Here is a 121896-nt window from a genome sequence, read left to right as displayed (position 1 = left end):
TTCTCTGTTTATTTAAGTTGTGCAAAGGTGCAATGATACTAAGAATAGTGAAAGCGTGACCTAAATAGCAAGATTCTTATGCTTTCAGAAAGGTGTAATACAAGCCTTTTCATAATGTGTGGTTAAGACATATTCTCAGTGGCCACTTTATTAGGTATATCTGCTCATTAATGCAAGTATCTAATTAGTTAATCATGTGGCAGCAACTCAATGTGTAAAAGCATATGGACATGGTCAAAAGGTCCAGTTGTTGTTCAGGCCAATCTTCAGAATGGGGAAGAAATGTGATCTAAGTGACTTTGATTGTGGAATGATTGTTAGTACCAGACGGGGTGGTTTGAATGTCTCGGAAACTGCTGATCTCCTGGGATTTTCACACACAGTTGTCTCTGGAGTTTACAGAGAATGGTGCGATAAACAAAAAAAAAAAAACACATCCAGTGAGCAGTGGTTCTGTGGGCGAAAACGCCTTGAAAATGATAGAGGTCGGAGGAGAATGGCCAGACTTGTTCAAGCTGACAGGAAGGCAACAGTAACTCAAATAACCACACATTACAATTATGGTATGCAGATGAGCATGTCTGCACAACACGTTGAACCTTCAAGTGGATGGACTACAGCAGCAGAAGACCACAAGTATACACTTAGTGGCCACTTTATTAGGTACAGGAGATACCTTGTAAAGTGGCCACTGAGTGTATCTCAGTAATTACACTGACCTAAGGAATATCATCAGTAGAATTTGCCTTAAAAAGGCACAATTTGCTGGAGACAGCAGAACACGTGAAGCACAGGTAGTCTTAAGTAAAGAATACTGAAAATACTTGGCGTGTCAAAAAGAACCTTGGATATAGAGATACACAGTTAAAATTTTAGGTGGATGATTCCATTGGACAGGTAAACAATGATATTGCATTAGAACGATATAATGAGCTTTATATGCTAAATAATTGGAAGAGGTTCCTTAAGGTTGTCATAGCTGGAGATGGTAGTAGGGTTAAGCTCCCCCTACCTAATAAATTCACCCAATGGCATGTGTCTCAAATAGCCTCTGACAATGCGGTCTAGCTCCTGACCTTCAAGTGTGCCTTTGCTACTAAGCCCAATGAAACCATCTCTTCTAACAGAAGAGGCAAAGGCGAGTTACTGGTGCCTTAAAACCAGTCGTTTTGGGCAGATGGGGCTCATCAGCCATGTTTGGTGGCTCATCTAGCAGAAAGAAAACTCTGAACTCAAACCTTGGCTGCTTTGGGGCTCTACCCACCACTGATAGGGAAGGCTTTGGGAGTAAACCCTTAAGAAAAATCTGGAGTTGGTATCCCTAAGGCATCGAACTATGTTGAGTTCGCCACTGACTGGCAACTCCTGTGACACCACTGGTGCCAAACTGTATCAACCTCCGCCTTTCCTTTGGATTCTTCAGCTGCATTGAGAGGGATAGCCTGCTACATGGGCAGCAGCTGACTCTCCATGTTTAACTCCCCTGGCTTGTGTACTAGCTTGCATATCATGTAGACAGCTGGCATGCAACAGCTGGCATGCAACAGCTGGCACGCAACATCCATGGCCGACCCAACTAACTCAGGGCCTCAGTTGGAAGAGAAATTCATCTGGGGCAGTGTGCATGCTGAAAGGTGACAAATTAGCTGCCACAATTTTTCTTTCATTAAATGCAATATTTTGTTCCACATTCTATGCCTCCAACATTGAATTTTAATCTCCACTGACAATAAAAAGTACAATGAATTTATACAAAATCCTGTTGAGATAGACTGATAGTGAAACTGTGGGCATCATACTAGAATTATTATGGGAGTAAAAGGTTCTGGTTACGAAGAAAACCCTGAGAACCTGGGTTTTAGTTAATGGAGCAGAGAGGTTAATGGGGATTCTCAAACTTATGTAAGGTAAATTATGAAGACTGGTTGTCTTGACAAATCAGCAGTAGGAGAGAAACCTGTAGCTAGGACTAGGAGGAAATTTCATCAAGTTTAGAAACAAATCACATAAATATTTAAATGGAACAACAGAAAGAGCATATGATTAGAGATCTCCAGATGTACAGCTGGGACAAATACAGTCATGGTGAATTTCTGGATTTTTGACTGATTATTCAAAGATCCTAGCCTTGAAATCTGACAGTTATCATTCATAAATAAAAAATATTATAGTGTTATTTATAGGGAAAAGATCATTCTAATATATTCTAAACAAACATTTTAAAATCTTAGATTACACTCCAAACAGAAACAAAATAATATGTGCGTATAATATAGAAGCAAAATAATTTCCCGCAATATTTTAATTTAAACACATGGCTTTCATAGAGTTTTACATTCCTATCACCACAAATTAGGAAAATTCCATGCCCATTTTCTCAATATTCAACAGGTAAACAACCTGAGAGGTAACTCATACATATCTGTATGTGCAAATTTAGACCATTTAATCACAGATCTTAAAACTTATGGAATTAATGTTTACTGTATTTGCTCCTATCCTCCTTTTTATTTTTCTGTAAATAAAATTAGTTACTGTTGGACAGCATGATTGCATAGCGGTTAGTGTAACAGTATTGCATCGCTAGCGACATGGGTCCAATTCCACCACTGTCTGTAAGGAGTTTGTACGTTCTCCCTGTGACTGTGTGGGTTTTCTCTGGCGGCTCCAGTTTCCTCCAAAGACATGCAGGTTATTAGGTTCATTGGTTACATGGGTGTAGTTGAGCGATATGGGCTCGTTGGAACAGAAAAACCTGTTACGGTGCTGTATCGCTAAATAAAAAAGTAATACTGGCTGAATTGATGCTTGAAATCCAATAGAACTTGGTGGTTGTACTGCCAAGTTAAATCAGTTCTCCTCTTCAGATATAAACAGTTTGGATTTCAAAATATTTTACTGGTGGGAAGAGTTTGAGCTGGAAGGTATATTTAAACGTGCTGTAATTAATATTTAGGATTACTGTTATGTATCTCATTTGTATGTATGAAATTAATGTACATGGAAAATAGCCCTGTTATTCTTTTTCTTTATTATATAAGGGTTGGTGTCCTGCTACCCAGAAATCCCTATGGATGACCTTATTATAATTATATAACTATATTACTGATAGAAAAGAAAATAAATTAAATATTCCAAGAAAACAATACCATCCTCTTTAAAGACAGCCAGCAACAAATTGGCGGATTTGAAGACATTTTAAGACTTTTAGAAAGATCATACAAATGTGGGTTTTAAGTCCTCTTTAAAATTAACAATTGGATGGTTATGAAAATATTTTTGAGACCAATTGAATGTGTTATATTCCTCGCTGTCTGAAGTTTCTGAAGTACTAGAATTGCAGGAGCCTTCACAACACATTTCACAACATGGCCTGCGGTAATAGCACAATGTTTCATCTGAGCTGTTTGATTCTGAGTCTGAGTAATCATATTGGTATATTTCAGGAGATCCCTCTTCACAAACTATGCCCTTTTCTTTTGAGGATAAGTATTTGTTTAGACCTGAATGGGATTTGTTAATACATTCTCCTTCTGAAGTCAGGGAGTGGACATATCCATCTCTTTGCTCCATTTTTTTTGGTGTTTTACAGCCATTAGGCTGTACTTGCATTTTCTTCACTAACCATGAAGTTGATAGACTGCTGGACCCACTTTCATCAGTTAGTATTTTGTGTTGAGTTCTTTGAAATTGACTATAATCAGTAGACAGTGACTTTATTGTATCCCTATTCGATTCTTCATTGATATACTTTGTATAATGAGGTGATAAATATTGGAAAAAATACGGAGGGTGTACACTCCTTGTTGAATAAGAAGGTGGTCTTCTTCGCCTCATTGTATATGGAGAAATATTATGGCAGTGGTGTTTCAGCCACTGCGTTGTCCTACCATACTGTTCAACGTTTCGGGCTGGTAGGATCTGTCTTGCTCTGTCTGGTGAATAGATAGCATTGACATTCAACTCTTGCAGAATCTCTTGCAGTTTCTCACTGTTCACAAATTTGGTTTTAATCTCTTTTATTGGATCCTCAGCTTTCTCAGCTTTAATTGATGGCTGGACTGTAGAAAAGGCCAGCATTTCATCCGTGGGGCCCTGAATGATCTTCACATGGCTGTTCGGGTTGCACTGATTAACTAATTTTATTTTTGAGGCATCAAGTGACTTTTGGAAAGACCCTGTAATAGTCTCAGGATTTGCTTTGTTCTTAGTTTCTTCGTACAAATCTTGAGAATCTATTAAGTCTGCTAGATCCTTCTGGGAATTCAGAACTGTTTTGGGGCTAATCTTGGTGTCATGAAAGGTTTGTCCCAGACTACTTTGCGGTGACACAGGTTTAATATTTTGCTGTAATCCAGAGAGGCAATCTTGATTTTTCTGTATATCTGACAAAGAGTCCTCTTTCAATAGATCTTCTGTTGCTATGTTGGGACACCTGACCTCAGAATTTATCAAAGGGCAGCAAGCAGTGCTAGATTGTGATGTCGGATCTCCAAGCCCATCGATGCATTCTGGTGCCATTAAATACATCAATCTCTCTTTCACATTATTTACCTGCTCCTGTAAACATTCAATTGTTGCATTTTTCTAGGAAGAGAAAAAGATAAATTACTAATAGCTATTTTTTTCCTGCAAACATTTAAATATAAAACCACAGGACTTATTCCTTAACAAATGTCAATAATAGCGAGGTAATGTAGCAAACAGATTACTCCGTCATTTGCAGCTGCTGAACTAAGCAACAGTGAAAGAATGCAGTGTCAGATATAGAGTAGTGGATACTGCCCAGGCCATCACGGGTAAAGCCCTTCTCACCACTGAGTACATCTACCTGGAGTGTTGTCATAGGAAAGTAGCATCTATCATCATGGACTCCCACCAGCCAGGTTGTGCTCTACTCTCACTGCTGCCAACAGGAAGAAGGTACAGGAGCCTCAGGGCTCACACCACAAGTTCAGGAACAGTTATTACCCCTCAACCATCAGGCTCTTGCACCACAGGGGATAACTACTCTTGCCCATCACTGAACTGTTCCCACAACCTATCACTCACTCTCAAGGACTCTTCATCTCATGTTCTGGTTATTTTTTGCTTATCTATTTATTATTATTATTTCTTATTTTCTTTTCGTATTTGCACAGTTTGTTGTATTTTGCACATTGGTTGTCCACCCTGTTGAGCACAGCTTTATGCTGACTTTATTGTGGTTATTAGATTTATTGAATATGTCCTCAAGAAAATGAATCTCAGGGTTTTATATGGTGACATATATGTACTTTGATAATAGATTTACTTTAAACCTTGATCTTTGATCTGTCTACAGTTTGGAGAAGAAGCATTCTATGTCCTAAAATTATCTATTTTCTTTTTTTTTTGTGTGTTTTGATAACCATTTTAACCAAGACTGTGTCTCTTTGCAGGAAGTTTTTAAAAAAATGCCAATTGTCAATTGTCTTGGCGACTTACATGCAGATAAGTTTTCAAGAAAAAGTATCCATCATTATCATAAGTCATCCCTTTAATTTATGAGTGTAATTTTGGATTTCCTGTGCTATCCAGTATTCACTAAGCCTTGTTCCAGTTGCCTCCCTGGGGTACTCAGCTGATCTGGAACTGCTTGGTTGCTGATACCAAATTTAGCTCTTAAATTAGCTTACAATCAATGTGAATAACCTTCAAACATTAGCACATGAATAAAGGTCACCTCCAGTGCTGGACAGCTGTTACTTGGGTACATTGGACTGTCTTGAACAACTCTCTTTAATATATTAACAAGTGACAACATTTGGATTATACAGTTTTGAATCCCACCACCTCAGTGAGAAGACGCTTCATGGAATTATTCTCTCCAAGCAGGTGATAGATCTGCTCATCACTGTACATGGAACGAAAAGTCTTGCTGGGACTATTGAAATATTTCGACATTTGATTAGATGTATGGTTTAATTCTTCATCAAATTTCTTCCACTGTCTGACCTGTTAAGAGAGTTCAGATAATCAATTTGTATTGACTGCGTTTCATAGAAATTTACCAACGAAGCTGTCAAAAATAGCTAATGATGCATTCCTTATGAAGTGCGCATCTTGAGTGGAAACAATATTAGAATGCCAAAATCATGGGCATGTTCAATTCCTGTAAGAGCAATAAATTCAGCTTTGGTCCACAGTGCCATATTTTATCCACGTAGAAAAAAAAACATTTGATTGCTATCTTGTCCAGAGAAAACCATAAACCAGGATTTCATTTAATTCATTCAATAAACAGGATCCGTAGCTAAAATGTTTTTCATTACATTCTGGAAAGCAATGTTAAGTTTGCATCTTGGATAACTCCAAGGAAATATATTACAGAAAGTGGTCCAATATTTATTTGGTTTTTATAATCCTTAAGGTTTGTCCCATCTTGCTTGTAACATGGTCCAACCTTCTCCTTGTCTCAACTCATCTACTGCTGAAATTATTATGTTTTTGTCACTTCCAGATCTCTGTATTGTTCTTTGCTTGTTTCCCTCTCTCATTTCTTCTGAGAGTTTACCCAAAATGTCTCTCCACAGATGGTGTTTGATCTGCTGAGTATCAGCAGAATTTTCAGATTATATCCCTCATTCTCCCCTCTGTAAATTCTTCCTCATGTCCCTCATTCGCCCCTCTGTAAATTCTCATGTCCCTCATTCTTCCCTCTGCCTCATGTCCCTCATTTGCCCCTCTGTAAATTCTCCCTCATTCTCCCGTCTGTAAATTCTCCCTCATGTCCCTCATTATTCCTTCTGCAAATTCTCCCTCGTATCCCCATTCTCCCCTCTGCCAATGCTCCCTCATATCCCCCATTCTCCCCTCTGCAAATTCTCCCTCATGTCCCTCATTTGCCCCTCTGTAAATTCTCACTCATGTCCCTCATTCTCCCCTCTGCAAATTCTCCCTCATGTCCCTCATTCTCCCCCCTGTAAATTCTTCCTCATGTCCCCCATTCTCCCCTCTCTAAGTTTAAGATAAACCAAAATTCTACTCCCCATGATATAAATATGCCCAAGTACACTTGGGCTATTCACTCATTACCTACCTGGCTCCCAAACGACTTGATTTGAAAATTCTCATTACTTTCAACATTACATTGATCTTGCTTCTTTTTAACACTCCTCATAAATATTTTCATTTTACCATCTCTACCTTCTAAATGAGCCCCCAATTTATTTACACCAACAGTGGTAATGGTGCCTTTTGCTCCAAAGGCCCCAAGGTCTGCAATTTTCTGTCCAGATCACACTGCTTCACTACCTCTCTGTTTCTATCAACATACTGTACTTCTTAAAAGATATCTCTTTGACCAAACATCTTGTGGAGATCTGTGTCAAATTTTGTTCAAGAAAACTCCTGTAAAGTGCTTGCATTACTACTTAAATCTAAACAGTTACTCAATTTTACATTGTTTCTTTCTCTTTTAAGCTTTTCTCCAACTCCAATTCATCAATTATAATTTACTCATCCAATAGATGTGGCAGTAAGTTCCAGATAATCACTTGCCTGATACTATACTGTGACTGAAAGTATGAACTATTCTTTGTTCCTTTAATATTAAAATATATTGCTATTTGTAATTACACAATTGTTTTCATTTAAGGATCATGCATATTACCTTTAGCTTATCAAAAATATAATGTTGTACACAATGGACAAACTGATGTTCTGATCACCACCTGAAATAAACCATTTTGTGGTATACTGTGAAGGTCTCGAAGGACTCTGCTCAGTGAAAAGGTAATGTGGTGTCAATGCACTAATTCTATGCCAATCAGCCAGCCTAGAACAGCACAGATAGATAAAGCTGCCAGGGCACTGAGCATCTTCTAAAGCCAATAGCAACTGTTAAGATCTAGATTCTCTTTCTGCAGTAAAGATAACTCAAACAATTTGTGCCCCATGGGCCCGCTACCTATGGACACTTTACTGAACTCACCTCAGCCGAATCTGAAAGGCTGATGCTGCTTGTTACGGGATTTAGGCAGTAAGACCTTGAAGAGCAGCAGGGTTTGAATAAAATAATGGAGTGCTCTGGAGCAGGCCCGAACATGCCACGTATATTACAGTTTTCTGAGAACCTTTGATTCCTGGCAAAGCCCCATCTCTATCTTTACCATTTGTCAAAAGATATTTGGGTTTTAAAGGGTCTCTGACATTCAGAATCACTTACATTAAAAACAAAGAGCTGACGTTTTTCAAAGAAAATACAAACTAAAACACTTCTGAATCACTGAAAGCAAGCCATTAATTTTTTTTAAAACTTAGTTTACTCTGTTCTCGAAACCTACAACCCTGAATGAAATCAATGAGCTAACAGTTCTTGCGCCAGTTTTAATCTGGCATAGGATCAGACAGCATTCCCCACCATAGTTTGTGGGGAATCTCACTCAGCAAGGTTTAGCTCCACTACTGGATTCCAATACAGACTTGAAGTGCAGCTGGGAATTGGCTGGAGCCAGCCAGGAAGTTTGATACTATCACGTTTGCCTATTTCCACATGGTGAGTCTGCAACTTTTCAAAGATCTGTTATTAAATACATGAAATGAGACGTGTTGTAAAAGTGCACGTAGTAAAAGGGCGCATAAAACTTTGCCAAAAACAAATATGTGGGGCAGTGTGCAGCTTTATTTAAATACCTTCAAGAGCTGGCGATCAGATAGATAATTGTGATGCTGCATGGTTAAGCATATATAAAATTTATTATAGTTGCATTGATTTCTGCAGACAGTGCACATAACAGGGAATTCGACTTTTGGTTTATACTGACAAACGTGTTTGATTATTTGCTGTAAAGCTTTAAAAATATATATATATTAGTACATTTTGCAATTCAGAAAGACAGGCAGATTGCAACTTCCAAAATTACGAATTTGGCTGACTGCTGGAAGTTATTCTGACTCATAGTGCTGCAACATGGCCTGAAATTAATATGGCTTGAGTTAGGCATCAAGTAAAATAGGAAATGGAAGACAGTACTTAACCTGGACAAGCGTGAGGGAGATCATGCAAATACAAATATCTATAGTGTATGGCAGGTCTCTTAGGAGTATTGATTTACAGAGTTCCCAACACTAGTCATTGTGTATAAAAGTTGGGAAGTTATCTTGCAGGTGTACAAGACTTAGGTTAGGCCATCGTACATGTATTTTATGCAGATCTAATCGTAACATCGTAGGAAGGAAATGTAGTCTTTGGAGAGGGTGTCGAAGAGGCGCACAGGGATGTTGCCTGGATTGGAGTGTATTAACTATTAGAAATGTTGGTAAAACATGGATTGTTTTCTCTGGAGCTTTGAAGGCTGAGGGGCAACCAGATAGAAATATATAAAATTATGAAAAGTATAGAATTGGTAGATAGTCAGTCTTTTTTAAAAAATGGGTTCTTTTGAGGTTTCTTTGTTTGGTGGCTGCCTGTGAGGGGAAAAATCCTTACAAGCAGCCACAAAATTTATACGTACTTTGATAATAAATGTACTTTGAACTTTGAAATTTGAGAGGGAGAAAGCTTAAAGGAGGTAGCCAAGGCAAGTTTTATTTTTGTTTATACAGATGGTGATAAGTGCCTGGAACTTGCCTGCAGGAGTGGTGGTAGGAGTAGATATAATATCAATATTTATTAGACATTTAGACAGGCATGTGAATAGGCAGGGAAAAGAAGGATATGGATCATATGCAGACAGATGGGATTAATTCAAATGGGCTTGTTCCTGTGCTTTTTTATGTTCTATGTAAAGAAATGGACCTTCGTTCTTCACAGCCCATGACATGAGCATAGGTACAAAACAAATGGAAGAGGGGGAAGAAAAACGCATGCATTATGTCATTCTGTAATGATAGAGATTTGCATTAAATGTGCAGGATACTCTTGAAAATTATTAAGGACTTTGTGATGGAGCACAAATCTCAGTTTTGAGTAAGATTCAATGCCAAGACCTTGCATTGGCTTTTTCAGTGTCTGGAGAAGGGATGTAGTTAACAGCAGGGATCCTAAGAAAGAAAAAAGCTTGTCCACCATTCAATAAAATCCTCAAATGTAATCATGCTGTCTCACGTGAGCCCTACAATCTTTCATTCCTTAGTGTCTAAAATATTCACCAGTCACAGCTCAATATACTCAATAACAACTGGTATGATGAATTCCAAGGATTCATAGGTCACTGAATAGAAACAAATAACCCTCATCTAACACCCAATAATTGTGAGAGGAAGAAAATAATGCCTTAATTCTTCTTCAATCAGTCGAGAAAAATGTAACTCACTAAATACTAATACTCACCAAGTGATTATGGAGTTAAAGAACATGCAGATGATAAGGAAGTAAATTGATTGTCATTAGAATGCATATGCATACAAATTCTATGTGAATGGTATAATCAATAGGCAGTAAGTTCAGAAGCTTAAACAGAAGATCAGAAGCGACTCTAGAGGTGACTGCCTCCTTTTTTTAAATCTCTTCACAACTTAGAGATATGCTAGCTCTGAGTCTTACAGTTGAGAACCTGGCAATTTCAGCTCCATTAATTACTTGGATAATAAAGCAGGAGCCCGTCAGTGGTCAATCATATTAGGCTCTTTATTTGTTGGGGAGAAGATGCATTGTTTTCTTCTTTTATTGACTTTTCCTTACCTGTGGAATGAAGATGAGACAGTTGATGACTGAGGTACATACAAATATTCCACCTGCTGTAAAACCATAGGTTAGATTGGGCCAAGAATCCAAGAATCTGGTAACAGGAATGATTATTCCTGTAGTGAACATGACCAAGTAAACTCCCACCATGATGATGATGGTCTGGTTTACAGGGGGAGAGCTGACTTTGCTAGTTAAACCAGCTAAATATGTGCCATATAGCAGAAGACTTCCCTGTGTGAAAAAGAATAAATCGTTGTCAGTACCATGTCGTCCCAGAATTAAATAATATAATCTGATTAATGCTACAAAATAATGAAAACCTATTGGACTAGATTACAATGTGATAATAAATGTTTACATATGGATGGCGCAATTAAAAAGCAATTCCGACTGTAAGATGTTTCATGTCCCATATTACCTGTTCAAATGCTACAGAGAAAGTCATGTTTGAGAAGAAAGCAGAGTAGTTGAAACACTTACAGTACATATTCATGGATATGAAATATTTGCTTGAGATAAAAGGAAGTGAAGCAGCACAAAGTGATATGTGAGAGGTGGCTGGAGAATGAGTTACAGCAGTCACTGGAGGCATGCTAACAGGTATGAGAAACTGAACTGTATAAGTAATAGAGACAGACTTTAATAATAACTAGTGGCAAACTGAAAACAATAGAAGAATGAGTGTGAGTCTTTATTAGTGGTGGAATTTTTATTGGGCTGCAGTTTAAATATTTAAAGGTACATGATATGACTAGAAGACCATTGGGCCAGTTACGTGTGAGGGTGGACAGCTTGGATAGCAATCCCAGTAGCAGATGGATTAAGGCCATGACCTGAGACATAGGTAACCTTTGTGATGGAGGCATTTGGAGTGAGAAATTCAGCTCAAACAGATACCAAGATGGTGAACATATAATTAAATATAAACAGCAACCATCTGGTTAGATTACGGCTGCTCTTTTCCCTCAATTCCATTTTCTTGCCCATTCCATTCTCCCTGGTTTTCCCTTGGGTTTATTTCAAGTGCAAAAATGCGTTGACCTTTGCCTTGATTATTCTTGATGGCTGAACATCAGACTCTTCGGAAGCAATTCTAGATTTGCATCACACTGGGTAAAGAACTTTCTCATCAATACGATTTTAAGTGGCTTTTCCCAAGGAAAAAACCCACCAAGTTCTATAGAAATCCACTAGGGGAATTTTATATATTTCACATGCAATCACTTCTCATTCTTAACGTTACCAAATGCGGATCAATCCTGTTCAATCTGTCCTTATGAGTCAACATTCCCAACCCATGAAAATTATCCAAGGAATTCAATCTAGTGAACCTATGCTTCACCACCTCCAAGACGTAGAGATTGGTCAAGGTCCTTAATTTCCACGGAGGTCATTGTTTTATTACATGTTTCCACACACACATTAAATTATAACCTGGGTGGTACCTAATTAGTTATCATGGTTATGTTAGCATGACCTTGGAAGATACAGATTCTCTACAGAAGTTATTGGTGAAATGCATTGGCAAAGTTCAGAACATTTTTATTGACCTGACCTTCAAATATTAGCCAAATAGCTAAACAAATAGATGGTCTTCCAGGACAGATCGCCTGGTTTGAAAATGATTTTTCCACTTCTCTCCTTGCATTTGGATATGTGAATTGAGGATGCATCTAAAGTAAGGCAAACTGTGTGGAGCAGAATCTGGGAGATGGGATGGTCAGGGAGAGGAGCGGGGTAGACAGCTTTGAGATGGGCCTGTGCAAATCTTAAATTAATATCCTGTTAAGTTTCTTAAGATGATTAAGGTGACACAGAAAACATAGAAAACAGGTGCAGGAGTAGGCCATTCGGCCCTTCGAGCCTGCACCGCCATTTATTATGATCATGGCTGATCATCCAACTCAGAACCCCGCCCCAGCCTTCCCTCCATACCCCCTGATCCCCGTAGCCACAAGGGCCATATCTAACTCCCTCTTAAATATAGCCAATGAACTGGCCTCAACTGTTTCCTGTGGCAGAGAATTCCACAGATTCACCACTCTCTGTGTGAAGAAGTTTTTCCTAATCTCAGTCCTAAAAGGCTTCCCCTTTATCCTCAAACTGTGACTCCTCGTTCTGGACTTCCCCAACATCAGGAACAATCTTCCTGCATCTAGCCTGTCCAATCCCTTTAGGATTTTATACGTTTCAATCAGATCCCCCCTCAATCTTCTAAATTCCAACGAGGACAAGCCCAGTTCATCCAGTCTTTCTTCATATGAAAGTCCTGCCATCCCAGGAATCAATCTGGTGAACCTTCTTTGTACTCCCTCTATGGCAAGGATGTCTTTCCTCAGATTAGGGGACCAAAACTGCACACAATACTCCAGGTGTGGTCTCACCAAGGCCTTGTACAACTGCAGTAGTACCTCCCTGCTCCTGTACTCGAATCCTCTCGCTATAAATGCCAGCATACCATTCGCCTTTTTCACCGCCTGCTGTACCTGCATGCCCACTTTCAATGACTGGTGTATAATGACACCCAGGTCTCATTGCACCTCCCCTTTTCCTAATCGGCCACCATTCAGATAATAATCTGTTTTCCTATTTTTGCCACCAAAGTGGATAACTTCACATTTATCCACATTAAATTGCATCTGCCATGAATTTGCCCACTCACCCAACCTATCCAAGTCACCCTACACCCTCTTAGCATCCTCCTCACAGCTAACACTGCCACCCAGCTTCGTGTCATCCGCAAACTTGGAGATGCTGCATTTAATTCCCTCATCCAAGTCATTAATATATATTGTAAACAACTGGGGTCCCAGCACTGAGCCTTGCGGTACCGCACTAGTCACCGCCTGCCATTCTGAAAAGGTCCCGTTTATTCCCACTCTTTGCTTCCTGTCTGCTAACCAATTCTCCATCCACATCAATACCTTACCCCCAATACCGTGTGCTTTAAGTTTGCACACTAATCTCCTGTGTGGGACCTTGTCAAAAGCCTTTTGAAAATCCAAATATACCACATCCACTGGTTCTCCCCTATCCACTTTACTAGTTACATCCTCAAAAAATTCTATGAGATTCATCAGACATGATTTTCCTTTCACAAATCCATGTTGACTTTGTCCGATGATTTCACCGCTTTCCAAACGTGCTGTTATCACATCTTTGATAACTGACTCCAACAGTTTCCCCACCACCGACGTTAGGCTAACCGGTCTATAATTCCCCGGTTTCTCTCTCCCTCCTTTTTTAAAAAGTGGGGTTACATTAGCCACCCTCCAATCCTCAGGAACTAGTCCAGAATCTGATGAGTTTTGAAAAATTATCACTAATGCATCCACTATTTCTTGGGCTACTTCCTTAAGCACTCTAGGATGCAGACCATCTGGCCCTGGGGATTTATCTGCCTTCAATCCCTTCAATTTACCTAACACCACTTCCCTACTAACATGTATTTCGCTCAGTTCCTCCATCTCACTGGACCCTCTGTCCCCTACTATTTCTGGAAGATTATTTATGTCCTCCTTAGTGAAGACAGAACCAAAGTAATTATTCAATTGGTCTGCCATGTCCTTGCTCCCCATAATCAATTCACCTGTTTCTGTCTGTAGGGGACCTACATTTGTCTTTACCAGTCTTTTCCTTTTTACATATCTAGAAAAGCTTTTACAGTCAGTTTTTATGTTCTCTGCCAGTTTTCTCTCATAATCTTTTTTCCCCTTCCTAATTAAGCCCTTTGTCCTCCTCTGCTGAACTCTGAATTTCTCCCAGTCCTCAGGTGAGCCACTTTTTCTGGCTAATTTGTATGCTTCTTCTTTGGAATTGATACTATCCCTAATTTCCCTTGTCAGTCACGGGTGCACTACCTTCCTTGATTTATTCTTTTGCCAAACTGGGATGAACAATTGTTGTAGTTCATCCATGCAACCTTTAAATGCTTGCCATTGCATATCCACCGTCAATCCTTTAAGTGTCATTTGCCAGTCTATCTTAGCTAATTCACGTCTCATACCTTCAAAGTTACCCCTCATCAAGTTCAGAACCTTTGTTTCTGAATTAACTATGTCACTCTCCATCTTAATGAAGAATTCCACCATATTATGGTCACTCTTACCCAAGGGGCCTCTCACGACAAGATTGCTAATTAACCCTTCCTCATTGCTCAAAACCCAGTCCAGAATAGCCTGCTCTCTAGTTGGTTCCTCGACATGTTGGTTCAAAAAACCATCCCGCATACATTCCAAGAAATCCTCTTCCTCAGCACCTTTACCAATTTGGTTCACCCAATCTACATGTAGATTGAAGTCACCCATTATAACTGCTGTTCCTTTATTGCACACATTTCTAATTTCCTGTTTAATACCATCTCTGACCTCACTACTACTGTTAGGTGGCCTGTACACAACTCCCACCAGCGTCTTCTGCCCCTTAGTGTTACGCAGCTCTACCAATATCGATTCCACATCTTCCCGGCTTATGTCCTTCCTTTCTATTGCGTTAATCTCTTCTTTAACCAGCAACGCCACCCCACCTCCCCTTCCTTCATGTCTATCCCTCCTGAATATTGAATATCCCTGAACGTTGAGCTCCCATCCTTGGTCACCCTGGAGCCATGTCTCTGTGATCCCAAGTATATCATAATCATTAATAACAATCTGCACTTTCAATTCATCCACCTTATTACGAATGCTCCTTGCAGTGACACACAAAGCCTTCAGGCGCTCTTTTACAACTCTCTTAGCCCTTATACAATTATGTTGAAAAGTGGCCCTTTTTAATGCTTGCCCTGGATTTGTCGGCCTGCCACTTTTACTTTTCTCCTTAGTACTTTTTGCTTCTACCCTCACTTTACACCCCTCTGTCTCTCTGCACTGGTTCCCATCCCCCTGTTGTGAACTAACCTCCTCTCACCTAGCCTCTTTAATTTGATTCCCACCCCCCAACCATTCTAGTTTAAAGTCACCTCAGTAGCACTCGCTAATCTCCCTGCCAGGATATTGGTCCCCCTAGGATTCAAGTGTAACCTGTCCTTTTTGTACAGGTCACGCCTGCGCCAAAAGAGGTCCCAATGATCCAAAAACTTGAATCCCTGCCCCCTGCTCCAATCCCTCAGCCACGCATTTATCCTCCACCTCATCGCATTCCTACTCTCACTGTCGCGTGGCACAGGCAGTAATCCCGAGATTACCACCTTTGCGGTCCTTTTTCTCAACTCCCTTCCTAGATCCCCATATTCTCCTTTCAGGACCTCTTCCCTTTTCCTACCTATGTCATTGGTACCTATATGTACCACGACCTCTGGCTCCTCACCCTCCCACTTCAGGATATCTTGAACACGATCAGAAATATCCCGGACCCTGGCACCTGGCACCAAGTGACCATTGTTCATTGACTACAGTTGTGCCTTAAATACTGTTATTCCAAGCAAACTCATCACCAAACTTCAGTTAATGCCTCCCTCTGAAAATGGTTCTTTAATGTTCTGATTGACAGATTACAATTAGTAAGGATACACAGCAACACCTCTGCCACCATTATTCTCATCACTGGTGTTCCTTTGCCTCAGCTCCCTACCCTAATCCCACTGTGGGGGGCTTTATCTCAAATAATAATGAGTCGAAGTACTGGAAGGAGATAGAGAGCTTAGTGATGTGTTCAGGCAGAACTGTTCCCATTTCTCCTTCAGCTCCTCCCATTTTCTCTAAACTCAAGGGGCAGCCATGGGCACCTGCATGGGCCCCAGCTATGCCTGCCATTTTGTTGGTGATGTGGAACAGTCCCTGTTTCAAGCATTCCCTGAAAATACTCCCCAACTCTTCCTGCACTACTTTGATGACTACATTTGTGCTGCTTCATGCAGCCATGCTGAACTCGTCCATTTCAACTTTGCCTCCAACTTCCACCTGCTCTGAAATTTACTTGGTCCATTCTGACACCTCTTTCACCTTTCTTGATCTCTCTGTCTCCATCTCTGGAGACAAACTGTCTACCAACCTGTCTGATAAACCTACTGATTCTAATGGATATCTTGACTACACCTCTTTTCACCCCGTGTCCTGTAAAAATGCTATTCCTTTTTCTCAGTTCCTCTGTCTCTGCTGGGTCTATTTCCAGGATGAGGCTTCCTTTACCAGGACATCCAAGATGTCCTTCTTCAAAGAACGGGGTTTCTTTCCAACACCATTGATGCTGACCTTACCCACCTCTTCTCCATTTCCTGGATATCTGCGCTGACTCCACATTCCTGCTGCCTTAACAGGGATAGAGTTCCTTTTTCCCTCACCTAACACCTCATGAGCCTTTGCATCCAACATATCATTCTCCACAACTTTTGCTATCTTCAACAGGATCCTACCACCAAACCCATCTTTACCTCATCCCCCCACCCAACTCTCTGCTTTCCACAGGGAACATTCTCTCTGTGATTCCCTTGTCCTTTCCCAGTAATCTCCCTCCTGGCACATATTCCTGCAAGTGATAGGTATGCTATACCTGCCTATTTACCTCCTCCCGTGCCTCTATTCAGGGTCCCAAACAGTCCTTCCAGGGGAAGTAACACTTAGCCTGCAAATATTTTGGCGTTGTCTATTGTATCCGGTGCTCCTGATGCAGCCTACACTGGTGAGACCTGACATAAACTGGGGGACCCCTTTGTCAAGCAGCACTGCTCCATCCACCAAAAGAGGAATTTTCCAGTGGCCAACCATTTTAATTCCTATCCCCATTCCCGTTCCGACATGTCAGTCCATGGTCTCCTCTTTAGTCACGATGAGGCCAGTCTCAGGGTGGAGGAGCAACACTTCATATTCCATCTAGGTAGCCTCTAACCCAATGGCACGGCCATCCATTTCACCTCCAGTAAATTTTTTCCCCTCCCTATTCCCTCTCCTTCTATTTCCCACTCTTATCTCTTCTCTTCACCCACCTATCACCTCACCCTGGTGCCCCTCCTTCTTCCTTCTTTCCAACTGTCCATTCTCCTTCTTTCTTTTTAAATCTTTTTATTGAGTAAGTATACAAAAAAGGTAAGCCATATAAACATTAATACAATGTTAAAGTATAATAAAATTCCAAAAGATAACAATACCAAAAAGAAAATACTACAAACAATGTAATTTAAGCATAAGAAACCAAGATAACATAATAGTATACTAGATTTTATATATATCAATGGAAAAAAAGAAAAAAAAAACCCCAAAAAAAAACCCACCGTGCAACTAACTAAAAGCAAAGCAAAGCAATGGGCTAACTTGAAACCAAACAGAGTTAAACTTAAAATCACGTCCTCAATCCCGACCTCCATTAAAACAGTGAAGAGAAAACAAGAAGGGTAAATATTACATTAAATGAAAATATCGAATAAAAGGTCCCCAAATCTGTTCAAATTTAAATGAAGAATCATAAAGGTTACTTCTAATTTTCTCCAGATTCAAACATAAAATCGTCTGAGAAAACCAAAAAAAGGTAGTTGGAGCATTAAGCTCTTTCCAATGTTGTAAAATACATCTTTTCGCCATTAAAGTAAGAAATGCAATCATTCTACGGGCTGAAGGGGAAAGATTACTAGAAATTTTAGGTAGTCCAAAGATAGCAGTAATAGGGTGAGGAGAGATATCTATATTTAATACCTTAGAAATAATATTGAAAATATCTCTCCAAAAAGTTTCCAAAGTAGGGCAAGACCAAAACATATGAGTTAAAGAGGCTATCTGCCCCGAACATCTATCACAGAAAGGATTAATATGCGAGTAAAAACGCGCTAACTTATCTTTGGACATATGTGCTCTATGAACCACTTTAAATTGAATTAGGGAATGTTTAGCACAAATAGAGGAAGTATTAACTAATTGTAAAATCTGCCCCCAATCATCCACAGAAATGGTAAGCCCCAATTCCTGTTCCCAATCTACCCTAATCTTATCAAATGGAGCTTTCCTAAGTTTCATAATAATATTATAAATCATAGCCGATGCACCTTTCTGACATGGATTAAGGTTAATTATCGAATCTAAAATATATGTAGGAGGAAGCATTGGAAAGGAAGTAAGTATAGTACTTAGGAAATTTCTAACTTGTAAATATCTAAAAAAATGTATTCTTGATAAGTTATATTTGTTAGATAATTGTTCAAAAGACATAAGGGAACCATCTAAAAATAAATCCAAAAACCGTAAAATACCCTTAGTCTTCCAAGTTTGAAAAGCGCGATCCGTAAAAGAGGGAGGAAAAAATATGTTACCTAAAATAGGAATCGCTAACCCGAATTGATTAAGATCAAAAAATTTTCTGAATTGAAACCAAATGCGCAAAGCATATTTAACTATCGGGTTAGAGACCTGCTTAAGACGTTTCGAATCAAAAGGAAGAGAGGAACCTAAAATAGAACCAAGTGTATAACCCTGAACAGATTGTAATTCCAATGCTACCCATTTAGGAATAAATAGTATGTCCCGATCAAGTAACCAAAATTTCATATGTCGAATATTAATAGCCCAATAATAAAATCTAAAGTTAGGTAATGCTAAACCTCCATCTCTCTTAGCTTTCTGTAAATGTATTTTACCCAGTCTCGGATTCTTGTTCTGCCAAATAAATGAAGAAATTTTAGAGTCAACTTTATCAAAAAAAGATTTAGGAACGAAAATTGGTAATGCCTGAAACACATATAAAAATTTTGGCAAAAAAAACATCTTAACTGCATTAATACGACCAATCAAAGTTAAATATAAGGGAAACCATTTAGATGAAAGTTGAGTAATATGGTCTATTAATGGTAAAAAGTTAGTCTTAAATAAATCTTTATGTTTACAAGTAATTTTAATCCCAAGATATGAAAAGTAATTATTAATCAATTTAAATGGAAATTTATAATATAAGGGAAGATGTTTATTAATCGGAAAAAGTTCACTCTTACTAAGATTTAATTTATAACCTGAGAAAAGACCAAATTGTGCTAATAACTCTAAAACAGCAGGAATGGATCTCTCAGGATTAGAAATATATAAAAGTAAATCATCAGCATAGAGTGATAATTTATGGGACTTTAATCCCCGAGTTATCCCAGTAATATTTAAAGATTCTCGAATAGCAATTGCAAGAGGTTCTAATGCAATATCAAATAATAGGGGACTAAGAGGACAGCCTTGTCGAGTACCACGAAAGAGAGGAAAAAAAGGTGAGTTTAAGGAGTTAGTACGAACCGAGGCTACAGGGGAGTAATATAACAGTTTAATCCAGGATATAAATTTCAAACTAAAATTAAACATTTCAAGCACCTTAAATAAATAAGGCCATTCTACTCTATCAAAAGCTTTCTCGGCATCTAAAGAAATAACACACTCAGGAACATTTTGTGAGGGAGTATAAACGATATTTAACAATGTACGAATATTATAAAAAGAGTAACGACCTTTAATAAAACCCGTTTGGTCTTCCGAAATAATAGAAGGGAGTACTTTTTCTAGTCTATTTGCTAATAACTGTTCACTGTGTTCACAGTGATAAAATTGGCAAGCTGCTGGCTAATCAATTGAAATCTAATTATGTTAAATCTCAAATCAATCAGATTTATAACCAAAATGATCGATTGATATTGGATCATGTGGGGATTAATCAAACCTTTTGTGATTTTTATTCTTCTTTATACCAATCAGAGTCTCCTCGAGATTCTAAATATATGAATGATTTTTTAGATAAGTTAGACTTCCCTCTGATTTCACAGGATATGTCTTCTTTATTAGATACTTCCATTACAATGGATGAGATTAAGAATGTTATTTTTTCTATGAATCTGGGGAAAGCTCCTGGCCCTGATGGGTTTACCGTTGAATTTTATAAATGTTTTGCTTCTTTATTGATTCCTTGGCTCTATAAGGTTTTTGAGGCTTCTTTGAAACTTGGTAAACTTCCGGAATCTTTTAATAGAGCATCAATTTCTTTAATACTAAAGAAGGATAAAGACCCTGCTCAATGTGCATCTTATAGACCAATATCTTTATTAAATGTTGATTCATTCTCCTATCAGATTCCTTCTCCTCCAGCCCTTAACCTTTCCCACCCACCTGGGTTCACTTATCACCTTCTAGCTAATTCTCCTTCCTCTCCCTCACCTTTTTATTCTGGTGTCATCCCCCTGAGAAAGGGTCTCGGCTCAAAATGTCAACTGTTTGTTCATTTCCATTGATGCTGCTTGACCTGCTGAGTTCCTCCAGCATTTTGTGTGTGTTGCTTAGTGACATGGTGTCATGACAACCATCTTTCCCTTGATATCAACAAAACAAGAGAGCTGGTCATTGAATTCAGAAAGGGGCATGGTGCATGTGCCCCTGTCTACAGTACATCAATAGTGCTGAGGGTGAGGGATTCCAGTTCCTAGGTGTGAACATAACAATAGCTTTTTGGGTCCCAACATGTTGATGACACAGCAAAGAAAGCTCTCCAATGCTTCTACTTCCTCACAAAGATCAAGACATTCGGCATGCCCACGCTAGCTCTGATCAATTTTTATCGATCCACCATGGAAAGAATTCTGTCTGAATGAATAATGGGTTACTGCTCTGCATGTGACCACAAGAAACTGCAGAGACTTGTGGGTACAGCTCAGCACATCACAAGAACCAGCCTTCCCTCTATGGACTCTGTCTATACTTCTTGCAACCTCAGTAAAGCAAAGACCCTACTCACCCCTCGCATTTCCTCTTCTCCCTCTCCTATTGGGCAGAAGATATAAAACTCAAATAACCTATCACCGGCTCAAGGACAGCTTTTATCCCACTGATATCAGACTCTTGAATGGACCTTTTGTATGATAAGATGGACTCTTGACCTCACAATCTACCTCATTATCATCTTGTACTTTACCATTTACCCACACTGCACTTTTTGGTAGCTTTTACACTTTATTCTCCATCATTATTGTTTTACTTTATTTTAGCTCAATGCTCTGTGTAATGATTAGATCTGTATAAACAGTATTGAAGACTGTAGCTTGATACAGGTGACAATAATAAGCCAATACCAATAAACAGTGGATAACTTTTGGTTATAAAGTTAAAACTTAATGAAGTAACATCATGGAAATATCACTACAAATGTGGCATAACAGTATTTATCTGGAGAAATTTTGGAGGCAGCCCAGGCTTGATATTGGGCGTGCCTTTTGGATAGTTACAATGACATTTGCATGTTACGGAGAAGCTGTAAACAGAATGTGTAAAAATAGTCAGATGGAAGATAACAATGGTGAAGGAGAAGGAGGTGTAGGCAAATACTTTCAAAAGCTTCAGGAAATTTGTGGAAAATTAGTGTGCTGTTGTCAGATTAAGAATCAAACCACGGCAGATTCTAGAAATCCTAAATAAAAAGTGAGATTGCTAAAAAAAAAATACACAACAAATCTGTAAGTTTTAGTAGAACAAAGAGAATAAGTGTTAAAATTTAAGATTATTAACATTTATCAGAAATGGCCAATTCAGACACAAATTGGAAAAGTCATGGACTGTTGAATTTTAAGGACTTTATTGCATTATAATGGAAGGCGAAATACTGTTCCTCGAGTTTATGTAGGGTTTCATTGGAATGGTACAAGATACCAAAGATGTACAATGGATATGAACAGAGAAATAAAAAAGACAGGCAATTGGAAGCCCAGGATCACCCCTGAAGATTGATTGGGGTGTTCTGTGAAGTCATCCCTAAATCAGAAACACCTTGGTAAATATTAGGTCTGTCATGGTCAAACCATTACAATGCAACGTGGTGCGGTTTAATTTTCGTTTTACAAAAAAAAGTCAACATAAACAATTAACTTGAGTAACATAAGGTGGCAGAAGGTCGGTCGAACAGAATGCATGGTAAAATCAATTAGGAAGTAGTAACTGAACCAGAGTAACAGCTTGTTGTGAAGTGTTCCTATTTCACCAATGGCACTGGGAGTGAAGCTGAACAAATCCGGGATTATAAACTGGAACCAGAAAGATTAAAATCTCATAGAACTCCGAATTGTATACTGTGTAAACAGCAGAGAAAGCCACCGGCCCTACCTTTCCTGGCCTACCTGTGATGCTATTTCCGCATGACACTGTTGGCACAATGCCCAAGGAAACAACTTAGTTGTTCAAATGAATGCTGAGAGGGTGTCTCATACCTTATCAGGTTAACCACATGTGCATGACATAAAATAATTGAAGAATGAACTTAACTCCACTGCCATAGATGCAGCCTAACCTGCTGAGTACTTCCAGCATTTTCTGTTTATATTCCCATGGTTGGCCTCCCCTCAACCCTGAGACAGATAACAAAAAAAAAACAATCCCAAGCTTGAGCTTTCAAAGGACAAGAATGGGGGGAAAAAAGACAAATTCTTACCTTCAGAAGTGAAATGAGAATAATCCAGATGTCTGTGTAATGAGAAGCACAACTTTTCATCATTGTGGCAGAGTAAGAAAGAGTTTTTTCAATTGCCTGTGGAATAAGAAATCATCCAGAAGAAAAAATGAGGAAATATGGAACACAATCTGACTTGTTTGTTTTCCATCCTGCCTGTGAAACACTTAGGAGATTGACTAATTTGAAACAAAATTAAAATAGTTTCACAAATTACATGTTATTTTTCCTCATAAACAATTGGAATCACTACCATTAAAATGCATTTTTAAAGTTTTCATTCTTTAAATGAGCACTGAAATTGGAAGTTTTTATTACCCTTATTTCTGCGTTTAAGGACTGAATACATTCCAGTGGATCAGCAATGCCCCATGTCAGCAGAACCAGTATATCCAAGCCAATTACTCCAGCTACCATTCCCAATAATTGAATGTCTTTGATTATCTGAAAGGCAAAGCAAATTCGGTTCATTGCATCTCAAAAACCTGAAAGCCCAATTTGTTACATCAGAAACTGGAATAGAAGCATTAAGCTATTACTAAAATAAAAATGGAATGTGCCAGAAATAATCAGCAGACCAGGCAGTATACGGGATTAATGGGCCACAATGATTGCTGGGCAATTGTCACACTTGGGAATTAGGCCTCAGTCTGCAGATCATATGCCTTTATCCTAGGTCATCCTGATGGCTTTTTGCTGGAGGCCTTTATGCCTGGTTGTGAATGTCTCTGATAATAAGACACTTAAAATAGATTCAAATTAATGTAAAAATTAGCAATACATTAAAGAGTGAAATTATTTTGAAACACATTGATGAAAATGTTAATATAAATGAAATTATTAATTCTTTTAAAAATTCCAGTTCAGCTACCCAGCCCCTCGATTCAGCACAGGAGCCCTAAGCATGGTACCAATGTCAAGGACAGAGACCGAGCAGCAGGTCACAGGCACAGCATCTGACCTCCAGTGTATTCCTAATGTAAGTACTCCTTGAAGAGGAGCAAATTCTGGCCACTGTCAGAGATTGCTCACCTTCTGCGATATTCTTTAAATTATGTGAGATTTTTTATTCAGCTCATATGCCAATTGCAGCTTTTTCAGTGCTTCTCCTGCCTATTTCTATACCAATTAATCTAAACATCTTTATAACAATGCCTACAGTTTGTGTGCGAAAAGTCTTTCCAGTTTTCACCTTTAATTATTTTTGTAAAATACAGGCAACTAACAAATTAGACAAAGGAGCAGATTGGGCCATTCAGCCCATTAAGTCTGCTCAGCTGGCTATTCGATCATGGTTGTTTTACTTTTCCTCTCAATCCCATTCTCCTGCCTTCTCCACATCTTTGATGCTCTTCCTAATCAAGAATCTATCTATCTCCGCTTTAAATGTACTCAACTGCCTCCACAGCTGTCAGTGGCAATCAACTCCACAGATTCACCAAACTTTGCTAAAGAAATTCCTTCTCATCTCTGTCCTGAAGGAACACCCTTCTATTCTGAGGCTGGTCCCAGACTCTCCACCTATTGAAAATGCTCTCTCGATGTCCACTCATCCATGTCTTTCAACATTTGGTACGTTTCAGTGAGATCCACTCATTCTTCTAAACTCCAGTGCGTACAGGCCCTGAGCCATCAAACACTCCTCATACATTAACCTTTTCATTGTTGGGATCATTCTTGTAACCTCCTCTGGATCCTCTCCAATGCCAGCACATTCTTCTGTAGGTTTGGGGCCCAAAACGGTTCACATTACTCCTAATGTGGTTTGACCAATGCCTTATAAAGTCTCAGCATTACATCCTTGCTTTTATATTCTAGTCCTTTAAAAATGAATGTTAACATTACATTTCCCTTCCTTACTACCGACTTAATCTCCAAGTTAATCTTTAGGCAATCTTACACAAAGACTCCCAAAGCCCTTTGCACTCTCGACTGCTCAATTTTCTCTCCATTTAGAAAACATTTTACGCCTTCCTTCTACCAAACATGACTATGCGCTTCACTATGCTATATTCCATCTGCCATTTCTTTGACCATTCTCCTAATCTGTTCAAGTCCTTCTGCAAACTTCCTGCTTCCTTAGCACTACCTGCCCCTCCCCCATTTATTTTGTATCATCTGCGCACTTGGCCACAAAGCAATCAATTCCGTCATCCAGATCAGTAATATATAACATGAAAAGCAGTGGACCCAGCACCAACCCCTGCAAAACACTACAAGACACCAGCACTCAACAAGAAGAGTCCCCCTTTATTCTCACTCTTTGTCTTCTGCAGTCAGCCAATCTAGTCTGTGTTAGTATCTTTCCTGTAATGCCATGGGCTGCTATCTTGTTTAGCATCCTCATGCTCAGCACCTTGTCAAAGGCCTTCTGAAAGTCCAAGTAAACACTCCCCTTTGTCTATCCTGCTTGTTATTTCTTTAAAGAATTCCTATAGATATGACAGGCAAGACTTTCCCTTAAAGGAAACAATATTGATTTTGGCCTATTTTATCATGTGCCTCCAAGTACCCCAATACCTCATCATGAATAATGGACACTAACATCTTGTGAAACACTGAACTCAGGCTAACTGGCATATAATTTCCTATGTTTGTGTGTGCCATTGACTTTAAGCCTGAGTCCCTCGAGCAACAAAGTTTGCTGCAGATGTGGTCACCAGGAACAACAATAGGGTCCACCAGCTCCCACATCTTGCACCCACAACATATAAGCTTTTCCTGCATCCCTACTCTGTTTAATAAATTGTAATTTGGTGTATTTTTATTTAACTACTATTAAAAGAAAGAATCACCTATTCCTGCCTGCTACTCATTTGTGCCTCCTCACTGAAGCCTCTCGAGACAAAGCCTCAGATTCTCACTCCTACTCCGGTCCACTCACATTATGGCCACTCCAAAGTGGACATTCCTCTTTACTGTACCTTCATTTTATTGGCTGCCTTGCCACACAGAATGAGAGAGCGCATTGGCTCTGCAGGTAGTGCAGATGTGTGACAGCTCCGGCAACCTGGGTTCAATTCTAACCTCAGTGTGGAGTTTGCATGTGCTGCTTCTACACGTTTCCTCTGGGTGCTTTGGTTCCAACGCCTCAAAGGTATTGCAGTTGTTTGTTGAAATAGCTACCGTAATTATCCCTGGTGTGGGAAGCTGATAGGCAAATTAGCGTGCCGATGGTCATGCAAGGGAGGGTAGTTTACCTGAAAATAAGTGACGGGAGAGGATTGCTGGGTTTGCTCTAAGAGCTGGCATCATGGCAGAAGGAAAGAGAGAATATGAGAAATGCTCAAGGCTACAAGTTTAGCTAATAATGGGAAATAAAGAAAGGGCAGAGATTTTCAGTAATCCGATCAATCTTCATGTTGGAAGATATTAAACACATACCAATATACAGATAGATTATCAAGGTATAGTGGGGAGGATGAACTTAAAGCAATCTGTTGTGCACAATTTATTTTATCTTATGTCACTGGACATGATATAAACTGGAGGCGAGGGGTGTGGGGAGGATATAAGATAGAACTACTATAAATCAGAAAAATACTGGTCATTTTTTTTCTTTATTCTAATTTGCCAGAAAAATATCAAAATATGAAAACAAACATTGTTAGTGAAATATAGTGGAAGGACAAAACAGCAGAATCATTGGCCTACTCCTCCTTTGGTAGGCCTTGGGGGTCAAAGTTGACTTACATCAATTTTGTGGATTCTGTTGTGGCAAAGGATGTTAGTGTTGGAACCATGGACTTCCACGGATGGTGCAAGAGATGTTTGGCAGGGGTGGGGGTGTGGGCAGATGGATATCTGAAGTGGCATGGTAGAGTCCTGCATGCTCCTGATATGTGGCTTCAAACTCCTCAATATTCTTCCAAATGCGTCCTCTCCACTTTGAGTGATCCCATTTCTTTAAGATGTTGCATTTTCTTTAAGGGTCTTTAAATATCTTTATCTGGCCACCTGCTCTTGGAATGCAATTCCCTCAAAATCCCAGCCATTTGATGCCAGAAATTCTTTTACTCAGCTCCCACATATCACAAAACTAAAGATTAAGATTTTAAAAAGAGAAAGGGGGAAAGAAGCACCACACCAAGACTGCAGAAACCATGGCATTATTCACTATCAGTGATATTTCACTCAGTTTTGAAGTAAATGTTTAATGTTATTTGTACATTGAATTCTCTATGGCTATTAATAAATTTTCAGCCCGGTGTTCGAGGATTAATGTACAACACATAAGCCAATGTCCAGATGGTAATGGCGATCTGTACCTATTTAATCACTTTTGAAGTTATTTACATAGGGATCCATTGCCATTGACAATTAGTGCTCATTGATGACACCACTTTGACTTTGGGTTAGACAACACAAGAATCTTCACACCAAGAGAAGCTAGTTTGCAATTCTCTGTACAGCAAATTGAGGCTGTCAAAAAGAAGAGTATATTGTACTGCATCTCTTGTATTTCTGTTCTTATTTCTGTCGTTGTACTAGCAAGGACCCCCCCATGAGTTTGCTGGCACATTTCATTCGCCAATTGTTGTTGTATTTTAAACATCAAATTGAAATAGGTGAATTCTCCTCGTTTGTCTCCTTGCTATAAACTTCATGCAGTTAATCTGGGTCACGGGGGCTGACGTGGTTGCTTACCACTCTCTTCTCAGGGATTCGTTGTGTGAAAATTTTGTAGAGCCGCCAGGTCTTCCCCAATATGGGTCCAAATATCAAAGAGATTCCAATGCAAAGTGCCCAGATGCGAATCTGTAATTTAAGTTGAGGCTTCTGTTCAAACAAAATCTTCTGAAACTAACAATAACTATGACTAAAGCCAGTTCAGTGTACAACCACAGAAATGAGGTAAGTATTTTAATCTCTCAACCAATGTAGCTTTTCTTGACGTTTTTTCAGACACCTAAAAAGTAAACATACAGGTTGGCATGTTGGAATAAACCACTATTCTCACTGCAAGACTTCATTGACATGTGTTACATGCACTGTGGTTGCAGTTCTGTCTGTCCCTTCACATCGATGATGACGGAGGACGAGAGACAGCTGACTCGATGGGCCAAATGGCCTGCTTCTGCTCCTATATCTTATGGTCTTATGAATATGACAATGGCCTTGATGGCAGTAGAGCTGAGATTCAGCAGATAACAAAGCAAAGTTAAACTCTGGATTAACATGGATCACTTCCATGAGAAACAGTGAATTAGCTGCATTAAGGTAATCCAATATATTTCATATTTACTACGCCCTCCCCAACCCACCATTGCTTTATTGATAAATATATATTTTATATTTAACGAGGATGTCATGAACGGAGCAAACACAAATAGAGAAATAATGTATGAGATCATGAAAAGGCAACGTAACTTCATTGGACATGTGATTAGGAAAGAGGAGTGAGAATGCACGGTAATTATGTGAAAGATTGAAGGGAAGAAAGCAAGAGGAAGACAAAGACAAATGACGATGGAGACAGCAGCCAGAGAACTGGAAGTGAATTGATCCACTTGACCCAAAACAGGAGTGTGTGGGCAATGGCAGTCAAAGCTCAAACTGGGCATGGCACCTGATGATGATGATATATTTAATATTACTATAACCCTAACCCTCATTGCTTTATTTATAAACATCTATTCATTAATTATTATGGTTGCTGGTCACAAGTCATAACTTTGTCATTTTTTACTTTAACATTTACGATGGAAAGGAGCTCATGTACTAATCAAATAATGCCGACATTTTGTGGTGAAAAGCATATTGCAGTTGCAGGTCCCTGGCCACTGGATGGTGATGTTGCGCTAGGCAATGAGTGAAAATTCCTCAGCTTTTGTGGAGCACTTGGGGATCCCAATCACTTCACAAAAAAATACACTAACATTGCTCAAAAATATTTCTTTCTTGCAGACCTAAAATTGCAGGAGATTGCTGGGGTTCTGATGGAGACTCTTGCATCTTCATTAGCCATGGGTGAGGCACCAGAAGACTGGAAGATACTTAATGTTGTCCCTTTTCTTCAAAAAGGACAGCAAAGATTACACCTGGATATGAGATGGCAAACCTAACGCCAGTGGTAGAGAGGTTGTTGGAGAGATTCTGGGGACAGGATTTGTATTCACTTGGAAAGATTGGGACTAAATGAAAGAGATCAGTGTGATTTATGTAGGAGAGGTCATGTCTCAGAAACCTGACTGAGTGATTTGGGGAGGTAACCATGGTGACAGATAAAGGCAGGGTGATAAAGGTTGTCCATGTGGTCTTAAGTTAAGGCTTCTGACAAGGCCTTACATGGTAGGTTTGTCAGTAAGTTTAAAGTACAGGGGATATGTGGAGTGTTGGGGACATCATCCAAAATTTGCTTGGTGATAGGAGGCAGAGAGGAGTGTGGATTTGTGTTTTTTGACTGGAAATCTGAAGCGAGTGGTGTGCTACAGATATATATTGGTGTATATTGATAGATACAGTATATATGATTGACGGATAAGAATGTAGGGGGTTGATTAGTAAGTTCCCAGACAACACAAAAGTTGATAGAGCCATAGATAACAAAGAAGATTGCTTAAAGATGCAATGAAACATAGGTCAGCTGGAAAGTTGGGAGGAGTGGCAGTGGTAGTATTACTGTAGACAAGTAATACTCTTTACAAGGTCAAGTTCTTATAGGGCATTCGGAGTAAACGGCAGGGACTATTGGAGCTAATGTAGAGAGGGATCTTGGGCTGCAAATTCATGGCTATCTGCAAATGGCAGCAGAAATGGATAGGGTAGTGAAAAAAGCATTTGTTAAGCTTGTACTCACAGGCCAAGGCATCAAGTATAAACGTTGGGATGTCACATTGCAGTTGTACAAAACAATGGTTAACCACACTTGGAGCATACTGTATGGTTCTAGTCACCACACTACAGGAAGGACAGAGTCGCAATAGAGGGATTAGAGAAAAGATGCACCAGGATGTTGTCTTTGATGGAGGGTGGTTTTTTGGTGGGATTGGATAGGGTGGGTCTAACATAGGAGGCTGAAATGTGATCTTACAACATCATGAGGAACATGGATAATCACAATCCTCCTCTCAGGGCAGGGTAGTCCAAAACGAGAGGACACAAGCTTGTAGAAGGGGAGAAATTTAAAGGAGAATTGAGAAATAAGTTTTTCCACACAGGGAGTGGTGAATATTTGAAATGGGTTGCCAGAGGAAGTAGTGAAGGCAGATACCACTAAAATGTTCAAAAAGCATTGAGGCAGGTACTTGGATAGCAAGGAGCAGACAAATACGGAATTAGGATAGGCAAATGGGTTTAGTGTAGATAGGCATCACGGTTGGTATGGATGAGATGGCAGTGAGAAGCTGCTTCTGTGATGTACATGTACATTTCCATATTCCTCCTTATTTTGGACCTGAAGCAGTTCTGGTGTGCTCACTGGAACACCGTGATCTGTTCTCAGCTGGATGCTCACATTTTTTGAGTATGCCGTCCAACCTAGCTTCTCACATCTATTTCTCAGTCAAACCTCCCCATTTCCAAATGCAAGAACATTTACCCAAGCGTTGGTTGCTGCTATTTTCTCACATTGTTGCCTCTCGCCTCCAGCTGCTGTATCCCCCCAGCCTGCACTCCAGCAGAGTGTCGTAACTCATTACCCTGCTGCACTGTTCCTGCTCATGCTGCTGTCTTGTCCAAACACAGAACCAACTACTGCTGCCCAAGGCAACACATGCTTTGGGTCTGAAGCCTGAACCTTATTCAACAGTTGATCCAGAGCTATAGAGTCATAGAGTACTACATCACAAAAACAGGCCTTTTGGCCCATCTAGTCTGTGCTAACCTGTTATTCTGTCGACTCCCACCTGGACCATAGCCCTCCATACCCCTCCCATCCATGTACTTATCCAAACTTCTCTTAAATGTTCCAATCGAACCCACATCCACCACGTCTGCTGGCAGCTCATTCCACACTCACACCACAATCTGAGTGAAATAGTTGCCCCTCAGGTTCCTCTTAAACATTTCACCTTTCACCCTTAACCTGTGACCTCTAGTTCTAGTTTCACCCAACCTCAGTGGAAAACTCCTGCTTGCACTTTATCTATCTATCTGTACCTGTCGTAATGTTGTGTTTCTCTATCAAATCTCCCCTCATTCTCTGACACTCCATGGAAAAAAGTCCTAACCTATTCAACCTATCCCTATGACATACACAATTTTTCTTTGTACTCTTTCAATCTTATTGATATCTTTCCAGCAGCAAGATGCCCAAATGTAGTTTCTCTCCAAACAGACCAGGTTTGGGGAGTGGTTTTTCGATATACACTTGATCTCCTCTGCTGTATGAAGTTGTGAATTGGCTGCTATACTTTGCAAGACTGACATTCAATGGATTGCTATTATTTTGATTTTGGTCACCTCCCCACAAGTTTGTTAATTTACTAGTAGTTGGTTTACTGTTTTAATTTGCTGTTACTAAATGTATTAAATGCAAGTGGCTATGGTTATATTAATTAAATAATACTTCACTGCCTGCATTGTGTCGGGCTGATTTCTATGGAAGTGCTGTCATATTTCTTTAACTGTAATTTTTCACTCTAGGAGCAATTGGCCATTCAATTCTGAAAAAGGCAGAAGTATGGTTTTTTATTTTTACTCATTATTGGCTTGAAAGGATACGGGGAGAGGGAAGGCAGGAGATTTGGGCTGAGAGAAAAAATGGATCAGCCATGATGAAATGGCAGAGCAGACTCGATGGGCCAAATGGCCTATTTCTGCTCCTATATATTATGGTTTTATAGTCTAATGGTTTGGAGGGGTCACTGGCAAGTGAGATATCTAACTCCCATTCCTAATTGCCTTCAAAAATGTAATTGTTAACTACTGTGATTTTAATAAGGATTATGATCCAGAGAACATCTGACCCTTCCAGCTGCTCTGACATTCATCAAAATATGACTGATCCCTACCCAGCTCCATCTTCCTGCACTATCCCCATATCCCTTGGTTCTTTAAATCCTGAAATTTATCTATTTCGGACAGAGAATTCCAAAGGTATACCACCCTCTATGTGTATACGCATCTCCTCAACTCAGTTCTGAGAGTGTGCCTGCTGATTACACACTCCTCAGCCAGGTGAAGCAACTTTCTACTACATGCTTGTAAGTTTCATTAAGATTACCTCTCACTCTTCTAAACTCTATAGAGCACAAACCAAGTCTATACATTCTCATGACAGGTGGCAAGTGTGTCATCTCAGGAACCAGCACGGTGAATCTTCATTACCCTTCCAGGTCGTTCCTTTTTGGGTGGGGAAGTTAAAACTATACACAGTACTCCGGATGTGGTCTCACTTCTTTCATCCTGTACTCAAATCTGTTTTTAAATTAAGGTCAACTCAATATTTGCCTTAATTTTAATTAAGGCCAACTCACCATGTTGCACTGGCACGTTTGCTTTTAGTAAACATGCCATGATGCCTTTCAACATCCCTTTCAACATCCCTTTTTCCATCACTTTTCTGTTTTGTACACTGAAGCAGATGATCTTGTATTTTTCGACATAATATTCTAACAGCTATCTTCAGGACCAAATTTGCTTGTCTATATTTCCTTGAAGTCTTTTTATATTCTTCTACCAGTCACAACCCTATCTAGCTTAGTACCAGCTGCAAACAATGGAAATAAGACAAATAGCTCCCTTCGTAGTTTATTGACAGAGATTGTGAATAGCTGGGTCCAGAGTACCAATTGCTGTGGCATCCTGTCTTTTTATAGCCTGAGAAAGGCCAGTCAATTCTCACACTTGCTTTCTGCCTGTTACGCAATTCTCAATTCAGTCTTATAATGAAAGTACACGCTTCATGTTATTCATTAGGAAATTCCAAACTTTCAATGCAGATGCAATGAAAGAACAGGAATGCATTTCCAAGTTAATAGTGTTCCCATGCACCTACTGACCTATTTTTTTCGGTACTGTAATAACATTTATGTGCTTGGCAGCAAGGCTTTTTGTGAATGTTTCACGTGTACAGCGGAGTGTACAGAGAGTTCTCTGATCTCAAGTCTGGTCTCAAACACCTGCTGCCTGTGGCTATACCCATCCATGAGGCAGGTGTCAGAAGTAAACCCCAAGGGGAAATCTGGAGCTGGAGTCCCTAAGGCAGTCCTACGTTGAGTTCAATGCTGACTGACAACTCCTGCAATGCTGCTGGTGCTAAGCTGTATCGGTCTCTGCAATTCCTTTGGATTCATCGACTCCCTGGAGAGGGGGAGCCTGATGCATGGACAACAGCTTGCTCTCCTGTAGTGTCCTGGCTTGAACATAGACAGCTAGGACATAGCATCCTTGGTTAATCCCGACTAACAGAGGACCTCTATGTGCCAATAAACTAATCTGGCAGGGGAATGGGAACTGGGGTGACAGAGCGGAAGATCAGGTGGTTGGTTTACAAACAGAGGCACTGTGTAGTGAGACTCCTAGCAGGCGGAGGCTGATGATCAGACAAAATTGCAGTCAACAGGATGAGTTGCAATGCACTAAATTGAAAAGGGTGAATACAGGACTAAAGGCGTTATATTTGAATGTACGCTGTATATGGAATAAGGTCGGTGAACTTTGTAGCACAGTTACAGATTGGCAGGTATGATGCTGAAGGCATCACTGAAGCATGGCTGAAAGAACATTATAGCTGAGAGCTTAATCTCAAAGGATACACATTGTATCAAAAGGAAAGCAGAGGTGGTATAGCTCTGTTGTAAAAAATGATAGTAAATCATTAGAAAGAGGTGACATAGGGATGGAAGGTGTTGAATCATTGTGGATAAAGCTAAGGAACTGCAAGAGTATAAAGATCCTGATGGGGAATTAAATCAAGACCCCCAAACAGTAGTAAGGATGTGGTCTACAAGTTACAACAGGAGATAGAAAATAAATGCCAAAAGGGGCAATGTTTCAATCTTGGGGGGTTTCAATATGTAGGTATATTAGGAAAATCAGATTGGTGCGGGATTCCAAGAGGGGTATTTCTAGAATGCCTATGAGATGGCTTTTTAGAGCAGCTCATGGTTGAGTTCACTAGGGGATCAGCTATTCTGGATCAATGAACCGGAATTGATTGGAGAGCTTAAGGTAAAGGAACCCTTAGAGGCAAGTGATCATAACATGTTCGGATTCACCCTGAAATTTGAGAAGGAGAAGCTAAAGTCAGATGTATAAGTATTACAGTGGAGTAAAGGGAATTACAGAGACATGAGAGAGGAGTTGGCCAAAATTGATTGGAAAAGAACACTGGCAGGGATGACAGCAGAGCAGCAATGGCTGGAATTTCTGGAAGCAGTTCGGAAGGCTTTTTATATATAAAAGAGGAAGAAGAATTCTAAAGGCGAGATGACACAACCATGGCTAACAAGGGAATTCAAAGCCAACATAACAGTCAAAGGGAGGGCATATAATAGAGCAAAAATTAGTGGGAAGTTAGAAGATTGCGAAGCTTTTAAATATCAACAAAGGCAACTAAAAAAAGTCATTAAGAAGGTAAAGATGGAATATGAAAGTAAGCTAGCTGATAATATTAAAGAAGATACCAAAAGTTTCTTCAGATATGTAAAGTGTAAAAGATGGCGAGAGTGTATATTGGACCACTGGAAAAGGATGCTGGAGAGGTAGTAATGGGGACAAGGAAATGGCAGATGAACTGAATAAGTATTTTGCATCTGTCTTCATTGTGGAAAACACTAGCAGTATGCTGGAAGTTCCAGGTGACGGGGGCATGAAGTGTGTTAAGTTACCACAACTAGGGAAAAGGTTTTTGGGAAATCGAAAGTTTGGAAGGTAGATATGTCACTTGGACCAGTTGGTGTACAACACAGGGTTCTGAAAGATGTGGCTGAAGAGATTGTAGAGGCATTAGTAATGATCTTTAGAGAATTACTAGATTCTGGAATGGTTCTGGAAGACTGGAATATTGCAAATGTCACTCCACTCTTCAAGAAGGGAAGGAGGCAGAAGAAAGGAAATTATAGGCCAGTTAGTTTGACCTTAGAAGCTGGGAAGATGTTGGAATCGATTGTTAAGGATGTGGTTTCTGGGTACTTGGAGGCACATGATAAAATAGGCCAAAGTCAGCATAGTTTCCTCAAGGAAAATCTTGCCTGACAAATCCGTTGCAGTTCTTTGAGAAAATAACAAACAGGATAGACAAAGGACAATCAGTTGATGTGTACTTGGATCTTCATAAGGTCTTTGACAAGGTGCCACACATGAGGTTCCTTAACAAGCTATGAGCCCATGGTATTACAGGAAAGACTCTAGCATGGATAACGCAGTGGCTGATTGGCAAGAGGCAAAGAGTGGGAAGAAAGGGAGCTTTCTCTGGCTGGCTATCAGTGACTAGTGGTGTTCCACATGGGTCTGTGTTGGGACCAATACTTTTTACATTCTATGTCAATGATTTGGATGATGGAATTGGTGGCTTTGTTGCAAAGTTTGCAGACAATACGAAGATAGGTAGAGGGGCAGGTAGTTTTGAGGAAGTTGAGAGGCTACAGGAGGACTTAGATGAGGAGAATGGGAGTGGCAGATGGAATACAGTGTTGGGAAGTGTATGGTCATGTAGCTTGGTAGAAGAAATGAAAGGGTTGACTATTTTTAAATGGAAAGAAAATACTAAAATCTGAGGTGCAAAGGACTTGGGAGTCCTTGTGCAGGATTCCCTAAAGGTTCATTTGCAGGTTGAGTCTGTAGTGAGGAAGTCAAATGTGATGTTAGCATCCATTTCAAGAGGACTAGAATATAGAAGCAAGAATGTAATGTTGAAACTTTATAGAGCACTGGTGAGGACTCACTTGGAATGTTGTGAGCAGTTTGGGGCCCCTTATCTTAGAAAGGATGTGCTGAAACTTGAGAAGGTTTCAAAAGAGGTTCACAAAAATGATCCCAGGATTAATTGGTTTGTCATATGAAGAGTGTTTGATGGCTCTAGGCCTGTATTCACTGGAATTCAGAAGAATGAGGGGTGACCTCATTGAAACCTATCAAATGGCGAAAGGCTTTGATAGAGTGGATGTGGAAAGGATGTTTCCTATGGTAAGAGTGACAAAGACCAGAGGTCACAGCCTCAAAATAAAGGGGTGACATTTTAGAATGGTGATTAGGAGGAATTTCTTTAGCCATAGAGTGATGAATCTGTGGAATTTGTTGTTACAGGTCAAGTCTTTATGTATATTTAAGGCAGAGGTTGATAGATTCTTGATTGGTCAGGGCATGAAGGGATACAGGGAGAAGGCAGGAGATTGGGGCTGAGAGGAAAAATTGGAACAGCCATGATGAAATGGTGGAGCAGACTCGATGGATCAAGTGGCCTAATTCTGCTTCTATATCTTATGGTCTTCTATGCATAGACAGAATCAAGCAGGCTGCTGTTTTCTGGATGGTGAAGAACCAAGAGCCATGTTGATGCCATACATTATCCAATTCTTCTGGGAGGAGGAACAAGAAGCTCTATAAACATTTTATAGTGAAGGTCAAGTAGGTAAAGAGGATGCATTTTGACTTCTAGACAAAGGGCATCAAGAGGCAGGAGTATATTGTGAGATAAAGGATTATCCATGATGACAATGAATGACAGAACAGGCTTGAGGTGCTGAAGGACCCATTCCTGCTCCTCTTTTCTTTGTTTCTAAAATGATATATTCTTAAAGGGGTGTCAGAAACTGTAACCTGGTAATTCACATACCAGTTGAGGATAGCAGGATGAATTGATCAAAGCTTAATAAACAGAGTCATAAAGCACAAAAGTTACTAAGTATGCTATACTTTTTATTTAAATTAATGGTCAGGCCTCAGGCTGTTCGATGGAGCTAATTCAGATATTCATGCTCTAGGAAAAATGCCAAGAGTTGAAAGTGTTGAGGAAATTTACCCAGAATAATACCAAAACTTTTGGGTTAAGGAGAGAGCAGAGAAACTGGGATTTTCTCCTTAGTAAATTGTTTCACCAGCGGTGAAGAGGGATCAGTAACCAAAGAACGTTGGTTTAGATAACAATTAAAAGAACCAGTTGGGAGACAATAGGAGAAAGATAGAGAAAGATGTTGGAATCTGGAGCAAAGTGAAACAAACTACTAGATGAATTCAATGGGTCAAGCAGCATCTGTGGAGGCAAAGGGATGGCTGGTGTTTTGTACCAAGACCCTCCATCCTAAGATAATCAGATCTTTACTTATTTGGTATACAGCACACAAAAGATTCACTAGCAGCTTTCAGAAGGGAACTGGATATCTAATTTGAAAAAGAAATTTTAGACAAATATACAAGGAATTCACAGGTTATGGAGATCAGACAAGATCAAGTTAGCTTCTGAACCTGGTAGTGCAGGCTCAAAAAGTCATTCGGTGTACTTCCATTCCTATTTTCTATGTCCTTAAACCATGATCATATATGATGGTCATTTATTCCGATCCGAATTTCTGTGTCTTGCAAATGAATACCACCTTTCTAATTTAAATATTCTCCATCTCATTTTTTGTAATTCATTTACTTTTTGAAGCAGACTCTGCTTTTAAAGAGCAAGAATAAGTTAAAACTTTTAAAATGTACAGGTCTTTATTTTTTGTGTACATGAATGGATTTAACTCAATGCAAAATATTTACATCACAATTTTATTTTGTATTATGCTGAATTAAGTTTATCTTTATTTTATATAAATGTATATTATTTCCATTATAAACATCTACTTTTCTTTCTGACAATTAAAATTTATCTGCATTTAGATATTCTACATTACACCATGAAATCTTTCTTTTAATTATGTGAATTAAATTCAGACCTGAAAATATTAATGCTCAGACATGACACTAATTGTTACATGGTCATATATGGTTATTCAAAGCACAATTCAACAATCACTCTAACCTGTAACCTTCATTCTACAATATGTAAATAAAAGTTTATCCTCAACCCCAGAGTGAGAGCTTCGGATATATTTGTAAATTTCCACATTATGTTCCAGGAATATAAAATTATTTCTTCTGCTCCTCTAAAATTGTTTGGTGAACATTCATGGTACAAAGTTTTCAAACTTGGCACTGTTATTTGATGACAAGTTTTCATTGACAGGTCAGATTAAATGGGGAGTAGAAAGCCTCCTTTTTATATAGTTATAACTAAACTGCAGCACATCCAAAAGATGGGCAGTTGAGAACCTCACATCTTCACCAGCACAAGCTTCCTTTTATTTCCTCACCTGAAAGATCAGCTTGTTTGATATTTCTGCTGTAGCTGCCCTTTCTTCAAGTCCAAACGTGTAACCACTGACATAAGTAAAAACACTTCCAATAATGGTTACAATGTTGAGGTTTGGGCTGGACATTTTCACAATCCTAGTGAAATTAATCAATGGAAGCAAAACCAAAGCATGAGGTGAAATCTTCAAAAGTCAAAACTTCTAAGCAATATTCCATAATAATACTATTTTAGAACATATTTATGCAATATTCTGCAATAATATTTTATTACAACATTTTTAATATTAAGAGTAGCTTGCCTCATCTGCCTAGGATAGATCAATTGTTCCATACACTGAACCACAACACCAGCATTCTGACACTTTGAACTCACAGAAACAGAATGTTGCCAGTTCTTTACCTTAGTTGTCATCTACATCTACATCTGAAAACTAGTTCCAACACTGAATCCTGCTCCCTGTTGCTCTTGAAGTCCCATAACCATGAAATTACAAAAAAAACCATGAAAATTTGGCAAGACATCCTGATTCAGTCAATGCATCCTCCATCGTTGGTATTGAGGTTTACTCAGTCACTGATACTCCACCCATGTTCTTCTGCAGAGATCATGGCATGTGGCATAACTTGCAATTATTGAGAAATGGTGACACATTTAAAAATAGTATCCATTTCTGCTTGTTTCTTTATAAAACGGCTCATTGTAATATTTTCAAGTTCAAGTTTATTGTCATCTGACTGTAGATCAGATCTAAGTGGTGTCACTAAGAGGGGTCAGAAATCCAGGTAACCTCTGGATAATTTAAGTGCATGGGTCCTTAAAAAGAAATTCCGTAGAATGTCTGTTGGATAGTTATACCTGTACCAGTGGTGCATTAAGCAAGTGTATGACAGGAAAGATGTGATTGGCAATACAGCAGAAAATTGGGAATGTTGTCACAAATGGAGAATTTTAGTCATTGTAAAGGCAGATCTGCCTGGCTGGCATCATTTGCTTTGAAACTAAAGAGGCCGAGGCAATATTTAATTAAAGGTGCATAAAATTATGAGGACCTTCATTAGAATGGATTTGTTCCTTCAGAAGGTCAATAACAATGGGATACAAATTTGAATTAATAGATAAAAGGATCAGAAGGATTGTTAGAGGAGATTTGTTTTATCCCAGAGGGTGATGGAGTTCTTCAGTTCTTTGCTGGAAAGGTTGGTGAGAAAAGACATTTCAAAAGCATCATTAATTGCTCAAGAGTGGAATTGGACTGACTGTTTTTTTCTTTGGCTGGTATGAATGTGGGTAAAAAGGCCCCTTTCTCTGCTGCAATCTGGCTACCTGATGCTGCCTTTGTTCAGGATGCATTGATACAGGTGACATTCTTCCATTTCCTCAACCAAAGACACACAATTCAGTCCAGACAGCAATTAAATCTGGGTATTTTCTTCCCAATATTGTTCAGTGCCAAGCAGATATCATTCCCACAAGATTTCAGAATTAGATCTCAGTACTTTTAAAGCACACGTAATATTACATTGCACTGTTTCTTGTACCTATTATTTTTGAATTTGATGGTGAAGAGGAGAAAAAAGAGAGCCAGTAGAATTCCACATGATAACAAAGTGCCCATCATTCCAAATAATACAGGGGAGACATGTTCGGCTTCAGACATCATCTTCTTTTAAAAAAAAACCACAGTTGTTAATACAAACTTTATGATCACAGCAACACATAATCCACATTACAACAGATTGAATTTAAAGATGTATTATTGATCAGTTTTATTTGATAGATAATGGTACCTGCATGGGAAAATAATGTGAATACACTTTTATTTATCAAGTTGAATTCAGTTAGTATCAAGATTAATCTTTTACCCCTTTGCAGTCTCATGTCTAATAGTGACATAATTTCTATAACCCTTTCCAATCATACAATGAAAATTAACTTGTGTTTATAAACTTTTAATTTTGGAGTACATTTAAAACTATTTCACAGAGGGGAAAAAAATACACATCGAGCCAAAAAAGTGATCAAGTTTACTTAAGTTGTAAGGGTTTAAAGCAGGAAATAGATGCATGGCGACAGAGGCAAAAATAGCATATTATCACCGATTGTGTTTTAAAATGGTGGAATGAAATCTGGAAATAGACAAAGGATTGAAGTAAGTGGCATTAAATGTTTAATGGGGGTAAAGGAGGGAAAGTTGAGCCCATGAAGTTACTGAAAGCTCTCACAGAGTTCAGGTGAGAGACAGGTGGAACTATATGTCACACTGGCGGGGGCATTGGGAGCATGGGTGGACCCAAATGCAAGACATATCTTGTGAGGTTACTTAGATTTAGTTTATTGTTCGATACCAGGAGAGCAAGGCAGGAGCAGGAGTAGCGAACTGAACAAGGACTCAGGACTACTACTAGGCTGGAACCAAGGGTCTGGGCTAGGACTCGGAATTGGATCCCAGAACTAGAGCAGACATGAAGAGGCTAGGGTATGGACTCCAAGCCAGAGACTGGGCAAGGACCCAGTACCTGGCTCTTGCCTCTGGCTCAGACCCCAGAACCAGGCAAGGACATGACATGGGCTAGGGAGAGGAGGAACATGGGAACACAGAGCCTCGGTCTCGGGAGAGCAGGTACATGGAACCATGGACACATACACAGAACACAAAGTCGGGACCCCTCCTTGGGAACAGGACATAGGGCTGGGACTCACACACAGAACAGAGAGCTGGGACCCTTCCTTGGGTACAGGACATAGGGCCAGGGATCATGACCCCCACGGGGCAATGGCAAGACTTACCCCATGGAGGCGAGGACAAGACAAGACAAACACCAAAGAACAACACAGTTCCTATCTAGCTCTAGCGATAGAACTAGACTGAGGTGCAGGTGAGGGCTATAGACGAGGGCTAGAGGCGAGAAGGGCAGAGAAGGGATTCAGACAGGGGGGTAGGACAGGAATCACAGACCGCCAGGGCCAGGACTTGACTCAGTACTCGGATGCCGCCAGGGCCAGGACTTGACTTGGTACTCGGATGCCGCCAGGGACAGGACTTGGACTTGGACGTGGAACTTGGATGCCGCCGGAGCGAGGATGTGGTACTTGGAACCTCCGGGTAGTGGCGAGCTCTAGACTCGGCCCAGGAACAGTAGACAGCGGCTCTTGATTCTCTCCTGCGGGTTAACTGACGGACCCACCTTGATGAGGAAACTTTGCAGGCTTGCTTTGGTGAGGTAACTTGACAGGGTTGCTCCGGTGAGGAAAGGCGAATTACTGGCACTCGCTTCGGCAGAGACTAGGCTTGCTCCGGCCAGATGACATTGGCACACCGTACCTTTGATGACTTTGCAGTCGCTCCTGCGCCTAATGGCTGAAAGCCAGAGACTATAAACTATTGGTTCAGCCGAGCGTTAATTGCCTCTAATCACCAAAGCTGAGGGACACGGGAAAACAGAGAATCAATGGTCTGGATCGTAACATAAACAAGGTAAATTTAAAGGGACCCCGATCCGGACCATGACACTATGATGATGGGTTGGCATAGTTTTTGATGAACATGGAGAGCAAAGACAAACAAAATGAACAAATAGAATACTGGAGTATTTAAACCTGATTGTTATAAAGGCACATAGCTGGGTTGAGTTGAAATTAAATCACAGTGTGAACTTACAGATTCTATCTGATGAACAAGATTTAAGATAGCAAACTTAAGACATTACATAGGTTAGAAACAATCTGGCTTGCCTGTTAACAGTCAATATCCAAGGTAAGGGGGTATCCAAAGTACAGTTTGTGGCTTTTTCCAAATATGAAAAAGCAGGAAATTTCTGAAGATGATGTTGAGTTAAGATTTCTGACAGCCCAAATGCAGTGGAAGAGTAATGGTGGATGGACATCGGTGAATCTCATCCTCTACCGCTGAAAGCTAATCATGTTCGCAGCTGATGTTGCCAAGGGGAAGAACGTAGTTAGGGAAAGGGGGAAAGGTAAGGATGGACCCTCAGGAATCTGCATTAGTAATGATGTGAGTGTGGGAAAAGTCCATGATCTAAGGTCGGGTTCCCAATCTGTGGTCCATGGACTCCTCAGTTAATGATAGGGGTCCATACATACAAAAAGGTTGGGAACCCCTAATCTAAGGTAAGAATGGAGCAAAAGGCAGTAAGTTTAGTCCTGCCTCCAGCTCTTTAGCTGATTCACTTTAGACAAGCTGATCCACAGCCACAGATTTTGATAAATAAATTAAATTTCTGATTGCATCCCCATATAAATAGAAAACAAAGCAAGCAGTAGCATCACAGTTTGACCACCTGCACTGTCATTTTTAATACTAGTATTATCATAAAGTGATCTGCCTCTGTGAAACTTTAATCCAACTATGTTAAACATTGGCACAGCCCAGCACCCTCAGGAAATAAAAGGTGAAAGAATTTGAGTGTAAAATTATGAAATAGTTTATGAAGGGTATTTACCAAAATACTCACACTGAAGTTGTATTTTACACTTACTATTTGGAATTTACATAGTTGCTGTAGAAGTTGCATGCCATCTTCCGTCCTCAGGCCTGGATCAACGGCGCAGTGTGCAGAGCTGCAGACAGCACTGCAGTTCAGTGTTTTTTCCATATTGTGAGGTATGCAGTTCAGTGTTTTCAGCTCACCATTTTCCTTTTCTTGGCATCGTTATGTGCTGAAGTACTGCAGTTTATCACCAGAGGGAAACCTGCATCCATCCTGGCAAACAGAAAGCATAAAGCCACAAAGATGACTGCAGGCGGACTGATTCTCAGATTGACCTCTCCCCTCCTCTGCTCTTTTATCCTCTTGGCAGTGATACTTCTGTGGAATTCAGTTTGGAAGCAGCAACAATAGATCACATAATGAAGCAATACATTTATTGGGTAATGTTACAAACAAGCTTGAACCTGATAACCTGATTCTTTGCAACTCCTTGAGCACGTGACACTAAACTGTGATCAGTGTTTTTTTCAATTCTTTCCCAGATTAGCTAAAATGAGTTAAGTTGCAATATCTTTACTGCAACCTAGCGAAGATCAAAAACATCACATGATGATCTTATGGCACATGCCATTCTGGACAGTGCGTTTAGTCACTGGACACAGAGATCAAATCAAAAATAAATTCAGGGTTTTGTTATGCAATCACGAAATTGGATTTTCAACTCTCTTTTAAAACTACAGCTGGAATTCCTTTAAACTTATGACAACACAGCAAGCCTTTCAGCCCATCGAGTCCATACCAGCTTATATTCTCACTCTGCTTCTTTTCCTGAAATCCAACAACTCTCAGTAACATTTTTATAATTTAGGTATACAAATAATTAATTTACAACAACTACCAACACATCTTTGTGATATTAGAGAACAGGAGCACTGAGTAGAATCTCATATAGTCCTAAGGAGAACAGGCAAACTCCATAAAAATATAACTTCCTTTCTTTTCTCCTTCTCTTTCTCTGCACACCTTCTCTTCAGCTACTGAATCCTCACTACCATCTCATTTTGAACTTCTCAGTATCACCAGCTCCTTCCACCACAGATTTACTGGGTTGCATTCCCAAATGTAACACATCATTATATTATATCTGCCATTCATTTCCAACCTTCATCATACCCAGACTATCTTGGATTCAAACCATTTACTAGTCCGATCTAACCTACGCCTTTGAATTCGTTACTCTCCCTGACCCTCTCTTTCAGTAAGCCCACAATGTTTCATTACATAACAAGGGTTTAAATCTCACTACAGTTACGAGGAAGTTTTGTATTTAAGTAATTAAATACATCTGCAATGAATTATCATGAGTAAGAAGAGATTCTCGATCGAGTACAAGGAATGGTGACCATGATACTACCAGGTTGGAAAACGGTACTGGTTCCCTGATAACCATCAGGGAAGGAAGTTGACCATCTTCCCTGTCAAGGCACCAGGCCCCAGTGGTGTACCTTGGAAGGCACTGTAAACCAGTGCCAATCAACTGGCGGGAGTGATCAAGGACATCTTCAACCTCTCATTGCTGCAGTGAAGTTTCCCACCTGCTTCAGAATCATACCAGTGTCCAAGAAGAGCAGGGTGAGCGGCCTCAATAACTATCACCCAATACTACTCGCGCCTACTGTGAAGAAGTGCTTTGAGAGGTTGGTCATGGCAAAAATTAACTCCTGTCTAAGCAAGGACCTAGCCCCTTTGCAACTTGACAACCACAATAAAAGGTCTACAGTAGATGCAATTTCACTGGCTCTCCACTCAGCCTTGGACCACCTGGACAACAGCAATACTTATGGAAGTCTGTGGTTTATTGATTACGGCTCGGCATTCAACACTATCACCCCCCCCCCCAGTACTAACCAACAAGCTGCAAACCCTGGGCTCTATCTCCCTCTGCAATGGGATCCTTGACTTCTCTGGGAGACACAGTCAGTGTGGATTGGAGATAAAACAACATTTCCTCCTCTCTGACAATCAACACTGGTGCACCTCAAGGATACGTGTTTAGCCCACTGCTCTACTCTCTCTACCCTCATGACTGTGTGGCTAAGCACAACTCAAAGGCCATCTATAAATTTGCAGATGACACAAGTGTTGTAGGCAGAATCTCAGATGGTGATGGGGGGAGTGATACAGGAGTGAGGCAGATCAGCTGGTTGACTGCTATTGCAACAACAAACTTGCATTCAACAACCAGTAAGACCAAGTAATTGATTGTGCACTTGAGGACGGAGAACCAGGGAGAAGGTACAGCAGCCCCCATCAAGAGATCAGCAGCTTCAAGTTCCTGGGAGCCAACGTCTCAAAAGATCTATCCTGGACCCAACATATTGATGCATTGACGAAGAAGGCACATTAATGGCTATATTTCATTCGGAGTTTGAGGAGATTTAGCATGTCACCAAAGACTCCAGCCAATTTCTGCTGATGAACACTGTTCTGGCAGGTTGCATCACCGTCTATTTTGGAGATGCCAATGCACAGGATCAGAAAAAGCTGCTCAGGGTGATAGACCCAAATAATAGACCAGGATCGCAACCCTCCCCTCTATCAAGGGCAGCTTCAAAAATGGTGCCTCAGGAAGGTGGCATCTAATGTGAAGGACCCTCACATCCAGGACATGCCCTCTTATTATTATTAGGGTCAGGGAGGAGGTACAGGAGCCTGACGATGCACACTCGATCTTTTAGGAACAGCTTCTTCCCCCCACAATCAAATTTCTGAAAGGTCCATGAACAGTACCTCGATATTTTGCTCTTGCTTTGTACTATTTATTTTTATATACTGTCATTTTAATTTATAATGATTTTTGTGTAATAAACAGTCCTGCTGCCACAAACCAACAAATTTCATGACATATGTCAGTGACAATAGGCTGGTGACCAGTGGTGTTCCGCAGGAATCTGTTCTGGGACCCCTTGTCTTTGTGATTTTTATATATAACCTGGATGAGGAAGTAGAAGGGTGGGTTAGTAAGTTTGCTGATGACACAAAAGTTGGGGGTGTTGTGGATAGTCTGGAGGGTTGTCAGAGTTTACAACGGGACATCGATAGGATGCAGAACTGGGCTGAGAAGTGGCGGATGGAGTACAACTCAGATAAGTGTGAAGTGGTTCACTTTGGTAGGTCAAATTTGAAGATAGAATATAATATAAATGGTAAGACTCTTGGGAGTGTGGAGGATCTGAGAGATCTTGGGGTCCGTGTCCATTGGACACTCAAAGCTGCTGCGCAAGTTGACAGTGTTGTTAAGAAGGCGTATGGTGTGTTGGCCTTCATCAACAGTGGGATTTAGTTCAAGAGCTGAGAGGTAATATTACAGTCATACAAGACCTTGGTCAGACCTCACTTGGAGTACTGTGCTCAGCTCTGATCACCTCACTACAGAAAAGATGTGGATTCTATAGAGAGAGTGCAGAGGAGATTTACAAGGATGTTGCCTGGACTGGAGGGCATACCTTATAAGAATAGGTTGAGTAAACTTGGCCATTTCTCCTTGGAGCAACGGATGATGAGAGGTGATCTGATAGAGGTGTATAAGATGATGAGAGGCATTGATTATTTGGATGGCCAGAGGCTTTTTCCCAGGGCTGAAACGGCTAACACAAGGGGCATAGTTTTAAGGTGCTTGGAAATGGGTATTGAGGGGTTGTCAGGTGTAAGCTTTCACACAGAGAGTGGTGAATGCATGGAATGCACTGCCAGCGATGGTGGTGGAAGTGGATACAATAGGGTCTTCTTAGAGCCTCTTAGATAGGTACATGGAGCTTAGAAAAAGGGAGAGCTATGCGCTAGGGAAATTCTAGGCAGTTTCTAGAGTAGGTTACATGGTCAGCACAACATTGTGGGCCGAAGGGCCTGTAATGTGCTGTAGATTTCTATGTTCTATAATAAACCTGATTCTGACCTTTACCTGGCCTGGTCTGTAGGTGATCCCCAGAGAAACAAGGTAGTTGAGTTTTAAGCAACACACATCAAAGTTGCTGGTGAACGCAGCAGGCCAGGCAGCATCTATAGGAAGAGGCGCAGTCGACGTTTCAGGCCGAGGCCTGACGAAGGGTCTCGGCCTGAAACGTCGACTGTGCCTCTTCCTATAGATGCTGCCTGGCCTGCTGCGTTCACCAGCAACTTTGATGTGTGTTGCTTGAATTTCCAGCATCTGCAGAATTCCTGTTGTTTTAGTTGAGTTTTAACTGCCCTCTAAAATAGCTAACCATGCCTCCTTGGTTCTTAGGCCACAGGATGATAAAGACATACAGCATGGAAACAAGCCCTTTATGTTCATGCCGTCTCTGTCAAATATGTATCTATACTCAACCCATTTTCCACCACTTGGCCCAAAGTCTTCGGTGTTATGGTATATCAAGTGCTCAACTAAATCGCTCATTTAGACATAATGGAGAGGTCCAGCATTGATGCGGTGAAGTTGAAGTGGATGTAAAAGAGGGCTCATTGGTCATTTTATAAATGCTTGTGAAAATATATTCAACTTTCCAGCTTGTAATTTGAACTCCATAGGTTAGAATATTCCAAGTGCTCAATCAAGTAGCTTTTAAAGTATGAAGACGGCTTCTTAGCCTCTCTGACAATTTTAATAATGACTCCAAGTAAGAACTGGAATTTGATTATAAACAAGGTGGGATGTGGAAAGCTGATTGGATGAGGACTAACCAATCAGGAGGGATGAACTAAGGGGGTATAAATACCACCAGACTCGTCATGTCTAGGCATAATCCCTGATGAAGATGGCAGAGTTTGTCATTGAAATGTCGGTCGTAGTCGATACCTGTACCCGGCTAGAAGCCTGAGAAGAGTTTATTTGTCATAGTTGCCGGGAAAGCACTAGATCTTTTTTCATATATGTTCTTTGATAATAAATTGACTTCAAATTTTCTTCTGCTGTTTTTGCATGACCTCCGTATACTCCAACTGAAGGAACTCAAAATGCAGGAACTCAAAGTTCCTCCCTGGATTCTTCTCTGCCAGCTTGAGTGGCCTTGAACCACTCGTGAGCCAACCATGATGATATATTTCTTCAAAGAGGCTAAGAGGAAGTCTTCGAAGTATTTTCCCTGACCTCATTGGAAATAGTTTGTCATGACAGAGTTTGGAATAGATTACTTGTTTCATGATTCTGGCACCTGGCACACAAACAATGTGACCTAGCCTCTGGAGCCAGTCGTGCATGATCAGCAACACAGAAAGTTGCTGATTGCTTGAATTTCCAGCATCTGCAGACTTCCTTGTGTGTGCATGATCAGCACTTCAGTGTTGATGATGTTTAAGTGGGAGAGAATGTTGACTTTGGTTCTTCTAAAATATTTGTGGATTTAGAAGATTTTGCTGATGCAGTCTCAATGCTTTGAGAGTTGAAATGTTTTTCCGAGGCATATGGAAAGCAGAGATTACTGCTGCTCAGTAGACTTTGAGCTTGCTGCCAGATTTATGACCCTGCTCAATGAAGTCCATGTAGGCGTACGTCATCACCAATAGTTGCCAAGGCAGGGTCTCATTGCAAACCTCGTTTGTTGTGGAGGACATTGCAGAGTAGAGTGGTGGGGACAGGTAATGAAAGATATTTAGTTTCAGGTGCATATCACAGATCCCATGATAAAGCAATTAATGGAAGATGGGAACTTAGTCTTTGAGTATGCACAACACAAGCATCAGTTTGCTGGACTGAGGTTGGAATGACATTGTTTCTCAATGGAGTTTGAAAGTCTTTTACTCATCCAGAGGATTAGATTGAATTGAGTAGGGCCTTGCTGGAGGGGAGATGAAGTACTGCAGCTTGGAAAATTGAGAAGGGTTGCCTACAGGCTCTGCTTCAAGTGCAGCATACTACATCTTTTAAGCTCCTGTACTAGTATATAAGGGAAGAGTGATTCCATGATACAAGTTCAAACTCCACCATAAAAACTGGAATAGATAACTGCAGGTAGTGAAGAGCCAGTACCAGTAATGGGGCTATAAAACAATTAGATCGTCATAACAACCCATTCAGTTCACTCATGTCATTTCCATTTTATCCAGTCTGACTTGAACATGATCCCCAGTTCCTGAGTTTTAAATAGCCTCTGAACTGGCCCACTATGTCACTCGGCTCTGTGATCATGCGAAACATCGGCATCAGCATACTGACCATGCAAAGCGATCTCCAGTGACTGACCACATTGCCCACATCTGACACCAGATTCCCAAAACAAGCATTCTTTTTTGAGTTCCATCATAATGAATAATTTCAAAGGAAAACAGAGAAAGAAACTTAAAGGATGTTCTCAAAACGTCTTTGAAGAAATGTAACATCCTAATGAAGTATGGGGATGTTTGACCCAATCTCACACGGAAACTTACAGGAAGACACACACATTTTGACTCCTGTGGCTGGGGTACATGAAAGCCAAGCACAAACGGTGAAAGGAGCACCCCACATTCTTTGCTTCTCCCCAGTCCACATTGTGGTCGAACCTGTGGTAGGTCTATTCGATTATTAGTTATCATGGAATAAGTGGAGGATGGTGAGAAATTTTGAGGAAAGCCAAATTTGGAAAGAATCCTCAATAACGCGCCCCCCCCCAGATGATGGACAGCTATAGAGCAGCATTGGAAGTCAACAATATCAGAAGCCCAGAACCGAGAAGGATGAGCATGTCATGTTAATTCAACACACACAGTTTTTGCACTTCAGTGAAGCCTGAAATCAGATTGTAGGGAATTTAAATTTCAAAGTTCAAAGTAAATTTATTATCAAAAGTACAGAGATATCATCATATACAATGCATAAATCCATTATAGAATAATAACGATAATAGAATCAATGAAGCACTGTGTCATTAGGACATCCATCCAGTGCGCAAGAGATAACAAACTGTGCAAATACAAAATGAAAGAAATAATAATAATAAATATATAAACGTTACATATTGGGAACAACAAGTTCTGAGAGAGGAGACATAAGCTTGGAAAACTGCCACAAACTGAAGAACTTTGGAGAGTTAACAGTTGGGGATAGGTCATGGTTTTTTTTTGAGAGGGAAGAAGTTAAAAAGTTGAGGAGGAGGTGGGTGGTTCCTGAAGAGGAAGGGTCACCCATAGTATCAGCTAATCAGAGATCCAGAAAGGGAAGCCAGCTGGCCAGCCGCTTAGTGGAATGACACCTCTGCTTCTGGTGTAAGGTAGCGCGACTGAACGCCCGCGACAGTGCACCAGCGGCTCAAAAGACAAGGAATTCGACTAAAAGTAATACTAATAGCACCTCTACTGAAGTAAATTATCATCGCAAACAATGAAGAGGCAAGCGAAGATGAAGCGAATTCGAGGGATGAACCATTGTGGTAGGCTGCAGAATCGACGCACGTGGAGTGAGCCATTCAGAGAGGAGAGGTTGAGGCAGGGGAATCCCGATGCCTGAACAACTGGGCCCGTGTGCGAGGCTGGATCAGTCTGGGCGCCGAGCCGATAGTGGAGAAATCGAGAGCGGCTTTGGGCAGCGGAATCTGGGCCCAGAGCCAGTCGCTGGGTGGTGTATTCTAGTCCTGGAGCCATTCGCTGCAGCAGTGCAAGATAAGACAGGCTGTTTGGACAGTTTAAACGATATACCAGAAAGACAGAGCATTGGGATCGGAGGCAGGAGCCAGTTTCACTCGCTCTCAACTGCAATGTTCACTGTTCTCTCTCTATGGCACTGAGGATACGAGGACTGCTCCCGGCTGCTGTACTCCATGCCTGTTAATGTGATGGACCGATACCAAGGCTTTGGGCCTACTCTAGGCTGCTCCACGGTTTGGATCTAAGGACTCATTTATGGTTCAGAATGTTGTTACTCACTTCTATTGTTTGCATGGCCTGTCTTCTTCCCCCCTTTCTCTGTGCATCGGGTGTTAGTCTTTATTTTTTTTCAAATTGGGTTCTTTCAGGTTCCTTACTTTGCGACTGCCTTGTAAGCAAACAAATCCTGAGGCTGTATAATTTATGCTTTCTTTGATAATAAATGTACTTTTGACTTTGAAATAAGGGCAGGAGGTGGGGTAAGTGGCCTTTGGGCGGGGTACAAGCATGAACGGAGAAATTGATGCTTTGTAGACACTAACCAATGAGGACATGTAGAACCAGCACTTGATCTGTAACTAGTTTCAGTTTCAGAGAGTTCCAAGCAGCTGCTTAGCCAGAACACAAAGACATCATTGTCATTTTTCAGGAGGTAACATGGTTGAGAAAAATAACTGTCGTTATCTATGCCTTTCAAACAACTACGGAACAAGAAGTTTTGGCAGCATAAGTTCTTGCACTACTTGACACGATCCAGCCACATATAGAGAAGGATGTTTAAAATCAGGTACGCCTGTAGTTCTGTGCAACACACACAAGATGCTGGAGGAACTTATCGAGTCTGGTAGCATCTATGGCAGGAAATAATTGTTGATGTTTTGAGTCAAGATCCTTCATCGTATTGGCCCAAAACATGAACTGATTGTTTCCCCCTATAGGTCTGCCTAACCTGCTGAGCTCTTCCAGTATTTTGTGTGCGTGTTACTCAAGATTTCGAGCATCTTCCGAAACACTTGTCTCTCCAATGTGGCTCGGTGCTATGTGAATGTGAATAAATACTTGCCAAGAAATAGAATCATTTGCCATTGCTTTTTCAATATGGTGTGACCCAAGCCATCTGAACATGACAGGTTTCCACAAAAATAATGAGATAATGACTTGATTATTTGCTTTTGTGATGCTGGATGATAAATATGTGTAATCAAGGGCACGAGAGGAACTCCTTTGCTGAAATAGTGCTGTGCTCCTCAGAAGGCCTAGGTATAAGTACCTCATCCAAGAGTTGGCACTATCCAAAGCATTGGTCTAGATTACATAAACACCCTTTCTAGATGGCAACTTCATTTTAAACCTTCCAAGTTGGGGGCTTGCACCATGAAGAAGTTTCTGAAAGATCAGAATGGATGGAAGGAGTAAAAGAGTAAAAAAAAGTTTTAATGTCGACATAAGAGAAAATTTATAAACATTCTGGTCTGAGCATGAACCACAAATAAAAACTGATGTTGAATAAGTTAATTAACAATGGCTTGGGTCTGACTACATATGTAGCCTATGGAAAGATTGCATCGAACAAACATCTAAAGTGAACAGCTTCACAAAATGCCTATCATTACATTCAACTTCTCTTAACCATGATCCTACTTGTGACACAAATTTGTCACACCATTCTTACACAGGCAAGTACAAAAGTAAAACCTACAATCTCCTCATCTACAAGCATTAAAAAAAAGTTATAAAAAGCTTTTAGCACTTCATAAATCAGATCACGGAGTACAGGAGTAGGGATGTTGCTATGTTGAAGACGTAAAAGACATTGGTTTGGTCAAATTTAGAGTACTATGTGCAGTTCTAGTCACCTACCTACAGGAAAGATGTCAATAAGATTGAAAGAGTATGGAGAAAATTTACAAGGATGTTGCCAGAACTTGAGATCCTGAGTTATAGGGAAAAGTTGAATAGGTTAGGACTTTACTCCCTGGAGCGCAGGGGGAGATTTGATAGAGGTATGCAGAATTTGAGGGACATGGATAGGGTGAATGCATGCAGGCTTTTTCCCTGAGATTGGTTGGGACTAATACTAGAGGTCAAAAGTTAAGGCTGAAAAGCGAAATTTTTAAGGAGAATCTGAGGAGGACCTTCTTTACTGGGTGTGGTGTGAATGAATGCAGAATGATCTGCAAGTGGAGGTGCTGGATGCAGTTTCATACGCAACATGTAAGAATACGTATATGGATGGAGGACTGGGTGTGGGTACATGGAACTAGACAGAAAAACAGGTGGGCATGTACTAGATGGGCTGAAAGGCCTGTTTCTTTGCTATAGTGCTGTATGACAATAAGATACATTCCCTGTCTATGTGCTGTCTCAGGCAGTCCTTTGGAGTTTGGGATGGCCTGCTTCCTCTCTGAGCTCTCATGTGGCTGATGAGGACAGTACGGGATTTGCAAGTCTGACATTGTAGATGTGTTGTTTTGTATGCTCCTTCTGCTATCGTGATCTAAAGGGAACTCAAAGTTTTTAGCGGCATTTCAAAAGTTCCTTCTCAATTTTGTTTGGTCATCAGCCAAGACTACTCATGGATTAGGGAAAATGTTATGCTTATTCAAGCAGACTTTCAGAACATTCTCAGCTCTTTTCGGAATTCAGAGTGTCAGAGTTCAGAATGGCTGTCTTGGGTGTTTGGTGGTTCATCTGAGTGGCATGATTTCCAATGCTTGGAATATAGTTGAAAGAGACATCCATGTGGATTTACTTATCCTGCTAAAGGACTGGAAGACTTTGCAAATATAGTATTTTATGCTTTTCATTGCTTTAATATGACTGCTATTAATGTGATCCATATTGTTTAATAGATCATGAGTTTTGTGCCAGGTCTGAGATGACAGTGCAGACTTAAGCAGTAAAAAAAAAGCACAACAGCGCCTCTTTCACCTCAGACGGTTGAAAAAGTTTGGCATGAGTCCCCAGATCCTAAGGACTTTCTACAGGGGCACAATTGAGAGCATCCTGACTGGCTGTATCACTGCCTGGTATGGGAACTGTACTTCCCTCAATCGCAGGACTCTGCAGAGAGTGATGCGGACAGCCCAGTGCATCTGTACATGTGAATTTCCCACTATTCAGAACATTTACAAAGACAGGTGTGTAAAAAGGGCCCGAAGGATCATTGGGGACCCGAGTCACCCAAACACAAACTGTTCCAGCTGCTACCATCCGGGAAACGGTACTGCAGCATTAAAACCAGGACCAACAGGATCCGAGACAGTTTCTTCCACCAGGCCATCAGACTGCTTAATTCATGCTGACACGATTCTATTCCTAAACTGTATTGACTGTTCTGTTGTATACCTTACTGTACATACTATTACAAATTACTATAATTTGCACATTGCTCATTCAGACGGAGACAAAAGGTAAGGATTTTTTACTCCTCGCATATGTGAAGGATGTAAAAAATAAGGTCGTTTCAATTCAGACGAAATACACTCTGGCAACATTGCCTTACTTCAAACTGTAAATGTTGCCAAGATTCCTGACTGCTGAACGAAACAGGAAGGTTATTAGAATTGATTTAAGTACAAAAGAGATGTGTCAAAAAGGAAACGGTTGTTCTGCAAAGAAAGTGTGAACTGCAGTTTCGCCACTTGCCTTCTTTTTGTTATTCAGCGAAATTCTTGCAATCTATTAGGAAGGATAGATGGAAACCTGTCTTAACACCAACAATTTGAATCTAAGGATAGTAAAGTGACTGCTGATACTTCACATGCTGGTTCCTTAGTTGCAACACATTTTTCCCCAGCCCTATGGTATGCTGATGTGTAAATCGATCAAGCCATTTGTTCCAAGATGAGCATTTAGTTTTACTGGCACATGTTCCAGTTGCAACAATGGGAAGCTAATCTCCAAGGCAAATCCTACTTATATTGATAGCATTTTAGTAAATAATTAATCAGCTGAAGATATATTGGGTTGCACAAGTTAGGTGTCATCCAGCTTTAGCTGAGGATCACATTCTGAAACATAGTCAAACTGACATCATTCTGCACATTTTGGAAACAACTACATATTAAACAGTTCAGTTTCAAAATTAAACTGGATTAAAGACCAGTTTGATTTAAAGTGGTGGTGTTGAGAAATTGTGTAGGAGAATACTGGGGTATTTATCAGAAAATTGAAATCTTTATTTTCAACTTCAAACCAAAATAGGCTTTCTAAGATTGGGTTTTGTGAAACTATTGGGCATTTTTAAAAAATCAGCATTATTTGTCAGTTTTATTAGTCCAAGGCCATATTTCCACTTTAGTTTAGAATCAAAGAGCCATGCAATGGAGCGTCATCTCTCAGCATTTTAATGTTATACTGAAGATACAGCAGAGAAAAGCAACTTGGTTGAACAATTGCACGCAGGCTTTTATACTGCACCTAATGCTCCTTTCATCTTTTCCAATACATAAATCGCATTATTCAATACCCTTCATACACCCATTTAGTTTCCTCTTAAATGTGTTGAATCCATTAATCACAGACGTTCACTCTCACAATTTTCTTCTCCATTCCTTGTTTAATTTCTAAGTAACCATTTAGTTTTGATGTTCCCTCCAAGTGGAAACAGCTGTACATCAAAGAAATTCATAACTTTGAAGCAGCTTTCCTGACTTCTTCCCCACTGTCACCTGTAAAAATGCCATTCCTTTTTATCTGTTCCTCCGTCTCCATCTGTTCCAGGGTGAGCCTTTCCCCTCCTTCATCATTGATGCTACTCTCACCTGCATCTCCCCCATTTTCTGACATCTGCCTTCACCCCATCTTCCCACCATCGTCACAGGGATAGAGCTCCCGTTGTCCTTACATGCCACCCCAACACCCTTCAGACGCAGCACATCATCCTCCACAATGTCTGCCATCTTCAAACGGATCCTACCACCAAACTCATCTTCACCTACCCCCTCCCTCTCTGCTTCCCAGAGGGATCGCTCCCTCTGCGATTCCCTTGTCTATTCAACCCTCCTGGCACTTATTCCTGCAAGCAGAAGTGCTATACCTGTCCACTCACCACCTCCATTCAGGGCCTCAAACAGTCCTTCCTAGTGAGGCAACGCTTCCCCTGTGAGTCTGTGGGGGTCATCTACTGTATCCACTGTAAGGACACGACCCACCCAGCCAACACACTTTTCGTCCCTCTTCCCTCCGGAAGAAGGCTCAGGAGCTTGAAGACTCGTACGGCCAGATTTGGGAACAGCTTCTTTCCAACTGTGATAAGACTGCTGAACGGATCCTGACCCAGATCTGGGCCGTACCCGCCAAATATCCAGACCTGCCTCTCGGTTTTTTTGCACTACCTTACTTTCCCTTTTCTATTTTCTATTTATGATTTGTAATTTAAATTTTTAATATTTACTATCAATCTGTACTCCAGGGAGCGCGAAGCAGAGAATCAAACATCGCTGTGATGATTGTACGCTCTAGTATCAATTGTTTGACAACAATAAAGTAATGTAAAGTATCCGGTGCTCCCAGAGTAGCCTCATCTACATCGGTTAGACCAAGGTAGATTGGGGGACCACTTTGTCAAGCACCTTTGCTCTTTCCCCAACAAGCAGCATCTCTTGGTGGCCAATCCTTTCAATGCCAATCACCATTCTGAAATGTCAGTCCAAGGCCTCCTCTACTGCCAAGATGAGGCCACTCTCAGGATGGAGAAGCAATACCTCATATTCCATCTGGGTAGCCTCCAACCTCACAGCATGAACATCAATTTCTCTAGCGCAGTAAAGTCTGCCCCCTCCCTTTCTCAGCTAGCCTCCTTCCCCTCCAGTGGAGAGTGATATGCTGGCATCATCCTCCTTCCTCTCAGTTCTGAAGGAGGGTATCAGCCTGAAACATCAACTACCTATTCATTTCCACAGATACTACCTAACCTCCTGAGTTCCTCCAGCATTTTGTATGCATTGCCCTTGTTGCCCAGAAGGAACCAGAGTCTACAAATTAGTGGACAGGGGAAGCAGACAAATGAGTTGTCTTGGTTGTACCCCCCCCTCCACCATTTTGTGAACTCTGAACTGACTCTTGCTCTGGGATAACCTAATCAGGGCAACTCAATGTGGACACAAGGAGCTTCAGCTAATGACCTGCTAAACCCGAGAACATTCTCTGACGAGTAGCTATTTACTATGTACGGAAGTGATCTGTCAGCTTGTTAGACTCAGTGTCTGGATTACCAAGGTCTGACCGGTTTGAACCAGTCAAAGCTGACAGGAATGAGGCTGTGGGGCAGAAACCATAGACCAGTGCTGGTTGTAGCCCTGGACTACAGCCAGTAAGAAGAGACCCGTTAGGTCAGGTGACCTTGAGCCAATGGGATGGAGATCCACCAGTTCAACAGATGAACACTCCAAGAGTCAGGAGCTCCAAATACGTAGGGCCGATGACTCTTCAGTAACCAGAGAACAACCATGGCAGATTAGGAGGGCCCCACGGACACATGGAGATCAGGAGCACGAGGAGCGCCTGGCCAGTGTTCTCCTTTCCCAGGTAATACCTTTTATCTTCATTGACTGTCCATGGAAGGTCAGGGACTCTAGTGGAGTGCACACAGGTAGTTAGTTTGTGAACCCACATACTTTTTGGTTGAGACAATAAAGGTTACTTGTCAGTAAATACAGATTCTCTGTGCCTCTCTGATCATTACTAGAAGGGATGATTCCTATAACCCCCTTCTCTCTTCTTCCATTCCAGATTCTGGCTCCCCTTTTACCTCTTCTCTTCTTTTTAACTGCCTATCACCTGACCCTGGTGCCCCTCCTCCTTCCCTTTCTCCCATGGTCTCTCCTCTCCTGTCAGATTCTTCCTCCTTACCTTTTCTACCTATCACCTCCCTGCTTCTCACTTCACCCCCACCCACCTAACTTCTACCTCATTTTCTTCTTCATGGTTATCTACTCCTTCCACTCCTCCGAACTTACTATTCTGCTTCCTCTCACTTTCTTTCCAGTCCTGATAAAGGGTCTCGGCCCGAAATGTTCACTCTTTATTTATTTCTTGTGTGTTACTCTGGATTTCCAACATCTGCAGAATCTCTGGTGTTTATCATTTTAAAGACCTTTATAAAGGCCACTGCTCAGCTTTCTTTTAAGACACTCAACACCATTCCATTTTCTGCTAGGTGTAGCCTCATTTTCTTCTCATTTTGAATCATACTTCCAAATACCTTGAACCCTTTCCTAACATCTTAAAACCTTCTTAATAGTATGGCAAACAAAACAATACTAAAGTATTGACAAAAATGCTTTGATAACTTTAGCTTAAATTCTCAGTTCTATCCCTGTAGAAATAATAAGTAAAGCATGTGCCAGAGATTACAACCTGACTAACCCATTTTGCCACGAGTTTGCCCTTTACCCCACTTAGTTTTTAAATTCCTAAAGTGTAACCTCATTATTTTCCTTACCCAAGTGCAATCCTAACATTTATCCATATTGTAAATCGTGTGCCAATTATATGGAAATTCTCTAAAATTGCTAGATTTATTTTTCTTTTTTGCCGTATAGCTTGATGTAAGTGTACAACATGAAGTGGAGTTGGATAAGCCTGCACTTTATGTTCACACACTTAACTTAGGTCACACACACCCTAAGATCCGTGACTGATTTGTGAGGCGAAGTGTGTCACCAGCAATGACTAAACTCTTGGCAGCAGAAATCAAGGCACTGCCAAGCCTCCACCCTAGTGAGGGCCTTTCGTACTGTTTCTAAATCTTTCTGATCTGATGGAGGCATAGAGGCAGCTGAACAATTAAAATTAGTGTGTTAAAGAAAAATATAAAATTTAAAACTGATTTAGAACCACATTCAACTTATGGTTTAAAACTTCATTAAACTATTCTTTAATGACTTATCTTCACCACTTTTAGCGACAGCATGGTCAAATGCAGGAGGTGATATGAGGTGCACTGCCTCTTGCTGGAGAAGAATGGTTTATCTGGCCCTGAAACTGAGTCCGATACTGAACATTCCTGAACTTCTGGAGACACAAGAGGCTCGAGAAGCTGGAATATGAAGCAACGAGCAATCCGCAGTAGGACTCAGTGGTCTGAGCAGCTTCCGTGGGAGGAAAGGAACTGTGGATGTTCTGGGTTAAAATGTTGCATCAGGCACCTCCTGCAGATTGTTTGTTACTCCAGAACTCGAGTTGGGTTCAAGAGTCAGAGCTGGAGATTGGCCCAACTGACATTATATGCAAGAGCGTTCTATACCACCACACTGCAATGCAGAGGAATTAAAGTCTGCAACATGCTGACTGCTAGTCCTATACACATTCTCCAGCTACCCACGAATGTAATGCAACTAATAGTCTTATGTAATTAAAAAATTAATGACATTATGTCTTAATTTAAAGTCTAGAAATGCAAATAAAAATGGAATGGACTCCTGATAACTTTAAAATCACACTATCACAGAAGCCAGTCGAATTCATATACTCTACAATGTGGAAGTGTCCTTATTATGGCTCAGGGGCTTACTACAGGAGTATGAATGAAGCAGCTAAATTTCTGATCAATTGCAACCCCTCACTGTTTAACTCTAATGCCAGGATAACCGATAAATACAAAAGAGGTTTGGGATCTAGCATATGGATTACCTCACTCCCAAAATCTGATTTCGAAACAGATCCACTATAACTACAGTAAAAGAACTTTGGTGGGATTGTAGATATAATGATTACCACCCTATTTCACTATAGGAATTTTGAGATGGAGATGAAACAAGAAAGGAATGCACACTGAATTTCTATAAAATTGAATAGAGGAATTTAACAGAAGTAGGTCAATAACAAATTTTAAAAAAACTAAACAGGTTTTGAAAACAATGTGATAATTTGCAATACAAACTTCATTCATATTGGAAAAGGGTGGGAGGAGCAGAGGAAATGCATAAAAGCTCAAAAGGGAAGCACACACATTGGAAGCACAATAGTAACTCAGGAAGTTTGTCTTTGCAAAAATGTTAGACTTTCATAAACATATTAAAAACTTTTAATTGTCCTTTTAGGAGGAATTATAAAAATTGAATTAACATTTCTGCCTTTAGAATAAAGGAACTGATTGAATAGTATAGACTAGGAAAGGTGAAACTGAACCTGTAGAATTGAACAGAGACAATGACAGCTTCTAGCATAGGTTATACCATATTGTTTCAATCAATAAAGCCCTCAACACTGAGCTCATATCTCTTTAAACCCTTGTCATCTATGTACCTGACTGCATACTTCTTAAATGCATCTAATGTACCTGCCTCAACTACCTTCCCTGACAGCTGGTTCTACACATTTACTATCCATTTTGTAAAAACATTACCCCTCAGGTTCTCATTAAATCTTTTTCCTCAAAACTATGTCCTCTAGTTTTTGATTCCTCAACCCTGGGAAGAAAGGACTGCTTACCCTATCTATGCTGCTCATGATTTTGCACATCTCAATGGGATCACTCCTCAGTCTCCTACCTTCCAAGGATTAACGACCCAGCCTGTCTAATCTTTCCCTGTAACTCACTACCTTGAGTCCAAGCAACATCCTGGTAAATCAATTTTGGCATTTTTTTCTCCCGGTTTAATCACATCTTTCCTAGAAGAGGGTGACTAAAACTGAACACTGTATTCCAAGTGTGGCCTTAACAGCATCTTGTACAATCACAGCATTAGAATCACTTTGTTACCAGTATGTGAAACATAAATTGATTGTGGTTCAGTGCCAAGCATAAAACACAGGACAATACCATAACAGACAATATAATAATCATAATCTCCCAACTCACAACTTGGTGCTCTCTATTCTTTCCAATCTCATTGCTCAACTTAATTCCATGGATTCAATTCACCATCTTATACTTCCTATATTTGCTTTAACATAGACACAGAAGTTCACAGAGCTTTACAGTGAGGAAACAAGCCCTTTGGCCCAACTCATCCATGCTGATCAATATGGCTATTTTATGCTAATCCCATTTGTTTGGCCTTATCTCTCTAAACCATTCTATCTGTATCCCTGTTCAAATGTCTTTCAATGTTGAAATTGTGTCTGGCTCTGTTATGTCATTTGACAGGTCATTCCATGTACCCACCACCCTCGGTCTGAAAAAGTTGCCTCTCAGGTTCCCTCTAAATCTTTCACATCTCATCATAAGCCTATGCCCTTTAGTTTTAGATCCCCCCCCTCCATACACTGGGGGGTAAATTGTGACCATCTACTCTATCTACGTCCCTCAAAATTTTATAAAAGTTTATTAAGGCCACCCCTCTGCGCCACTGTTCCAGTGAAAATTCCATTAGCCCACTTCTCTTGCCCACTTTCCCAGTTTATCTAGCTTTAGGCAACTTTCTCCACAGTCCACAATACTACCAATTTTGGGATCATCTGCAAACATACTAATCATGCCATCTATATTGTAGTAAAATGGATTCAGCAGTGGCTGGATGGGAGACGCCAGAGAGTGGTAGTGGAAAACTGTTTGTCAGATTGGAAGCCGGTGACTAGTGGTGTGCTTCAGAAATCTGTACTGGGTCCAATGTTGTTTGTCATATACATTAATGATCTGGATGATGGGGTGGTAAATTGGATGAGTAAGTATGCAGATGATACTAAGATAGGCGGAGTTGTGGACAATGAAGTAGGTTTTCAAAGCTTGCAGAGAGATTTAGGCCAGTTAGAAGAGTGGGCTGAAAGATGGCAGATGGAGTTTAATGCTGATAAATGTGAGGTGCTACATTTTGGTAGGACTAATCAAAATAGGACATATATGGTAAATGGTAGGGCATTGAAGAATGCAGTAGAACAGAGGGATTTAGGAATAATGGTGCATAGTTCCCTGAAGGTGGAATCTCATGTGGAGAGGGTGGTGAAGAAAGCTTTTGGTATGCTGGCCTTTATAAATCAGAGCATTGAGTATAGGAGTTGGGATGTAATGTTGAAATTGTACAAGGCATTGTGAGGCCAAATTTGGAGTATTGTGTATCCTGATCTTACAGCTAAGCGCTGTAATCACTACACTAAAGCGCTGCTCTGCATTAGCTATAGAGATCACTTAATCAACTTTATCAAAACAAATTATCTCACCATTATCAGTATGTAATAGGAACCTGCTGTGTGAAAATTTGCTGTCATTATTCTGAAATGTTTCATTTACCGTAAAGTTCTTTAGGACATCATGCAGTCATAAATAGAAATCCTCCATTCCTTCAGCAACCTAAAAACAGGAGGCAGAGGAGCCTAAAAACATTAGTAGTATATGTCTGCATCCTGTGGGCATGAGCTGTCAGCCTAACCAAAACTGAGGAGTAGTCAAGTGAAAGATTATAGTTAAACTACACTAACCCAGATGCTGATATTTTAGCTTTGTGCACCAAGATACAAATTCTAATGTTTATAAATAGCCTAGAATTTCAAAGTTCAAGGTATACTTATTATCAAAGTAAATATATGTCACCATGTACAACCCTGAGATTCATTTTCTTGTGGGCATCCTCAATAAATCCACAAGGGAATAATAACGACAATAGAATGAATGAAAGACTGCAGCAACGTGGGCAGTCAGCCAGTGTGCAAAACAACAAACTGTGCAAATACAGAAAGAAAGAAATAATAAATATCAAGAACATGAGAGGAAGAATCCTTGAAAGTGAGTCTGTAGGTTGTGGGAACAGTTCAGTGTTGGGGCAAGTGAAGTTGAGTGAAGTTATCTCCTTTACTTCAAGAGCCTGATGGTTGAAGGGTAATAACTGTTCCTGAACCTGGTGGTGTGAGTTCTGAGGCTTCTGTACCTTCTCTCACTGCATCAGTGAGAGTACAGCATGATCTGGGCAGTGGGGGTCCCTGATGATAGATGCTGCTTTCCGTGTAGATGTGCTCAATGGTGGGGAGGGCTTTACCCATGATGGACTGGGCCGTATCCACTACTTTATGTAGGATCTTCCATTCAAGGGCATTGGTGTTTCCGTACCAGGCTGTGATGCAGCCAGTCAATATACTTTGACAAACTTCTATAGATGTGTGGTGGAAAGTTTTAGAATTTGTTCCAAACACCGTAACACCAATAAGGTTATAAAGTATGGCTAGTCCTTTTATGCATTTGGCAGGTCATTTTTAGCCTTTATCAGTCCAGGAAATTTAACAACATTCTAAATGCATTCCAAAAAACATTCCATTATTTTTAAAATAATCAATAATATACTTCCTGCTTTGATTTTTAATCCATTTGATTATCTGGCTGCAAATATTTACAAATGTATTACTGTACAGACTGAACACAAAAATGTTTATTCACAAAGATTGTAGACACAGTTCCACATAAATCCTGGTTTTTGCAATATTGAGGATTGAGCAATTTTAAAATGCACAAAACCTGGACTATGTAAAATAGTAGAATTATAGGAATGATTTAGCAAAAAAGGAGCCCTTTGTCTGATTAAATCTAAGATATCTTGGGGATGCAACCCCATTACCCATCTTGACCAGCTTGGCTTCTTTCCATGCATCTTTATACCTGTAACACTCTAGTCTACCTGACATAAAATACATCTGGTCTTTTTTAAGATTTACCTACACTCAGAATATCCTCATAGAAGGATCAGAAGTAGAGAGAGTGAGCAGTTTCAAGTTCCTGGGTGTCAAGCTCTCTGAGGATTTAACCTGATCCCAACATATTGATGTAGCTATAAAGACGACAAGACAGCGGTTATACTTTATTAGGGGTTTGAAGAGATTTGGCATGTCAACAAATACACTCAAAAACTTCTATAGATGTACCGTGGAGAGCATTCTGACAGGCTGCATCACTGTCTGGTATGGAGGGGCTACTGCACAAGACCGAAAGAAGCTGCTGAGGGTTGTAAATCTAGTCAGCTCCATCTTGGGTACTAGCCTACTAAGTACCCAGGACATCTTTAGGGAGCGGTGTCTCAGAAAGGCGGTGTCCATTATTAAAAACCTCCAGCACCCAGGGCACGCCCTTTTCTCACTGTTACCATCAGGTAGGAGATACAGAAGCCTGAAGGCACACACTCAGTGATTCAGGAACAGCTTCTGCCCCTCTGCCATCCGATTCCTAAATGGACATTGAACCCGTAGACACTACCTCACTTTTTAAAATATATATGATATTTCTGTTTTCGCATGTTTTTAAAAAATCTTTACCTTGGTGCTTGGCCACAAATATATGTTACAAGCCACAGTTAGTTTTCACTCTCCGCCTCCACACTAAGAAGAAATAGTCCAAATCAAGCTGGAATCAAGCCTTCAACCATTCCTGCTTGCACAGTAACAAGGGAAACACTGAGACAAGATGGTGCCCACATTAGTTCTTGGTGTGTCAGAGTTCAAAGAGCTATGTTGTGCTGTATATGATGGCAGGTGATTCAGTCAAAGACAAAAAGGGACAGAGGATGTGGAATGTAGTTAAAGAGATTTATAATCAAATAGAAATACGCTTAAGGTAAAAACTGTAGGTGCTGAAAAATTTAAATAAAAATATGCTGGTTAAGCAATATATTTGAAAAGAGAAACAGATGTATCCTTTCGGGTTACTAAACATCCATTTTTGTTCTCTTTCTGCGGAACCTATCCCTGGTCTTATTTTAGAACTAATCCAAATCCCCTTGAAAACTTTAAAAGTATACAGAGTAGCTGAAACCCTAGGAGGAAGCATCATACTAGCTCAAAGTGAATAACTTGACAAGCCAATGTAGATCACTACACATTATAATTAAACTTGTTTTTCATACCAGTATCAGCAGTACAAAGAGATAACAGAACATGGATTCCAAAGCCCAGTGGTGAGCAATGATCCGGTTCAACAAATATAGCTGAACACAAAGTGCAAGCAACCACTTTAAAAAGAAAGGAGAAAACAGCATTAGTGGAATGTAAAACCTATTCCTACAAAAGAAGGTTCATTGTTTGTTGATTAACTTCCTTTGGCAAACCATTAATTATCCATTGTAGAATTAGTAAATGAATTCTTCAGAAATAAAATTCTTTAGCTTTGATAAATTTCTACTCACACAGACACAAAGAACACTCCCCCCCACCACACACATGGGCAGCTTTACCAAAAAGTTTATAAGATCACAGAATTTAGACATTCCAGGAAACTGGGCAAATGTTGATAGGGTTTGAGTGCTTCTGACTGTGATCTGCTTCAAGAATCTGAACTTCCAGGCAATAACCAGAAGGGTCCACAGAAATACTTAATGTTAGCATTAAGTATTTCTGTGGACCTTTCTGATTTTGCATAGCAAAAGGTGGCACTTCTTGAAAAGAAGATAAAGTAACAACATGCTGATCAGAAGTCTGAACCATTGTTGATCTTTAGAAGCAGACATTGGACCTACCAGAGCTGCTTCAGTGGGCAAAAAAAAACTTGCCAGGTCCAAAGCCCATTTCTAAACCTAGTGAAGATTCAAATGTTCGATTTCCCCTGTGCTAAGTATGCATTTATGCAAAATGTTTCTACCCCATGATTTTAACTCTGCCTGAAAAATAAATGTTCAGTAAAACAATGAGTTCTCTAAAAGAAAGATCGGGAAAAACCGGGCAAATATTTGTAAAAGTCAGGAAAACGATGGTCTCACAGTATTTAGTATTCAAGCTGCCAGAGAGTATTCTTCCCCAGTCAGTTAAGTATCACCGATGTCATGCTTTGTAACTCCAAAAACTAACTGGTAAAATATTGAGCTGCAGACAACGTGTATATTTACTTTGTTTTACTTTTAGTGAGGCACGTGCTTAAGATGTGGTGGCATAATGATGTATGCCATTCATGTACGTTTACATACAATGCATAATAAATTGTATAAACAAAGAATGCTTAATCAAATAATATATTTACAATATATTAACATAGGAAACCTACAGCACAATACAGGCCCTTTGGCCCACAAAGTTGTGCCGAACATGTCCCTACCTTAGAAATTACAAGGCTTACCCATAGCCCTCTATCTTTCTAAGCTCCATGCACCTATCCAAAAGTCTCTTAAAAGATCCTATCGTATCCGCCTCCACCATCATTGCCGGCAGCTCATTTCACTCACTCACCACTCTCTGAGTAAAAAATGTACCCCTGACATCTCCTCTGTACCTACTCCCCAGCACCTTAAATCTGTGTCCTCTTGTGGCAACCATTTCAGCCCCGGGAAAAAACCTCTGACTATCCACACGATCAATGCCTCTCATCATCTTATACACCTCTATCGGGTCACCTCTCATCCTCCATTGCTCCAAGGAAAAAAGGCCGAGTTCACTCAACCTATTCTCATAAGGCATACTCCCCAATCCAAGCAACATCCTTGTAAATCTCCTCTGCACCCTTTCTATGGCTTCCACATCCTTCCTGTGGTGAGGTGACCAGAGCTGAGCACAGTACTCCAGGGGGAGTCTGACCAGGGTCCTATATAGCTGCAACATTACCTCTCAGCTCCTAAATTCAGTTCCATGATTGATGCAGCCAATGCACCGTATACCTTCTTAACCACAGAGTTAACCTGCACAGCTGCTTTGAGCGTCCTATGGACTCGGACCCCAAGATCCCTCCGATCCTCCACACAGCAAAGAGTCTTCCCATTAATACTATATTTTGCCATCATATTTGACCTACCAAAATGAACCACCTCACACTTAACTGGGTTGAACTCCATCTGCCACTTCTCAGCCCAGTTTTGCATCCTATCAATGTCCTGCTGTAATCTCTGACAGCCCTCCACACTATCCACAACACCTCCAACCTTTGTGTCATCAGCAAACTTACTAACCCATCCCTCCACTTCTTCATCCAGGTCATTTATAAAAATCACAAAGAGTAGGGGCCCCTGAACAGATCCCTGAGGCACACCACTGGTGACCAACCTCCATACAGAATATGATCTGTCTATAACCACTCTTTGCCTTCTGTGGGCAAGCCAGTTCTGGGTCCACAAAGCAATGTCCCCTTGGATCCCATGCCTCCTTACTTTCTCAATAAGCCTTGGATGGGGTACCTTATCAAATGCCTTGCTGAAATCCATATACACTACATCTACTGCTCTTCCTTCATCAGTGTGTTTAGTCACATCCACAAAAAATTCAATCAGGCTCATAAGGCACGACCTGCCCTTGACAAAGCCATGCTGACTATTCCTAATTATATTATGCCTCTCCAAATTTCATAAATCCTGCCTCTCTGGATCTTCTCCATCAACTTACCAACCACTGAGGTAAGACTCACTGGTCTATAATTTCCTGGGCTATCTCTACTCCCTTTCTTGAATAAAGGAACAACATCTGTAACCCTCCAATCCTCTGGAAAATCTCCCGTCCCCATTGATGATGCAAAGATCATCGCCAGAGGCTCAGCAATCTCCTCCCTTGCTTCCTACAGTAGCTTGGGGTACATCTCATCTGGTCCTGGCGACTTATCCAACTTGGTGCTTTCTTAATATCTACATACTCAAGCTTTTCAGTCTGCTTCAAGTCATCACTGCAATCACCAAGATCGTTTTCCATGGTGAATATTGAAGTATTCATTAAGTACCTCTGCTATTTCCTCCGGTTCCATACATACTTTCCCACTGTCACACTTGATAGGTCCTATTGTTTCACGTCTTATCCTCTTGCTCTTCACATACCTGTAGAATGCCTTGGGGTTTTCCTTAATCCTGTCCACCAAGGCCTTCTCATGGCCCCTTCTGGCTCTCCCAATTTCCTTCTTAAGCTCCTTCCTACTAGCCGTATAATCTTCTAGATCTCTAACATTACCTAGCTCTCTGAATCTTTTGTAAGCTTTTCTTTTCTTCTTGACTAAATTTATTACAGCCTTTGTACACCACGGTTCCTGTACCCTACCATAACTTCCCTGTCTCATTGGAACGTACCTATGCAGAACTCCACACAAATATCCCCTGAATATTTGCCACATTTCTTCTGTACTTTTCCCTGTGAACATCTGTTTCCAATATAAGCTTCCATTTTCCTGACTGATAGCCTCATAATTCCCCTTACTCCAATTAAACACTTTTCTAACTTGTCTGTTCCTATCCCTCTCCAATGCTATTGTAAAGGAGATAGAATTATGATCACTATCTCCAAAATGCTCTCCCACTGAGAGATCTGACACCTGACCAGGTTCATTTCGCAATACCAAATCAAGTACAACCTCTCCTCTTGTAGGCTTATCTACATATTGTGTTAAGAAACCACCCTGAACACACCTAACAAACTCCATCCGATCTAAATCCCTTGCTCTAGGGAGATGCCAATCGATATTTGGGAAATTGAAATCTCCCATCATGACAACTCTGTTATTATTACATCTTTCCAGGATCTGTTTCCTTATCTGCTCCTCGATATCCCTGTTACTATTGGGCGGCCTATAAAAAACACCCAGTAAAGTTCTTAACCTCCACCTATGGAGACTCCGTAGACAATCCCTCCATGGCGTCCACCTTTTCTGCAGCAGTGACACTATCTCTAATCAACAGTGCCACACCCCCACCTCTTTTGCCTCTCTCCCTATCCTTTCTGAAACATCTAAAACCCGGCACTTGAAGTAACCATTCCTGTCCTTGAACCATCCAAGTCACTGTAATGGCCACCGCATCACATCTCCAAGTACTGATCCACACTCTAAGCTCATCCACTTTGTTCACAACACTCCTTGTCTTAAAATAGACACATCTCAAATCTTCAGTCTGAGCACATCCCTTCTCTATCACTGCCCTATCCTCCCTCTCGCACAGTCTACAAGTTTTCTCTATTTGTGAACCAACCTCCTCTTTGCCAGTCTCTTCAGTTCGGTTCCCACCCCCCAACAATTCTAGTTTAAACTCTCCCCAGTAGCCTTAGCAAACCTCCCTGCCAGGATATTGGTACCCCTGGGATTCAAGTGCAACCCATCCTTTTTGTACAGGTCACACCAGCCCCAATGATCCAGAAATCTGAGTCCCTGCCCCCTGCTCCAATCCCTCAGTATAAGACTACATAATACAACTACTTTATAGACATCTACAGCATAGTACATTTTAAGTTGTTCCATTCAAGCCTGAAGATTTAATCACAGTGAAGCATTTCTTACTCTTCTGGGATAACATCTTTCCTGACCGGAGATGGGATGGGGTGATGGGTGTTACTCTGCTTGGCAGATGAGACTTGTGGCTGTAAAACAATCTCAGCTTCTAGGGCCGCCACCATTGTGGTTGTAGGAGTTGACTCTGGGACTGCAGAGAGTGGTTCTGACAGCTCTGGATACTTCTTCTCCAACAATTGACTCTGCTCTGCCCAACCTATTGATGAGTCATCTCCAGACGATATCAGACGCAATCTCCACTGTGTAGGAGAGTGGTCCAGTTCTGTCCTTAATCTTTCCAAGTACCCTCTTTTGATCCCCGTGGCAGTCCCTCACCAGGACTGCTTGTCCAGGAGTGAAACATCAAACCGCCTTGTTTGAGGAGCCCTCAATCTGTATCAGCTGTTTGTCCTGCATAGTCCTCCTGAGACTGGGCTTGAGGTGATCCAAATGTGATCGCAAGGGACGACTGAGGAACAGCATAACTGGTGGGTTGTCGGTTGTGCAGTGTGCTGGACTGTGATATGCAAGGAGGAAAATGGTGAGCTTCTGATTCGCTGCCAGTGTTGTGTGTTCTGCTGACATTGCTCGCAGACTCTGGATAAACCTTTCCACCAAGCCATTTGTAGCTGGGTGGTACAGTGCAGATTAAATATGTCTTATTCCATTCATTTTCAGGGATGACAAGCTGTTCAGTAACAAATTGTGGTCCATTGTTACCCGTGGTTTTGGAACATCAGTCATTGAGAAGAGGCTTGTCAACACATCAGTAGTGTGTAAGGCTGTAGTGGAGGCTATTGGGAACACTTCTGGCCACTTTGTAGCTGCATCCACTACTACCAAGAAATTTGCGCCCATGAATGGTCTGGAAAAATCCACATGAATCCTCTGCCAGGGCAATGCAGGCCATTCCCAGGATGTGTCTCCTGGACGTGTTGGCATCCCAAACATGGGATGGCAAGCTGCTCAATCTGCTGATCTGTCTCAGGCTACCAGACGAAGTTTTGAGCCAACGCTTTCATTTTCACCATGCCTAGATGCTGGCATGACCTACAACACTTTAGCTCTTAGCTGGGATGGTACAACAACTCTCAATTCTCACATAAGGCAACCTCCATCAAAGGACAAGATTATCCAGGCATTGGTAAACACAGAGGAAGTGGAATTTCTGCTGCATATTCCAGCCATTTGGATTGCCATGTGGACCCGAGACAGTGTGGGATCTTTTCTGGTTTCCCTTTGGATCATCTCTGTTGTAATAGGGAGACCTCTGATTTGCATTAGGGAGAATATAGGAAGAGAAGTGTCTTCTTTTGTAAATTTTCTGGTATTTCCTTTTTCAAGGGTAAGTAGGACAATCCATCAGCATTTCTGTGATTAGTTGTCCTCTTGAATTCGAACTTGTTATTGTGTCCTCATAGAAACAGAGCCCATCCCTGCATTTGTGCTGCTGCTGTTAGTGGAACACAGCCTTTTGTGGATTGAAGATGGACATCAGTGGTTGATGATCAGTAACGAGGGTAAATTGTCTCCCATTATAGTACCATTGAAATGATTTACACCCCGAACCAGACACAAGGCCTCTCTGACAATCTGTGTGATTTTTTCTCTACAGCAGTAAGGAAACATAATCCAAAGGTCATGGGGTGTTCACTGCCATCATTCATAACATGTGACATGATTGCACCTATACCAAAAGGCTTCAAAATACTGCTCAATTCACTCAGTACATAATATTCTGTTACCTCTTGTGCAATTAAACATGTCTATCTTTCCAATTCAGCCAGCCATTTCTGCTTCCTGATTATTATTATTGCCAGATACTCATTGGTTGCAAACCCCTGAATTTTGTCTGTTTCCTGCCTGTTTTTTTAAAAAACTCGATTGTCCCTCTCCTTTTCCAAAGAAAGCACATGCTGCACTTTTTTTTTTACTTGACCACTTCTTTCCTTTTTGAAGAAAATACGCTTTTTTTAAACTCAAAAATCTTGCTGCGCTTCAAAAGGTAGGTTGTCATCTTGAGTTCTTTTAAAACTTACTTGTTGCCACTGCTATGTTTTGTAACTCCAAAAACTGATCAAAAAGGAAAACACGGGCTGAGGATTACATGTCAAACATACATTTACTTCGTTTTACTTTTAGCACCTTTGACATTGTGGCATAATGACATATGCCATTCACATACTTTTACAATAATTCAATGAATTATGTAAACAATAAAGAATGCTTCATAAAAACAATATATTTACAATGTTACTCAAATATAAGTAAGGGCATCTGTTAGTCTTATGAGACCATGGAACTGCACCTGGGAAGTCTTCACTCTCTAGGGCGCAGGCCTGGGCAAGGTGGTATGGAAGATCAGCAGTTGCCCATGCTGCAAGTCTCCCTCTCCACGACACCAATGTTGTCCAAGGGAAGGGCATTAGGACCCATACAGCTTGGCACCAGTGTCATCGCAGAGCAATGTATGATTAAGTGCCTTGCTCAAGGACACAACACGTTCCCTTGGCTGGGGCTCAAACTCACGACCTTCAGGTAGCTGGTCCAATGCCTTAACCACTTGGCCACGTGCCCACACTCAAATATTACTGAAATATTAAATACACAAGAACAAGAGCCAACATTCAACATTAAACTGTGCAAGAATTTGTTGACCTGGATTTTGCAATTGCAGAGATCTAAACTCTACATTCTTATCATTACATTTGAAACCGGCAGCGAGTTAAAAATTTCCATCTAAAGATTAAAGTGAAAATACTAAATTTGCTGCCAATAGAACATTCATTCTCTTCAGCCTATACATTTTGAAGTCTACTCCTCTGCAGTCAAGGGACAATCATTTGAACTAAGATCTATTCCAGGAGTTTATGCTACTACTACAATAAAATATCTTTATACTCTTGCCCTCAGTTACAAGAGTAACTGAGTTTTTAAAATGGTGTTCAAAGTCACGATGATTGCTTAGCAAATTAATTGGTGCTATTAAATGGTACTTTAACTGTAAATTGCTCACATAAATACAAGGCATTTAAACATTATAACGTTATAAACGTTACAATATTTGATATTTTGCCTACTCTAATCACCTTTCAATCATTATTCTATATTTAAGGTCTTAATTAAAATTATGCTCATTAGGAATTATTTAACATTAATCAACTAGCTTAACGCTACCACAATGAACCTCCAAAATCTGACTGCAGAAGGTGCTGGATCTTTGGACTCCTTTCTTTGAGGGTGAGTGGATATCTTGTTGCTTTGCTATTAACATTTGTGCACACTAATGCATCACCAGTATAAAGGAGTCTAGATTTTAATTCTTGCTTATTATTGAAAAGAGATTAATTGTCAATTTTGCATTGAAGTAAAATGATGAAATGCTAACACACTGTACACCAAGCATATCTTTTCATTCAGTTCCCTAATCTTCCACAACAAAATGACACTTATTGACTTAGCTTGTTTTATTCAACATAAAACCATTGATTCAGACCAAAGCAAATGATTTTCAATCTTTATACAGAACTTTGTCCATTTTATTATTACTCTTCCCCTACGTTAACAGATCATCTGAATCTAAATAGTTAGTTTCTTCCAGATACTGCAGATACTGGATATCCAAGCAAAACACACAAATTGCTGGAGGAACTCAGCAGGCCAGGCCAAGATTCTTTGGCAGAACAACATCGACTGTACTCTTTTCCACAGATGCTGCCTGGCCTGCAGAGTTCTTCCAGCATTTTGTGTGCGTTGCTTACTCTGTTCCTTCATTAGTTCCTTGAGATAGTGAGCTATGAAACCACCTCTCATACAATGCTTAAATCCATTCTCTCTGCTATCAGTGTTAATTTGTTTTATCCAGTGCTTGTGCAGATTAAAGTCTCCCATGATTATTACTTTAGAACCCCTAAATTCCCCATTATATAATACCTTACACTACCATTAAAGTTTGGGTATCTACTGATTACTCCTATCAATATTTTCAGTCCTTTGATGTACCTTACCTTCACCCAAACATATTCTACTTGATTTTCTGAGCCAACATCCTTACCCGCCACTGCCTTCATCCCAGTTTTATTTTGCCATTTTGTCCATCTCTTTTTAATGGTTAGTGTACTGGAATATTTAATTCCTAATCTTGGTCAGCTTGCAATCTTCTATCAATGGATTTATTTAATATCTGTTAGAATTAATTCTTTGTACTGTTAATTCACTTACTTTCTTTTGAAAGATGCATGTACTCAGATAAGAAGATTCCATCATTGCCTCTCTACCATTTTTCCTCATCTAATAAGGCACACTCTCATGTTTGCAAGTACCATCCCTTCTTGACAGACTTGTTACCCACCTTGTTGCCTTGCACCATAACTTGTCCTTTCTCTGCCTTTTAACCTTGTAGACAGAAGGACCTAGGTACAGATTTCTCCCCCAGAAGTGGATAATGGAGTAAAGCCGTGAATTTCATGTTCCCACTTGATATTCATATCCATTTTTGGAAAGTTAGCAACCTAATATAGCTAATTTTAAACACAAGAAATTCTGCAGATGCTGGAAATCCAAAGCAACACACGCAAAATGCTGGAGGAACTCAGTAGGTCAGGCAGCATCTATGGAAATGAACAAACAGTTGAAATTTCGGGCCGAGACCCTTCTTCAAGACAACTTTAATCCTGTTCTTGCCAGATGTCCACTTGTGATAGTAGTTACTAAATAACAAGCAAGAGAGGGAATAAAGGGTAGATTTCTGCTCCCACTTTGACACACAGTATTTGGCACTCCCAATTGTCACATTTTTCACTTATGCTGGATGACTGCTGATTCAGCAGAAAAGAAGCTCACTAATATAAGATTAAATACTTGGCCGTTGTGAACGGAAAATCTACAAATGTTCAGCTCTAAGGAATGTGCCTTGAGGCAGGCTTTCAGACAAATGGATGTAATTTACTTGATTGTCTAGAAACTCCTGGTGCTGTGATATTATTAAAAAAAAAGAATAGACGTTACTGTAGTAATATCACCACTTGCCAATTTAAAGATATAATTTAAGAATTTAATAGCCAATTAATTCATATGTAATAGAGACTATTTAATACATATTAACTTTGAAGATAATATGAAGGTAAGAAAAGTAACTATGGTTCTAATAATAGTAGTAGTGTAAGTATTTACTAACAGTGCTTTTACAAGCTGGTCATATCAGTTTTGATAATGATTATACAGACCAATAAGATTAGAATTCCTTATCCATGCCATTTAAATTGTATTGGCTAAGCAGGGGGAAAGCATAGCACATGTGAAACAAATCAGAACTTCTACTCTCTGCATCTGATTTGATAAAATAGTGTAATTCAAAGAAGAGATTTGGTTACATTCCATCCCAGTGCAAACATACATAAGAAGAATGTTAATCTTGTATGATTAAATATGTGAGTTTTCAGAAAGCAAGTGGAATGATTTGTGCACCAGGTAGGCAGCAGACCTGCCAAGACTACCATTACAAAAGCCTAGAAGTGGATAACCTCCTTCAGTGAGTCAAACATGAGGAAGGCCACCCAGCCAGGAGAGAGTAATCTCACAAGATCAGTGTCTGAATAATTGGAGGAGACTTTCCTCCTAATTGGCAGAGGGACATTGAAGCCCAGATCAACTCAGAAACCTGCCATGTTCATTATGTGTTTCATTGGCTTGAACAACAGTAAACACCTTGCTTACTATCAATCTTCACTACTACATCACCTTAAAATGAAACCATGTTCAATTTTATTTTTACAGGCTATCGCAAGGTATCCTCTCCTTTCCCCTTGCCAAGACTAGCAGACAAGGTGAAAGGAAACTAGTGTGCAGTGATGGTAATGATGATTGTTATGTTTTGTAACTCCAAAAACTAAAACAAATTGAAAGCAAAACAAGGAGCTGGAAGATAAATATGGGTACTGTACTTCACTATTTTACTTTTGCAAAGAAAGAGTACCGCCCTGAAGTAAAAAACATGCTTTTTAAAAAAATTCTAATGCCTCACTGTGCTTCAACAGGTAAGTAGTCATCTTAAAAAGTCATCATCACTGAAATGGAAAAATTCATCGGTTCCTGAACACTGAGTGATATTAGTTATTTAAAAAGGAGCAGGAATTGCTGGATACATCAGACTAACATGTCTGATTACAAAAAAAATAACTGGAATACACATGTGGAATGAACTGAGCAGTATTTAAATGCAAGTGAAATAGCCAGTGAGAAAGGAGTACCAGTTTTGCTGAGTGCATTGGGTTTAAAGGCATACAGTTTGCTTTGAAGTTTATATGTTCCAACCAAACCAGCTGAAGTGAGCTTTGCCGATATTGTGTAAGTAATGCAGGAACAATTAGAGCCGAAACCATTGCTGATTGCAGAATACTTTAGGATTCATAAGCGAATCGAAGGAAGTGTAGTTAATTTCAGTATACGTGGCTGAATTGAAGTAGTTATCTGGGCATTAGCAGTTCAATGATGGCCTTAATGATGCACTGAGAGATGGTTTAGTTTGCAGAATCCTACAAGAAAGCATTTTTAAAAATGGCTCTTAACTGAAGCACAACTTACATTTAAGAGAGCAGGTGAAATAGCTGTATCAATGGAAAAAAGAGATGCAGTTGAGTTGCAGTCAGGAATAAAAGTGAGCTTGAACACAATTGCAATGTCTAAACAGAAACTGGACTGGCCAAACAAAGTGTGAGACTATTGAGGCAATGGTTCTCATACACCAGACCAGGCAGAACTTCCAGAAAATGCAACAAATAGGACACATACAAAGAGCATGTTGGGCTGACAGAACTAAATGTTCTGCACAGTGAGGAGAAAAAGCTAAAAAGTCAAGCTGCAGTTTCAGAAAGTGCACTAATCTGCATGCTGCTAATGAAAAATATGACAATGATAAGAGTGATGAGGACTGAGTAGCCATGAGATTTACAATATGAAAACTAACAATAGACAAGCAATGTGGCTTACGCTGGAAGTAAAGAGAAAATTAATTAAAATGGAATTGGACACTGGTTTAGCCGTTTCAAGTCATTCCACAAAATGAGTTTGAGTGGCATTTTAAAGATGCTAAACTGAAACCTGTGGGAATAACATTTGTAACAATGAAATACAAAAACCAACAAACCACATTGGGCTTGTATGTGGTAAAACTGAAGGGCAAGCATTGTGAGACAACTACAATTTGACTGGAGACACATCCACCATTTGTGTACCATGCACCCTGAAATACAGCCGACCAAAAGCAAATTAAGAATGGTACTGGATGATGCCACAATTGTGTCCATGAACCATTGGCCAACAGAAGGTAAATGGGTGTTGGTGCCAATCTCTGTGCCTCTGGTTGGAAAGCATATTGGACCAAGGAAGGACCATGCTTCTCAGAGGAATCATGCAAGCAGTGGTACAAATTACAGAAGCTTTTTTGGGTAACTTACAAGGGGTAATTGATAAGTTCATGGCCTAAGATAGAAGGAGATGAGTTATTAACTTCAAACTTTCTGCACTATCACTCAAAGAGTTGAACTGCACGTGCATGTAACAAGAGTGTCTTGGACCTCCAGAAAGTGGTCCACAGCGGGGTGATTGATGAGTTTGTGGCTTAAGTAGAAGGAGATGAGTGATACAGCTCTTGTTACATGCACGTGCAGTTCAACTCTGAGTGAAAATGCAGAAAGTTTGAAGTTAATAACTCATCTCCTCCTACCTTAGGCCACAAACTTATCAATCACCCCTGCTGTAGACCACTTTCTGGAGGTCCAAGGCGCCGACTTCTACAAGAAGGAATCTGTATGCTCCACAACCGCTGGACTAAGTGTGTAAATGTAGGGAAAATAAATGTGCTAGGTTTTCTAAAATTGACTCCTTCTGCCTTAAGCCACGAACTTATGAATCACCCCTCATATTTGATATGTTAATCAGGTTGTTATATGTGAAATTTGGCTTAGTTTTAAGCTGGAGTTCAATGAGCTTCAGAAAAGTTGCAAGCACTTGGCTTTTGTGAGTATTAAGAACCAGAATCTACTCTGCGTCTATCAAGGTTATTGCAGGAACTTCAAGTGGGAGGCAAAAAAACGCTTATAAAAGTAGATGCAAAAAAACAAAGCCCATCTGGATGAATGGGAGGCTAAAAAGAAAAGTCGATGGAGATACAAAAACAGAGGATTTGTCAGATGATGTTGTGGATAAGGAGAGATCGGATCGCAAAGGGAGTAATAGAGGAATTAATACTCCAGCGAACTGAAAGCATCTTTCCAAGATCAAGATACACATCCTGGAGAAAAGGAAAAGCAAAAGAAAGGTGCGAATAACACAAGTGCTATGAAAATGGAAGAGGGTAAATGAAACCTAATTTTTCATAAATTAGCAATTTCAGATATACTCCTAAGAAACTAGTAAAGAAAAAGGAATGCAAGAAAAAGAGAAACAAGAAGTAGAAAAGGAGAGGAAATGTGTCTAGAGCTGTCAGAACCACTTCTTGCAGTCTCAGAGTCAATGCCTACAACCACGGTGGAGCAGATCCCAATATAAAACGTATACAAGTTGAGATGCATTCTATACTGAGTTGGAGTTTATAACTAAGCAGGGAAGAGTGTTGTGCATTTAATATTTCAGTATTATTGTAAGTATATTGTTTGGTTAAGCATTCTTTGTTTACATAATACATTGCGGGCTATAGGTAAAAGTACTTAAATGGCATATGTCTTCAAGCCACATCATATGTGTGCATCTTGCTAAAGTAAGAATTGAAACTAAGACCCTTTCTCCTGGGGTCCTGTCATTTTCCTTTCAATTTGCTTCATGTTTTAGGGTTACAAAACCTAATAATGAGGAGTAGTTGACATTCCGTAGTACGAGCTCGGGGTGATGCTCCACAGTACCATCTCAGAGACTGCCAGCACAGGGGATGAGAATGACTAGATAGAGGGATATGTATAAGAAGATAGAATGTGCATTGCATCACCAACACACATCTTGGTGTGCGGGAATTAGCTGGAAGTAAGAGCTTCACATGTCAATATTGCTTCTGTTGACTCTCTTCAGCTACATGAAGACACTCTCTGAAGGGATTCTTTGTTTCCTAGTACCATCACACTGATCACAAGGAAGCTCTTCTGACAATACGCAGTCATTACAGCAAAGAGCAGCCAATGTTGCCTGACCAAGATGTAACCTGGACCTCGTTGAAATCAGTGAACTAAATGAAAACATTTCTTTATGAATACCTTGCCTGGGGGACATCTCCGAGCAATGAGCAACAAACCAGGGGACATGGCAGATTTCTGCTATAGCCGTTTGGAGAGGAATGACAATCACCTGATAGCACTCACATCTACCGTGATGGAGGGGTTGGAGAGGTTGTTCATGGTCAGCGTTAATTCCTGCCTGAGCAAAGACCTGGGTACATTGCAGTTTTGCCTACCGGCAGAGGTAATCTCACCGACGTGCCACTCAGCTTTGGAGCACCTGGACATCAGCAATACAAACGACAGGCTGCTGTTTCCCAATTACAGCTCAGTGTTCAACACCATCATCCCCTCAGTACAAATAACAAGCTGCAAAACCTGGGGCTCTGTACCTCTGTTTGCAAATGGATCCTCAACTTCCTCATTGGGCGGCCACAGACAGTGCAGATTGGGAAAAACATCCCCTCATTGCTGACAATCAACACAGATTCTACTCTTGCTCAAAGATGCATGCTTATCCCACTGTTCTACTCTCTCTCTACACTCCAAACCATGTGGCTAGGCACAGCTCAAATACTACCTATCAATTCACAGAGGACATAACTGTGTTTGGCAGAATCTCTCGGCAGACAGCAGTCTGGTTGAGTGATGTCACAACAACAACCTTGCACTCAAGGCCAGCAAGACTAAAGAACTGATTGTGGTCTTCAGGAAGGGCACGTTGGTGCAACACACACGAGTCCTTACTGAGGGGTCAGTGGTAGGAAGGGTGACTTGGGCAAATTTCTACAGATACACAGTGGAGAACATTCTGACTGGTTGCATCACCACCTAGTATGGAGGCCCAGCAACCTCCATTAAGGGTACAACCCTATCCATCACCTAGGCCATCTTCAAAAGGCAGTGCTTGAAGAGGTGACATCCTCATTAAGGACCTTCATCATCTGGGACATGCCCCCTTTTCACTACTACCATCAGGGAGGAGGTACAGGAGCTTAAAGGTGGACACTCAGCATTTTAGAAACAGCTTCTTTCCCTCTGTCATCAGATTTCTGAATGGACCATGAACCCATTAACACTACCTCTTTTGTACTCTATTTTTCACTTTTTTTTTTTAACATAGTAATTGTTACGTCTCGCACTAAACTGCTGTTGCAAAACAACAAATGACATGACGTAAACACCAGAGATTCTACGGAAGCTGGAAATATTCAGCAGTGCACACGAAATGCTGGAGAAACTCAACAAGTAAGACAACACCTATGGAGGGGTATCAACAGTTAACATTCTGGGCTGAGTCCCTGCATCAGGACTGGGCATCGTGACATAACAGTGTGTCAGTGACAATAAATCCGATTCCAATTCTAGTTCTGGTTCCCATCGAGTTGTGAGAAATATGAAAAGTAATCAGTGTTTGCACATTATTAAGATAAAGAATATGTTATATAGTCAATGTACAAGTTATGTATATTTTACTGTCATCATGACAAGAGACATTGTATGATGTACTATGCGACAATGATCAAGATGGCCAGGGTACGATCCTTGATCTCAGTTTTCCTTCTGTTCAATGAACTGTTTTGAAAAATGGGCATTCAGAAGTGCTCTAAACTGTGCTGGAAACATTCATGTATAAAAGGATATTTACTGACATTCATTTAAGTAAATCAGTCACCAAAAAATGATTGGTAATTGCACAGGGTCTACAAACTTGAGGCCCTCCGTTGGTCAAGTTTGATCATAGATGTTGCATCCTAGCTTTCTATATGATATGCAAGTTAGGGCAGTACGCTATGGAGAACAAGCTCTTGCCCATGCAGCAGGCCCCACTCTGCACACAGCTGATGAATCCCAAAGGAAAGACAGAGACCAATACAGTTTGCCACCAACAATGTCATGGGAGTTGCCAGACAGTGTTGAACTCAACATAGGACTGCCTCAGGGACTCCAGTTCCAGATTTTTCCCTCAGGGTTTACTCCTGAATCCTTCCCCATCAGTGGTATAGCCACAAGGTAGCAGAGATTTGAGATCAGAGTTTTCCTTCTCCTAGCTAAGCTGCCAACCACGGCTGATGAGCTCCATCTGCCTAAAGCGACTAGTTTTAAGCTGCCAGTAACCTGCCTTTGCCCCTTTTCCTGTCAGTAGAAATGGTTCAGGCAGGCTCATTAGCTAAGCCCCACGTGAAGGCCTGGAGCTGTACTTGGTTGTCAGACTCTACTTGAGATACACATCATTGAGAACATTTAATAGATAGTGGGAGCTTATCCGCACTACCACCCCCGGCTATGACAACATAAGAAACCTGAACCAAAACACCAGAAAGGAGGAGGAGAAGAAGATGGCGGTGTGACGCAGCGCGTGCGGCCTCTCTGGTGAATGATATCTGTAATCTGTCAAGTAGGGTACCGTGCACAATTCTGATTTGATGGAGACAGACGTGAGAGTGCGGAGGAACATCTGGAGAAACTTCTGAAATGCCCGCTTCGCTGCCACTGTTACTGTGTGGTAACTGGAATCTGCAGAGTAGAAGGCCCTGAATCCTCAGCTTTGCTTGTTTCGGCGACCAGGGGGAGGTCGAAGGCGCTCGGCAGAGGATGGCGCTTGGGAGACTGTATTGGAGGGGCTGGTGGGAGGCTCGAAGTTTTCGGATGGACGGACTCAGTGTCGGCTGTGGTCGGGTGCTTCCAATGCATCGGCAGTTATTGGTGCCTGGAGGTTTATGGCAGGGAGTTTCTCCCTTTTGCTGCCTGCTATCGGGGACCCAGGAGTCGATCGGGACTTGAGACTTTTTTTTTACCGTTCCCATGGTCTGTTCTTTATCAAATTATGGATTTGCTTTGCACTGCTGTAACTATATGTTATAATTATGTGGTTCTGTCAGTGTTAGTCTTTGGTTTGTCCTGTTTTTCTGTGATATCACTCTGGAGGAACATTGCATCATTTCTTAATGCATGTATGCATTTCTAAATGACAATAAACGAGGACTGAGTGTTCTCATAATCTAAATGCTTAAAAGTACTCTGCCTTACAATCCATAGGGATGTGTCATTGTTACATTAACATCTGAAAATCTCCACCCAACAAAGCAGCCTTCCATCAATTTACATTTGCCAGCATCTTAATTTTGAAAAGATTGTAAAATATGAGCTCTCAAATCAAACATTACTATAGCAATACAAGATAACTTCCCAGCTATATTTGCAAAAGGAGCTGCAGAAGGTTGTAAATCTAGTCAGCTCTATCTTGGGCACTAGCCTACGAAGTACTCAGGACATCTTTAGGGAGCGGTGTCTCAGAAAGGCCGCGTCCATTATTAAGGACCTCCAGCACCCAGGACATGCCCTTTTCTCACTGTTACCATCAGGTAGGAGGTACAGAAGCCTGAAGGCACACACTCAGCGATTCAGGAACAGCTTCTTCCCCTCTGCCATCCAATTCCTAAATGGACATAGAATCTTTGGACACTACCTCACTTTTTTTAAATATACAGAATTTCTACTTTTGTATTTTTTAAAAGTCTATTCAATATAAGCAATTGATTTACTTATTTATTGTTTTATTTATTACTATTATTATTATTTACTCTCTCTGCTAGGTTATGTATTGCATTGAACTGCTGCTGCTAATTTAACAAATTTCATGTTACCTGCCGGTGATAATAAACCGGATTCTGATTCTGATTCTGAAATCCCAACATGTTCTTAGCGCATTTCCTGATCACGTACTTCATAATTACAGAAAACTGTACGAAAGTTTCTCTGTCAGTTTATGGTGAATCGAAATGTTAGCTTGTCACTGACTTTATATGGTGTTCATTTGTTAGGATAGTCCACTGGGGAAGTTTATAGATATTCTCTGGAATTATATCTTATCCCATTACAAAATTCCACACAGTGAAGAAGAAAAATTAGCTAAAATCAAATCCTTGTTGCAGGGTGTGCTTCGAAAATGGATGTGATCTGAAGAATAACTAAATATGTTATTTTGCGTGGAATTGTACCAAAATGCAGCCATGCTGATAGACATCACAAAATAGCTTCATTTACCACTGCCTAAGTCTCTAATTAGACTGAAAATAGCACATTAAACCTTTGATGCTACATTACAGACAAAACAGCATTGCCCTTGGCAATCTTAGCAGTCAACGGGGCCAGATTAACTACACTTCCACATGTCACATCTGAGCAGAAATAGAATTTTAAAAAATAACACATCGACCTTCAAGTTAGATGACAAGATACTTTGATCAAGGTCTCAACGACTGAACAATATTTAGGGCTTGAATTTTTCAGTTTTAACGTTGTAAACATTGGGCTTTTTAAATTAATTTTCAGTGATAACAGTATTTTTTCCATTATCATTCTCACTATCACAACATGCAAACAGGATGCAGATGATTGCCATGCAATTTAGGGCCTTGGCAATTTTTTGTTATGACTCACCATACTTGCCATGCATTGCATATTATTTTCAGACCTCTAGTATACAGGACCATCAAGGATCCATAGACTTTAGAGTGTAAGGTCCCTCGGTTCCTCAATACTTCCAAATACTTGGACAATTGCACCAAAGCTTCCAAAATGCATCACCTCACATTAAAATCTGTCTTCTACTTTTCAGCCCTTTTCACCCACACATTGATATCTCTCTGGGGCTACTTTCTGCACCATGAACAATTCTGCTCACCTTTATGTAATCTGCAAATTTACTGATCGTGCCTCCCACACCTTCATCTAAATCATTACATATATTACAACCAGCACCGAATTGTGTGGGGCACCACTAGTCGCAGGCATCTAATCACAGAAACAATGTTCTACCATTACCCTCTTTCTCCTGTTGCCAAGATAATTTCAGATCCACTTTGCCAACTTGCACTGATTCTATGGGCCCTAACCCTTTGGACCAGTCATTATTATGGACCTTGTCAAAGGCTTTCCTAAATTCCATGTAAATCATAGCTACCACCCTACATTGATACATTTACCCCTTCAAAAAATTCAGCTAAGTTGGTCAGTTAAGATCTGCCATGAGCAAAGTCATGTTCACCATCTCTGTTTAGTCCCTGAGTGGACCATTAATCTACTCCTAAGAATGTCAAGTATCTGCCCTATCTCTAATCACAGATCGACAGTTACAAAGATTTTCTCTGATGCATTTGCTGCCCTCCAGCCAGCTGGTACCTCAATGGACCCAGCTAAGATTTGAAAACCTCGGGTTGTTGCGTCACTCTGTCTCTGAATGAACAGAGTTCACACACCAATCCAACAAACAACTCTTTAATCACAGGCAGGCAGTTGTGAGGAGGAGCCAGACAATAACATTTCCCCACGGCAAAAGTACAATCGCATGCACGTCCTTCTTAAGATCATGATAATTATAGCATCTCTAAAGTACCCTAGCTCATCCTCCTATTCCCAGAGGAGCGATATGGGGTTGTAAGAGATTGAGAATGTATATTGAAGTTCCTCTCTACCAAGCTTTAGAGCTTCAGCAGTGATATTCTCTGCCCACAAGACCTTGTTGTTTTCCAATTGACACAAGTCCTTATCAACTCCTTGTTGGTCTACTGAGCTGGAACAGCTATCTTATTGTGGAATGGAGTGAAGGACACCAGGGTCAACAATGGAATTTTTCAATATGTTTTTTCCCAGCAGGTATAATGACTCCTTAAGCTCTCCCCCGAGTATTTGGAGACAGATGGTCCTGACAGCAATGAATTATTCACTCATGCCATGGTTAAAAACAAGCTGGACCTCCTGTGCTCTTCCACCCACTGTGTATGTTTTATTCTGCCTCGGATACAGTGCTTGGAATGGTCTCATCATCATATTTTGTCTCTGCAAGGATGTCTGCATTATTGGTGTCATGGTAGGACAATAACACTTGGACTGACCACTGCCTGATTGTTATTTTCCTCAGACTGGCAGTGGCAACACAGACACTGCTGGAAGAAAATCAAAGTTCAATTTCTCAAAGAAGCTCTTCTGGGCCTGAGGATCAATCCTGGGTCCAACGTATTAGACCATAAGCTATCAGAGCAGAATTAAGCCATTTGGCCCATCGAGTCTGCTCCACCATTTCATCATGGCTGATCCATTTTCCCCCGAACCCCAATCTCCTGCCTCCACAGCTGACTATAGCAACAAATTCCACAGATTCAGTGCTCTCTGGCTAAAGAAATGCCTCCTCATGTCCGTTCTAAAAGATACCCCTCTATTCTGAGGCTGTGTCCTCTGTTCTTAGACTCTCCCACCATAGGAAACATCCTCTCCACATCCACTCTATGAAGGCCTTTCACCATTCGATAGGATTCAATTAGGTCACCCTCTAATTGAGAAGAAGGCACACCAGCTACCATACTTCATTAAGAGTTGAGTGGCTCACAGGCACATGCGTCCCCACCTATGAGGACATCTTCAAAAGGCAGTGCCTCAAGAAGGCATTCATCATTAAGGACCCTCACTATCAGAGACATGCCCTCTTCTCATTGCTAATATCAGGGAGAAGGTACAGGAGTCCAAAGATGCACACACAATGTTTGAAGAGCTGCTCCTTCCCCTCTACCATCAGATTTCTACACTGTCCATGGATCCATGAACCCTACCTCGCTATTACCATAAACACAACCGATTCTGCAGATGCTGGCAGCCTTGAGCAACACACACAAAATGCTGGAGGAACTCAGCAAGTCAGGCAGCATCCATGGAGGAGAATGAACTGTTAATGGTTTGGGCTGGGACCCTTCATCAGGACCAGAAAAGGGAGGGTGGGGGACAGAATCCAGGATTAGAAGGAGGGCTTCCTCTGTTACCACGATGAGGCCAAACTCAGGTTAGAAGAGCAACACTCGTATTCTGTCTGGGTAGCCTGGTGGCATGGGCATCGATTTCTCTGACTTCCAGAAATTACACCCCTCTCCCCCTTCTTGCTTTCTCCATTCCCCATTCTGGTTTCTCTCTTACTCTTTCTCCCACGGTCCACTCTCCTCTCCTATCAGATTCCTTCTTCTTCAGCCCTTTGCCTCATCCTCCAATCAGCTCCAGCTTCTCACTTCATCCACCCATCCACTTTCCCCTCACTTGGACCCTCACCTATCACCTGCCAACTTGTACCGCTACCCCTCCCCCCGACTTCTTATTCTGGCTTCTGTCCTCTTCCTTTCCAGTCCTGGGGAAGGGCCTCACCCCTGAACGTAAACCCTCCATGAATTCTACCTGACTTGCTGAGTTCCTCCAGCACTTTTTGTGTGTTGTGCTACCTCACTATTCCTCTTTTTACACTATTCATTTATTTTTTCTTGTAACTTATAGTGATTTTTATGTCTTGCACTGTACTGCTGTCAGAAAACAAATTTCACAGGATACAAGTGATAATAAACTTGATTCTGATTCTCCGGCAGTGGCTCTGAGATAGCTTGCTGGCCCCCACTGGCAGAAACCACAGTGTTTCTACTGCTCTTAAGTGGATGATAATTAACATCTCTGGAGATACTAAGATGCCCTTGGCTCTCTTGCCAGAAAATGTGAAGCAAACAGTTTCGTGAAATTACTGGGCAGATAGGTGAATGCACATAGCTATCAGAGTGTCCTTGAGTAAGATTTTAAATTAACATTTATTCCATCATAAAATAAAAAACAATGCAGCCAATTTAGTATAACAGCTTCATTGTATATTAGTTGGTTGTCACTGTTTTGCCGTTCAGCTTTTCAGTGTGTCTTTTGTTCTGCAGTTCTCCCCCCCATGTCATAAGTATGGCGTCAAACACTATAATTACCAACTATTTGTTTCCAAATACTCCAGACACAAGGAAACAAACTACTGCATTTATATTGAATGACCAACTCTTACAGTGCTTTTTCAGCTCAAGCATTTTACGCTCTTCTGTAGGAATTGCTCTCTACCACTATAATTTTAACAGCTCCTGCAGAGGCTTCTGAAGTTGCTTCAAGGTCAAACTCGCACCTTGATATGTTTACAAAATTAGAATGGGCAAACTTTTAACACATTCGTCAAGAATTTCCTTCTCTTTGGTGGATGTTAACTCACAGAGGTAATTGCATAGCTAACAGAGCATTTCTATGATGGGCTTACGTTTTCATTCCATTTTTTTACAATAATTTCAAAGTTCATAATGATATAACATTGTTGTTGAGAAATGTCCTTGCACCCAGGAGCAGCCAAGCACACTCTGTAATCTGTGCAGAATAATGTAAGCTAACTGTTGGCACTATTTTAATCATTCTACTCAACAACTAGTCCACATTTTTGCCCCTTTTTTGTACTTAATTGTCATGACAAGTTTGAAAACCTTTAAAGAAGTGTTAAATGAATTAATTAAATGCGAGGTCTTTCTTTTGCTGCTGGGAATGAAAATGAAAACATAATTAAGCTTGGAACTCAAATGGATTCACAATGAAGTTTTCTATTGTTTGGGGTGTGACCAATAATGTGATACAATAAATATTTAATATGTCCCACTGGGATTTCATGGACTAAAGTTACCCACTTTGGCTGGGACCAAGAAGCAGTTGCTAGAGTTCCAGCGCAATGGAATATTTAGAATCACGCCCCAAATGTTGATAATTAAACCAATGAAAGTGATCAATGTAAATACGTACAATTAAAAGTAATCAAATTGTATTATTATTATATTAGTGCTCACAATAGGGGTGAGATTTTCAATCCACAATATATGGATGGGAAAGCGTGGTTGGAATTGAGCAATGATTTGCCGGGACAGAGTGGTTTCATGAGCTTTTATTCTATACAGTGCCTATAAAAAGTATTTACCCCCCCCCAAGAAGTTTTCACATTTTATTGTCCTACAACATTGAATCATAGTGGATTTAATTTGGCTTTTTTTGACACTGATCAACAGAAAAACTCTTTTGTGTCAAAGTGAAAACAGATCCCTACTAAATTAATTACAAATATAAAACATAAAATAGTTCATTGCATAAGTATTCACTCCCCCTTTAATATGATTCACCAAATCATCACTGGCACAGGCAATTGGTTTTAAAAGTCACATAATTAGTTAAATGGAGACCTGTGTGCAGTCAAGGTGTTTCAATTGATTGTAGTAAAAAAAATACACCTGCATCTGGAGGTCCAACTGCTGGTCAGTCAGTACTCTGGCAAGAACTACACCATGAAGACTAGAGAACATTCCAAGCAACTCCGCAAAAAGGTTATTGAAAAGCACAAGGCAGGAGTTGGATACAAGAAAATTTCCAAGTCACTGAATACCCTTTGGAACACACACAAAATGCTGGAGGAACTCAGCAGGCCAGGAAGTATCTATGGGGAAAAAAGTACAATCGCTGTTTGGGGCTGAAACCCTTCACCAGTCCTGAATGCAGTATAATACAGGGAAATCCTGGAGGAAAACCTGACGCAGTCTGCAAGCGAACTGACTTGGAAGAAGATCTGTTTTCCAGCAGGACATTAAACCCAAGCATAAAGCCAAAATTTTACAGGAATGGCCAAGTCAGAGTCCAGACCTCAATCCAGTTGAGAATTTGTGGCTGGGCTTGAAAAGCGGCTGTTCACTTACGATCCCCATGCAATCTGACAGAGCTTGAGCAGTTTTGTAAAGAATGGGGGGAAATTTTGTATTTTATATTTGTAATTAACTTAGATCAATTTGTAGAACTTTTTCTCTTTGACATGAAAGAGTCATTACTTTTGATTAGTGTCAAAAAAGCCAAATTGAATAAACTGTGATTCAATGTTGTAAAACATGAAAACTTCTAAGGGGGTGAAATGCTTTTCATTGGCACTCTAGGTGGTCAGGAATTTATTTATTGAGATACAGTGGTGAATATGCCCTTCAGGCTGCACCACCCACGATTCTCCCGATCTAATCCGAGCCTAATCATGGGACAATTCACCTGCCAGTTGCACTTTGGACTGTGAGACGAAAAATATACAAACTCCTTACAGGTAGCTTTTTGGAATTGAACCCAGGTCGCTTGTACTGTAGAACGTTGTGCTAACCACTACACTACCGTGCCGCAATGATGAATTCAAAGGTGAGGTATTTTTCTTTGTAAATCAGCGAGTGGCTAAGAGAGACAAACGCCCATTACAAAAAGAGTAACAAGGTAATGTCAGATTTATTAGAATATGTTCCTCAGCGCAAAGTATCAAGAGCCATTGGACTTTGGGCGTAATCACAGGAGTCGGATTATAAATGAATAGAAAGTATCGTTCAGTGTTCCAGTGTTAGGCACACACAGCCAGGAGTGATACATTTAACGTTAGGAAACACAGTTACAATATTTAAAAGATAATTTAGAAAGGAACATGGAGAGGAACGGTTCAGAAGAGGGGTTCTCAACCTTTTTGGTGCCACGGACTCCTACCATTAACTGAGGGGTCCGTGGACCCCAGATTAGAAACCCCTCGTTCAAAGGAATACGAGCCAAACATAGGCATTAGCTCAGGCAGCCAATGACATATTGGGTTGAAGGGCCCGATTCTATGCTGTGTGCTTTTATGACACAATGATTAATCGCATGGGGGGGGGGGAGGGAGAGAGAATAGTGAAGATTCACCAAATTAATCCAGAGTTGAGGGAGCTAGGTCAGGGGATACGTTTATAGCCCAGCAAGTATAGAAAACTGATCTGCAATTTAACAGTTTACAACAGGCACATACAGTAAACATTGGGACTATCAAGACCGAATGGAAACGATCAATAGCATTTTAAGGCTCGTTTTAAGGAGGACAATTGAAGTTTTTTTTCCACAATAGGGCTGCAGTAAGGTAGAAATCTGGATACAACTCCTAGAATAGTCTGGAAAACAGAAGGTTCCAAAATTCAGATAATCATTGACACCCAAGAATAATGAGAAATGAGACAATACAAGGAAAGAGAAACGGATAGTTAAAACGTGACCTGCTGCATGAGTGATGGAGCAAGTTGGAGAGCTAAAGCCCTACTCCTACTCCTAAAGTGCTCCTCCTAACAATTTGAACTGGAGGACCTTTACAGTAGAGAGCCCAGCCAAGTTTAATAATTATAAATTCCATTAGACGTAAAGGGTTAATGGTCCATCAAAAACGAAGTAGACAATTAGAGAGAAATCAATAGCACGTATTCACGATCAACTCACATTAGACCATGTAGTTGTCTTCACCTGTTTATGCCTCTTTGTATCCAAATCGGGGGTTCGGTGACAGGAACCTAGAGCCAGAAGCGTCTCGATAGAAACGGTGTCTGTTTCTCTTTGCACAGATGCTGGGTTACCTACTCGGTGCTTCCAACATTTTCTGGTTGTTTCAAAGTTCCAAAACCTACTGTTAGTTTTCAACCTGGAAAAGGGCTTCTAGTAACTTTATCTCAGAATTCCCCACAAGCTCTCCTCCCATTTCATCTGACACCCAGCGCCCCCTCCTCCCCTTTCTCACCCTGTAACACCAATAATTACTTAAAAACAACTAGCTTGCTTCGGATTGATTCTACAATTAACTACTATACCACACTACAAACCTGCGTCAAAAACAACTAAATAACTTCCATTTTTTTCAGGATTCAACAATTACAGAAGATCTGTTTATCAGCAACAAGCTTCAAAGTTTTGTAATTTTGTAATATCAGATCAATCTTTTTAATATCACGAATTGAATGAGGTACAATAGCAAATTCGGAAACGTAGAACAATTGATACTGCTGCTCTCAGATAATAGACATATAACTTTAAAGGTTTTCATTTGCTGAATTAAAGTCAGGAATATTTTCCAAAACTTTCAAAAATACCTGCAGTGCCGCCCGATACATCTCCAAATAACAGCACGCCCACAGAATTTATAAAGGTGCTGCTTCTGCGGGAAGAGTTACGTTTCTCGATCTCCTAGTTGCATTGCATTGCACTGGTATCAATGAAAGATCTCCGCCAAGTTAGTCCTGAATTGGACCATTGCAAAGCTGCTTCTCAGGATAGAAACGCGACAACACCTTAAAACCCTCCGAACTGCAGCAGGAACTGGTTTAATTAAAGGGAGGGAGCTTCGCCCTTCGGGCTTTTTTTAAAGTCGGCCACGAGGTTTTTAAAAACTGAAACAAATATTGGGGCCAAACAATAATTAAAATCAGAATAAAGGAAATAACTTCAGATATAAATTGCTGAATCTACTCAAATTAACAGAGTCAAATTTATTGTTCGAGTATAGAATTCCGTTCTGGCCCAGGTATGAATGAACCCATTGCTCCCCAAAGTAAAATGATCATGTTACAATATGAAATTCCGCTGTGAATAGTCAGCTAACACTCTAAAAAAACATTTTTGTTATGGATTAAAAAGAACATGCTATGCTACTGAATTTTCTACTTACCTATTCACTATTTTGACATTAACTAAATTAAATCACACAGGAACTAACTTTCTGAAATTCCCACATAGCAGTTGGCATGGGTAATTGGGCTGACGGACTTGTTTCTGTACTGTGTGTCTCTTCGACGTTGTATTTACCAGGCATCCTAAGAGAATACTGATTCTTCCAGCTCTAATTCTGATCTGGTGAAGAGGTATTATTTTCAATCAATTTAATCAGCAGTCTATACAGTACAAGCTTATGGCTGCTGATGCTCAATCAGAGAGTCACCTTGCCTTTGAGGTAGCTGGCAATTACCATGATGTCTCACAGATGAGCCTTTAGTGATGTTGTTGACAATCTTACCCAGTTTTGAAATTCTGTTCTTGTAGATTTTGTCAACTCATGATTGAAACATCCGATTTGTTCAAAGTTTCTGTCATTTTGCAGTTCCAAGCAAGATACAGGATTGAAGCTGGCTCAATGGTAATCTGCCCAGATGGAAGAGCCGGAACCTTCCAGATGGATGAGTCTGAACTTCACTCCCAGCAAGTAGAGTCTAGAAATCTGATTCAAAGTTCCAGTCTCAGGGGATGGCTGACTGAAGAGCTCTTTTGTCATGGAAACTCATGTAGCTTGAGTTCACATGAATCTAAACATCAAACCTGTTGTTTGAAAGATGGATGTGACCTTGAAGATAGTATTTTTGTCATGGGATATAAAATCACTGATCAGTCTGCAAATACTCTCAATACTGGCACCTCACTACGCACAGATGATGCAATTCCAAAAATGAAAGCCCTGAAGGAATTAGACCATAAGACAAAGGAGCAGAAGTCGGCCATTCGGCCATCAAGTCTGCTCTGCCATCTTATCATGAGCTGATCCATTCTCCCATTTAGTCCCACTCCCCCACCTTCTCACCATAACCTTTGATGCCCTGGCTACTCAGATACCTATCAATCTCTGCCTTAAGTACACCCAATGACTTGGCCTCCACTGCCGCCCGTGGCAACAAGTTCCATAGATTCACCACCCTCTGACTAAATTAGCATTAAAAGGTCATCATAGTGTTATATGAAAAAGTGTATTACTCTCAGCACTGCTTTGTTGACAAATTGCAAGTTGTATCAAGAGCCTGTTGCAATCCCAAGGCTCAGTGTTTAGAGTCTGGTGGTTGGCAGGCCTGGACAAGTGATCTGTGTGTTCAGTGCTGAGACATGGGTTCAGGGCTATGTTACAGAAATGATGTGAAGACATTGGAGAGCCCAGAAGAGAATGTAAAGCAAGTTCAGGTTCCCAGCGTAGCAGTGCGGTCTGCAATGCATCTTTCTATAATAAAATGCTATGATGACCTCCTGGGAATCAATCATCCTTCAGATAAGGATCCATGGCTACAATACTGGATTAGAAGCCAAGCCTATTTTATTTTGACAAGGCCAAGGAGAGATGTATTTGAAGTATATAAAATGGTAAGGGGTCTGTTCAGAGTGAAATATAGGAGGCTCTAGTGTTAGTAATGGTGATGAGGATGAGGGCTGGTTGTCATAGATATGAAAAAAGAGGAAGGGAGACATGAGGAAGAACTTCTATGTTGTGTGTGGCGGGAAGCTGGAATGCATGAGCTACAGGTGTGATGGAAGCAGGTCTCATTTTGGATTTGAAGAAAGAATTGGCTAAGTATATGATGGAAAACAAGATGCAAGATCAAGAAGGAAGAAGGAGTTGGTGGAAGTAGATTCTATGGTGAAGAGCTTGCACAACCATGATGGGCCAAATAGTTTCATTCTGTGCTGTAACAACGATATCAAAGAGGTTGAAAAAGGTATTTTTCAGATATATAAAGAGTGAAAGAGAGGTGAGTGTAGATATTGGACCACGGGAAATGATGCTAGAGTGGTAGTAATGGAGAACAAGAAAATTGCAGATGAACTTGTGTCAGTCTTCACTGTGGAAGACACCAGCAGTATGCAAAAAATTTGAAGGGGGCAGAAGTGAGTGTAATTGCTATTACTTGGGAAGTTGAAAGGTCTGAAGGTACATAAAGTCATCTAGACCAGATGGACTACACACCAGGTTTCTGAAGAAGTAACTAAAGAGATCATGGAGGCATTAGTAATGATCTCAATGAAACACCAATGTCTTTGAGCTGAAAATCCTACAAAAAGTAATGGATACAGCCTAATCCATCACGGGTAAAGCACTCCCCTCCACTGAGCACATCTACACAGAGTGATGTCGCAGGAAAAGAGTATCCACCATCAGGGACCCCCACCACCCAGGTCATGCTCTCTTCTTGCTGTTGCCATCAGGAAGAAGGTACAGGAGCCTCAGAATTCACACTACTGGGTTCAAGAACAGTTACTACCCCTCAACCATCAAGCACTTGAACCAAAGAGGATAACTTCATTCAAGTTCACCTGCCCTGTCGCTAACCTGTTCAAACAACCTATGGGTTCACTTTCAAGGACTCTTCATCTCATGTTCTTGCTATTCATTGCTTGCTTGCTTATTAATTAACTAATTAATTAATTAATTAATTAGTTTCTCTTTTGTATTTGCAGAGTTTTTGTTGTCTTTGCACATTGGTTGTTTGTCCGCCCTGTTGGGTGCAATCTTTCATTAATTCTATTATGGTTCTTGGATTTACTGAGTATGCCCGCAGGAAAGTGAATCTCAGGGCTGAACATGATGACATACAGGTACTTTCATAATAAATTTACTTTGAACTTTGAACTTTTAAGAATCACTAGATTCTGGAACGGTTCCGGAGAACTGGAAAATTGCAAAGGTCACTCTACTCTTTAAGAAGGAAGGGAGGCAGAAGAAAGGAAATTATAGGTCAGTTGGCCTGACTTCAGTTGTTGGGAAGATATTGGAGTCCATTATTAAGGATGATGTTTCGGGGTACTTGGAAGTGCATGATAGAATAGGCCAGAGTCAGCATGGTTTCCTTAATGGGAAAACTTGCCTGACAAATCTGTTGGAATTCTTTGAGGGAATAACAGGCAGGATAGACAAAGGACAGCCAGTGGAAGTTGTTTACTTCGAATTTTCAGAAGACCTTTGACAAGGTGCCACACATGAGGCTGCTTAACAATTAAGGATCCATGCTATAACAGGAAAGATACTAGCATGATTAGAAGATTGGCTGACTGGCAGGAGGCAAAGAATCAGAATAAAGTGGGCCTATTCTGGTTGGCTGGCGATGACAAGTGGTGTTCTGCAAGGGTCAGTTTTGGGACTGCCTCTTTTCAAGTTTTATGTCAATGATTTGGATGATGGAATTGATGGGTTTGTAGGCAGGTTTGTGGATGCTACAAAGATCTGCAGAAGGACTTAGACAGATTAGAAGAATGGGCAAAGAAGTGACAGAAGGAATAAAGCATTGTGAAGTGTATGGCCATGCACTTTGGCAAAAGGATTAAAAGCATAGACTATTTTCTAAACAGGGAGAAAATTTAAAAATCTGAGGTGCAAAGGAACTTGGGTGTCCTCAGGCAGGATTCCTGAAAAGTTAACTTGTGGGTTGAGTTGGTGGTAAGGAAGGCAAAGGCAATGTTACCATTCTTTTCAAGAGGTCAAGAATACAAGAGCAAAGGTGTGATGCTGAGACTTTATAAGGATTGCTAAGACCATACTTGTGCTACTGTGAGCTGCTTTGACCCCTTACCTAAGTAAAGATGTGCTGGCATTGGAGAGGGTCCAGAGGATGTTCACGAGAATGATCCCACGAATGAAAGGGTTAACGTATGAGGATTATTTGATGGCTCTGGGGCAGTCATGGCTGGTTTAGAAGAATGAGGAGGGAATCCTATTGAATATTGAAAGATCTAGACAGGACGTATGTGAGAGGATGTTTCTTATAGTGGGGGAGTCCGGGACCAGAGGGCACAAACTCAGAATAGAGGGATGTCCATTTAGAATGGAGATGAGAAGGAATTTCTTTATCTAAAGGGTGATGAATCTGTGGAATTCATTGCTACAGAGGTGAAGCCATTGAGTATCTTCAAGCTAGAGCCTGCAAAAGGCGACCAATGTACGAAGTCCAACATACAGTTCATGAAATTACTTCCTTTACTTCTTCTTTCAAACATGATTCTGCTACTAACCTGTGTGTGATTGGAACCTGTGATTTCCATTTTGATGGTGTGGTTTTGGGCCGATTGAGTGATCTGGTGCTCTGCTGTCTCTGAGGGAGTTCAGAGAGGTTTGGAGCAGAGTGTGTGGCCTGCAGGTTCTGGATTGCTGTTTGTGAGTGGTTTGATTGGGGTGACCAAGTGTGGACTGGGGAGCTTTGGTGAAGAATGGCCCTGCACCCTGCAGTGCACTAGCAGCACGCCGCTGGACTGAACTACACTGAATAATACTGGACTCCTGATTTGATGTTCGAAATTCTATGTGTTTTTTGCTCACTTTTTGAACTATGACAGCAGAAATAGAGAGCTGCTCGTGGCCAGGTTGGCTTTGGAGGAATGGCGTCATTACTTTGAGAGAACCAAGAACCCTTTCATTGTATGGACAGACTACAAGAACCTAATTTATATTCAGGAGGCCAAAAGACTGAATTTCAGGCCTGCCAGGTGGTCTCTTTTCTTTAAACATTTGAATTTCATCCAGAGCTATCAACCGGGTCAAAGAATCAGAAACTGGACACCTTGTCCTGTGAGTTCAATGAACCCGAAAGCGAGGAGCAGTATATCATGATTTTGAACCAAGCTAAGTTAATAGTGCCAATTCATTGGGGAACTGACACATCTGTTTGGCCCAGGTGCAAGGGGAGATTCCCAAGAATGGTCCTCCAGGTCCGTCAGGTCTCAGATACTTCAATGGGGACACGCATCAAGAATGTCCGCTCACCCAGGGATTGCCAACACCCTTGAGTTCATCAGGGGAAGACACTGGTGGCCTGGAACAGCGAGGGAGGTATGACAATGCATGCAGGCACATGTGGTGTGTGCCCTGAACAAGGAGTTCTGCATCCAACCTCAAAGCCTCCATCATTCTCTACCTTGACCACGGGTGCACATCTCCATGGATTTTATCACAGGTCTTCCTCATTCCAAGGGGAAGACCATCATCATGGTAATTGTAGATCATTTTTTGAAGGCCTGCAAATCCATTGCCTCAAATAACCTACTATTTGCAGGTGAGACAGTTTTCATTTTCCTGCACCAGATCTTCGGGATCCACGGATTCCCAGTGGACATTGTGTCGGATCGCGGTCCTCAATTTGTGTCATGTTTTTGGAGTGCGTTCTATACAATGTTTGGGGCAACAGTGAGTTTTTCCTCTGGTTTTCATCCACAGCCCAACAGCAAATGGAGCAGGTGAACCAGGATATGAAATAAACCCTGAGATGCCCGGCCTCAGAAAAAACAGACGAATGGTGAGACAACTTGATGTGGACAGGGGTCACCCACAACATTTTACAGCATTCTGCATATGGGATGTTCCCGTTTGAATGCCAACTTGGGTACCTTCTGCCACTCTTCCCTGAGCAGGAGGCTGAGGTTGGGTTTCCTATGACCAAAAATCTCATCCAACACTGTAAAGAAAAGTGGACTAGGGAAAGGGAGATCTTGGTGGCCTCTACCCAGAAAGGTGAAATAAAGGCTAACTGCAAGTGAAGACAGGGTCCACTGTCTACTCAGGATTTGCCTCTCCGGGTGGAGTCTAGGAAGTTGGTGCCCAGGTTTATTGGATCCTTCAAGGTTCTTAAGAAAGTAAACCCGGTGGCTTACACCATACAGCTCCCCAAGACCCTCAAGATCAATCCCACCTTCCACATTTCCAAATTAAAACCTGTAAACACCAGTCCTTTAGCCCCACCCCCATCAGTCCTGCTGCCACCCAGGTTTGCTGATGGGGAACGGGTCTTCACCGTAAACAGAATTCTGGATTCAGAAACTGTTTAGGGTGTTCGGCAGTTCCTCGTGGACTGGGACCCGAGGAACATTGCTGGGGTTGCTGAATGAGTCATCAAAGCTCTGACACTCATCCACGATGACCATCAATGTCTCTCTGAGCAGCCAGGCCGTACGGAAGGGCTTCTGGTATAACATGCACCCAAATGCACCAGTCTCCAGGGTTTAGACGCTTTAACGCTTTGGAATATGGATAGCTGGCACGGCCTCCTTAAAGATTCAGGCCTGTCCCGCTAATTGGTTGCCATGTTTTGGCGATAAGATTTTAGTTTTAAAGAGCATCTGAACTGAGGCTCGATGCCCAATCGTCAGCTCAACTTTGAACTTTTGTCTAGTGTCTAATTTAGAACTCTGTCCTTGGTTCAGTCTCGTATCGTGTCTCAATTCTAGTCTCGGATACTCCAGCACTTGGGTCCTAACCATTGTCACCTCAGTCTCTCATCACATTCATCAGTTGCTCATAATGAGTATTGGACAACTACAAATTCAGTTATTGTAACGCTCACCATCTCCATTCTCCATAAAAATGCATTTCTCCCTTTGTGTCTCATTTTTTGGCTTACATTTCATTTTTTGTCTTCTTTGAGTCATTTTTCCCATATTAAAGGTGGTATCTCTATATAAAAACAAATTGTTTTTCTGCTAGAGTCCTTTCATATATTATTAGTTGTTTCCTTCTCAAATACCCTTACATAAGTATCGAGTCAAGTTTGTTATCCAATGCACAGGCATGTTGAGGTGCAGATATAGTGAAAACCTTGCAGCAGTTTCACAGACAGGTAGGTTCAGACAACACACCAAATATAAATTATATTAAATTATACAAAACAATGAATAAAAGTGGTGTCCTACAGCATACCAGACAGTAGATTTTCAATACACTGCATACTTAGCTGTCAAATTAATAAACTTCACATGAGCCCAGAGATTAGAAGAAACACTTTCTTTGCAGAGTGGTAGTTAAGTGGAAACAATTCCAATAAACAGTAATTCAAGCTGAGTTAATTAACTCCTTCCACAAAAAAACTAATTAAATATGGCATGGATAAGGCTCAAGTTTATTTGAAATCATACCAACAGGAGTGATCAAGACCTCAGCAAGACACAATGACTCCTTACTGTTAGATCAGGAAGGAATGTGTTAGTAAGCTGCCAGTGTCACACAACATGACCATAAGAATAAATGAGTGTTCTGAATTTTTGACTCAATGTCAGAGAATCCCTGAATTATAAAATGAGTTTGCTATCAGGAGATTAAGTGGATTGATAGGAGACTATAATAGAATATGTTGTGCATGGAAACAATATGATGGGTGAAATCATCTCATTCTGTTTTCACAAGATTTTGTGATATAAGGTATAAAGTTTGCTTGCTAGTAGGATGGAGACACAAAAGTTAAAGTCAAAGGTGAGTTCATTGTTAAAATGGCAGGTACATAGCATCATACAAACAGCATTCACAAGAAAAACATTAATTAAACATAAATCATACAAATTTCACGAAAACGAGATAGAACAACAACGGTGCTCATAGTGTCGCTAAGTATTGTTGTAAGAGTTTTGCTGGTTGGCTCAAGAACAGAATGGTTGAAGGGAAATGGCTGCTTTTGAACCTGGTGGGGTGGGACTTCAGGCTTTTGAATCTCCTGCCCACTGGTAGCTGTGAACAAATGGCACGGCCTGGGTGGTGGGATGCTTTGACGATACATCTTGCCTTCTTGAGGCAGCACCTTCTGTAAATACTACCAGCGGTGGACAGGGATATGCCTGTGATATATTGCATAGAGTCCACTGCTCTCTGCAGCTTCTTGTCTTCCTGTGCATTTGAATTTCCATACCACACCATGATGCTTTCAACAGTCTATCTGTAGAAGTTTATTCCTAACCTCCGAAGAAAGTAAAATACACCAAGTTACCCTTACGATTGCATCTACGTCTGTGCCCAGGATACATCATCTGATATATTAGCAGCCAGGAACTTAAAAGCTGCTGAATCTCTACCACCAATTTCTCCGTGTAGACGAGTGCATGGTTCACCCTCCTTCCCCTTACTGGATGTTGGAACAATATGGTGTGGAAGGAGAGGACGGCAGAACTGCCCTTTGAAGTGCTGAAGTAATGGACCAGTTGTGTATGGAATGATTAGAAAGAAAATATTTGCATTATTCGGTACCTCCAAGTTCTCGGTACAAAGTGCAGCATAGCAAATGTGTTAGTTCTGAAATACAGTCATAATCCTAGTGCAGGTAAATGTAACAGTAGCTGTCCCATAAACAACTGACAAATAATCTGTCAATTTTCCTGCTGGTTACAGTTCTCCCGCTCTAGCACTAATTTTCCAGGATGCTCTTCAAAGAAGACAGGACCTAGATTAAAGCCCATTTTAAAGAAAACACTTCCAGGTGTGCCTCATTCTTACAGTTTGCCACCGGATTGCCAGTCGTATCCTCCACAGAGATTATCAGTGAGTCATATTAGCAGTGTTCGCTTTAGCTTGCTGAGGAAGCAATGTAATTGTTTCTCTATTTCCTCTCAAAATAGCAAACCATTTTTAATAAGCATTCATAAAATGCTGCTGTGAAAAGGAGACATTCAGAGCTTAAATGTGGGGTGGCACCATTCAAGTAGATTAACTACAGCTGTAAGCTGTTAGAAATCACTAAAGCAAGCACAGTGAAAATTGTCTGGTACAGTCTAAGCTCCTGTTGATTGGTGACATTTAAAATTAAACATTTGTTCTAATTTTAAGTCTATAAGGGCACTCAAAGCTGCTGTGCAGGTTGACTCTGTGGTTAAGAAGGCATACGGTGCATTGGCCTTATCAGTCGTGGGATTGAGGTCAAGAGCCGAGAGGTAATGTTGCAGCTATATAGGACCCTGGTCAGAATCCACTTGGAGTACTGTGCTCAGTTCTGGTCACCTCACTACAGGAAGGACGTGGAAACCATAGAAAGGGTGCAAAGGAGATTTACAAGGATGTTGCCTGGATTGGGGAGCATGCTTTATGACAATAGGTTGAGTGAACTTGGCCTTTTCTCCTTGGAGGGTTAGAGGATGAGAGGTGACCTGATAGAGGTGTATAAGATGATGAGAGACATTGATCGTGTGGATAGTCAGAGGCTTTTTCCCAGGGCTGAAATGGCTAACACAAGAGGGCACAGTTTTAAGGTGCTTGGAAGTAGGTACAGAGGAGATGTCAGGGGTAAGTTTTCTTTACGCAGAAAGTGGTGAGTGCGTGGAATGGGCTGCCGGCAACGGTGGTGGAGGCAGATACGATAGGGTCTTTTAAGAGACTCCTGAACAGGTACATGGGGCTTAGAAAAATAGAGGGCTATGGGTAATCCTAGATAATTTCTAAAGTAAGGACATGTTCGGCTCAGCTTTGTGGGCCGAAGGGCCTGTATTGTGCTGTAGGTTCTCTATGTTTCTATATTCTAATAACAGCATTATTTATGATCAGTGTGTCACAAGTTTTGGTACATAACTCCTTTGTGGGATTACATGAGATGATTTTACAGTGCTTCCTTACACTAAGTGTTGAGTGGACATAAATGATTTTTTATGGTAAATATTAAATTAAAAATCTTGATAATAAAACAACTATTCTGACAAGTGTTATGGTCAGGATAATGTAAATGATTAATTTCCCAATATCAGGAAGTCACCACATGGGAGGGACCAATGGTACCCAGCTTCAGGATAAGATGTGTTAGGCAGGAGTGAATATATGAAATTTCTTGGTCCAGCTTCAAAAACGAATCTGATGTGGAAGGATGAAAAAGAAAATAGAGCCAGGGATTACTGACGAATGAAATTATTTGATAGTCTAAATATAGGTATAAAAGACATGATGAAGTTTGGATTGACTTTCATAAACGAAAGTTAGACATGAGAGTAACACACATCAAAGTTGCTGGTGAACGCAGCAGGCCAGGAAGCATCTCTAGGAAGAGGTGCAGTCGACGTTTCAGGCCGAGACCCTTCGTCAGGACCCTGACGAAGGATCTTGGCCTGAAACGTCGACTGCACCTCTTCCTAGAGATGCTGCCTGGCCTGCTGCATTCACCAGCAACTTTGATGTGTGTTGCTTGAATTTCCAGCATCTGCAGAATTCCTGTTGTTAGACATGAGAGTGCTCAGTATGACTAATAGCCCAGTACTGTTATCTGTTCTAGAGCCACTTTAGCAAGAAAATTGTGAATTTAAATTTTCCCACCCATTGCACAACACTCTCCAGCAGGCAGCCCCCACTGCCACTTGCCAGGAAGGGTCAGTCATAAAGGTAAAGCACCCCTGGTATCACTGTAACAACGATACGGCATTTTCATTTCCTGTTGCACTGAGAGATATGATGGGGTGTCATAGCAAACTTTCATTCTGACTGATGCGAACACAGGACATAAGACATGAGAGCTGAATTAGGCAACTTGGCCCATCAAGTCTACTTCACCATTTCATCATGGCTGATCTATTATCCTGCACGTACAGTTTATTGTCCAAACACGTCTGTTGAGACGACACTGCACCAAGTCCAGCGTCTGAGGCATCCACCTCCATGATGAAGGGAAGGTGCGGGTTAGGTGAAACCAGAATGGGAGCTGTCATGAACCGCTGTTTGAACTCTGAAAATTCAGCCTCCATTTCAGTAGTCCAATCAAAAGGGCCCTTCTATCTCTTAGTGCTGTCAGCGGAGACTCCACTTAGCTGAAGTTCCTGTAGTAGTTGGCAAATCCCAGAAATCGTTGGACTTGTTTCACATTGGATGGCTGTGGCCAATCTCTGACTGCCTGTGTCTTGGTAGGGTCCATCCTGAGATTGCCATTGGAGATGATAAAACCTAAAAATGAAATGACGGTTACATGAAATTCAGATTTCTCCAGCTTGAGATAGAGTCCATGATCTAGAAGCCTCTTTGAGCTATTTCTGATGTGAGCAATATGCTCCTCTATGGACTGAGGAGATTAGAATATCTTCCAAGTAGATGAAGACGTACTTATGGAGAGCATTCCGAAGCACGTCGTTTATAAAGGCCTGGGAAACTGCTGGCGGGGCTGAACGGCACGAACAGATACTCACAGTGCGTTGTTGGTATGTTGAATGCCGTCTTCCACTCGTCACCCTCCTTTATGCAAACCAGATTGTACACACTCCGCAAGTCTAGCTTTGAGAATACTCTTTCCCCTTGGAGAATCTAGAAGGTAGTGTTCATGAGGGGAAGTGGGTGATGATTCTCAGTCATTATGCAATTCAGCCCCTTATAATCAATGCATAGCCGCAGGCTCCCGTCCTTTTTCTGTACAAAGAAACCAGCACCAGCTGGAGAAGTGGAGGGCTGAATGAATCCCAGGGCAAGAGCCTCCTTTATGTACTCCTCCACAGCCATTCTCTCTGGGCCTGAGAGCAGGTATAATCAACCCTGTGGAGGACAAGTACCGGGTACTAGATCTATAGCAAAGTTGTAGGGTCAGTGCAGTGGAAGAGTCGAGGTCTTTTCTTGCTGAAGACCTCTTCAAAGTCCTTGTAGAAGGAAAGGATTTTGTCTGGTTCGGGTCTTGTGACTACTCCTGAACTTCCCTCCGAGGATGACTCCTGAGGCTCCTTAGGTAGTGGGGATGATTAGGTAGACCGCAGAGTCTCCTCCATAGGTTCACCAGAGTCTTTAGTTGAAACAGAGACCAATTCCTCCAGTTCATAGATGGGTTATGCTGGGACAGCCAAAGGTGCCCGAGGATCAGGGTTATGTGAGGAGAATCGATGAGATGGAAACTAATGTCCTCTACATGTTCCTCTCTGTAATCCTGATGTCTGCTGCAGGATCTGCCCAGAACCAAGAGGGCGACCGCCCTGGGCTGTTGTGGGCATGGGCCGGCTCAAGTCTTGCAGAGGTATGCTGAGCTAATGGGCGGTCCTCAAGTCCAGGAAATTACCGGCTGTCCCAGAAACCACAAAAGCATTCACCTCTTGTCAGTTGTAACCCCAGGAGATCCCTGCCTTCAGCGTGATACCAGAATCCAGACTCGATGGGCTGAATGGCTGACTTCTGCTCCTTTGCCTTATGGTCTTATGGTCTTCAAACACCAATGAACACTGACTGAGGAAGCTGTGACAAGAACTTCAACAGCAAACCTCTCCAGGGTCGGGAGATGGACTGACTCCGCAGAGTGACCAGGAACCTCACCCCAGCGACTCTGGCTTCCTCCCTGTGATAGTTGGCGCAAGGTGACCTGGAGGTCACGTATCTCCAGGCTCTGTCTAGAAGTTTTTTAGCTGTGTCTAGCTACAGCTGACGAGAGTCTCTGATACCCCACTGGGTCAATTGTACTGTGACGAGAAACCTAGGTGATGGTCATTAGGACCCAAGTGCTGGAGTATCTGAGACTAGAATCGAGACAAAATACGAGACTGAAACAAAGACAGGGTTCTTTGAGCACCAAACCTCAGTTCAGGTGTTCTTTAAATATTAAAATCTTGGTGCCAAAACATGGCTGCCAATTAGTAGGGCAGGTCTGAGTCTTTAAAGCTATCCATATTCCAGAGAGTTAGAGTGACTAAAACATAGAGGATGGTGCAGTCGGGTGCATGCTTTAACCAATAATTGAGGCAGAAGTTGGGATGTCACTGTGGCATGGCAGATAATGCTGCTGGGATTACCCGGGTTCATTGTGGTGCACGGATGATGCAGGTCTGTTTCAGTCCCACTCACCCAACTTGAAATTTCTGACAGTCAGTGTCATCTGTCAGATCTGCTGAAGGAGATCTGGTAGCAATGGATGAATCTGCTGAAGGAGATCTGGTAGCAATGTACGAATCTGCTGAAGGAGATCTGGTAGCAATGTACAAATCTGTGAATCTGCTGAAGGAGATCTGGTAGCAATGTACCAATCTGCTGAAGGAGATCTGGTAGCAATGTACGAATCTGTCGAATCTGCTGAAGGAGATCTGTTGGCAATGTACATTCCATGTCTGGCAAACGTCAGACTGGCTCTGGTGGAGCTGAGCACCATGACTAACAATCCTGAGACAGAGTATCCTGATGCCTTTCCTATCATTGTGGGGGACATCAGAACCAGGGCAGATTGAAGAGGTCTCTGACAAACGATCACCAACACGTCACCCATGGAACCAGAGGGACTACCACACTCGATTGCTGTTACACCACCATCAAGAATACCTACCATGCAGGACTTTTACACCCAGAAGATAGGCAGAGACCAGAGATCGTAGCACCAGTGGTGAGGATTGCAAAGGAATAGTCAAGGGAAGTGGAGGAGAGCATATTCAGGGATTCATCTTTGGATCTGAACAAATATGCCACAGCCATCTCAGACTTCATCAAGAACTACGTGGACGAGTGTGTGTTGAGTCTTCCCACTTTGAAAGGGAGAATAACAGCATATCTGTGTGAATCTCCACAGCATCTGGTGACATTTTGATCTCTGTCTTGGAGGCTGATGCCAAAACATCTTTCAAGAGGGTGAATCCCAGAAGGCATTATGCCCCAATAGTGTACTGGATGGTGTACCTGGTACAGAAAAACTATGCCAACCAACTAGATTACTTGTTCATGGGCATCTTCAACCTGTCCCTGCTGCAGTCAGAGCTTCACAACCACTAACTAAAAGGATATTAATCACACTGGAGCTGAAGAAGAGCAGGGTGAGCTGCCTCAGTTACTACCAACTGGTAGCACTCACATCTGCCATCATAAAGTTGGGTATGGCTTGAACCCTGACTGAACCAAGGGCTGGACCACAGCAGATGCAATCTTACTGGCTCCACTCAGCCTTGGACTACCGGACAGCAACAATATCTACATTAGGCTGCTGTTTATCTATGATAGCTTGGTGTTCAATGCCATCATCCCCTCAGTATCCAAAGCTGGGCCTCTCTATCTTGCAATGCAACTCGATTTTCAGCTTCCTCATCGGGAGACCACAGTCAAGGCAGGCCAGTGGTAACATTGTTGGCATGTCAACAAATATACTCAAAAACTTCTATAGTTGTACTGTGGAGAGCATTCTGACAGGCTGCTTCACTGTCTGGTATGGAGGGGCTACTGCACAAGACCGAAAGAAGCTGCAGAAGGTTATAAATCTAGTCCGCTCCATCTTGGACACTAACCTACAAAGTACCCAGGACATCTTTAGGGAGCAGTGTCTCAGAAAGGCAGCGTCCATTATTAAGGACGTCCAGCGCCCAGGGCATGCCTTTTTCTCACTGTTACCATCAGGTAGGAGATACAGAAGCCTGAAGGCACACACTCAGTGATTCAGGAACAGCTTTTTCCCCTCTGTCATCCGATTCCTGAATGGACTTTGAAGCTTTGGACACTACCTCACTTTTTTAATATACAGTATTTCTGGGGGGGGGGGGTTTGCACATTTTTAAATAATCTATTCAAAATATGTAATTGATTTACTTGTTTATTTATTATTATGTTTTATTTTATTTATTATTTTTTTCTCTCTCTGCTAGGTTATGTATTGCATTGAACTGCTGGGGCTGAGTTAACAAATTTCACGTCACATGCCGGTGATAATAAACCTGATTCTGATTCTGCTGATAATCAACACAGATGTACCTCAAGGATGCGTGCTTAGCCCACTGCTCAGTTCTCTCTATTTTCATGTGTGGCTAAGCACAGCTCAAGTACCATTTATAAATTCTTCACTGATGTCACTATTGTTGGCAGAGTCTCAGGTGGCATCGAGGAGGCATACAGGAGCGAGATAGATTGGCCGGTTGAGTGGCGTCATCTCGGCAACCTTACACTCAACATCAGCAAGACCAAGGAATTGATTGTGGACTTCACAAAGGGGAAGTCAGGAGAGGATGCGGCTGTTCTCATTGAGGGGTCGGTGGTGGAAAGAGTGAGTAGCTTGAAGTTTCTGGGTGTCAACATCCCAGAGGATCTATCCTGGGCCCAACATATTGTGGCAGTCATAAAGAAGGCATGCTGGTAGCACTAATTTATTAGGAGTTTGAGGAGGCTTGATATGGCACCAAAGACTATTGCAAATTTCTATAGATTTGCACTGGAGAGCATCCTGACTGGTTACATCAGCACCTGAAGCTCCAATGCACAGGATCACAAGAAGCTGCTGAGTGATTCAGCCAGCTCCATCATGGGCACAAGCTGCTCAACCATTGAACACATCTTCAACAGGCAGTGTTTCACAGGTAGCAACCATCATTAACAACACTCAGCATCACAAGCATGCCCTCCTTGCTTCGTCACTGTCAGGGACAAGTTACCAAAGTACAGGAACGGATTCTTCCTGTCTGCTCATGAATATTACCCCGTTCTCCAACTTGATATCTATTTTGTAACTTGTTGTAATTTTATGTCTTTGCAATGTCTGTATGGAGTGTGCAAATTCTTCCTTTTACAGTGTGAGTTTCCTCCCACATTCAATGAACTAGAAATGGATTATTATTATCAGACATACTGAGATACAGTGAAAAGTTTTCTTGCATACTGTTTATAAAGATCAGATCATTACACTGTGCATTGAGGTAGAACAAGGTAGAACAAGTAACAACTGACTCACTGTAAATTGTGCGTTGATGTAGAAAAGACGTAAAAGAATTGAAAATGATGTGAGGGAGAATAAGTCACAAGGGAAAAATGTGACGGGCAATTGGATTGATGAAATTGATCTGCTTGGAGGTGGTGGACCAAATGACTTTCTACTAAATTATAATAAATATCTAAGAATGATGATACTGAGTGATAGGAAAACTTATCCTTCATTTATAATGCCTCATGTATGTGATCTTGAACTGCAGCAACTTAAGTGAGTTCTAAGCTGCTTGAATACAATCTTAGATTATTTACTCTAATTGTAAGCTAATATTCATGGCATTGTCTAGGATGTTGCATCATGCCAGGTTATTCATGAAAATTTAATGATATTTAAGCTGCTGTGACGCTTACAGTTACAGCATATCAGTGACCAGATTGTGAATTGTGTACGTCTCAGTCAATGGTGTAATATGATATTGTTAAATAATTGAGAGACTAATTAAAATAAACTTCATACAACACCATAGCACACATTATATGTACAAAGGAATTAAATGTAAAAACTAATCTTCCTTTTTTAAAACAACAATTTAAACCTAAAGAAAATAATCTTGTTGAACCCTGAAATCATAATTCAACCAAATTGTGACCTGATCTCCTGCCTTGGACCGTTTCCTCAAGGCTCAGTGAGAAAATAGCCAGAGCAGAACATCTCACTTCCTGAGGTCTCTAAGATCAACTAAGATCTAAACTATCCAAAGTGTGGATCGGGAAGTGAACCTAGCAATATCCGGACGGCAAAGTTCTGACAAAGATGGAGAAAATTATTAAGACGATGGCGAAAATACTGCAGATTTTGCTCCAATAAATTGGCAGCAGCTTTTAGATGAGTTTTCAAATGCAGATAAGTGGAACTTCCTGTCACTGTTTATGATCTGAAGTTAAACAGAAGAAAATAAGGGGAGGAGGAACTACCTGGCTCCCTCAAGTGTGCTGCACCATTTAATATGATCTGCCCCAGGCCTCAACACTTTTTTGAGTGTTTTTTTTATTTCTCTAGCTCTATCTGCGTCAGTTCCCCGTAGCTCTTAATTCACTAATCAATCAAAAATGTATCTATCTCCTCTTAAGTACCTTCAATGATCTAGCCTCCCCAATTCTTTGGGTTGGAGAATTCCAAAGATTTTCCACCCAATGCAAAAAGATAAAAAAAATAGGGATGAGAATTTGGGCTAATTGCCCATTACTTACATACAAAATTCACTCAGAGATTGAGTTGCAGGCATGAAAGGGGCAATGGTGTTTCTCTATTAATTTTAATGAAATGTCTGTAAGAAGCTCAGGAAACAGCTGGTTAATTAGACTTGTTATCACCACAGCTTTGATATTAACTTATTATTGGTTTTTGTTATACAAAATAAAGAGGGTTAACATAAATGTGAGTTTAAGAATCTACTTGAAATGCAAGTAAAATGGGGTGAACTTAAACTGCATTCCATTTTTCTAGATATGTAATTGCAACCATTTTCTAGTTTCATACTTGCCCTGGAACTAAAACTAGACTGGGAATCTCTAAATGTCTAGCATATGTAAAAGTGGCCAGGAACAGGTCGATAGTTTTAAATTACTTCATGTTGCAAAATGGAGGCATCTGTTAGTCTTGCGAGACCATGGATCTGCACCTGGAAAGTCTTCACTCTCCAGGGCGCAGGCCTGGGCAAGGTTGTATGGAAGATCAGCAGTTGCCCATGCTGCAAGTCTCCAGTCTCCATGACACCAATGTTGTCCAAGGGAAGGGCATTAGGATCTGTACAGCTTGGCACCAGTGTCGTCGCAGAGCAATGTGTGATTAAGTGCCTTGCTCAAGGACACAACACGTTGCCTTGGCTGGGGCTCGAACTCACAACCTTCAGGTCGCTAGTCCAATGCCTTAACCACTTGGCCACGTGCCCATGAAAAATACGTATGAAGAATTGACGGTACATTGCACCACACTAGTGCCAGGTGATGACCATCCCTCACAAGTTGTCCAACCACCGGCCCGTGACAGTTAACAGCATTATTATGACTGAGGTCCCCATCAACCGGTCACCATTGATAAGAAAGTAAAGTGGACCAGTCAGATGAATACAGAGAATGCAAGGGCAAGTCAAGAGACTGGAGGTTCTGCAGCAGACAGTTGTCCTCCTGACTCCCTAAACCTTTTGCACCTTGCATGAAGGTGCAGCAGCAACATGCAAGGAGTTTAATGGACGAAACAGCCCACAGGAATGATGCTCCATCCACCACCCTAAACATATAGTCCCTTTATCACCAACACACGAGGCTGCATCTTGTACTATCTACAAGTACTACTGTAGATCAACATGCCAACACACGTCCCAAACCAGCAGTCTTTACCTAAGGATAAGGGCAGCAAGTGAATGAGATCACCACCATCTGCAAGATCACACCTTACTTTGAAATGCATCAACACTATGAACGTCCTTTCAAAATTGTGTACAATACAGTATCTCCCCCACAGAGACTGCTGTGATTCTTAGAAGCCTCCTCTATACCCTCTCTTCACCAACCCTCCTTTACCTCTATAAATGCTGCCTAGCTGTAACAAATACAAGCTAACAATAAGCAAACAAGAAATATTAAGTTCTTCAGCCTCCTATTTGAGCGGAGGTACCAATAATTTAAATGGATTAAACCCTCTATTAAAATTTAAAGATGATTCATATAGGTGTGTTAAGCCTTCAACTACCTACAACCACACGTGTCATTTTAAAGGAATTTTAAGCCTGGCCACTAGTTATAGATTTTTTCCATCTGGAGAAGAAGAATTCATATGGACAGGAGATGAGATTTGCACTTGTAAAACACTTCACAAAGAAGAAAGAGCTGTTAAGAATTAAATGGTTTCAATTGATTAAAGCCAAATGATTTTGTGTTTGTGCATAACATTCAGTAACATGAGTTACAGTGTTCTCCATACAAACAACTGGATTGTAATCTTCGCCTTTCTAATGATCAGTTTTAGTTCCTTAAGTATAGCGTATTGGACTATAATATTAAGTTAGGATAACCTCATTATATTTTACTAGAACTTCAGGAAGGGGCAAAAAATGAAACCTGTTAACATGTTAATATTTAATTATGATACACTTTATTTCTTTCCGTTCAATTACTCGGCATGAGGCTGCCTGTTTAGATGGTGACTTCATCTCGGCATTACCTGCAGTATCAAAGGCATTCTCAAATTTCCAAAGACATTACCATTTCATAGTTTGTCTCATTAGCAAACCAGCTTGTATTGACTTTTCAGCCAGTCCATGCCAGTTTAAAGTTGCAAGGGATCAAGACATTGAATCTAACTTTGATGTTACAGTCTGCACTGAGATTAACTGGGTTGTTGTCTCTAATTATATCTGATGTCATCTCTTATCTTCCCCCTCATTTTCTTTTTCAAACATGATTCTACCCTTTAGCTTCCTCTTCCAATCCACATTCTGGTATTGGTACCAGCTCCACGCCCCAATGTAGCCAAGAGAGATTTTGGAAACAATACTTTTCATAAAAGAGAAACACAACCAGTTTAACCAATGCTTCAATCCTGGACTTTATTAATGGTCACCCATGATCCTTGTTAGCAATGATCAACTCCCTGACCAAACAAGCTTTACCACATAACACCCTCATTGATGCTTAACTATTCGAAGTTCTGTCCAAATTCAAGTGAGGACTGCCCCCAAGATTTCTCCAAATAAGTATTGCAATGACACATTTGTAGAAATATTTCTGTGGTATTAACTCATTAAGATTTAACTTTATAACACTAAACAAAAGGGATCTGCTTCCTAAGAACCATGATTACTGAAAGCTTTACAATAACATACTCATTTTGTAACGTCTCAGTAGCAACACTCTATTGGTTATTTTGAGAAAATTTGTCCTGATGAGCAATCCCATTCTTTTGAAATTGTATTTCTGCAATTTACCAAACTATCTCATTGACGGTAATTATTCATAATCTTAAATACAATCTTGATCTTAATCATAAACACACATGCGTGTAAATACAAAAGATCAAATAACATTATCGTAATATCACACCATGAATTTCTGTTGCATAATCAGTGTACAGCAAATGACGAAAAAAGTTGTACTACAAACTTAACAGGAAGACATTCTTCTTACTTTATGTGAGTTAATAATCTTTAAACTCTGTTGTAACTGAACAACTGAAGCAGCAAAAAGCAGAAGAGACTGCAGGTGCTGGAATCAGGAACTGAAAACAATGCTGCAGGAATTCAGTGGGTCAAGTAGCATTTCCAGAGGCAAAGGTATGGTTGATGTTTCAGGTCGAGACATTGCTTCAGGACTGAGAGTATACAGGGAAGATAGTCAGTTGAAAAGGTGAGAGGGAGGGTTGAGATGGGCTGGGAAGTGTTAGGTGGAACCAGGAGACCCTGGGGATGATTGGCAGTAGGAACCAGGTGAAAGAGGAGGCAACTTGGTGACAGAGGCTGGTGGCTGACAGGTGGAAATAAATAATGTAACAAAAATGGGCAAAGTAAGGGAGATGGAGGCAGAGGAAATGAGTGGCAGTAGCACAGGCAGGAAGATTATAATTAGGATAAAATAAGGGAGGGATGATGTGTGGATGGAGCCAAGTGGGGGAAGGGTCAGAGGATTAGAAAATGGGGGAGGAAAAGTGAAGTTAGGCAGACTTGAAAGCCTGTCTGACTGAGCACAAATTTTCACCAAACAGGCTGAGTTTGCTGCCATGATGGCTGTATTAAAGGAATACGCAAATTGTCACAGCGCCAACAATCTGCTTACTAGCATTACTCCAACTACCGCCCATATCCTCATGCAAAAAATAAATCCACTCCCTTTCTCAAGGTGAGAGCCATAATGATCTCACCTCTCTGTCTGCCAGTACCCTTCTGTGGCTCGCTCACTCATTTTATTGCTATTCATGAGGATTACAAAGGCAGCTCTCCTAGGATGGGAGCATAAAAGTGACTAGAATGGGATCTCAGCATGTCAGGCAGCATCACTAGAGGCAAAGGGATAGTTGGCATTTTGGGTCAAGACCATGCAAGTGCAATTTCTTCTGTCTCCATTTAAAAAACGTCCACCAGCCAAGCTGTATTCATTCACAACTAGGGCCCTAGAATAGCACAGCACAGGAATAGGCCCAACTTCCGGCCTACAAACATCAAGGCAGAAGGAAAGGACAGAGAAGACAGACAATCAGAGAATGTACAAGCGTAATTCACTGACTTTGGATGGTATCTGGAATAGTTGGATATAAAAATTTGGAATATTGATTTTGTATTGGATTTCTGTTTGCACTGTTGCCATGGAAATATTTTTGACCATCAAGAAAAGGGAGGCAAGATAGGGAGTGTAAATGGTTGTGGAATTGGGGTTGTATTTGTAAAATCACAGTTCCCCTGACTGTTCAACCACAAAAGAACCCTCTAGATTGCCCCTTCTGCCTCTTCCTCTTTAGCTGTTCCTTGAACAGTCTGTGAGGCTGTTTAGCATTTGCCAGATCACAATGACTCAGTGAGATAATGACACAATGACTGATCTCAGGACTCAGTCTGAGAAAATTAGAAGTTTCTTTGGTGCAGCCGAGAGAACAGACAAATTACCTGAGCACAAGACTGGTCTGCCCTATCAGATTTTATCTGCTAATACATTCAGTAACTACAACTTGCTCTGGATTACCCACTGGCATCAAGAACCACGTGGTAACAGGATCATTTGGATCCTCCAGCAGTCATGTTTTGACTTGAAATAGTGGTTTAATATTTATTTATTTTCATTTATTGAGATACAAAACAGAACAGGCTCTTCTGGCCCTCTGAGCCGCACCGGCCAACAACCCACCTAGTTAACCCAAGCCTAATAAGGAGACAATTTACAATGACCTATTAATCTACCAACCGGTATGTTTTTGGACTGTGGGAGGAAACTGGAGCACCCAGCGGAAACCCACGCGGTCACAGGGAGAATGGACAAGCTCCTTACAAACGACGGTGGGAAATGAACTCTGGTCGCTGGTACTGTAAGGTATCGCGCTAAGCACTATGCTACCTACCATGCCGCCCGTTTACTGGTACTGTATAGCTGAGTGGTATTGAATTAATGCCCTTTCTGTTGCTAGCTCATTTTGATATTCCTCCTGATGGGAAGATGCAGTAAAAAAGCTAGACCTTTGACTGCCCTGTGCACCACGCAGAGGGTGAAATCTTTTGTGGTTTACTTACATCCCGGTTTATTTGTGACTCTTACAGTGCAGTGTGACTGCAATTACAATTCAGGAAAATAGTACCTCTTGTAAGAGAATGAGGTGAATTCTCTCCTACTGGAACAGAGGCCTCTTGTGACATTCTTAATGAAATGTGTGCTACAAATGCAAAATATTCAATTAACTCCAGCTCTTGCTTGGAAACAGCTGGTCATAAATTTCAATAGCTACTGTGACTTTAACAACCTTGAGAAAATGTGTTTCCACCTCTGCTGCTGACGTAGGTTGGCTTCAATGCACTTTATTTTGATGCTTTAGCAAGGACCACTTCATTGGTTCTTCACTGTTAGGCTGCAGATTGACATGTACCTGAGATCATACAGAACTGTCCCGAGATGACAATGTCAATCACAGCAAAAGCAAAGTCAGGTTCTTCGGCAGCTGGTTCAATTGATCCTTTGATCCCTTTCCTGCCAAGCCTGATGACCTGAAGGTGTGGGGAAGATGGATGGGGTGAGGGGTGGTTGGGTGCAGGAGCCAGTTCACACATCCAGAGCTGGGTGCAGTGGTAGTCAAGGTTAAAAAGTCAAGGAGCAAAAGCAAAGACTATTTTCTAAACGGGCAGAAAAATTCAAAATCTGAGGTGCAAAGGGACGTGGGAGTTCTCATGCAGGATTCCCTAAAGGTTAACTTGCAGGTTGAGTCAGTGGTGAGGAAGGCAAATGCAATGCTAGCATTCATTTTGAGAGGACTAGAATATAAAAACAAGGATGTAATGCTGAGGCTTTATAAAGCACTGGTGAGGACTCATTTGGCGTATTGTGAGTAGATTTGGGCCCCTTATCTAAGAGAGGATGCGCTGATGTTGAAGAGGGTTCAGGGGGCATTCACAGGAATGACTTCAGGAATTAAAGGGTTATCATATGAGGAGTGTTTAATTGCTCTGGGCCTGTACCTACTGAAATTCAAAAGATTGGGGGATCTCATTGAAATCTATTGAATGTTGAAAGGCCTAGACAGGGTGGATGTGGAGAAGTTACTTCCTATAGAGGGGAAGCCTAGGACCAGCAGACACAACCTCAGAACAGAGGGATGTCCATCTAGAACAGAGATGAGGAGGAATTTCTTTAGAAGGGGGTGAATCTGTGGAATTTGTTGCCACAGGTGGCTGTGGTGGCCAGGTCACTGGAGATATTTAAGGGAGAGGTTAATATGTTCTTGATTAATCAGGGCGTGAAATGTTATGGGGAGAAGGCAGGAGAATTGGGTTGTGAGGGAAAATGGATTGGCCAAGATGAAATGGCGGAGCAGACTTGGTGGGCTGAATGAGCTAATTCTGCTCCTATCTCTTACGGTCTAAAAAATAATACTGAGATGCCGGTAATATCACAGGTCGCCAAGTACTGGGTGCTTTTATTGCCACTATACTTGATGGCTTTGTTGTCAATTTGCTGCAATTACCTCAGAACAATCTTTCAAGTTTTCTGCCATTTCATCTAGTGCTTAACAACGGTGGAAATGCAGACAGTGAGGAAGGCTGTCAAAGGACACAGCAGGATATAGTCAGTTGGTAACCTGGGTTGACACGTGACTGGTGGGGTTTAATCTAAACGGGTGTGAGGTGGTGGATTTTGGGAGATCCGAGGAAAGTAAGCAGTAAATGGCAAGTCCCTTGGAAGCACTGATGTACAGAAGGATCTTAGAGTACATGTTCATAGTTCCCTGAAAGTGGTGACAGAAGTAAAAAGGGTGGTAAGGAAGGCATTGGGCAAACTTGCTTTCATAGGACAGGGCACTGAGTTTAAAAGTTGGCAAGTCATGTTGCAGCTGGATAAGACTTTGGCCAGGCCATACTTGGAATATTATGTACAATTCTGGTCTCTCTTTACAGGAATAATTTCAAGGTTTGGTACAGAAGAGGTTCATGGGGCTGTTGCTTGCATTGGAGTATATTAGTTGTAAAGGAGAAATTAGGCAAGCTTGAAATGTTTTCTATGGAGCACAGGGGTTTGAGGGGCAACCTAATAGAAGTATGTAAAATTATGAGAGGTATAAATGGGCAAATGATGAGAGTTTTCCCCTCAGATGGAAATGCCAAATATTGGAAGGCATAAGTTTAAAATGAGAGGGAAAAAGTTTAAAGGAAATGTACAAGAACATAAGAACATAAGAAATAGGAGCAGGAGTAGGCCATCCGGCCCATCGAGCCCACCCCGCCGTTCAATAAGATCATGGCTGATCTGTCCGTAAGCTCAGCTCCATCTAGCTGCCTTTTCCCCATAACCCTTAATTCCCTTAATTCCAAGGCAAGTGTTCTTTAAAAAAAAAACAGGGTAATATGAAATTAAATGCCAGGGTAAGTGGTAGAAGTAGGTTATACAGCACAGAAACAGGCCCTTCAGCCCATCTAGTCCGTGCCAAAAACCATTTAAACTGCCTAATCCCATAGACCTGTACCCGGACCATGCTCTGAGCGAAGAAGTTTCCCCTCAAGTTCCCCTTAATCTTCTCACCTCTTACCTGTAACCCATTACCTCTGGTTGTTGTCCCATCCAACCTCAGCTGAAAAAGCCTGCTAGCATTTACCCTGTCTGTACCCCTCATAATTTTGTATACTTCTATCAAATCTTCTCTCAGTCTTTTACATTCTAATTCAATCTTTCATTATAACACAGGTCCTCCAGACCCAGCATAATATGTAGGCAAAATAGTATTGATCTTAATATGAAATAAGTATATTTTGAAATATATTGTTTATGTATGTTTCAATATAATTATGGAGAAGGATAGGACTGGACCCAGGGTTGAGATTTTTGATTGGAGAAAGGCTAACTTTGAGGACATGCAAAAGGATTTAGAAGGAGTGAATTGGGACAATTTGTTTTATGGAAAGGATGTAATAGAGAAATGGAGGTCATTTAAAGGTGAAATTTTGAGGGTGCAGAAACTTTATGTTCCCGTTAGGTTGAAAGGAAAGGTTTAAAAGTTTGAGAGAGCCATGGTTTTCAAGGGATATTGGAAAACTTGGTTCGAAAAAAGAAAGAGATCTACAATAAATATAGGCAGCTTGGAGTAAATGAGGCGCTTGAGGAATATAAAGAATGTAAAAAGAATCTTAAGAAAGAAATTAGAAAATCTATAAGAAGATATGAGGTTGCTTTGGCAAGTAAGGTGAAAATAAATCCAAAGGGTTTCTACAGTTATATTAATAGCAAAGGGATAGTGAGGGATAAAATTGATCCCTTAGAGAATTAGAGTGGAAGGCTATGTGCGGAGCCAAAAGAGATGGGGGAGATTTTGAACAATCTCTTTTCTTCGGTATTCACTAAGGTGAAGGATATTGAATTGTGTAAGGTAAGGGAAACAATTAGGGTAGTTATGGAAACTATAATGATTAAAGAAGAGGAAGTACTGGTGCTTTTAAGGAATATAAAAGTGGATAAGTCTCCGGGTCCTGACAGGATATTCCCTAGGACCTTGAAGGAAGTTAGTGTGGAAACAGCAGGGGCTCTGACAGAAATATTTCAATTGTCATGAGAAATGGGGATGGTGCCGGAGGATTGGCATATTACTCATGTTGTTCCATTGTTCAAAAGGGTTCTAGGAGTAAACCTAGCAATTATCGGCCTGTGAGTTTGACATCAGTGATGGGTAAATTGATGGAAAGTAATCTTAGAGATGGTATATATAATTTTCTGGATAGACAGGGTCTGATTAGGAATAGTCAACATGGATTTGTTCATGGAAGGTCATGTTTGACAAATCTTATTGAATTTTTTGAAGAGGTTACTAGGAAAGTTGATGAGGGTAAAGCGGTGGATGTTGTCTATATGGACTTCAGTAAGGCCTTTGACAAGGTTCCACATGGAAGGTTAGTTAGGAAGGTTCATTCGCTAGGTATTAATATTGAAGTAGTAAAATGGATTAAGCATTGGCTGGATGGGAGATGCCAAAGAGTGGTGGTGGAAAACTGTTTGTCAGATTGGAGGCCGGGGAATAGTGGTGTGCCTCAGGGATCTGTACTGGGACCAATGTTGTTTGTCATATATATTAATGATCTGGATGATGGGGTGGTAAATTGGATTAGTAAGTATGCAGATGATACTAAGATAGGTGGAGTTGTGGATAATGAAGTAGGTTTTCAAAGCTTGCAGAGAGATTTAGACCACTTAGAAGATTGGGCTGAAAGATGGCAGATGGAGTTTAATGCTGATAAATGTGAGGTGCTACATTTTGGTAGGACTAATCAAAATAGAACATACATGGTAAATGGTAGGGCATTGAAAAATGCAGTAGAACAGAGGGATCTAGGAATAATGGTGCATACCCCTGAAGGTGGAATCTCATGTGGATAGGGTGGTGAAGAAAGCTTTTAGTATGCTGGCCTTTATAAATCAGAGCATTGAGAATAGGAGTTGGGATGTAATGTTGAAATTGCACAAGGCATTGGTGAGGCCAAATTTGGAGTATTGTGTACAGTTCTGGTCACCGAATTATGGGAAAGATGTCAACAAAATTGAGAGAGTACAGAGAAGATTTACTAGAATGTTACCTGGGTTTCATCTCCTAAGTTACAGAGAAAGGTTGAACAGGTTGGGTCTTTATTCTTTGGAACATAGAACGTTGAGGGGGGACTTGGTAGAAGTATTTAAAATTATGAGGGGGATAGATAGAGTTGATGTGGATAGGCTTTTTCCATTGAGAATGGGGGAGATTCAAACAAGAGGACATGAGTTGAGAGTTAAAGGGCAAAAGTTTAGGGGTAACATGAGGGGGAATTTCCTTACTCAGAGAGTGGTAGCTGTGTGGAACGAGCTTCCAGCAGAAGTGGTTGAGGCAGGTTCGATGTTGTCATTGTTAAATTGGATAGGTATATGGACAGGAAAGGAATGAAGAGTTATGGGCTAAGTGCAGGTCGGTGGGACTAGGTGAGATTAAGAGTTTGGCATGGACTAGAAGGGCCGAGATGGCCTGTTTCTGTGCAGTAATTGTTATACGGTTATATGTATTGGTATAAAATATAACCACTTACTTGGTCAGTCTCTGCTGCATTGCTTCTCACTGGAAGTGATATAGGAAAATGGCTGCTAAAGGCACACAGAGCAATTTACACTTGTCTATAACACATGCCATTTTTCTGCCTGTGTGCTCAGTCACTCGTGCTAAATATTCACATGTATAGTAATGGCTCCATGTAGTATAATAGTTCATAACTGTGACTCCAATGGAGACAATGGAAACAAATTTCAGTAATGGATTATAATGTGGAGCTATTCCTTCATAAAAGTATTTAATGCATGTGTTAGAGGACAGACTTCCTTTCCTGTTCTAAAGTCATTTTGTAATTTCCTGGCTGTTTCATCGGATTTCCTAGTTGAATATTATTTACGTATTAGACTGTTTTGTAATACACTGGGCTCAGCTAAATTGGGACACATCAGGACCAGTATATTTCAGCTCAATTAACTGGCTTCCCCAATTAGCTAAAGTTTCATGGAGGTAGCTGAAAAGGTATAAAAAGGACAAACTGAATAACAAATTGTGCCTTTAAATGAAAATACAGGACAAATTAGAACACTACCAATGTACTACAGTACTATAAATTAGCATTAGTTCCCAATAGTTATTGAAAGAGGAACTCACCCAGGAACAAATCAGCACAGCCACCTCGTTTGGATATTGGACTGTCATCATACAATGCTAGTGAGAATTGTATCCTCCATATCTTCATTTTCATTGTAACATTCAAGATGATTGTTGATACCTTCAAACTATTTGTAGTTCCTAACTTGTTGAAGTAGTGAAGTTGCCTCATTTTCCCTTCCAGCAGTTTCTGACATCTCCAAGCCTGAAAGCTTGAAACCTCAGTGAGAATTTTTTTTGTTGTAATTTTGTCCTATGAATTCATCGTTGAAAATGATGCTTTTTGTTATGTTTGTACTGACTGAAATAAATTTCATTCATTCAAAACAGTTCTGTATTGTTTTACTGCTTATTTCTCATCTACTATCAGTGACAAGAATCGCTCCTTTTCAAATACAAACACATGCAACTGACACTATTTAAAAACTGTCTGCTCCAAGCTCAGTATAGTGTCTATTGGCCATACAAGTGCACATGGCTGATGCCAGTTAGAAACTTTTCAGCGCCAGTCTCCCACCTCTCTGATTAAGTAGCATAGTGTCCCAAATAAACAAAGGGAATACCAGCAGTTTTCTTGATTAGTTTTTGTTCTTTAAGAGTTGTCCCAAATAGGTGGATGCTGCAATTACCCCATAGCCCAATTAACTGGAATCCACATAACAGAATATACAGCTGTATCAGTGTTTTTGAGAATTACTTTTCTGCTTATCATAGAACATAGAACATAGAAAAGTACAGCACAGTACAGGTCCTTCAGCCCACAATGTTGTGCCAACCCTTAAACCCTGCCTCCCATATAACCCCCCCCCCACCTTAAATTCCTCCATATACCTGTCTAGTAGTCTTTTAAATTTCACTAGTGTATCTGCCTCCACCACTGACTCAGGCAGTGCATTCCACGCACCAACCACTCTCTGAGTAAAAAACCTTCCTCTAATATCCCCCTTGAACTTCCCACCCCTTACCTTAAAGCCATGGTCCTTTTGTATTGAGCAGTGGTGCCCTGGGGAAGAGGCGCTGGCTGTCCACTCTATCTATTCCTCTTAATATCTTGTATACTGCTATCATGTCTCCTCTCATCCTCCTTCTGTCCAAAGAGTAAAGCCCTAGCTCCCTTAATCTCTTATCATAATGCATACTCTCTAAACCAGGCAGCATCCTGGTAAATCTCCTCTGTACCCTTTCCAGTGTTTCCACAACCTTCCTATAGTGAGGCGACCAGAACTGGACACAGTACTCCAAGTGTGTCCTAACCAGAGTTTTATAGAGCTGCATCATCACCCCGCGACTCTTAAACTCTACCCCTCGACTTATGAAAGCTAAGACTCCATAAGCCTTCTTATCTACCCTGTCTACCTGTGAGACAACTTTCAGGGATCTGTGGACATGTACCCCCAGATCCCTCTGCTCCTCCACACTTCCAAGTATCCTGCCATTTACTTTGTACTCTGCCTTGGAGTTTGTCCTTCCAAAGTGTACCACCTCACACTTCTCCGGGTTGAACTCCATCTGCCATTTCTCAGCCCACTTCTGCATCCTATCCATGTCTCTCTGCAATCTTCGACAATCCTCTACACTATCCACAACACACCAACCTTTGTGTCATCTGCAAACTTGCCAACTCACCCTTCTACCCCCACATCCAGGTCATTAATAAAAATCATGAAAAGTAGAGTTCCCAGAACCAATCCTTGTGGGACACCACTAGGCACAACCCTCCAATCTGAATGTACTCCCTCCACCACGACCCTCTGCTTTCTCCAGGCAAGCCAATTCTGAATCCACCTGGCCAAACTTCCCTGGATCCCATGCCTTCTGACTTTCTGAATAAGCCTACTGTATGGAATCTAACATCCTGCAAGAGATCCCTAAACATCGATCACATGTCCATCGTATATTTCCCTGCAAAAATATCATCCCAGTTCACATCTGCAAGCTCTATCCTTATAGCCTCATAATTTGCCCTTCCCCAATTAAAAGTTTTCCTGTCCTCTCTGATTCTATCTTTTTTCATGATAATGTTAAAGGCCAGGGAGCGGTGGTCACTGTCCCCCAGATGCTCACCCACTCAGAGATTTGTGACCTGACTCGGTTCGTTACCTAATACTAGATCTAGTATGGTATTCCCCCTGGTCGGCCTGTCCACATACTGTGACAGGAATCTGCCCCGGACACACTTAACAAACTCTGCCCCGTCCAAACCATTGGAACTAATCAGGTGCCAATCAATATTAGGGAAGTTAAGGTCACCCATGATAACAACCCTATTACTTTTACACCTTTCCAAAATCTGTCTTCCAATCTGCTCCTCTGTATCTCTGCTGCTACCAGGGGGCCTATAGAATACCCCCAATAGAGTAACTGCTCCCTTCCTGTTCCTGACTTCTACCCATACTGACTCAAAAGAGGATCCTGCTATCCTTTTAATCCTCCTAGCTACAGAATGATAATATCCTGCCAGCATGTGATTTTGTGGGGAATGGCTATTAAGCATTTCACATTCCTGTGTAACCTAATTTCCTGAAACACTGTCTATTGTATAAAAAGATGACAAGCAGTTTCTCACTTCTGGCTAAGACATCAAAGAATATGGTAATTTTTGAACTCCATACTAAATGAGATGAATAAATAAGGATAGAGTAGATATTTCACTTGGTAACTGAGAGTAAAATATTTACATGCCAACTCCTTCTTGAATCAACAAGCACAACCCTAATCACGAGAGTTTAGCAACACTAGCACCATTTTGATCAATTTGCACTAAAGGTGATGTTTTTTGTTCTAATTGTGTTCTTTCTTGTAAAAATTGTGTATAATTAATGTTTAATGTATGTTTTCTTGTGAATGCAGCTTACAGGATGTTATATGCTTGTGAAACTGCTGCAAGTAAGTGTTTCATTGCACCTGTGCACGCACACACTTGTGCATATGTCAATAAACACGACTTTAAAATGTTTTGGCCCAATTAAGGCGCTTCCTCAATTAGCCAAAGTTTCATGGAAATAATTCAAAAGGTATAAAAAAGACAAACTGAATAACAAATGATGTATTTAAATGAAATACAGAACAAATTAGAACACTACCAATTGGAGTTAAATGGCTAGCATGAGAGGGCATAGTTTTAAGGTGCTTGGAAGTAGGTAGAGAGGAGATGTCAGGGTAAGTTTTTTTATGCAGGGAGTGGGGAATGCGTGGAATGGTCTGCCAGAGGTGGTGGTGGAGCTGGAAACGATAGGGTCTTTTATGAGTCTCCTGGATAGGTACATGGAGCCCAGCAAAATAGAGGGCTATGGATAAACCTAGTTAGTTCTAAGGGAAGGACATGTTCAGCATAGCTATGTGGGCCAAAGGGCCTGTATTGTGCTGTAGGTTTTCTACGTTTCTATGTTTACTACAGTACTATAAAACTGTATTAGTTCTCAATAGTTATTGACAGAGTAATTCATCCAGTGTACACTAGGAACAAATCAGCACAGCCACCTGGTGCGGATATTGGACTGCCTTCATACAATGCTAGTGAGAATTGTATCCCTCATATCTTCATTTTCATTGTAACATTCAAAATGTTTCTTGATACCTTCAAATTATTTGTAGTTTTAAGCTGTTGAAGTAGTGAAGTTGCTTCTTTTTCTCTTCCAGCAGTTTCTGGCATCTCCAAGCCTGAATGCTAGAAACCTCAGTGAACAAGAGAGTTCTGAATTGTCTTACTGCTTATTTCTCATCTACTATCAGTGACAAAAATCACTGCTTTTCGAACAGAAACACACGCAACTGACACTATTTAAAAACAGTTTGTCCATGAATGAATTATTTAATCATTGGTTTTATCAAGAAATTACTTATAAATCAATGATTAAAATGACATTGTTGATTGAAATTTTACTGGAGTAGGGTAGGGGTGAAGTTGACCTTAATTTCCCATGTTATTCCGACTGATCTGTGAATTTAACATATTTGGCAGTAGAGATGAGGATCCTCTGGGCCATAGTGGGAAATTCTGCCTCAAATTCCACACTACATAAACCATCAACTGCGTAGCTTCCATCCTTCACACAAAAAAGAATCAATTAAGTAAACTGCGGTGTGGTAATGTAGCAGTTAGGGCAATGCTTTACAGCACCAGCTGTAAGATTGGAGTTAAATTCCTGCTGGTATCTGTAAGGAGATTGTTCTCCCCGTCACTGCATGGGGTTCCTCCAGGTGCTCCAGTTTCCTCCCATGTTCTGAAGATGTAAAGGTTAGTGAGTTGTGGGCATCCTATGTTGGGACTTGCAGGCTGCTCACAACAATCCTCGCTGGTTTGATTTGATGCAAACAACGCATTTCACTCCATGTTCTTACGTACATACAGCAAATAAAGCTAATCTTCATCTTCCTTTCCGTCAATCTCTGCACATGGATACTTGTTGACAAGATACGTGCAGACTATTTCCATTAATGGCACTTATTCAGGCCACAGCAATCCTCAGTAATCATACTGCTAATGAAAAGTCCTCCACAGTCAAGCCCAGATGCATACTCATCAAAAGTATCTCGGTGTATTCATTGATCTTCCCTGACTTTTAGCACTAATCCTCATGGCCTTTGAGACAGGAAGAAAATAGAGAAACAACATTATTTGAAAACTTTTTCTGC

The 121896-nt window shown here is 40.9% G+C and overlaps 1 protein-coding gene across 1 annotated transcript; it reads right to left on the bottom strand.

Moving 5' to 3' along the window:
- Positions 1 to 3023: 3023 nt before the first annotated feature.
- On the bottom strand, positions 3024 to 50706 carry gpr156 (G protein-coupled receptor 156). Its single transcript, XM_063049849.1, has 10 exons — positions 50585 to 50706; positions 42758 to 42982; positions 39800 to 39924; positions 38260 to 38395; positions 27677 to 27787; positions 23348 to 23473; positions 23012 to 23107; positions 10646 to 10882; positions 5815 to 5976; positions 3024 to 4587 (listed from the first exon to the last, which is right to left on the bottom strand). The coding sequence occupies exons 2-10, from the start codon at positions 42872 to 42874 to the stop codon at positions 3217 to 3219; spliced, it is 2481 nt and encodes an 826-aa protein (XP_062905919.1). The 5' UTR covers positions 42875 to 42982; positions 50585 to 50706; the 3' UTR covers positions 3024 to 3216.
- Positions 50707 to 121896: the final 71190 nt, after the last annotated feature.

This window comes from Mobula hypostoma, chromosome 6, assembly GCF_963921235.1.
Source record: "Mobula hypostoma chromosome 6, sMobHyp1.1, whole genome shotgun sequence".
NCBI classification, from domain to species: Eukaryota; Metazoa; Chordata; class Chondrichthyes; order Myliobatiformes; family Myliobatidae; genus Mobula; species Mobula hypostoma.
This window is presented reverse-complemented; position numbering and strand designations above follow the sequence as displayed.

What these genes read in the sequence shown, in the direction of transcription:
- gpr156 (XM_063049849.1), bottom strand. Translation starts at nt 42,874, where the DNA reads ATGGAAAAAACACTGAACTGCAGTGCTGTCTGCAGCTCTGCACACTGC. An exon ending in AACTATGTAAATTCCAAATA is followed by an intron (nt 39,925 to 42,757) that starts GTAAGTGTAAAA and finishes TTTTTTTAAAAG; the next exon opens with AAGATGATGTCTGAAGCCGA. An exon ending in GAATCCCTGAGAAGAGAGTG is followed by an intron (nt 23,474 to 27,676) that starts GTAAGCAACCAC and finishes TTTGCCTTTCAG; the next exon opens with ATAATCAAAGACATTCAATT.